We start from the raw sequence: 125,611 nt of genomic DNA on the forward strand, positions 1-125,611 counted from the left end.
AGTTGTGTTTTGCGAGGCGCCAGGCTCGGCGGGATCAAAAAGGAAGATACCTCGGGGAGAAAAAGGCAACGGTTAACTCCACTTAACCAATTGTCCTCCAAATATTTCATAGTGCGCTGCGTGGAGCTGGGAGGAAGCAGGCGCTGACAGTTAACTCATTCACGTCCGGTGACAAGCTGATGGGGGTGGGACTCGATTCAAAACATCCCTCGTCATCGAAATCCTGTTAAAGGCTAAACAATTTATTCCACTGGGATAATTGTACCTGGGTTTATTTGAAAGGATTGTGGAAACATTTTGTTCAGGAGTTTTATACTCTCAGCAGAATAAGATCATTTATACAAATAAAAGTACTGCATTCAAACTTTCACTTGAGTAGAAAGTACCACATTAAATAAGCAAAATGTATTTAAAATATTACATGTCCTGAATTTGTATGAGATTATTAGATAATTTGTGCAGCTGCATGCGTTTCTATAGTTTCTATTTACTGCAGGTGGTTGAGTTTATCCTAATAAACGTATCAATCATAATCATAAAGCCTTAAATGCACGTGGCGGACCAACATATCTGCACATGAATACAGTTGTTGTTGTTGTACCTTTGGTTCTTCTTTGTCGTAGAACAAAAATAATAATAAAACATTTTGTTCAAAACGCACTCAAAGAACAACAATGTCCCTTCTGGAAGCTAGTTTTTCACAACGAGAAGTGCATTCTCTCCTAAACATCCTTTGAATTCTTCCCAGCGGGTCCAAGCCGGAGCACACTGTGGCCTCCTGGACACCATGAGCACAACACGCATCCACACTAACACACAAAGCTGGATTAGTCAGCCGGTTGTTAATGCGAGAACTTCCCTCTTCCCCCAATAATTCACTTTACCAAATTACTCCATTAATCCTCTTCATGCTTAATTGGATGAAACAATGAATACTTAAGTAGAAACCACAAGCAGTCGGTTGTGTCCTGCCGGCATATCAAGCAGCATATGACTGTCATGCAATTGGAATTATTTAATTAAGTTAGTTTCTGTTTCCCTAGAAATGAATAAAAAAAGGAGACAAAACAGTTTTGTTGAGGACACTAGAGGTCGGCTTTGTGCAAGCCCTCAGGTGCAAGGAGGAGTTTACCCCTCATCAAGTAAGAGGGTTAAACTTTGCTGTGTGATTCTACTTGAGTAAATCCTGATGTTGAGTGCGCTCCTTCTATCTGACAAAGCAGGCCCTCTGTCTCACGCACCGGGGCCTCTCGGCACCCAGCTGGTTTGGGTTTAAACCCCAGCGACCGTGTGCCCTTCCCTCTGTCTCGTCGCCGCGTTGTGAAAGGAGGGAACGAAGCAGATTCACACACAGAGATTCATCCGATACAGATACAACCAGAGATATGTCTACAGTAGAAGTACAGTTACCTCTCCTCCCCCCCGGTGTTTGGTGCCGTGTATTTGGCCCCGGGGGCCTTCTCAGCGGCCCCGAAAGACGTTTCTGTAACAGCATGCAGGCGAAGGAACTATGCCAAAAGGTGTTAGTGAGTTTGAAAGCAGATCTGTCCTTCAAGGTCGGTGCGAGCTCGATGGGAAGCTTCCCCCCTTTCAGCCGGCACCAGAAATGAGAACTTCTCCTTGTGTATGTATGCGCACGGGCCATTTTCAATACTCGATTCTTCCGTGAAACCACTTAGTCAGCTGGTGCCAAAACCACAAGGGGAAATCAATCTCCTATCGTGTGTTGGTTTGCTTTCATGAGGTGACCCCGTCGAGGCCGCGCTCCCCAGGTGCACCGGCGGATGAACTCAGGCTCCACGGGAGTCCAGGTGAGCTGGTGTCTGTCCTCCATCAACAACGTGTGAATTCCCCCCCCCCCCCCCCCCCCGCGCTGAAGCGAGGCCCTCTGACAAACAAACCGATCATTTAGAGGAGCGAGCGAGCTGTGGAACCCAATCCCTGTGAACCGCGTCGACGGTGCCACAAAGGCCCGTAGCGACGGGCCCCGACGAGACGGGATGGACGGCAGCAAGCGAGTGTGCCGCCCTGGGGCCTCGGCCCCCCCCCCCGACAGCGCCGCCCTCGCGCTCCGATCAACATCAGAGCCGCCCAAGCCCCGCGTTAAACGCTGGTTCTGGCGGGAAAAGAGATTGTTGAGCAGAAAACTCACAGGAGGGGACAATGCACTCGGGCAAATGTTGTCTGGCTTTCCGTCGGCCATAGAAATCCACATTCTTGAGGAAAGTCTGGAGACAATGCGAGTGGGCGAGTTGAGGACAGGGGACGAGGAACTTTCTGTGGTCTCATTCACGAACCGAAGAATGTCGCCACAATCTCATGCGCTCTTAGAAGCCAACGCTGCAATTCAGGAGATTTGAGGCGAAAAATAGGAAACAAGGCAGCAGCATACTGTACATATTATATTTTACTAGCTTCCAATCCCCGCGAATCCAAAGCCAGCCACTATTGTTTAAGTTACGGAAATCTGCTATGTTTAATAAAAAAAATTGTCTTCCTCCTGCACCTCATCTATGAGGTGTCATTTAAATGTTGTGAGGAGAAAACAGTACATTTATTGCAACCAATTTCTTTCTTTTTGTGTTATTTTCTAATTCTTGGATGATTTTTCTCTGACAGTTCTTGACTGGTGGGAGACCTCAGGGACGACCCGGGTTTCGCTGGAGGGATTATATCTCCCAGCTTGCCACCTGGGAAATGTTGCGTGTAAGAGGGAAGAGTGTGTGGACCTGCTGGGCCTGCTGCCACCGCATCCCGACCCCGGGTGAGCGGAGGAAAATGGATGGATGGATACAAATGTAACAAAAATAGCAGTCAGTTTGTGATATTTTAATGATACATTTTTCCCCCTAGAAGTTTCCTTTAACTCTTAAAGCGCAGGGAAATTAAAATGTGCTCAGACCGCCTTTATATTTTGTTTCAAGTGACAAAAAAAAGTCTGCCACTGGTTTCAGCCACTCTGTCGCGATCTAACTCGCCATTTGACGCTTCGGTGCAGATCCAAATTGGCGATGCCCGTCTGATAGTAATAATGTTATTGCAGTCCCCAAAGGTCAGAACAAATGCGCGTATTTGAATACACCGAGATTACAATTTCAAAGTCCTCCCCATGAGAAGTCGAACAATGGAGAGGGTGGGAAGTTTAAAGAGCGGGGTCTCTTTCAAACAAACAAGCATGGATTGATCCTGAATGGGGCCGCTACCGAGCAGACGGATCGGTTCTCAGAAGATCGAGAGGAGCCACTGTGAAGGCTCTCCTCCTCTTCCTCCACCCGGGCCCCCACACCAACACATGTAGTGAACGCAAACAACTCGATAGAGCTTCACAACTGTAATTTAGCCCTCTGCTCTATTTCTTTCTCCCACCTTTTATCTCCTCTGTGCTCCCCCCCCCCTCTCCTCCCCTCTGAACAGAGCCTCGACGGGAAAGTAGATGGGGGGTCAGAGCTCCCTCTTTTTAGTGCCATTGCTTAATGAGCCTGAAAATACAATTGCAGTGTTCTTGGTTGTGAAGGTAGCCTGCAGGCTATAGTGTAAATTAGCGGCGCGAGGAAGCCCAGAGGGCTGAGTCTTGCTGAGCGGCCAGAATGGAGGGATGTGGTGAGAGGGGGAAATCCTGTTAGGGCAGTGCGTGTCGAAGGCTCTCTCTCTCTCTCTCTCTGTGTGTGTGTGTGTGTGTGTCAGACCCGAGCCGGGCCACTTGTTGCAGTAGCAAACCCCACGTCCATGGAGATCTCGCCCCCCCTGCGTAAGTGTGAGATTTATGTGTATTGGCAATCGGATTTTATGAGACGTCCGTCGTTGGTCACATTTTAAACCCACAATCACAGTTCGTTCCAGACAATGGCTCCTTTGAGCCGCTGCTACAATCATCATTCAACTTAATTTTCTATTCTTCTGCGGATTCCTCGGGGGCAAGAGTCGGGAGACGAGACTCTCCCACATTGCATATGTCCTCTCGTGAGCTCGGGGCGCTCTTTTGACCGCTCCGCTAGGCATCTGCTGCCCATGGCCAGCCCATATCTGCATTCTAATGCACATATCCTGCTGGGATGTTAACTTTAGGTCCTCAGTAATTGATGGCTTCCACACTTCAGCCGCGCCCCCCCCCCCCCCCCCCTCCTTTTCCCCTCTCCCTGCCGATTGTTGGTATATCTCTGTGGTTTGGGGGTCTTTCAGTCAACCATTGTTCTTTTATGGAGGAATTATAATAGACTAAAGGAGAGGAAGAAAAGAGAAAGAGAGAAGGCGGAGGGGCGGAGGGGTATAAGAGGAGGGGAGGGGATAAAAAGAGAGTCGGTGCTGATATTTTGTGAACTCCAAAGGGGGAGTTTTCATTCTCATTCTGCAAGTTTGGCACATGCCTTCTGTTACTAAGTGGCAGTGCATTGAAAGAGTGCCTTGCATTCTCCATTCTGCCGCTCTGCTAGGTGCCTAGACTTACAACCCTGGCAGCTGTTGGGCCTTCTATGCGACTATAGACTCCTCTCCACAGGTGAGCTCTCCGACCCCAACTCCCAGTCTCCACCTCTCTCAATGGGACCTTTCTCAACTCTTTCATCAGTGGGGCGAGGCTGACTCTGTGTGTGCCACTCACTGGAGCAAAATTCATGGTACTCAAGATGGCAATTCATGTTATTTATTGTGTCACACAGCTTTATGATTTATATCTGGTTTCATCCACTCAAGCTCAATGGGATTCAGGGCGCACACACACACAGCAAAGAGATTGCAACCTTTTCCGAGGCGTCTCGCGAGCAATGAACCGTAGAACAAAGCAGTGAAAATACAACACAGCAGCACAGTAGCGGAATAATAAAAAATGAAACATTTTCAAATGTAATCTTTTTGAAATTCGCCGCAATATAATGTTGCGAACAGCGTGTGTTTGTATGATATTGTCGTCCAAGCGGCCAGTGGTTGGGTCTGTGATTCAATATGACCACAAGGGCTTTAAAAGCTATCGGTGGGGTTGGTGCACCGCTCTAGACAATGTTGTTGTTTTGGTTTGGGCAGGTTTCAGCACCGTCTTTCTTTCGGAATCCAGTGGCAGAATATTCTGTTGTTTATTTTCTTCCTCTCTCTTTTTTTTTACTCTCTCTGTGATGCGAGCTGTTACATATTACTCCTGAGGTGTGGTGCCTCTTCCCTCAAAGGCCTCCACTGTTTCCCCCAAACTGCTGCCAAGCTGGGCTATCTTTTCATTTGGTTACTTAAGTGTAATTGCTCCCCTTTGAAGCCTCAGAGAGGCAAATCATTTGCTTTGGCCCCGGGGCAGTAATGGTCACCGAGCCAGCGGCCCCCTCCCGGTCCGAGAGCGTCGGAGAGACCGCGAGAGGCCAGCTCCCATACGGAGAAGAAATAATACGGCCAGGGCCGCTCAATTTCACCTCCCTTTTCATCCCATTCTTTGAAAACTTTTTATTAACAACAGCTTTCTCTCTCATACCGGGGCGCCAGGAGAGGGGAGGAGAGGAGGGCCGAGAGGGGGGGGGGGGGGGGTAGGTGGTGGCATGAGAGGATATCGGCAGCAGGGGGGGGAGGGTGCTGAGGGGGGTGGTTGTCCCCCTGCAGATGTCTGCCGGATTCTCACACACACTCACATGCACATGCATACACACAGGTCCGCGCACATACACACATCATCAATAGTGACAGGTCAAGGAGGCATTGAGAAAACAGCCCCCCCCCCCCCACCCCGTCCCTTTCCCCGTCCCTCTCCCCCCACGGTTCACACTGCTAAACAGGGACTCATGTTTCATATGCCAAAGGCCTCAGCGGTCTTACACACACACACACACACACACACACACACACACACACACAGGATTCCTGCTCCATGGCAGCTTGTCTTTGAGACTCAGAGTAACAAATATGTACCTCTGCATTTATATGGGAATAAGGCCTCACATATTGAACACGTGCATTTTCACGCCTGCTTAACGTAATGAACGTATGGGAATGTGTGTGTGCCCTCTCTCAGCCGCCGAAATATACAGCAGCACAGCATACAAAGACCCCATTTAATGCCGAAAATTACTCCACCACTTACTGTAATTGTCACCGTTCTGAGCATATTGACATTGTAATCTCATAATAAGGTAATGGGGACTGAAACTGTGTACAGGAGGGCGATTAGAGGAGTGTAGCTTAGAGAAAAAAGGGGTTAAAATGGCAGGGGATAACGTTTTCATTCTCAGACAGAGGGATTACATAATGTATTTTGTCGATAAAACAACTATAAACTGATACCTGTTCCCTTCAACATCTCTATTATATATATTTTTTGGACAAAGTAACACATTTCACAAAGAGAAACTCATTAAAGGCATGAATCGGCAGGCTTCAGATATACTGTACTCAGAATCAATACAAAGCGTTGGTGGACTCCACTTTATTCTATTTACATGTCTTCAAGACAACGTGGAGCCAAATCCATGTGGACAGGCGTCCACGAAAAGCCAACCTGGTTATGAATGCTGAATTTTACTTGTATCATTTTGACTTTGAGGTTTTTTAAGAGAGAGGCATTCCCTGCAGTCAGGCCAGATGGTAACAATTCTTAGACATATTACGAGCATATTATAGCATACCTTTGGGCTATGTTTTCAGTGGGCTATAAAAGCCAATAATGTAATTTTGATCTATTTTATCAGATATGGCCCCAGCAGCCTCGGCTGCATTTATATAAGACTAAGTTTAGGACGAGAATAATCTCTTTTTCTTCTTTTCACTCTATAGGTGCACGCGTTTTAATATCTGACCCGCTGCGCGGCTTTGCTTGTTTGACTTGAAAAGGGTCGTGAGACAGAACGATGAGGTCAGCCTCCATGTTGTCAGCCATGTGGCCACAGGTATGTACAAAAATACACTTTTTCTATAGGCGGTGGTTGTCCACGAAAAATGTGATGTGCAGCCTTGACGTCCGTTAACGTAACAACGACCCAGCAGCAAACCGTCCCCAGCGGTCTGCCATCAGCTGCATGACTCAACGCTGACCTTCCCCGCACTCCTCTAGAACCATTCGGGGGAATTCTTGGGGGAATCTCAGTCGCACATTTCAGCTTTGCATATGAGATGGTGTAACTTTAAGCAGACCTGAAATCCAGCATGAGCTTGCACAAACACACACACACACACACACTCCACAGCGCAACAGGGCCAAGGAATTATATCTGCCGTCTGCGGGTCTTTGTCCCCCCCCCCCCCCCCCGTAACGGCTGCAAAACGTAATTGCCTCCGAGAACAACCACAACAAGGTGGGACGATCAAGACATTACCTCAGGTTTTCCATCATGAAGCCAGTTGTTTTCTTCTCGGGCCGATCACATGCACAACTGGAGGCCTGCTGTGTGGAATTGCTCGCGCTAATGGCACTACACACTTTTGTTGCAGGAAATCGGACAGCCGCGCTGTAACTGCTAAAGTGGTGATTAAAAAACCCAAATTGCATCATGATGTTGGGCAATTTAGCAAATATGGGGAGAGGGAAAGCGTTCCAAATGAAGCGAACGGGATTATTGACCCGTTCTGGGTTGTTTAAACTTGTCTCGTGGAGCGTTGGCCTCGTCTTTTGGATTTCCTCGGAAAAATAAGACGATTTAAATAACTTTTGTGGCAGCAGCTAGTAAAGTGTAATTAAAGATTGCAATATAAACTCTGTAATTTGCTTGTCTGTGGGGTCATTAAGTGTCCCCCTGGCTTGGTTTAATTGGATACAAACTGCAGTTAATGAGACAAATAGTTAGCTGTAGTTATGCCTTGCTGACTGTTGGCTCCGGATGCTGTTAAGACCGAGCAAGTCAATTTGACATTTCTTTGTACTCTGTAGGGGAGAATCATTGCATGGGTGATGTGTATTACTTGTGTTGAAGGTTAGTTTTATTTTTCGCAGCAATGAAAAGGCCGACTCTGAATACCTAAGTCAGGAGGATGAAAGGATAATTTGCTTGATTAGAAAAATGAGAAGAGCAACATTGCAAAGCCACTGAACACTGGGGGAAGCCGTTTGTAATCAAATAGCCGCACGCAGCAGCGTTTTAATCTGACCTTTTAAAAAAAAAAAACGTGGTCCTAATTTAACATCAGAGGGAGAAAAGTACAGTGTACGTTATTCTGAGGTTTTATCTCCTTAAAGTCATATCCCTTCCTTGCCCTTTGGTGCTTGTTAAAAGCCATTGTCGATAACAAACAGAATTTTCCCGTGATGAAGTGAACGCGACAGGGCGGCCTGCACAGAACTGTCTTTGTCTCTCATCTCCAGCGGCCAGTTACAGAGCCGAGCTTCCCCCCCGACGACTGAAGTCTGAGCTAACTAAACATTTTTTTTGTCTTCTCTTCGTTCCCTTTTCTCTCTGCAAATTTTGTGGTTGTGCGCAATCCTTTTAACGAGCTCCATCTTTGACCTGGGTTGTATGTTTCCACAGATGTCATGTCTTGTAAGTCAAGGAAAGACTTTAATGTCTTCATGGTTTAACATTGAAAGGAGGGATTTCAAAAAGCGGGGCTCGGTGCCAGTGAAGTAATAATATCCCCGTAAATGAGAAATTGTAAATGCTAAATACATCCTGCGGAACCTGGAATTCAGACTGGCATCAATACTGTGAAAACTGAGAAGAGCTCAATCCTCTTTTTCACGTTTTCGTTCTTAATAAATATTAGAAGAGGCAAATTTGAATTTATATGTGCACCCAAACACAGAAGATGGTTTATTTGCCAGACAGGGATTTGACTTTGACTGTTGAAAACCACCATATGCCATATGCAACTCTTGTTTCCATCGCACACAATCAAGAATCATCATTTTCAGCTCAACATCTTTTATTGTAAATCCTGCATGCATCCTTTTAAAACACATTACCTTTGTCTTCATTCCAAACTTCATAGAATAAAAAAGAAAGAGACGATAGAGAAGAAAAACCAAGAAGGACTTGTGACTACGGCATTGTTTCGAGACCAGTAATCAAATTTTGGAAGGTTTGGAAACCTGTCGTCATGCTGCACAGACTGATGTTGAGAAAAGAAAAAGAAAAAAAAAGAAACACATTCACCGTGCCGCCTTTGAAAAAAAAAAACAAGAAATAAACCCCCACGAAAAACAATTTCCATGCACCATGAAAAACGTTCCTATTACAAATACAGTTGTTATGTGCTTAAACCTGTTTGTTTTGTCCTGACGCTCCAGGGTTATTTCTCTTACAGGAAACCCTGCTTAAATTAAAAGTGATGGAACACATGTGTCCCTTATCAAGGGCCAACATCTTCTACTATTGGCCCTTTGAAACGACACGGGCTCCACGGGATAATTTGGGCTTTAAAGGGGGGGCGGGGATTCTCGCGGGGGGGGGGGGCGCCGCTCCCGGTGCCTGTTGGCGTGGATCAGCTGACGCCCGCCGTGTCCACTGACTTGTCATAAGTGATCATAAGTGGTTGTGCATGTCGTCGTAGCCGCGAGTGTGATAGTGATCCCGGGATCCAACTCTGTTTGATTTTAAAGGCCCCTGGCCCACAGGCGGGGGGGCACTGCTCTGAAGTGTGTGACTGAATCTGATCAAATGATGTGGCTCGTCTTTGAAGTTTTACACCCTCTGCAGAACGGTTGATTGGGATGTTTGTATTTTGTAAAAAAAAAAGAAGAAAAAAAAAGCATTGTTTGTAGAATTTCATCATGATGATGATTTAAGATCGCCAGAGCTCAGTGGTCATTTTTGTTCTCCATTACACACACTCTTCAGAAACCATCCTCTTCAGTGACGCTACAAACAACACACTTTGCAGCCTGTACGTGAACAGCAGACCTGATAAATGAAAGCGTGGGACGGGCCTTTTTTTTTGTGTGTATCCCCCTGGTTGCAGAGGGCAGGTTTTCTCCCGGAGGTCATTGTGAAGAAGAAGAAGAAGAAGAAGAAGAAGAAGAAGAAGAAGGGCCAAGCGGGATGGAAAATTGATTCCCTGCAATCATCTACTGTCGTCCTTTGTCTACACTGCATCACTCTAGCCTACACTGCAATCACCCCTAAGCACTGACTGCTCCTTTGAACAGATGAACTTGTTTTACCCTTTTTGATTTTGTTTATTTCCCCATATGAAGTGTTTATCTTTCCGTGTACACTTTCCAGTAACGTAAAAAGCAGAGACCAAGGACCTCAATCACTGCGTTGCACCGAATAACCCTGCAAACCCACATGCTTTGGCTTGTTTTTTTTTTACTATGAAGATCTCCCAAAGCCTTCTCTTAATAGCGAATAACTGCGTGAGCCCTCAACAGGCCGAGGGCTTTAATTGGAAGTCTGCAGGAAATTCTGCCCGATGCAAACTAATTGAGCCACAGCTCCCCGGCGCTTTATCAACGCGGGGAAACGCCACTGGGCCGATAACCAGCCGGGCCCTTGTAAACCAATCATTAACCAATGGCCAATTTGAAACACGTGTTATGGCCTATTTTACGATTGGTTCCCTCTTCTACTTCACTGAGAGGTTTTGGTGCGTAACAAGGGGTTTGTCAGGTGTAAACAGCAGCGTTTCATGATTGATGGTTCGTCAAATAAAAACGTAGTGGTCGCTTTACGGGAGGTGTGTTTTGTTTCTTTCAGTGTATTTTAACTGAAACAAGACAGATACCTTGAAAAACGGCTGGTAGACCCAAAGTACACCTCTAATATATATATATATATATATATATAGAGAGGTATGCACAATATTACACTCATTACTGGTTACTAGTGTTACGCTGTTCGCCTGTGGATCAATACAAGTTTGTGGCTTTTGTGAGTATTTTTTAAGCATGCAGATCAAACTTTTACATTATAGATTAATATATAGAGGGAAGACGTCTCCAGGTGTAACAGTGGGGTTTATTGACAAGGCACAGAGAAGATCAGGTTTGTCTACAGGTGCCACTGGTTGGCAGGATCAGCTCATTTGACAGTAATATGTACTAGATTTGCAAAACTAACACATTGAGTTAAGAAAAAAACATTAAGTCGGCTGCACTTGGCCCACTGAACCATGTCGTTTTTTGCATCGGTTGCGACACGCTGGCGACAACACGTGCTGTTGACATGACGTGATGAAAAGCCACAATTGAGAGGCCCGGCGTGCACGCACAGACCCGGTATTCCCTTTCCCAATTGAATACAAAAATGATGCCATGAAATCTGTGAGCGAGTGCGACGGCTCCTGATCAAAACCAGCTGCCAATTGACTTAATGACGGAATCTTTCACATCCAATTAGAGCGCGAATACGAGCCGTCAATCCAGCCCTCGGGCTGCTCGTTAAACAAAAACACAGACACAGAATGATCACTTTAGGAGGCACGTCTCTGTCTCTGTGATCCTTATCTGACGGGCCCTGCGTCCTATTTGAAGCAGTCGGGGCCCTGACAGGTCCCGTGGATGAACTGCCGAATGAGAGGGGGGGGTCACCCCAGCCTCTGGAATCCAGCGTCAGCTTTGTGTCTCGCGCAACTGACAAATGGTTTCGAACAGCGCTCGGGAGGCTTTGCAGAGGTTTCCCCTGACGCGCGTGTCCGTAGAGAGATCAAGAGAAAAAGTGGAAAGAAACAGAGGGAAAAGGGGAAAAAATGCGATATGAGAAATGGATCTGAGTGAGATGAATGAACCCGAACCAAAACAAAGAATGAGCACCACTTTCCCTCAATCGCCTCCTTACTTTGGCAAAGGGCCTACTGTAATCCCCAAGGGGAGCGGCTATCTGGCAGGAGTCTGCTCCATGGTCAGTGTCTTTGACCCCAGATGATAACACTTAGCCCGGCCATAAAGCATAGGCCCCTTTAACTGATCCATTAGCGTCCGATCCTCTGGAGTGGACCCACTGGTGTCTACTGAAACTTACCAGGAAGCCTTGAAGGAAAACAGCATGGCAGACATGCACTGAGATCAAAGACACCCCCCCCCCCCTCCCCCTCTTCCTCATCCAGATCTCTCTCTCTCTATCTCTTTTGCTCCCTTTGTCTATCTCTAAGAGGAGGCATTTACACACCCAGGTTCCGTGGACGTTGTGGTTCACGAACATAAAGCCTTTAGAAACCAGACAGCCTCAAAAGTGGATCAATATTCAAATAGATAAACAGCATGGTTCTGTTGCAGGCATCCGATCAGACAACTCTCACGTTCCTCCTAGTGGATAGCGATGTTAAACGATGAGAGAAAAACAACTGTTTCCCAAAAAACAAACATTTTAACTTGTGCCATTAAAACCGGATCAGACCAGAAAGCGATTGTCCTGAAAGGTCGTTACAAACGTTTGGTTTGCTTTGAAGAGACAACCAAGTCACTGCTTGTTATCTCCCTCTCCCTCTCTTTGACTCTTTTTCTCCTTGAACTTCCTCCTCAGCAGCGTTTCCTCCCTTTCCCTTATCAGCATCCCATTACCCCCCCCTCCCTCTCCTCTCCCTCCTCCTCCTCCTCCTCCTCCTCCTCAAAACCTCTTCCTCTCCCTCCCTGCCTCCCCCTGTCTCCTCCCGACGTCCCCCCTGTTCTCTTTCTCTCTCCTCCCCGTCTCCACTACCAGCATCCCCCCCCTCACCCCCACCTCACCCCCCTGTCTTCCTCCCCTGGTGTTTTCAATTCAGCGCCACTATGAACAGGCAGATTGCAACGCTTTCAATTAGTCAGCGACTCCAGCACATTTATCCAATGGGGGCTGGCAGTGAGCTGTGGTGATTTACAGGCTGCGATGGAGATGTGAGGGAGGGATGTGCACACATCGGCTGATATGGGGTTCTGGGGTCTGTGGGAATGGAGGCTATATGTGCCGCGTGCCTTGAGGATTTGGTCCTGCGGTTTACATTCCCTGCAGCAATGCGGTGAAAAGCACCACGAGATGAAAGGGTTTGCGGCGGAAGAGAAGAAAAGCTCAGGGAAGAGAAAACGTGAGAGATTTTCCTGCGAAATGGCTTTTGCGGGTATTGGATTTCAAACACAGCTTTTTTTTGGTGATATGCTATGGAAATGCTTTAAAATAATAATAAAAACAGAATATATATATATGAAATACAACTTAAATGATATAGTAAATAAAAGCTGGGGATGACATACTTAGTTTGGGCTATTCAGAGCGGATGTACAGTATGTAGATGATGTGATGGTCTCCTTTTATCGGTCTGCCAATTATTCATCGTCATCCAAAGGAAACCTTTTATTCTGTCTGGTCGAATGTTTCCTGTTACTCTTTCCTGATGTTCTCTTTCTCCTTGTCTGACAACAGCATGACAATTTTACGCGCCGAGTGTGTTCACACATCAGCACGCATTAACGCGCACACTCACAGGATTCCCTCACGCACTTGTTTGCCTTCTAACAGACGGTAGTGATCACCCGTCATTATCCTCTTTACGGGGTGGCGGGGGGGGCGCCGGAGTCAACCCCAGTCAACGTCAGGCCGAGAGACAGGGTGCACCCTGGATTGGTCGATTGCAGCGACCAATGCAAGCGTCTTCGGACCGTCGCAGGAAGACTCCACGGGTCGTGCCTGGAGACAGGAGGTCTGGTACAAAGACGGAAGTGTATTTCATGTTGGTCACAGGGAGCGCGTCAGTGCCTCCTCTGGCCTTCAGGCGGGCCCCAAAAACACCATTCCACACGGGGATGGACGGGAAGAGGGTGTGCATTCTCGCAGCTGGTCTTAGAGTCTCTTAGACTCTTTTGAGGAAAATGTAGTCTTGTTCCTTTCAGTCATCTTTAACTAATTACTTTTTCTTTTAATTAACTTAATTAAGAGGTTTTTTTTTAATTGTCATCAGAAAGAGACACTGGGCCTCATTTCAAAACTACTACAGTTACATATTAGGATTTACAGTGCCCTGCAATGGGAGTTTTGGGTAAACACAGGTATTCTCAAAAGGCGCAGACAAAGTAACAGAAAACCACAGACTAAATCCTCCAAAACAAACATCAAGTTAAGCCAAAGCCTCCCTTGATCTCTAAACCTAAGAAACGGACCGCTGAGGGTACGCTTCAAAGAGCGAGCATCTCCTTTTCAAGCATTGTATCTTGTAATGTTCGCCAATGCCAAATAGAAATTGCATTTCGATTTTTGATTCCACTCCAAGGTGAATATTGAGTTTGTTTTGTTCGGGCCGTCAATCCCTTCTGCCAAATATAAAATTGCACTAGTGAGTTCCTCAGGGTGGCGTCCAAATAAAGCAAATGTCACAATGATGTGTTGGACTCAATCCTTCAACTGATGGCTAAAGCTTTGCCAATAAGACGTAATGATAAACTGCGGTTATCTATAAAATAAGCTGACCCTTTAAATTTTCCGTATCAGCATGTGTGAATGTCGTTGGGACAGCAGGGCCAGTGTGTGTGTGTGTGTGTGTGTGTGTGTGTGTGTGTGTGTTATGGGAGAACCAGAGCAGGGTTTGTTGGATGTCGGTGCACACAGCCAATGGCCTGTCGCTTGTCACCGAGCCCCCGCCGTGTCTCTCAGTGTCTTCCTCTTAATTACCCATCATTCCTCTCGCGGCAAGGCCCCTCACAAATTACAGCGTATTGTCCCCCGCCGATCGGCCTGTCATCACCCAGCTCCATGTTTCAGAGCACCGCCCATTGTAGGCCGAGAGCAGAGCTGGGGGGGCCGAGGAGGGGGGGGATGTGTATCTGCACGCAACAAAACCGTTGTGTCCACACACACACACACACACACACACACACACACACACACACACACACAGAGGCCGGGCCCATTAGCTCTGGTGCCAGCTGACTCTGTGACCCAGACGCTTTTCTGCCATGTCAGCAGGGCCAAATGACAGTGCTATGGTAGTAATACCCCCCCCCCCCCCACACACACACACAGATACACAATAGTGCCCGAGCAGAGTGTTGCTTTGGAGAATTAGGCTTCATCTCCGTCAATCGACTGAATGACTGCGTCGCCCACGGCGACGGGCAGAGAAAAAGTGACCCCTTTGTACAGTTGAGTCAGGAGCAGAAAAGGGTTTAGTGTTCACTGCAGGAGAACATTCATACAACACATGCAGGTATAGTAATGAGAATCTAATATTCCATTGAATTTCAGCAGTATCCATCAAAACACACTTTGTCTGTAGTTAAAGGAGTAGGCTGGACATTTGTTTTGTTTATTTGAGTTTAGTTAAGGAGAAACTTTCATGAATAAACTGTCATTTCTGTGACAAATGTTGCCTCCTGCTCGTCTTGATGGTTTGGGGGGACGCTGGCAGAGACTCCGTCCCACATCAATCTCCCTCACTGTGACTGTGACTTGCTGCAGCTCTGTTTATCTTGCAGGAGGAACTCTTGCTGCTCTGAGCCTCCGTCTGCCAAGTAGTTGCATCAGCTTGAATGTTAAAAAGCTATTGAAAAACAAACACATTGTAAACTTTAATTGTAGACATTTGCCTTAGTATGAGACTCAATTTTACTGGTTGTTTCTCTTATTACCTAAAAATGCAGGCAACACACTAATTAATAATCACTAACATATGCTTGGTGAAGTGTGGAAATCTTTTACTGTGGCATTAGGTGCAAACAAGATTAAAAGTGCAGTAATAGCCTCACATTCCGCTTGTTTAATTTAAGTAGCACCACTGACAATGGCCATTAACGTTGATAGGAACTCTGGATTTATTCTTTAATCACGTTTTGATTTCAAAACAATATCTGCATCTCAGAAGCAGACTGTCTTTGGTTGACCCCTCGAGCTATTTGTCTTCGTGCTGCATTCGCTCTGGAAACTTTGTCTGACAGTGTTGCTAAGATGAAAAAAAAGTGCCATGTGTATGAAGAATTTAGCACCCTGCAGCTCCCAAACGAATACCTCTTAATTATAAGCAATTGTTCCTCCTTTCCCACCGACCGCTGACTGGGACACATGAAAGCGTTGGTAGTTGTAAGAGTTGCTGCGTTTATGTGTGTGTGTGTGTGTGTGTGTGGGGAGGAGGGAGGGGGGGGGGGGGGGCCTCAACGTGACGCGTCCATATAAAATTAAAATGGAAGGCTCTCATTGAATAGAACAACTTCCTTCCTCTCTCTTTCTGTTTCGCCCAAGCTGAGGAAAAGGAGAAAAAAAATCTCCATTTGGCACTGATTAGGGAAGACGCAAATTTGAACGAGGGGGGTTTGAGACCACATGTACCCGAAGCCACGACACTTTGGGCCCCCTCTAATTTAGATGTCTAAGAATTTGCTATATGTGCTGCCTCATGCCAGTAAGTCTCAGCCTCACTGTAAATAAATGCCACAGGGCAGTGTGCAGTAACCCCCATTTGTAAGTCATTAAAAAATGTTTCACTGTGACATATTAATTAGGGTGTTATGTCCATGTCTTCTCGCCTGTGCATTTAGAGGACTGAAGTTCCACCTGCTGCTTGGTAAATGTGTGCGTTTGTGAGTGTGGTTTCAGTCATTCTACGTGATGCACGGACAAGATAGCCGTCCACACGTTGGATCCATCTGTAACTTCTCATAGAGATACAGTTTTAACTTTTTTTCATTCATTTTTTATTTTAATTTTAGTCCACTTGAAGTCCTGTGTTCCAGCTCATTCTTTAAAAAATATGTCCCTCAGCTATGCTACGATGTGTTCACTAGTGAGTTGCTAACTTAACTAACTATGAACTAACGTGAAGTTGCTTTGAGAAGCAACTTCAAGCATCCATGGCTGAAAACATTTAAACAAACGAAGCCAGCAAGGCATTCAAAATTCCCCATTTTACATTCAGTTGCATCAGCAGTGTTGTGCCTGAACGCGTTCATTGAACGATAGTTCATGAACTCGTTCATATTTTGGGTGAACGTGAACTGAACGTACTGTATTAATGCCCGATGAACGTCACTGTGAACTCGTTCATTCTGGTGTCTGAACGGCGCGTTCTTTCAGGTTAACGTCGTTCAAAAAGGTTGCCAGATTTCTATAGAAAACACACCGTAAACGCGCCTTAATAAGTAGCGGAAGAAACACCCGATCTGGCAACACCAGCCTCCAGCGTCGCACCGCGCATGCGTCATCAAAAAAAGAGAGAAACGAATGGAGGCGACAGCAGCGTGTAGCAAAGAGACGGCGTATAATAATTTAAACGAGTTTTATGAAGTTACTGACAAGGTCGGTGAGGATGGGAGGAATCTGACCTTTCTTTGCAAACATTTGCACCTTAATGATAACTGTCGTGTATTTATTTCTTATTTAAAAAAGACCATTCAAGCAGCATGTGTTTGAGGATGTACTGTAGGGGTGAACGCTGCAGCTGCTGCTAGTGTGGAGTGAATGGACAGCAACATTAAAGCAACAATGTCCCCTCAATGCTAATGTGAACCTTGGTTGGATAAGGATTCAAAATTGGATATGAAGATGAAATCTGATGCACAGCTTCAGTGTTAAAACTGATCAAATAATTGCTGTCTGTGGTTCTGGGCTGTGACAATAATTTAGAAAAATAATTGCTTGCAGCAACATATGGAAAAAAATAACTGAATTAGTTGAAACTGAACTTATTTCAAATATTTAAGTTTGAACTATGAACTGAACTAGTTCATTTTAAAATTTGTGGACTGAACTTTGAACTAGTTCATGTGGAAAGTGAACTTTCCCAACACTGTGCATCACTATCCTCAGGCTCTTTTAAATTGCGTACTGCCTTTGATATTTAGATTAAACACTACAACAGGGTAAAAATTAAAAAAAACCTATTCATTCCTTTATTGAATTTCCATCTTACTCCTTAAGGTTCCTTACGTTTCAAAGGTGACAAGGAGCGTGCATTAAAGCATCGTGGTCAAGGCGCTGCTCCTGATTTATTTGAGGTATTTTATTTTAGGCTCAGACTGAGGCTACAAAAAGCCTCCTGTCTGAAAAATCTGTGGACATCTTAATTTGTTGACGTTTCATTGGTAGCAAGCTGAATTCCGGATGTTGCAAAAGATAATTTGATATGATGTGTCAGTGAGGTCATTCAATTCTTCAGGAAAATATGGGAGATTAAACACACTAATTAGAAGAGCAAAAGAAAATATTAACCTAATCAAAATTGAATTAGTTAATCTCCGGATGTCTGATTTAAACATGGGGTCTTTTCGTTCATTATGAGTATTATCTTTGTAGGAGAATTATGCCTCTAATAACTTTCATTTAAGGTTCCTGTAGCATTAGTAAAACTACATGAGTGCACAGACCTTTGGTGAAGCAGTGCATTTGTTACAGTTACAGCGCCTTTGACTCGATTAAATGTGTATAAATATATCCATTTCATTACAGAGGCCTGTCAAATATTTGTTTCAGTGGTTTTCCCCCCATATAATGTAAACTGCTGCAAGCTGTTGCGCTTGGAAAACGTTTTCTCATAGTGCTTCTTTGCCTTCACATAAATCACGGCTAAATGCTGCATTCAAATGACTGCGGACAGGCGACATGGTCTTTGCTTCCCTCATCCCCCTCGAGAGAGGCTTCTGGCAGCAGGGTCACTTCGCTTTTCAAAGCGACCGTCACTATTTGATAACAGTTTTTCCATCATTTTCAAATTCAACGCATGTCTTTGTTTTCTCTGCAGTTATGACCACTGTCACATTAAGTGTGGGGTGAAATCATGTCATCAGGTCAGTGTGTGTTTTTAAATAGTAGATTGTTTTGCTCAAGGGATGAATATCATACAACCTCTTACAAGAGTTTCCATGCTACGCCATGTGTTCCCACAGATCTGCAATAGCTCCTCAAATTGATATTGACATGTTTATTCCCTTAATCAAAAATAATAACTTTAATGATATACCACATGACCAAGAAGGACCAAGAAGATCCGGTGATGAAATTGTAGTGGCCTAATTACAGCAAACCAAGGATGTTCAATGCGGTGTGAGCTGCTGAGCCGCTTTATGTCAGCTGTAAATGGATCTCAGTGGGCTTCCAGACAGTCGGCTCGGCGTGTGAGTCGCCCCCCCACTGAGGGATTTTGTGAAGATGTCAGCAGTGGCAATCAGTGTTAATCCTGAAGAAGTCAACCTTTTTGTTGCTTTGCTAACTGACGTCTTAAATAACTGTAGAGCAGACATGCAGCCGATGGTGTGTTGAAGAAGGCCTCTGACATTATCACAAATCTCTTCTTGGTAAGAACCGCCCTGTGCAGAAAACAAGCTGCATGTGCCATGCTAGTGTGTGGATTTGTTCAGGTGGGCCATACTGAGCCTAACTACTTGAGGTCAAACCTAACCTTAACCAATTGTCCCCATCAAATACGCAGGGTGGTCTTGCTAAGAAGTAAGTAGGATTAGTAATGGACCCAAAACCGTAGTCCTGCTGTGCTGTGACTGCATGTTATCTGAAGATAGCAATGCACCTTCCCACGAAGGGGGAATGGATGAGAACACAACCTAAAGACGAGCAACATTCCTCTGTGTTTAGTGGTTCAGTTTCCTGACTAGTTAGCTAGCTTGCAAATTCCCCTGTGACGAGGTGGAAAACCACAACACATTCGCTTCCGACAGCCAATGCAATCTGGTAAGCAGATCATAGAAAAAAATCATTTAATTGAATCAACATTTAGAAAACCGCTTGAATAAGACTAGTATAATTGTTTAAACAGATCTAAACAAAGGTCAATGGCTGAAAAACTGCTACCGATCTATATTATGTTGTTACTAATATAACAAAAGTCCAAACTAAATACCTTGATGTCACCTTCGACCGATACAAAACTAATTACCTAAGAAAGCTCAAAACTTCTTAGTCTCTCGGCACAGAACTGGTGAGAACACGTATGTTAAACTCATACAGGGTTTGGTAAATGATGACAAGGATCAGGATTAGGCTCAGAATCATGATCAGGATGGAGAACTGATAAATAACAAACACTTTTGTTCTAGTAAAAGACAAACTAAAAAGGGACCAGCGATGGTGAACCGGTATCAATACTACTGAAGCAAGTTAAATGTAAAGCCAGAGCTGTGGGCAGGAGGGAGCAGCTCAGGTGAGGAGGCGAGAGGACAGGTGAGTGTCCCCGAACCTGAGATGACAAAACAGCTCATGAGAAGTGACACATAGCAGAATACTGAATGAATTATTCTCAGGCAAATGTGAGGTTTGTGAAGAAAGTTAAATTCAGTCTTCCCTTGTTGTCTCCTGATTCTTATTTATTGTACAGCACTGAGATGACAGCACAGCAGTAACACAATTCAGAGAATAAATGGACGTTTTGGAGGGTGTCCTCCTGGATCTCCGGCTTCGACGCCTTTTTTCGGGAAGACCAGACGCTGGACGGGATCCCTGGAACATCTCAAAGATTAGAAACTGGTTGGGGGTTGTGAGGTGACTTTCTGGCCGCGCCCCTGTTTACTGGTCTGGACCTGGCACATTTGTCACATATATCGTGAAGCAAAGACAATTTGAATTGATTAATATGGAAGATTATACTGATTATACCTATATCAGCTTTTGTCATGCATGGTTGGTTTACGCAGCCCGTTTGTAATGTGTTTTTAGAGTGAACACATAGTGAGCTCTATGCGGGACAAGGGATGTGATAGTCACTGGATTTTAAAGACATTATGAATTAAATATATTACATTTTTATTATGAGCATTACAAAGCAACCAGGAAGTTATTTTAAACTCAGCGTACCCTTTAAGAACATTATCATGGACCTTCAAAAGGGGCAATAAGGAAAGCAAACACACAGTTTTGAACAGTGTTCTGGTTGCATGAAGTACAATAAGTAATTCTATATGATCATTGTGTTCCTTTAACTAAATGATGGAATCCCAAATACGCTGTGTCAACAATGACTCTAACAGAGAGAGATAGACAAAGAAACCCAGAGGGATAGAAGTAAAGAAACAGACCAACTCATCCCAAAACTGTGAGACATTCCATTACTCGTGTTTTTCATGTTGATGTTTTAGCACAGATCGCACAAAGCAAAAATAAACAAACAGTGACACTGTGAATCATCGTGAGTTCTGGTGTCTCTAGTGGAATCAAAGCTGACCTTCCTGATCCACATTTGGGATTTGATTCTCTCTCCTCAAGGTGCCGTGTGTCAAACGTGTTTATTTCTTCCGGGATTTATTCTCCACATCAGCTGAGGAGGACCCTCAGACTGGTTTAGCTCCATAGGGGAGTCGGTATGGATCCTCTCAATTCACACACGGGCATCAGCACACATGTCGAAAAAAGTGAAATAAGGATCACAGCATAAAAGTAGTGAAATCAACTAGGGCTTTATTAGAAATGCAATTATATGACTTTACTTGACCTGCAATTCTATTATAACGGTATGAAACGGTTGTTGATTCCAGCCTGAGAATCTATGAGAATTGAGGTTGGATTCAAAAGCATCAACAGGTGTGTGGTGGAACAGTGCAGGGAGATAGCAGGAAGGCTGAAGTGTGGAGGATCCTCAGTTCAAACCTGCTCTCTCAGAAGGAGGGTTTGGTTGAAGTCAGGGCTTCAAACTGTAAACTTTGAAACAGTTTTGAGGTTTAGTAAACAATCCCAAGGTCTAATATGAGAAACGGACACAATGAGGCATGTGCTTGAATAGCACAAGGGAACAGCTGAAGGGCTGCAGGCCTCAACCTGGTGTTTGAGGTTGAGGGTTCAAGTCCCTTCATGCAGACATCACTTCTGCTTTGAAAGAGTTTTGAGGTTTGAGTATCAGTCTCAAGGTTAAATAGGAGAAACAAAGGGTTGGTTAGTGTGTGGTGAAGTAGCACAGTGGAAGAGCTGCTGCCACAAGCCTGCACTGCATTTGAAGGTTGTGTGTTCAAGCCCAGACTTGGGTTTGAGCCTTTGGCTTTACTTCAGGTTTGAGAAGCAGTCTCAAGGTTAAATACAACAAACAAAGAATTGGGTAGTGTGTGGTGAAGTAGCACAGTGGAAGAGCTGCTGCCACAAGCCTGCACTGCATTTGAAGGTTGTGTGTTCAAGCCCAGACTTGGGTTTGAGCCTTTGGCTTTACTTCAGGTTTGAGTAGCAATCTCAAGGTTAAATACAACAAACAAAGGGTTGGTTAGTGTGTGGTGAAGTAGCACAGTGGAAGAGCTGCTGACATAATCCCCTGCACTGCACTTGAAGGCTGTGGGTTCAAGCCCAGATGAGGAAACAGCATTTAAAAAGATTTTTGAGGTTTAACTCACATGCTCAAGGTTAAATAGGAGAATCAAAGTTGCCAAAATGTGACCAGGACTGGTAGTGTAGGGGTGCAAGCTAGAGCCCAGAAGCCTCTGTGCGCACCGCCAGTGGGTTCAAATCCCACTCGTGCCACGTCTTGAGCACACTGCCGCGGAGGTAGTAGTGGGGGCATTGTCCCCACGGTTGTTTCAGAGAAGTGAACCCTAGGGGTTATGCAGAAACACAAGGCGCGTTCACTTGAGTTATGATGGCATTGTCAAGAATGATGAAGAATCTTTTGCTAATGAATTGAATTTGATGTTAATTGCTTTGCTTTAGCCTTTTAGCACTTATTAGCCATGCTACGTAGCCTATAGGGTTCCACCTTTTTGACGGGAGAGAAGGCCGGATGAGTCAGTAAAGATGAGCAGATGTGTCTCATTCAGTGGTCACACTGACATGAAACTTATTACAGCCTCTGAGGGCATTTTTCAAGACAATCACATGTTTGTCTACTTCAGGGCATCCTGTGGACAACCTTAAACTGACAGTCTGGCACAGGGTGTAGATTTGTTTACCCTTGTTAGTGCATCCACCCTCCAATTCTCTGTTACATTCAAATTCAACTCACTTGTGCCTTTACCAATGCAGGAAGGATGAATAGCATGGTTGATCCTCCAAGATGCACCAATCCGTCTCTGGGGCAATATCCCATTAGGATTTTTTATAAATGTCAGTTACCCAAAACTAAAAAAGTACAGAAATTTGGGGCATTTGGCATTAGTGACAGGGACGTGTAGGTTGCTCCATCTAAGATCATTCCAGTCATGTCATGGGAAAAAAATATTGTGAAAAAAGTCAAAATATGTAGGGTCAAAAAATGTCACAGACAAGATTTTTTTTAAATAATAGGTAAAAAAATATATGTACGGTCAATATATATATAATATAATATATATATATATATTAGGGCCGGGACTCGATTAAAAATATTAATCTAATTAATTAGAGGCTTTGTAATTAATTAATCAAAATAAATCTCATTTTAATTGCATAAATATTTGACCTGAGAACAGTGAGAAGTCATTTTTCACACATGGATTTTTATTTTTGTTCAACCAATTCCAGCAGACAAGTGTAGAAATAGCATATTTAGAAATATAGTACTTTCAGAAATTCAGGTAGCCTATAGGTAAGTAGACCTTCTGTAAACTGTTTTTTTAAGTAGACCAAGTACATTCAGAACATTGGTTATTTTTTCAGACGTGGACTTAGTTACCCTGGTCCTTAAACCCCAGTGGGGGGTTTAAGGACCAGGGGTTTTTGGTTGAAAAGACGTTGAAAAATGGTTTATGGTTTAAGTGAAAGTTGTTTCAACGCCTATTCGTAGACGTTGAAAATACGTCTATATTTAGACCGCATATCAACGTGATTTTTAATACGGTAAAATGTCGTCCTCTACTTTGTGCTATAGCATTATTTTATAGGTGCAAAACGAAATGACGTCCACATTTGTGCGTTTACCACCGATATTAAAAATCACGTTGAAAACTGGTCTAAACATAGACGTCTTTTTAACGTCTACGAATAGACGTCACTTGGATCCAGATCGTGTACCTGATATCAGCTCCGTCTCCCTCATCGTCACTCAATGATTCAGAATGCGCAGAACACCCCTCAGTTGGAGATGCCTCTAGTCAACATGCTCGTTCAATTCAATTAATTTTATTTTGTTCAACCCAAAATGAAAAATAAGCCTGAGGGAGCATTACAGTCTGTAAACCTTCCAGCTTCCTGTCCCAAAACCATCACATCGGCACACGCAAAACTCCCTTCAACTGGACAAAACCTAAGGGAGAACAGCGGAGGAGTAGCTGTGTACAGAGAGAACAACTTAAAGATGTACAATACGTTCGATTCCTACGACAGAAATTATTCAAATATTCAGAGTAGTACGCCAGGTGTAAGGCAGGACAACTGCAGGGACAAACTCCATCAGATGTAACCTCCACCCACAGAAACCTGTGAGGAGGGAAGAACAAAGACTTGTAATTTGGGTTTATAATGACAGTAATAAAAAGTTTAAACGCAGGAGGTTTGAGAACCCTTATTTATAGATTGTTTACTTATGACATTATAAACAATTCATCTGCAAATTATGGCATTTCCAGGTATATTACACAGTACCATACTTTACAATGTTGCTGTAAGCATGCAGTAACTTACAATGTGTTGGCTTGTTTACAGGCCACAACTTGTTGAATTCAGCTGCGATCTGTGTTTAGGCCGCGTTGCTTTAAAAACGTGTATTTTCTACATGACATGGGAACGGCAATAATATGATATGGGTAAAGCAACAACCTAACGCATAAGCAACACCAAACACACGGAAAATACTCTATGATGTTTACTTTTGGTCCAGTTCATGTTGAACGCTAAGCATGCTCCGAGCTAGCATGCTCCAAGCTAGCATGCTAACTAGCAAACTATCTGCGCTAACGCTAACTAGCTTACCAGAATAACAGTCTTTCCCGTATCGAGTGGGCAGCACAAGTAAAATAACTGGTTATAGTTCCAGGTGCTTCATTCAAACACTCACGTACTTACAGAGTATTGGGGCCGGTATCAGCCCGTTCACGTCGCTCTGCTCCCGGACACACTTCACCTCGCGCTGCCCCGGGTGGAAGCTCTGCAAGCGTCTAAGAACGTGCGCATGCGCGTTACAGATGTGATCAGAGTTACGTGCTCTTAAATGCGTTGAAATCACGTCTTTGCGTAGACCAAATTTCGCCGACCAGTTCATTCATCATTATGATAATCTTAATGATGTTATCGTCTCTCTTTCAACCTTACGTTACAACATGACACATAATCAATAAATTTACCCGTTTCTAGCACGTTGAAATGAGGTCTTAGACGTTCAGACCTATTTCAACCCGATTTCAACCATATTTCAACGTTGAAATAACGTCTTGTGCTCACTGGTACCAGTCATCTGGTGCAGTGTGGGTTGGGTGTGGGTCCTTGTACGTCCATGCTAGCTGCTAATTGTTTAGCGTTGAGGTGATACTTGAGGCTCGATGTGAATTCCTTGTTGCACAGCTTGCACACAACCACGCTCTTATCGACGCTTCCATCCGTGTGTTTATTATAATAAGATTTCCCATTCACGGGGCCACCCGACACGGTCTCGCCAGCTTCTTCGTTCATGTTCACTGTGGTTTGTTGTTGTCTGAAGTCATGGACGCTAGTTGGTGCTCCGGTATAATCGGTCCCCCCGAAACTCATCCAGTGAGAAACGTTCCGCGGTGCAAAAAATAAGTGTAAAAATGCGTAAAAAATGTTTAATGTGTTATATTTTGTGTAATTAGTTAATCTTAATTCACATTGTAATTAATTAATCTTAATTAACGCGCTACAGTCCCGGCCCTAAAAAATACCTTTATGAAATAAAACCAAACATTTAAAGACACAGTGATGCATTTGTCACTATGATCTGAGCTGTTGTAAACCAAAAAGATCTATAATAGAAATGAGTTGTATTCACATTTGTTGTTGTTTTGATTGTTAACCTCCAACCACTTAGGGGAGTGGAGCTAAGTTTCAAAGCTAAGTTTTATTTTTATTCCTAATTTTATCTTATCTCCTCTAACTTACTAACCCATAGCTTTAGTTTTTAGCGTACTAACCCATAGCTTATATTTTATTGTACTTTTATTTTATTCTATTTTTATCTCATTTGCACTATGTTGTCTTTATTGTACTGTCTTCATGCACCTTCCGCCAAGACAATTTCCATGTATGTACAACATACAATGGCAATAAACGTTTCCTGATTCCTGATTCCTGATCCTGAAGGTCCATATCATCAGCAGGATGACCTGCCCCAGGTGTTGGTGTTTTGGAGGCAAATGTTTTGCATGGCGTGGGTTTTAAAAAAAACAAAATTGTAGAACGTGCCTTGGGAAAAAGACAATCCAACATTTTCCACAATACAATGTGAGAAGTTCCTTCAAAACTCGTGTTTTGTCACACATGATTTAGGATTTTAAGACAGACTTAAGGACCAAAAGTCTTACGACCAAGCTGAGATTCCTTCAACAATTCTGTTTCCTCTGGAGAGCTTGATTCAAGAGGAAATATTTTCCCCCACAGGCTTGTGATAAGAAAACTGTTAAAGCAGTGCCCATTTAATGGGAAATTTAGAAAACAAAAGTGAAAACGTAACGTGCCTAACAAGTTAAGCACTTGAACAAAAACCTCTTGTCACTCAAAACATGTAGGAACATTTGATTGATAAACAAATGGACTGTATGATGAACCCCCTTTGGTCCTGTGAAACATACATTTTCCGCAGATAACCATTAATCACACTGTGACCTTCCTCTCAACCAGGCCCATCTAAAGCTCATTCATCCCTATTTGCCATGCGGGTCGATAATTGCCAAAGCAAAACACAGATTAAACCCAATTTGGAGGGTTCCAACTTGAAGCTTAGCAGAGACAGCCGGGCTCAGGCTGAACTGGAGTTCACTACTTGGTCCCTTTCTGCCTGTCTGATCCTGCTACGGGAGGGCACCGCAAGCCTAAATCAAACCAGTCTGTTCTCTGTGTGCGTGTGTGTGTGTGTGTGTGTGTGTGTGTGTGTGTGTGTGTGTGTGTGTGCAGAGAGAGCATGCAACAGCTAACTTCTCCCTGCGTTACCGTCCCTAATAGAAACCAACTTCCAGTGTTCAAATTCCAATTGTCTAATTAACCTATTAGCTTTAAGATTAAGTGCAGGATGTCGTAAAAAGGATTTGTTCTGTGAGTAATGACAATATTTCGGCTCCTTAATGGCCAGAACAAAGCAAACCAAAGCTAAGCTAAGCAAAGCCGTTGGTTTTTCTTCCTCACGGCATGTCTGGGCTGCAGATTTGGGCCTTTACCTCGCCGGGTCGGTCGGATAATTGTTTACTGGTGAGGTTTTTGTTGCATGAGGGCAACATTACGGCAGGATAACAGACTAATGACTAATTTCATGGCCATTGAGTCATTTAAAAAAAAAACATCACGAGGATCAACTTTTGAGAGCAAGTGTGACTAATCTGACAGCAGGTACTGAAGGTATATTCAACAGGTATATTCAACAGGGTTTAATGATAAATTAAGAAAGACGGACAACATCGGCTTTTTAGTGACTTAAATGGCCTTTTCGAAAACATAATCCTCTTAAATTCTGCTCATCAAACTGATTCAAAATAAGGAGAGAAAGACGACATTCCTCTCTGCAACCATGGGAGATGACCTCTAGGTGGCAGCGTACCTCATGAAACCTCCACCACTGTAGCAACAACATCACTTCAATTAAGAAACCTCCTCAATTGTTCTCCCTTTTTATTTGCTCCGCAGGACAACGGACCTGGATGACAGTGGGTCCGAAAACACGATAAGTTATGATCAGCTGCCCCGGCTCTCGCTCTTGCCCTTTAAACAGCAGCTTGATAGGATCTGTGAGGCGCGCTGGGCATGTATAGTGTTACTCTCATCAAAGGGGACTGAATGGGGGTGAATGGAGGATGATGTGTGCACTGCCTCTGCTTAGTGGAGGCATTTCCAGCTGGCGCCAGGGCAGAGGAAACCCACTGAGACACACAACAACACACACAGACACAGGGGTCAGCGTGGATTCACCCTCCTCTGCCTCCTCCTCCTCCTCCACCACCACCACCTCCAGGCCTCTTGGCCTCCACCGCCTCCTCTTCTACTGAAACCCTTACCCCCCGCCTCCTCTTCCCAGGCCTGGCCCCCTCTCTTCTGCCATTTCTCTCTTGTTCATCTTTTCTTCTGCTTTTCCTTCCATCTTTCTGCTGTCTGCTTTTTGCTTCTTTTCTTTCTCTCTTGCTATTCATCAAACTTAATTACATTCTGTTACACTGAAAAACCCACTAAAGCGCCTACTTGGGGAATTATTGGACCCCCACTGCATTTCATGGCTTCACACTCCCGCCGGTTGAAGCAGAGACGATTAATTGTGATTAATCATTGACCTTGTTTATAGTTTAGAGCTGAGCGGATCGGGCTTCATCTTTGAAGGCGTGATGCCTTGTCTATTCTGGCGATTGAACGTTACACAGCACAGGTCTTGCCCGGAAAGGCAGCGGGATTGTTATTAACATGGACCATGTCGGTCACACATGCAGACGAATGTGGACGAATGAGGTAATACTCGTGCTGAATGGGGGCAGTGCAGAGTGGGGTCACCCACACGCTGCTGTTAAAATATAATTGCTGCACATTAGTGTCATTGCAAACAAAATGCGTGTATTCTTTATCCTTGTTGTTTGCCGCCATGGTGAATGGGGAAAAAAAAATGATTGCGTGTGTCCTTTCAAAAGCATGCAAATTAAACTACCACAATGTATATTGCTTCTGCCAACACATTATTTATAAAGTCACACTCACTCCAACATCTAACAATGTGTCTCCTCACCTGTTTCAACACTGCATTCATGATGTGTCATGACAAACTTCAGCAACTTTCAGAGCTCTCCTATTTCTAGGTTGTAAGTAAATTGATAAAAAGCAAAAAAGTACTTTTAACGGCATTCCACATTCAGGTAAAAATGCTAATCCATTTTTAGCAGGGAATTATACAAGAAGGCTGATGCCACTGTCATATCTGTGCAGTCAATAATTGTAAATATTCTGGCACAAGATGTTGATTATCTCACTCTAAGCCAGAAGGGGAATAAGCATATTTTAAAAAAAACACGGTAGTGAATAGGACCAGAAATGATGTTCTGAGCGGCTTAATGACACTTCTCAGGAGGACGAGGGCACTCCGAGCGGTCAGGACAAATTAAAAACCCAACCTGCTATTTTACTGTACAGATCTGTTGATGCAATAAAGCAGGAAAACGAGGCTTGGCGGCCTTTATGTGACTACTTGGCTGATTTTACGTGATTTTCCCCCCAGCCCTGAATCCAGACTTTTTTTGGCACAACATGCTATGCTTTGACCAGGCATGGGATCTGTAAATGCCCTAATAAATATTTTTTCAACACTTTATTTCAGTTCCATGCCCTGGGCCAATACCGCCTAAGTGTGTCGCCCAGTAACATTGGGGGGAAAACCATATAGGCTAAGCAGTGTGTAATGTATATTTAATTAACAAGCTAAGCATGGGCTCACACACACACACACTTGGAAGCATGTGTGCAACCCAAAGACACTTGGAAAAATACCTTACTTAACACACATATCATTTCAATGGCACGCACACACACAAGAATCAATCCACACACCCGTGGGTTTGCGCGATGGTGTGAAAATATGTGAGTGTAAATGAGATACAGACAGGCTCACAGCAGTGAATATGTTCTACAGTGAGTCTCAAAAGGTAAAATGTACAAAGCACAACACAAACTTTAGTTGAGATTTATTTGAATTGCCAGTAACAACGCAGACGTTTTTTACTTATCGCCCTTCCGCTGACTCCACTCTAAATAAAAAGTTTAGTTAGTTGCTGTTGGCTGAAAAACACAAAACACAACAAGAGAACTCAACAATTCAGTCATTTCAGTTCTGTCGGTTACATCAGAGCAGATGGGTCTGAAGCAAATGTTGGGCACCTGAAGCTGGGCTGTGATCGCACACACTCACACGAGTTGTGATACGAAAACGTCACCATTTGAGAAAGTGACAAAGAAGAAAGTTAGGTAGAATTGTGAGTTATTTCTTTTGATGCATGAATGGATGATGATGCGCCCCATAATTATTCCCCCCAAAAAGTGGATATACATAAGATTGGAGAAGAATTCTTGATCTTAACAAAGCAAGATCTACAAACACAATATTTCGTACATTTGTTACTGAAATAAATAGAAAAGTGTGAAGACAACAGAAGCTTGTAGGTGATACATCATGAGCACTGATCTACTGCATGTTCTACTTCATACATTCATATACAACGAGTCAAACCTGTGGCTAAACTTACATGTTCATTTACACTGGCATTACAAAATACTCACAGTAAAAGACATCAAAAACAAAACCTAGAAACAGCATTATTGAAATTTTAGATATTTATTTTGTAGTAATAAGTTAAAAGCTCGCCAGTTGTATTCACAATTACAGTAAGTTGCTCACATCCTCACATGAACAGATGTACAGTGGCATCAAAATATTTTCAGCCCAATTTTACATGTTGCTAACCTAATTGCATTATTAGTTTATATTAAAATGGAGATAATTTCATTTATTTCGCACACATTAATCCACAATGACAAAGAGCTTGTTCTTTTTCAGTATATTTTTAATACTTTGATCCTTTCCAAAGCCTCTTTAACTAACAAAACTGCAATTTTCCTCCTCCAGATTGTCACATGCACAATCTCATTTGCAGGCCAATAAGGAAAAAGGTCAATTACAGTTCTTTCTCTTAAAGTGTGAGGATGTTTGCTGACGACTTCATACATTCTCCCAAGAAACTAACAGAATAGGCAGCAAGATAAAGAGCCGGAGGGATGAGGAGAAACTCGCTGTGATCTCATTAAAAACGTGTTATCTTCACTTTGCAGCTCGAGTTGTCGCTTTGTTTCTCTTCCCACACCTCCAACTCTCGTGGACAGGTCCAAAAATCATACAGAGTATGCACACACAAATACGCACAACCACACACACACACACGCACGGACAAGCACACAACCGCAAACATGCATACAATACATATGCTTTCATGTGCATGTGAGCATTTACAGTGTGTACACACACTGAATGCAGATGGTGGCGATTACTCACGCCTCAGTAACACTGTAAAAGTCAGGCACATTCCTCAACACTTTAATGACATTCCTGCTTCAAACCACAACATCTCACCACACGCACACACACACACACAAAGTTGGGTATTAGACTAATATAAAAATTGACGGAATTTAATTGGATTGAAGTAGAGTAAACATGAGGTTTACAGAGCGGATTTAAATTTTCAGTAGTTATACAGACACCTTTATGGTTTTGGAGCACCAGTATAAATTATTGATTGGATGGACTACGAGGGAAAGTGAACTCTATTCCTGAACAAATACAATCATAAATGCATCTACTCTGCCCTTTCACAGGAGCGTTTCTGTCGGACCCGTCACTCCTCTCTCTCGAGCGCTCCTTTCAGTTGCTCACTACTTTGTTTGGCCGCTTCGGCCTCTTTCAGAGCACTGATGACTGGTAACCATGGCGACGGCAGCTCGGGCCCAGTCCTCTTGACCTGGTTGAGGTGGCTGAGGGCGGCGTACAGCCCGGCGTTGGCCCCGCCGCGGACGCCCGGGTCCGGACCCTCCTGCTGCTCTGTGTAGTACATCTCCAGAGCTGCTGGGGTGCAGTGCTTCTCCTGTTAGAGGAGAAACAAAAACTAGTGTGTTTCAAGGAGATAAACTGCTAGGATGTTCTCATAAGTCCGTACCAGCAGGTCAAGAAAGACAACATGTTTGTACCTGAGATATATCACTTAGTGGTTACTACAGAATGAATGATTAACACATTTGAGTAGATTTCAATCTAACAAAAAGCATGTTTATAAAACCCATGCATTGATTCAAGAACAATGTTGCTGAAGCATTTCCAGCTTTCACAACTCATGTCTTCAGCGCTTCAGTTTTTTTTTGTGTTGAGTAAAGTTGTGCAATATACTGAATAATTATCACCGAACCATTGCCTGGTCATCACCATGCAAGTTGGTTCCAGATACAGTGTGTGGCACAGGCACAATCTCTTTAACTAATGGAAATGAAACCGTGAAGTTAGGATTTAGTACTGAGTACTAGTGCACGAGTGTTATGCAACACTTTACATAAGGTGGAAAACAATTTGTAATTGAACCAATGGACACAACGTCTGGAATTGGAAATACGGTGGAAAATAACAAAGTAATGATTTTGGTTAAGTACCTTTTGTAAAATTTGATTAGGAGTTAATGTAAAAAAGGCCATTCATGAATGGTTTGCTAGTAGTTAGTTCCTAAATTGCTCCCTGGTAACTACACAAAATGTTGTGTTCCTTGTTGTAAAGGGCTACTGAATAAGATCTAAGGGTTTGTTTATTCATAGAGGTCTCCACAGGAGGTCATGGATGACGAAGAAGAAAGGTAGGTGGAAATAACCAGATGACCAGTGGAAACCTAATGTTGAATTTGAAACAGTCCTATTTCTGGGTTTACAGTGTTAATACACCACGGTTGCAAGCTCAATTTAGGACCAGCCTTCACTTGGAAAAACCAAGATGTGCAACGTCTCTACACTCAAATTGACTTGTTGTTGGTGAGTGTGTTAAATCAAACCAACTGAGCTTCCTTCCTGATAATGTTATAATATGAAAAGAGCCCACTAAGTTGTGTTGACCTCACTACGAGGATCCACTAGCGGACCTTCCATCTCAGTGAGGAGTGGAACCTCTGAGAAGCACAGCAGTGGTTTTGCCTCCCCTCCATCCTCACTCCTCTTTTAATGCCTCCACAACGCGTTGGCAAGAAAAAAATGCTGAAAGCAACTGTAACCGGCAAAAACTTCAAAAGCCTTGCCGGAAGGTCCTCTCCCTCCCCCTTTCCCCCCCTTACTGTTAAGCCTTTAATCACAGTTTAGTCACGCTCGGCCCTAATTAAAGACCCCGCCGATTCACAAGCCGGCGCACCAATCTCTGCCTGAGCAAAAAGCGAGCTCTCTAGCTCCCTCCTCTCTCTCTCTCTCTCTCTCTCTCTCTCATTTCTCATGTGAGAGCAGCTCTTTAACTAACATGCATGGCAGCCCCGGCTCGCTGCACGTTGCCTTCAAGGTTGTCGCAGTGAGCTGTGTAGGTGGCCTCCGAGTGGGCGACGCACAAACTACTTCGGCCTGGAAACGGAATAAGAAGTGCGTGATATCGAAGGCCGTCACATGAGTTGGTTCTGCTGCACTGAAGGAAGATGAATCATGTGAATCCCCGTTTACTCATCTATATGCCGTGTGTCTGCAGATACAAACTTTATTACATTTATTTCATTTTTCTGCAAGGATAGTGAAAATAAAGTAAGAATTGAATTGCTAAGCAGCATTTCAATGCCTGTGCATGGGAGTTCATCATGTGTGTGTGTGTGTGTGTTGCTCATGCTTCGTACCTTAAGAATGAAACCCCCTGGACAGGTGAGTTGGTCGTACCACATGGCTTTGTACATGAGCAGGAGGAGCAGGCTGGTCAGGAAAGCCAAAGTGATGAGGATCAGACCTGTGATCTGCGCAACAACACACATTAACACTCACACACGCGTACAACAGCGACAAGTGCCTTCAATACATGAAAATAATGAAATGATGTGAGTTGACTCTACAGACGCTCTGGCTATCCAACAGTGCCCTTTAAACTCTGCCCCAATCCCATTGATTACTCAGATTACTGATTACTCAGACACCATGTGGGATTGACGAAGAAAAATCTACAGCATCAAAGGACACATTTTCAGTTAACATATTTTTAGCTACATGATGGCACCAGTAGTTCATCGCGTTTTGGATTCACAGTTGATTCTTGTGTCTGGAACATAAGGCGATTTACAGACGTGGAGTTGTTGGTGTACCTTGGCTTTGTCTGAAACGTCACTGTAGAAGTTGATATTCAGCTTCTTGATGTTGGGCGCGTACAGCTTGTTCTTCTTCTGCTGCAGCTGATATTGTGTCAACGTCTTCACAATGACCTGAAGCAGACACAATGTCCTGTTGCTGTGACTCTTTTTGAAACCCTGTCATTTGTTTCACATTATCCTGGATGGATTTTGTGGTCCTCGGGGGTTCAGCACAGGTTGTGACCCACTGAAAGCAACATTTTCCATCTTCCAAAAATACACAACTATAATTTGTAAAAGCAACCCTGTTTAATCAATGCCTTAAAAATGTTTATGTTAAATGTTTCAGCAGCATCTCACCAGTCTGTGGAACACCAAGTGCTTCATCAACAAAAAATATGATTTCTAGAGCTTTCCTCTGGGATTATGGATTTGAAAGGTGCCTGCATAAGTGGGCAGATGCCTGGGTTTTACTTGTGATGGGAGGTAACAGGAGGTTAAAACAGCCCTCTTAGGTGAATGGTAAGTTTGTCCAGAGGTTCTCCTCAGCGCTCCTCAATGTGTTATTTCTTTAGTGTGCTAAGGTTTGTTGTGGTCTGCCTGCTACTTTTGAATCACCGTATTTTAGAGAAAGACCAACATGAGCAGGTAGGCACAACAACTCAAAAACTCACACACACACACACACACACACACACACTTACCTTGTCTGCAAACTGCCGCCGGAGCTGGCTGACCTCCAGGGGGGTGATGAGGGGGATGTTATCGAAGCCGTCGTCCGCTGGCGGCTGCTTCTCCAGTTTGTCGGACAGATTGCTGCCCAGCTTCACCATGGCTACGCAGGGGGCCTAAAAAATTGCGTGGACAGACCTGGAGAGCAGGGACAGACAGCTCCAACTGACTCAAACTGTGTGCTATGACAATGGCACTGTGGTGAGGGAGAACAGAACAGGGCCGCATACACGACAAGGACAAAAGCAATATAGTCCTCAGAAAGAGTAACCTAGAATAACTAAAGAATGTCTGATATCGCGAGAAATAAGATTGATAGGCAACGCCGACCTGTTGGTGCATGTGTTGGATGTTTACACGTCAACGTCACGTCAAGATTTTTGTTCAATATTTGGATTTTCTACAAAACTCATGGTATTCCCCATCAGCCTCAGTACTTTGAGTTTAGTTTTAATTAGCACATATTAATATTATATTCCCTTTTTGAAATTCCTTTTGTATGTTCCTTATTATTTTATGTACTGTGGTTCTTCATTAAATTCCATGTATCAACAAGCACACATGGCGAATGGATCGGATTCTGATTCTGCACAGATGACTGACACGCTGGACTAACGTGGTGATTTTGGTAAACATTTTACCTGCTAAACACAGGCAGGGTTGCAGACAAAAGTCACAGACATGCAGATAACCTCATGTGAAACTACAAAGGGTATGGTTTAAATTTACATGATAATTGATGTATTATGTGAGTGGAATGATCTGTGGCATAATTAAGTGAAATCAGGTTTCTGTGTTTGCATCCTCACATTGATGCTTTCCTCTTGTTTGCGCATTCAACATTTTCAAGTGTTTCATATCAACGGAGTATAAATAACATTAAATATCAGCCCCATCTCTTCCTTCTAACCCTTATCTTTAATATTCAGAATCAACGTGGAAATCCAACAACACTCTGCTCTAATAATGATTCCATTTTCTCTCCTCGATCAAATAATCATCCAAATGTGGAGGCAAGAGGTGAGGATCGGCTTTTCTCATTCACACAGTGCAACACAACACCTCTCCTCAGCCAAAGGCCCCACAGGCCACAGTGACGCCAGTGACTCACAGCGATGATACACTCTGCAGGAAAGAGCTGCAGTTTTTAACACCGGAGGAGACACCCCCGATGCAGAGGGAAAGTGGTGTGATGAAGGAGTTACAGGACTGTTAACAAAGGCTACCGGGCACAGCCATGATCGGATAAAGGAGGTAATATACGGCATGTTGTCGTTACACCTTGAAACCTTAAACAAAATTCAATTCTTTTCATTTGAGATTTTGAACTGGTTACAGGAGACCAAGCATACAAACAGTGAATGGGGCAAACAAGGAAAATCCTCTAAATTAGGAAAACATAACAACATGTAGAATGTAGTTGTTTTTCTTTCTTAAAATATTATTTCTAAGCAGTTAAAGAGCGGCATTTGTCAATGGAGGAAAAGAGAGATCTCAAGTGATACTCAAGACATACTTGTCCTCGGTGAGTGGGTGGTTAAAAGTGGTCTTCTGTGCTCACGACAATCTGTTCCTACCCCACAGTTGGAGGCAAGTGAGGCTTCGATGAGTCATCCCGTGTCTGTCGTTAACCACTGAGCCAAGAGTTCGGCTGGATCTTTTAAATGCACATTTTACCCTTAATTAACAAATACATTATCCGTCATTGTAGTTTAATTTGTCGCCAAACAATCGTGCATATATTTATACATTTGACAGGACACAGCTTTCCGAAGGTATGGACGGGCTGTGTCATGAACAGGTAACAGTGGGCTGGTTATGGCCGGAGTTCTTCAGGGTTCACTGGCCTGGTCTGAAGTCTCTGCAGAGACGTGTGAGCAGGATACAGCAGGGCGCGAGGGAGACAAGGCTGATACAACTCATTTTCTATACTAGTTTATTATCTCAAATGTCACACTCGTACCGTGTCCACGTAACCGACAAGCGATCAATGCGTGGCGGACTTCATTTAATGTCCCACAAGCCCAGAGGACAATCAATAAGCTAAATGCGTATTGGACCGCAGCCGTTTGCATAAGGAGAGGCGATCGAGGCCCTCACAACCCCCGACTAAAGACGCGACGCTCGTGTCGCTCATGCACCAAAAGCCGATGAAAAACCACGCACCGCCGGGACTCTGCGGGGCGGGGGGGGGGGGGGGGAAACGAGGCTCCTTTTACCCGCAGACCGGCGCGTGAAAAACGTCGGCGCACCGGGACACATTCGAGTAGAGAAGAGAACGCACACTCACTGTGGGTTTGCCGTGCTCGCTGGTCGCCTGCGGTCGGACGGGACCGGACCTCTCACTGACGCCGCTGACGGGGACGCGGTGTGCACGCCGGTTGCCGTGGTGACGCGTGGTTTCACGGCGGCACTGCGCGCGCGACTCGGCGCTGTTTTCTGGGTGGATGCGCGCCGCGCCGCGGCTCACACGGTTTGTGGCTGATCGGGAAATTGCATTTCTGTCCGTGAGAGGTTGTGACATCTGGGTTTGTGTGAGTGTCCGTTGGACACGAGGGAAGACTTTATAATAATTCTATAGTGACATAGTTTCCTTAAATGTCCTCTCAGCGCTCCTTTAAGTTAGATACCCCAGATTCATGACAGCAGCATGTGGGTCTGTTCACTTCAGTGATGAAGCTGTACAGGGATGCTGGTTTTAAGTTCAGTTTTGAGGTAGGCATATTATACTATAAACATCATTTTTAATACAGGACGATTATTTTATAGCTTTAGTCGCTGGGGACATGTAAGGAACCCGTATTTAGCATTTATGATTAGCATTATACACATGTAATAAAAGTCTATAACACAGAATAAGAAATAGGCATATATAGATGAATAGTAGATACTGGTTGCGTTAAATTAACACACCAATTTAACTTGTGATGTGTATAATAGCTTCATTCATGATCTGTTTATAGAAAACAAACACCAGCAACTTTATTCTGCTTCTGCTTACAGCCACAAGTATATTGCATGCTTGCATAACACTGCTAAATATGATGACTAAAGTGCTGCCTTAGCTACTTTACAAATTTTGAATTTACATAGAAAATTCACAAATATCATTAACTTGTAGAACAGACATTTTAAATTTCCAATAGTCTAAATGAAACATTTTTTTCTGCTGATTGTAAAAATATTCTATAACTCCCTCCATTCTGCATAATAAGCATGCTTACTGTTGATTCTTCACTTTGCCAGTGAACACTAAATTTGTATTTTCGGGCATCACCTCTTAAACTTAAGCATCATATCTGAATAGTTCTTTTAATTTAAACTCCTTCTTAAAGTGCTCTACAAAACACACGTCTTCAGATCAAAGGCCAGCAGGCAAGGCGCAGCTCATTTTCCTTTGACCTACCGACAGATATCCCATGACCCAGGTGACCCGAGGAGTCTTCAAAGCAACTTTAAGTATTTAGTGATTTCTGTTTTTTTTTTAATCAAAGGTTTCTTGTTGCAAGAAGGAGTATATTACAATGGTGATGCAGTTCCTATCTCAGGTCAAGGTGAGAAGGCAGTGACACACATGTCGTAGAGACGCGATGTCATTTTGGAGTATTTCTTCATGGGTGTGTTTATATTGTGTGAGACAGGCCTGTGCTGAGAAAGAGAGGGAGAGGAGCGTGATGGGTGTGAAGAATGAGTGGGAAGAAGGAGCCGGGCTCGTCTGCAGACTTAGATCAACCTTTTCATGGAAAGAGGACCCATGCTGTTTTCCTCTTTGGCCGAGGCCGACTGTATGAATTCATTATGCCTTTAGGGGAGCACTCGTCCAAAAATCAGCACTGAAACCCCCCAGGCCCCCCCTGCCAAGCCATCAATTGGGCCTACATTTATTATTTTGACCTTTCCTTTGCGGGGGGAGTGACATCAAAGTGGATCCTCGACTAGTTCCTCTGTAAAGAGACGGAGGTGTCATCCTCACAGCGTGAGAGGCAGACTGCCGGCCTGCGCGGGTTTTGTTGTCAATGAAGAAGAGAGACGGAGTCTGGGTCAACGTAATTAAAATGAGAATCAATTTGGTTTGCGGTGTGTGAAAGGAAAACTGGGTGAAACCAGGCGTGTTGATGTTTGGGCTCGGACATTCAGAGGATTTGATATTTTCCCAAATTCATATTTGTTCCATACACACAGCATTAAAATCAAATTCGTCTAGAATCTACAACAAAGTTATTAATGATGGGACAAAACAATAACAAAGAGGTCTAAAAGTTATCCATAAAAGTTACATTTCATGCTCCTGTAGACACCCAAGAGGACCAAAATATGGCAAAGTCCTTTTTTACATTTTAAAAATCTAAAGAAAAGCAAAATGTAAATGAGAGAAATCAATTTAGATGAATCACTCTAATTGATCTTATACCATCACTAATAGAAACAGACACTTATATATATATATATATATATACACTATATCCCAAGTAAACACATTTGAACTAACTGCTGATTGGAAGCTTATGTGAAATAGTATTTGAGGAAGTGTGGTGATGATGTGAAGAAGAACAGGCCGTTATAGTGCCACGAACAAAGAACGTATAGTGCTTCCTGGAGTTGCCTATAAAGTGACATAAAGTGTGTGAAGACCTCAATATTTACTTCCATCCAGAAGTGACAACGCATTTATTTTAACTCTGACTAACACAAATACACATTTTGTAATGTTTTAGTTCAGTTTGATGATGTTTAAATATGCTGTTTTCTTCAAAAGGTTTTGTGGAAAGTCAAGTTTACTTGCTTTATTTAAATAGTCAATAGTTTAGTTTATAGTTCTGGATCACTTCTATAAAAACCATTAAAAATAAGTACTTATATTTAATATAAATATATATAAGTATAAATATTTATTTATTTATATTTAACTGTAGCTTAAAGAGATCGGCATCAGGACGAGCATGTACCGGCTGCCCAGCTCTTCTCTGCCAGCTGACCTTCAAACATCTCAAAGCTCAAAAATATAATGAAAAATAGTAATTATGCTTATTTCAAAAATTCTAATTATTTTGCATTAATTAGTTTGATTGTTTTTTGTAAACCTAATCCTCTTTTTCACATTTTGAAATAACTATATTTCCGCTGACTTATTTAAATTGTAACCTGAACCGGGCACTGAGTACAAATGTACTGTACTGAGTACGTTGTTTAGGTTTGTCTAAATTACATTAAACCTGATAGGAAGATTAAAATACAAAATGTTAAGTACTCAAACATAAAAGGGATAAGTTGAAAGTATGAGATGAGTGTAAAAATAATTTATTGTGTTTATACAACAGAAATGCGGTGTCATTTGTCAAAGCATGCAGTTTTTCTATTTAAATGAATGTAAATCACTTAACCAACAGGGCCATCTAGTGTCTGACAGGCTACAGGAACCACTTCACCAACAGATGGCCACAACCCAACAATGACCAGTAACATGAGACTTTGTTTTCTAAACAATATATTTGAATCATTTAATTTAATTACAGCCTCTCGATGCGTACACTAATGCAGTGGTTCCCAAACCACTCAATCCATAAAGGAACATTGAAGGCACCCCTTCCTGCCCGAAATCTATATCTATAATCTCCACCTGTCCTTCAAGAATGATTTTTGCTCTGCTATTCTCACAATGCAAGCATCCCACAGTTCTCATTTTCTACAAATGACGCCATGCCCAGGAGCTGAAGGGGCTGGCCGAGAGGCATATAGAAAGTAGGGGATGTTCACCACAAGTGAAATACCACATCCACTTTGTCAGGGCATGGGGAAGAAGCAGCAGGCAAAGAGAAATTCAAACGCTCTACTCAGGGGTCTAAATTGTGACAACGTCCAGTTAGAGAAAATCTCTAGAAGCAAAAGTCCGGAAGATCATAATGATCACCGTGCTGGGGATATCGTTGGAAACATAACTAGCCATATCTGCAATATTGTCACCTGTTGGTTGTTTGCTCTATAGCTAGACTTTTGCAGTTTTAGCCAACCTACCTATTTTCTGGCAGCTAACTAGTCTTCTCAATAGCAGCAAAGCTACAAAGCTGTACGCTACAGTGCCTTGCATGAGTTATCATAGCCCTTGGACTTTTTAAAGTATGAAGGAGGTTTAGGTTTTAAAAACATCTCAAGCTTTGAAAATACACCATGAACTCCATCATCAACAATGGAAAGAAAATGCCAGAAGGTCATCCACCCAAACCGACAAGGAGAAGCACCCGAGAGCCTGCAGGAGCTGCATAGCTCCACAGCTGAGGTGTGAGAATCTGTTCACAGGACAACCTAACCATTAGCCGTGTGCTTGACGTACCTGGCCTTAGTGGAAGTGTGGCAAGAAGAAAGCCGCTGTTGAAAGTGAACCCTAATACATTCCGTTTAGAGGTTGCCACAAGCGATGTGGGAGACATAGCTGCCACGTGGAAGAAGGTGCTCTGGTCAGATAAGACCATAAAGGAACTGTGGTGGCGGGCGTGGTCTCCGCTCGGCTGCAGGGGGGGGAGGCGGCTCGGGGAACGGCGCCAGGTGAGAACTATCACAATCAGACAGAGGCTGACTGGTGTGCTTGTGCTTAAAACCCCAGTAGGAGAACCATCAGGAGCGAGCGACGCCTCAGTGGGAGACAACTGGCAGATGATAAATAATAAAAACTGTCATCTCGTGATTCATTGTGCGGACCTTGTTATTCCCGGAACCCTTCCCAACCCAGAACTTTTTGGCCTCAATGCAAAACGCTGTGTGTTGTGGAAACCCAACACTGGCCATCGCCCCCTGAGCACACTGTCACACCGCAGCATCATGCTGTTGGGATGCTTCTCTTCAGCTTCAGGTAGATTGATGGAACGATGGATGCATCCAACAATAGGGCAATGTTTGAAGAAAATATGATTCAGTGCAAATGCGACTTATGGCTGGGGCGGAGGTTCATCTTCCAGCATGTGACCTTAAACGTGTAGCCAGAGCTCCAATGGAATGGTTTAGATCAAATCATCGATGCTTCCATCTCAAATATCAATTTTTAATTCCTCTGGAAACGTCTTCTTCAAACAACTGTGTTTATTTAAATTTATCAGCAAATATAAATTGGACAAGATTTAATTTGGACACGTCATAGTAACTTTCGAAACTACCTTCGCCCATCACTGGAGAACTCAATGAAACTAAATGGGACCTCATTTAAGGCAAGTGGAAGTACCTGACACTACTACTGTGTGTTTCTAACACAGCTTTTTATAAGCACTTCAGAAATAAACAATAATGTCATTGCTATTATAAAATATACACCATTTTAATTGCACTTTTAACTGTCACAGCAGGGAAAGCACAGGTGTACATGAATAAAGGCTGCATTCCATTTGGCCTTTTCAGCTGGCAGAAATGTGCACGCTAACTCACTGTCATGTAGTCATCCACACGTTTCATCAGTAAGTTTGTTTTCACAAACAAGTAGATTTGTTGTTCTGCCTCATCGGAGGGTAGAGCTCAGACGTGCAAAGGGAATATTATTGCATCATGTGTTGATGTTGAAAGGTGTTTATTAACACTTGGAATTCACATGTGGTTTAAGGTGTTATCAGACATTATTAAAAAGTGTGAAAATGTCCCTCTGGTAAACAACACAGCCACCTCATCAAGCATGACATTGTTTTTTTGTGTTGAGACAAATCCTCTGAGGTACTGATGAGGCAATTTGTTTCTGGAAGATTAATGCAAAGCCCAAATAATTTTGCACAATTTTTCACATTTTGGTATACCTCGTCATTTGATTAATTTGCACAGAAAAGAACGCCGTGGCCTTCCTGTGCACTATTTCTCCTCTTGTGGAAGTACCACAAACGTCGGAACATAACATCGTCAATGGCTCCTCACGCCTGAATTTGACCAACTCTTCCAGGAACTGCGTGTGGATGACTGCTGCTTCGAGTGCTACTTCAGGCTGACCAGTAGGCAGCTTGTTGACCTGATGGATCGATCAATGCCTCCCGGTCGGACACCAGCTACAGGCGCAACGCCTGTGTTCCTGTCTCCAGCGAGTGGCAGTTTCAGAAAATGTATAGGGCTGTCAATAGATTTTAAAAAATTGACTTAATCGCACATTTTGTAATTCATTAATCTTGATTGATGGCGATTAAGGAATATTGTTGTTGTTACAATGTTGTTTTTAATGAATGTTTGTTTTTCTTTTGAAGACTAAATCTTTAAGTCACTTTGGAAAGCGTCTATTTTAGAATTTAAGTAGAAGTGCACACCTAGAAGTAGATTACATGTAGCAATGTTTATTGTAGAGTTGTAGTTTGTGTGATGTTAGATAGCAGATATTACATTTGTATGTTAAATGAAGTGAATGCATTATAGTCAATAACAATTAATAGTCATGTAAATCATATAAATACTGTACACATTGACATTGGATGCAAAGTACTGCACCTGATAAACTGTGATTAAACCAATAAGTACTGTGATCTTATATGTTGTGTTGTAATTGAAGTGTACTAGTTATAAGATGAAGACAAACTATGTATGCTATGTTATATTCACTCATTGAGGCATAAAGCCAAAATGTTTCTACATAGAATGCATTGGAATGTGAGGGAGAGATAGGACAGGGAGGGGTTTCAGGTTACTCCAGGAGTTCACATCTGGATGTGGAAAGTATGAAGAGGAGAAGATACTTTGAAGAAGGAGCCAATGACATTCAATTACACCCAAAAAACGGCCCCCCCAGGGAGTCTTTTACCAAACTGGGAGAAGAAGTGGAGAATTTTTGCTGCAGCCGCTGTGTTAAGTCACCTTTGACTTGGTCAGAGAATTCTCTATTTCGCAAAATATATTACTATTCACATTGTATTTCACAGTTCTGTGCTGTATGTTGCACCTCTGTTTGTTTTACTTTCAATGCAAAAAGCGTTCTCCATCTTGACGTAGCTGACTGCAGCTAGCAGCCATTGCGTTTCCGCATAACAGACAAATTACTGTGAAAGTTTAAAGTTATTTTCCGTAAAAATAGCATCTTTTTTCACTTGGGTTAGAGTTGGATTGGCTAACGTAGAACAACAAAATAAGTAGTGAACTTTTTAATGTTTACCAAATGAGAGGGTTGAAATTATTTCAGGGAACATTGGTCAAATTAATTTAGTCTTCAAACCAAGAGTATAATATGGTGCACTAAATGATTCATATAATATGAAGGCAATTTATGTTTGTATTTCTAAAAGGTAAACAAATAGTAGTTTGGACTTTTATAAAGTATCTGAACAAATTCTTTGCAATAAACCGAAAGGAGTTTTTTATATCTGATTACTCAAGTCAATTATTGCTACAATACAATAGCTGCAAAATTAAAACAAACACAACAATAAAGTACTGTGTTTAAATGTTTGAATAGAAAGGCCAGAATAAGGGATACAGTTTAAATCATGATAATGACTCAATTTGTTTAAGCAGGCATAGTGGCACCGTTTTTCTACTTAATATTTATCGTATTAATGCAGGCTAACATAGAATAACTTCTCTAATCATAAGTAGATGCATAATTTGGTAACTGTTGCTGCACATTTGATGACATATTCACAGATGTGGTCATCAATCTCTAAAAAAACTTAAACAAAGAAAAACAGTTGAGAGAAAAAGCTAAGAAACTAATGAGCCGCTTTGTGTCTCGTGGGAGCAAAAGAGAAATGGGAGGATTAAACTTACAAATGTATTATGTAAGATGATAATGAGGAGGAGGAGGTGACTGGGGAGTTGAGGAAGGGTGGAGTAGCATCAGAGAAGAGTAAAATGCACTCGTACCTTCAGAGGATCTTGAACTCAGCAGGTTCAGGTCATCACCTCTACACTCCAAGATGGACGGCATGGAGGGAGCACAGCTCTGCTTCCCTCAGCTCCTGAACTCTTCCTGCAGAGGTCTAATGCGTCCTCGCACCGAGACTGTCCTCCTCTACACACTGCTCTCCTCCATTGCCGTGCTCACGGTCGTTCTCAACCTGCTGGTTATCATCTCGATCTCCCACTTCGGGCAGCTTCACACCCCCACCAACCTGCTGCTGCTCTCTTTGGCCATCGCAGACCTCCTCGTGGGGTTGCTGGTAATGCCAGTGGAAATGGTGAGATTCATAGAAACCTGCTGGCTGCTGGGCGACCTCGTGTGCACTTTTTCTTACATGATGGGTTTCACTCTGATCTCAGCCTCTGTGGGGAACATGGTGCTCATCTCGATTGATCGTTTTGTTGCCATTTGTTATCCTCTGCAGTACCCCATCCACATCACCCGCAGCAGAATTGAGGTGTGTGTGTGTGCGTGCTGGGCCGCCTCGTTCTTCTACAACGGGCTGATTTTAATGGACCATCTCAGGCAGCCGGACAGATACAACTCCTGCGATGGAGAATGTATGGTGGTGATCAGCTTTGTCTCTGGCACGATCGACCTGTTGTGCACGTTTTTCGGGCCCTGCTCAGTCATCGTGGTTCTGTACGTCAGAGTGTTCGTGGTCGCTGTGTCTCAGGCGCGCGTCGGCCGGTCTCATTTCACGGCGGTCGGTGCAGTAAAAGTCACCGCCAAGAAATCGGAGAGAAAAGCAGCCAGGGCTCTGGGAATGGTCATCATGGTGTTTTTGATGAGTTTCTGTCCGTACTATTACCCCTCTCTTGCAGGACAGGAAATCTCAAACAGTGCTTCGTCTTGGGCCATTGTGTCCTGGCTGCTGTTTTTTAACTCTTGTTTGAACCCACTCATATATGCATTTTTCTATCCGTGGTTTAGAAAAGCTATCAAGTTAATTGTTACCCTCAAGATACTTGAACAGAACTCTTCTCAGGAAAATATAATGTGAAGGGACTCCACTTTCTTATCGTGCATGACCTTTGTAAATAGCCCCACGGAAGGTTTATTGCTTTGGGTTGATTGCCTTCTTTGTATTTGCCTAGTTGATTTTTATGATGATTTTGCATTTGATTTATAGAAGCTTTATGCTACGTTTTCTATAATAGATAAATTCTACTTTTATTTTGAAAGGTTAAACGGATTCGCAGTTTTGTATTGTGTCAATGTGAACTTGACAGTACGGCTGCGTAACTTTTTTTACTTTTTACGTTAATTCTTTTTGTGGTTTTTCCCATAAAATGAAAATACAAAGCGTAGCCGCTGAACCGGAAGTACGTAGTTTTTCACAGTAAGAATCGACGCATTTGTCTGCAATGACAGCGGTTACCAGGGTAACATGAGGAAAAAAAGTTAATTCACGGATATAAATAAATAATCCTGCTCCGACGGGATGTGTTGCTTCGGTGAGCAGAGCAGAGACAGTTTATGGAGATCGCAGAGTAAACGTGTTCACATCTCCACCAGCATGTGGCAGAATACGTGTATTTAAACCATAGATTTCATTATATTGAACTGTCCATGTTATTTGTCTAGGTCACATATGTCGAACTCGCGGCTGCCGGTCGGACCGTCAAACATTCATGTGCAGATAAATAGCACCATAAGAAACTGCTTTGCTTTTAGAAATTATTAATGATGGCACTTAAAACAAGACATTCAGTGAAACACTTATTTATTTTGTAAAAATATTTAAATTTACAGTTTGGTTTACTACAAAAGTTTAACAACATCTTTTAACATTAAAAAAACAGTTGATGTTTAAGTCCTCATCTTCTGGACTTAGAGGCCAACTTCTGTAACGGAGAGAACAAACAATATATGTCATTTATACAACCATTCATTGTTAATACATCTCAAACAACTCTAATGTACAACCTGATGTGATAAGGTAAAACGACAAGACGAAAAGAACCATGCACCACTCAAGCGTGTTTTTTGTCCCCTTTGTAATTAAAAAAAATAAAAAACGTAAATATTTTTAGGTATGAGATTTGAAATGCAAAATAACCTGGAAATAGATTTGTATGCTGGCAGTTTTTACGATGCAAGTAATAATTGCATTCAGCTCATTGCAATTTTCATGCGTGTAATTATTCTAAATGTAATTGGTGTGTAAATAAACAACAAATACCGGGGATTTCATGCGGCCAAAAGTCATCACAAGCTGGACACCGCGGCTCTACTCTTCCTTTGAAGTATCTGGCCACACATGGGTTGTGTATTTTTATTCCACAGGTAGGATTCTCACAAATTTGGCACTGAAAAGACAAATTTGATGAGATTGATATTTGGTATTATTTTAGTCAAGTTTGGTTTCAACAATGCAAGAAAATAAAAATAAAAGAATTGTAAAACACAAAAGAAAAAAGAATTGATAGAACCTAAAACAGTAACAGTTACAGCTCTTTGATCATGTGACGTAGAGGAGACACAAGATGATGTTGAGAAGGACCCTGATTATGAGGCATCCTCCCCTGACCCTCATTGTTGACCCTGTTGTCTCTCAACCACCAGAAAACACTCTGCCCTCCAAAAGTTATTATGGTCTGTCTCCCCAGATGAACAACAGGTAGACTTATGGTGCGTTTCCACCGAGCTGTACGGTACGGTACGGGTCGGGTCGGTACGGGTCGGGTTTGTTAACCATGATTTGGCGAGCGTTTCCACCGCCAACAGTACCCTTACTTGATAGGCGTGGTGTATTCCAGAAAGTAGTGGTAACGTCACATGATGGGCGCGGTATTGGACGGGAAGTAGATTGACGTCATTCGATCGCGCGAAAACTGAAAGCTAACCGCAAACAACAATGGAGACAAACAGCTGATCCTGTTCCTGCTTCTCCATATGTGGCTGTTTGTCACAAGGAGACGACAATCGACAAACCGACGATGTTTAACAGGGTGAGTGTCTGTTTATGTAGTCAACAAACTAGCACAAAGTTCCTAATACATAAACCTGGGGAATTTTTTTTCCTCCATAATTTTAATCATTTTCTGGGTGTTTAAATCACTAGTGTCAAATTGACCCCCAACGGTTAAAAGGTGTTGGTAAATTTGAAGGTAATAGGAGGGTTATGATAGGTAACAGTAACAGGGAAAACATTTACCTGGAGGGCGATGCTGTGACAAATGTGGCACACTTTGACTTGCTCTTGATACATTGTGCGAATATATGGCTCCATCTCTATAATGCATCTGGTGGACAAAGTGTATTCACCGTGTTTCTACATTGATAAACAGAATCAATTACACACCGGTTAAAACAAACAAATGGAGCAAGAGGTTCTTTAGTATCACCTTAAGGATACTAGTCCACATTTGGTAGTAGAATTTGAAATGGTTGAAAAAATACATACATTTTGCATAAAAGAAGGAAATTGAGCCGTGAGAACATATTGTATTTTTGAGAGCGTTTTACCTCACTGAGCCATTTGTCACGCACTAGTCGGTTCAAAAGGTGCTCAGTTTCACTTTTCTTCAGCTTCTTGGTGGTCAGGGTGTCGGCGCTGTTCAGAATGTCAGTGGAAGACGCCTTGCCGTTCTCAGAGCCCACGATCAGGTCCATCTGATTCAGAGCAGCCCAAATTGGTCATTTGTTCATTTTCTCCTGTTCTAATATCAGACATTTCTTTTGTTTGATCAGACTCAAGATTTGCTAAGCTAACAGTGACCGAGATTATACTACTATTTGTGATTTAGTGAAGTTGTATTTTTTTCCTTAATGTAACTGTGTTAGTGGTAATGCAGACTTGTACAAAAGGAGGGATTTGAAAACAAGGCTGTTGTACTGGTTTGCATTAAATCCATCCGTGTTGTCAGGTTAGAGTGTTAATAGCAGTACTGTGCAGGACCAGGAGCGTATTGCACAAAAGTGGAATAAAGAAATCATGGGCTTCATTATGAAGAATTGGCCCTTGTTTTAAACCAAGGAAGGGATTCAGGGTGGGACAACTACAGACTCTGATCCACCTGCAGAAACTGGCCTCACATCAAACCCAATCACCCATTTACACCCATATGTGGAAATCCTCTTTGATTCAACACCATCTTCTGTGGCCAGGCAGTGTTCATTTTGGCAGCTATTTTTGATTTAGTCTTGGTTGTCCATTAGATATCACTCCTGGCATAGGTTAGGTCTATAGCAGGGGGGGGGGGGGGGGTGGGAACTTTTTGACTGGTGGGCCACAATGGGTTCTAAAATTTGACATAGGGGCCAGGAACAAATGGATGAAGTGTTTGTATGACCTAATATTAATGACGTGAAAAATCATTACAAGAATTTAGCAAAGCATGTATTTGCAAGCATATTTAACAAATTTGCAAGGGTGTAAATCACCGCCGACTTCATGAGAACCAGGGACCTAAACGCAACACTTTCTTTTCACCATGAACAACGTAAACGTCATGGTCCTTTATCGTTGCCACTGTGAAATCGCTTATCCCAAAAAGAGACCAAGACGTCCTACAATCGAAGCGCACACTCACGCTTGCCGAAGCGTAAAATATTCGTCGCGGTCCGTATCGGTGCACAAGAACCACCGGGGACCCCACAGTGACCGAGAGGCCTGGGTTTGTGGATCACGTCATCATGACTATTTAATGTTGTTTCGACGCGCTTATTATCCGCCGGACATTCTTGCGGTCCACGAAATATTGTCTGACATGAAAACGGTCGGCGGGGCATAAAAGGTTGGGGACCACTGATCTGACAACTGCAATAGTTGGGTCTAAGAACTGGTGACAAGTAATGCATGTTAATAAAAACAAATCAGAACTTAAACACATTTGTTTGGGATCAGAGTGGCAGCTGATTTAACACATGACTGCAGCATTGATCTAGCTTCAAAGAATAAATCGTCATGGTTACTTGGTCGGGTTTAATTCAACCTGCTTTCGCGCAACCAAGTTCAAGCTAAATTCCACCAGGATAACCTGAAAATCCCAGATTAATCCCTTATTTGGGTTTCGAGAAATACCCCCTAGAGCTTGATAGTAATAGGATTTTCTCCATTTCTATTATTGTTAGAATTTAAAAATAAATATCAGATTTCTGCTAAAAAAAGCTTTGGGCTAAAACGATTACAAAGCGCTGTTTGTAAATTTAACTTACTGTTTTCCTGAACAACTCTAGCTCATTGTCGGCGTAATCTGACGACATTCTGGTGACATCGGTCTCAGCCATGTTCACCTGGACAAGAAAACAAATAAAAAAGGGGTTAACAATCATGTATTTGAAAAGAAACATAAAAACATGTATTTGAAAAGAAAAACAATTAAAGTGAATAGTATAATTGTCAATGACGTGTGTAATTTCATCCTAAAACCTCAACATGGATGCTTTAACACAAAACTGATGTGGTCATTATGGTGGCTGATCCATCCATCCAAACAGTTGAATGAGAAAGTTGTTATTTTTTAACAATCAGAGGTTGGCCTTGAATTACAAGAGATTGAGAACAGACATTACGAGAAAATCAATTAAATTTACAAAAAAACGCGCTCCCAGCATGCAGTGCTGTTGTTCCGTTCGGAAAAGGTGTGGGCACCCCGTGCGTCAGACCACGTCGTTACTCCAGGCAGCAGCACACGCTTGAAAATGAAAGTGTGGTCCCATTGACTGTCCGAGCAGAACCCCCAAACCACCACGTTATACGGAGGTCATGATTGCAGCAGGTGCAACACAGAATAGCTGCATTAGGCACGAGAGCATATTGTTTATCTACCGTGTGACAGAATTCATTATTTGTATATTTAGTTAACACTTTGCTACGTGAAATAAAGACAAAAAGAAAAGATTCAAACAATCTGCTGACATTTGCATGAGGAAATTAAGTCACGTGTCTGCAGCTCACAGCGTAATGACAATCAGCCCTGAAGGAACGCTGCCACACCCTCGGTTTACAACTTTAGGGGGGGGGGGGGCGCGTGGACTCGTGCTGTGTCCGGTGTGTGCGCGCACATGTCTGTGTGTGCACACAAGTGTCTGCCTGTGTCCATTGGGGCGGTAGTGCCGTGCACAGCGAAAAATGAGCGGACTTTAATAACGGTGGGGAAACTTAAATTAATATAAATGGAAGGCAGATGGCGGGCTAGCTACGGTAGCTACACAAGCAGTAAGCTATCGTCAGCTGCTGCGAGGACGGAGTGTGTAAATAAAGTTTTTCAATTGGCTCAGCCCCTGAAATCTGTGGTACCAAGAGGCCCCCGGTTCTCAGTACCCAACACGACATACCAATGCGTAAAACTGGTGGCCGTTGTTTTCAGACATCCCTTTTCTGATCTGCATGAACAAAGGCTGCAGCTTCGAGTTGATGGCATCAATGAAATCATCCAGCTTGTCAGGGAAATGCTGTGCTGAAAAAAAAGAGGGGGACAATTTTTGAATACCAAGTGTCCTACTTGTAATTCGCCAGACTGAAATAATGTAGGGTTCCTTTCTACTGACATTGTGATGTCCACCTTAGTAGAAATGCAGCTTTGGTTTCACCCAAGTAAAGCAAATAAACATTAGACATAATATGCATTTTTTATATTTACAAATCAAAAAGCTAAAACATTACAAAAAAGTTTGTAAAGTTATATTACCATTTATGATCAACGTAAAGGGAAACATTGAGGTGAACTTAATGGGTGAAAAAGTTAAGCAAATGAAAGGATGCAGAGGACCTGTTGATTAAGGCAGTAACTCCAACCCTGATACAGAGAGATCTATTCTGGATCAGAAACTATACAAATGACAAGTTATATAAAATGACTCACTGTTGTGGGTTTCACAACTATACTGATGGAGCTTCCTCGCCCCTTGCTCATCAACGATGCCGTTGGCCATCATGGTTTGCAGGAACCGTCGATGGCTGTCTCCCATCTGTCTTGACATGTCTCTGGAACCATGTAGACAAGCAGAACGAAGTTACGTGCAGGGTTACACTTAACTCACGCTACATTAGAAGACTGGTTATTGAGTTTAACTCCGGTTAAATCCAGCAATCACATTATAGAGTGCACACGAAGACAAATGACGCCCATCCAGGAGTCACCAATTTGAGTGAAAGATACTTGGCATAAACAACATAACGAGTCATAGATTCTAGTCCTCTGAAGCGCAACTAAGTTATGATTTAATGTTAACACAACATACGGTGATAATGGAGAGTTAACGTTAACACCCGCACAGAAAAGTAACTTGGCATAGTGATAACAGTTTCACAACATGAACCAACAACTTAAGTTGAAATGTTACGTCTCGAGCTTTAACGTTGTAACTTAAATTAACGTTTAAAATTGGGAACGTGACGTTAGCTAGCGGATGTAAATGCTAAGGTTAGCTAAGTTAACTTACATCAACTGCTTCCGCCGCTAAGTAACGTTAGCTAAATTGAGCTAATTTTGAGCACGTTAACTGTTGCTGACCAGCGCCAAGTTGGAGGTTTATATTGATAAATAACGTTGTATATTTGCAGTTTAGCTTTTTTAGCAAAAACTACCTTCTACAGTCTTAATAAGACATGGAGAAGTCTACTAACTGCCCTCATGTTATAAACGCTCCCTGCTATTTTATTTTCTTCTTCTTCTTCTTCTTTTCCTGCCTTTTTCCGGAAGTTGCGATGTGTGGTGAGATATCGCCCCCTATCGACAATTTCTCGCCAAAAACTCCATATTGATATTGAACGTAGACACAAATTGCAATACACTTTCTATTGGTAAATTATTTTAAACTACTAAAAGGATGGATGTCAATTAGAAGTTATTAAATATATATATGATGTATAAAAGTAGTTTTCAGCAGTACGAATGACTTTTCCCAGTCAATATAATAATCAGGACAAAAACAGTATGTTTAACTAATTTGTTTGCTGAAACAATTTGACTCTTATTCTCAACACAATGAAACCTGCTGCATATTTTTCCAACCATTTCTCTTGCCCACTACACTATTATATTATAATATATAATTACACTGTGTTTATTCAGTAGCTTTAACGGGGCACAGACATACTGTAGATCATAAATTGCTGATGAAGTTAAATGTATATTATTTGTTATTTGGCAACTTACAGAAAAAAAGTGACAGGGAATAAATAGTTAAATATAAGTACCTTATTTGTCCTGAGATAAAAATTAAAGCGTTTGGACTGAGAGTTATATTAAAAGTATCTTCCCTGAAATTATGAAAAGACAAAGCATCAAGTGTTATAGTATTTGTGCTATGATCAAAGTCTATAGTTCAACGATGCCCAAAATGGTTAGTGAGTTAGTCATTTTCAAACAGCAAACAAGATTAATGCTAAATGCTTTATTCCACTAACAAATTAAATAAGAACATATAATACAAGGTGTCTGAGTCTTTGATTACAATATAGCCTATTATTAACATTATTTAAATACAGTATCCAATGTCATCATGTTTTACTGGAGCATGTAACCCTAATACTCCTCAACATTATCCCAAATCTTCTGAGGCTCAGTTAAGAGACAATTATAAGTTCATATGGTGTCAGAAAATAGACGGTTTGTCATGATGGTGTTGATCATTGTCAGCATGTGCTCTAATACCGTAATTCATGTAAAAGTCTAACCGTTTATATGGATATCTCGATAACTGCAGTTTACATATCCTGTTTGATAAACTGGTCAACTTCTGAGAAAGTGTATGATAAACCTTAAAGAAACATTTTATTCTCTTCCATCAAACCTGAACCAGAAATAAAAAAATAAAAAAAGACTGACCAGTGATCAGGTTTGTTATTTGAATTATGTTGACTTTGATTCTGAAGTGGATCAAACGATTATGGTGTTGAAAACTGCCGTATTGAATCAAATGATTAATGTCGGTGCAAATAAACTGTTGTTGAGGCTGTATTCAAGTCATTACTTTAAGGGCCACACTTGATTCATTGAACCACTGCCATATGAAGAGTTTCAACGTTAAGCTCTCTTGACAACACTACCTCGTGCTTGCTTCTGTTTTGTTGGAGAATCTCAGATTTAAAAGGAGGACCTTGAACAGATTTTCTTCCGTCTGTCCTTCAGGACTTTTCTGGAATAAGGTCTTGACACTGACCATAGAGATGGAAGTATAGACACCACCATTAGCATTTTAATGGGTATTCTATTGGGAGATGTACTTGCTCACTGCATGAAAAAAGTCCTGTCCTGAATAATTTGTACATTTCTTCCAGATGAGTTAACATCAACAACAACAAATCTGATCATAAGCAGGTGTTGTTTTCATTGACCGCTGTGAGAGTGAAGAAAACCAACTTGTCATCAATGTCAAGTAAAATCTGAACAGAAAGCATGTGCAATAGAAATCATCCACAGTGAGATCAAATCTTAGTAGTGGGGTTGGAAAAGCTAGGCGTGTGTCATTCTCCCAGTTTTGGCCTCTTGTGGTACCTCAATAGATTCTCCGTCTTGCTTTCACACAACCCAACTTCGAAAGTATTTGTAGTCCAGACCGGAGCACAATGGGCTTCTTTTTTCTTTGCCCACCGCTGCTATCACTTTCTTCCTATTTCTCCAAAAGTGCCCATTGTTGACCCAGTGCACTTTTTGTCCCATCAAATGTCTTTATCCTTAAAGTTGGCAGCAGGTGGCTGAGAAAACACCATATCTGAGGACCAAACATAAGACGTAAGAAGAAGACAACAAACAGGCGTTTGGCCCTGATAGAAAAGGAGGCCACCACGGGGGCTGCCTGTTGAGTACCACAGGTATCCCTCCACAAAGAGGAAAATGACAGTCAGATGTGGTTGGTACCTTGTGTTTTAGTGGCTGGGGGGAAACTGTCCATGTGTGTTGATGGACTGTTGCAATTTTTCTTCTTTGGCCCTTCTGCTGTGGCAGAGCTGTAGATTGAAACACAAACAGTCATACCAGCTTGCATCATAAAGTGTGACGAGTTTGGATCACGTTTAGAAGAAAAAAACCACACAGTTTTGTGGTTATTTTTCCACAAATGCAGAACATCTCACCGTTCTCTTCTCCATGAAGCTGCTCAGGAACTCGTCAATGTCTGCGCGTCCCTCCAGGAAGTTCTCGGCCGTCTCCTCAGACTCTTCCTCCGCCTGGTGGGCTGCAACTTTTAAGCGGGCCTGTAGGGTACTAAGACTGCAACTCTGGCGGGGATAACAAAACAAAAACAATAGTGAGAAACAGAAAGGCAAACATTTTCAGTGTTAACTGCTTGACAAGGCACAACAATGTGGCCTCTCGGTTCACTGGTAGGCCGAGCAGAATCCCATCTGACCCAGGAGGATCCTCACTGTTGACATTTAGTTGCAGGTAAAGTCTGCACTGCAGTTTATAAGCAGCGGTTACTTCCATTTATTGCCAAACGGCTGCTGCCCCGTAGCATATCCCCGGTGCAACCGCTCACCTCACTGAGATCATGCTGTCTCTGCATCCTTGTTTCAAAAGCCAACTTCATCTGAGTCAGCTGTTCGTACTGTTGATGGACAAAGACCAGAGTCACCAGCTGCGGGACAATAGCGTGCGTCGGTTTGAAAGTTAGCGAACAACACTCAATGTAATATCTGACCTTGTAGAGCATTTCTTGTCGTTTTCCTTCCAGCTGCGGCTCCATCTGAAGATTTTTCTCTGTAAATGACGATCAAAGATCAACTAAATCTTTGTTCCCTTTCATGATTGATGACCTCCTATTAAACAGTTAACCGCGTGCCTCGTCTGGTTATTTAGTACACCACCATTGCAGAAGAGAAACTTACTAGCTATGTCCACTATATTGGTCACTAGCTCTTCTTTATCACTGGTGACCTGCTTCAGTTGTGGCAAAGTCACAAAGAATTCCAGCAACATGTCCTCGCTTTCAGACATGTCCGACAACTGGGTCAGGCTACGGAGAGAGAGGGGGGGGGCAAACATAGGTGGATGTTCAGCAGTAAGTTAGAAAACAAATAATGTTAAAATATGAATGGTTTCTCTAACAATATAACATGCCTACACAGTGTCTAAGTCTATAATATTTAGGAAGACATTACTCCAAGTCACAGAGTTCAGGGAAAGACTCCGGGATCTCAGGCATCTTGTACATGTGTCCGTTTAGTCCAGCCTGAAATGGACAGCAGTGGCATCAGCAAGTCCCATTCGTCAAAACATGTCAATAAACATTAGATTTCTCTGAACCAAAGCAATCAGCTGCAGCTGCAGCGAAAGCTTGGCCTGGCAGCTCATGTTTAATAGGTCGATGAACCGGTCACTGCTGGGCTACATGCTTGGCTTGCTTGCAGTTGTACCTGAGAGTCTCCCGTAGGAACAGGCACTGGCAGGTCACTAATCAGGCCGTAAGGGGCTGGAGCTCGAGGAGGCCCATGGGCACCATCGACCCCGGGGTGAGGCATCGGAGCTGGGCCTGAACCAGGGGGCGGCGTGTGACTGGGGCCCACATGACGAGGACCATAGTGATAAGCCTGAGTGGGGTAAGGCGCCATCCCCGATGGCTTGTACATACTGCTGGGTGAAAATCAGAGGATATATGAAAATTTAAAAAATGATACTTCAAGACACATTGTATCGTCCCAACCTTAGAATATAATGACTGTTTTTACTATATTGACACTACAAAGAAATTATGGAAAAAAATATTTAAAGCAAACCAGGGTAGGAGAACACCCAAAAGTAATGAGAGGTAACTGCAGTGTCATGAAAGGAAAGGGGAAGCTCACTATGGGAAGCCAGCCGAGCCGGTGGCCATCAAGGCAGGAGGACTCTTCCAGAACTCGTCCAGCAGAGTCTGAATGACCTTCCCCAGATCTGAGTGCATACCAAACTGCAACATGCACAACAAGAAAACGTTTCATGGAAAAAAAGAGAATAACACTAAGCTAACAAGAAGCTCCTCAATGAACCTTAGCGAGAAGGCCCAGCACACTACTTACGTTAGTGATGAGGGGGCTAGTGATCATGGTGCCATTATTGCCATCAACTAAATGATGACCAACCGGAGGGTAGACACTAACCACCGGCTTCTCCTGGGGGAACTGTGGAGGCAGCAGTCTAGAGGAAAGAGAAAAAACATGTTATATAAGTTAGTAGTTGGCGCTCAATATTGGAACAGGGTATTATTTTACTGTTATGACCATGTGTTCTTAAAATTGGATGGAAAATCTTTGTATTTTATAAAAAGCTCTAATGAGCATACAAAAGCCAGTGAGACGTGTTGTTTTCAGCACTGATTGTATTATTCTCTAACTTTCTCGTGAAAATATGGAATGATGCTGTTCCCTCTTCTTCCACTTCACACTGGCATAGAAATTTATGAGGCGGTAATATACACATTTATTAAATCATTGTATTATTATGTGCAGTAGTTGGGATTAATGCATGTCTGAAAATGGATAAAATGATACATTATTAAAAAGGAATACAACTTTTAACTCACAAAATAATAATAAAACAATGGTTGTAACGTGTAAATGTTTTAATTTGTAACTACTTCTACAAGTTTATTAGTTAAAATGAATTAAATAAAAGTTGATGAGAAGTGTGTCATGTGTACTCACATGTTAACACTAATGGTAGAGCTGTTGACTGTGAATGGTATTCTGTACTCCACATCCTTCTGGATCTCTGCAAGGCTGAAAGAGAAATACAATCAGAACTCTTGCAACCAAGATCTGCACATTAAGAAAACGTGTTGTACATCTTCCACCAATGTCCATGAAGATTCTGCTCATGTGCGTATCATCCGTATCATACCTCAAATGATCATAAATACTACATAACAAAAGGTATCAAAAGAGAGGTAAGCTGTTACTCTTTTGTCTCATTGCAGTACCACTGCATGGTAACAATCCCTGATGACAGTCACCTAATATTACTGTAATACCTCATTCATTTAATTGGCTTTCATTGCTGATAAGGGTGCCAATTTCTAAAACAATGTACACTTCAAAAACACACCCAGGACAAAGACATTTAGCACAGTATAGTGTTATGTAAAATGTTTTTTTTTTTACAGAAAGTAAGAACTATCCCCTCTGTTTATTCCTTTTGCACAGTCATGTCAGGAGAAACAATTACCACAGCACATTAGCCTTTTCACACACATCCTTATGAAACGTATCGTTTCTTCTACTGTGTAATCCCATTACTTTGTTGCCCAAATACCTAATATCACGAGTGTTATCACCATCATCACACATCACACACACACATCTGGCAAGCGAGAAATGAACTAATTGAACAGTCTGTTGTATTGTGAGTAAATCTTTCACTGAAGAGATAGAGACCAAATTGTCACCGAGATGACAGGGCTCCTTAGTAAACAACGGCTAATACTTTAATCGCCACATGGAATTAGCAGACGCCTGATCCGTTATCGTGGTAAACACTACAAAGGCCACAGGACATTACCAGCCAGCGACGAATCGTGTCACCGTCGCTACAAATAGACATGAATGGTTGACGTGATTAGCTAACGTTAGCCAGCTAGCTACGAAGAGAGGTTAGCGAGCATCAGGCTTTCACACGAGGGCATGTCAACGCAGTGGGTTTGGGTTCGTGGAGAATAGAGTGGGTGATTTTAACGTGTATCTCCATAATCGCAGGGAGTCATGTATATTAAACACTAGAGCATAAGCCTTAAACGCCCCGTGTTGTTCCTCTGACTCTCGCCCAGAGCCTGGCGGCTAGCTATGCTAAGTAAACATTAGCTTCGTCGTAAACGTGCTAAGTCCACGTATCTGATATTTCTACGCTAGTAACGTGACGAGGAGATATTGTACTGATCACAAACAGTTTGAAAAACTAGTGCTACGTTCCACAAGGTAACCAGCAGCCCCGGGGTGTAGTTGAGGTGACCGGGTAGCCGTTCACGTTACCTCGGGTGAGCGGCTTTGAGTGACTCGATCTGCCGCTGTCGCTGTTGCTGGAGGCTGTTGAGAGGAGGGAGAGGTCCGGAGCCTTTGGACTGGGGGAAAAGCCAGTTCATCCTCTCCTGGCGAGACCACGGACTGAACTCGGAGACAGGATGTAAAGGCCGTCTACAGACGATGACGAAATAGAGGATAAATAGGCACTGGGCAGCACACGGTGTGGAGCTGTGTGTTGTTGCTAACCCGTTTGCTGGTTGACTAACGACTCGGTTCGTCGTCCACACGGAGCTGGCTTTGTGGTTACGTTACAAAGTCAGATGGCATATCCTAACTTTTCGTATATAATGTCTCTTCCGGGTCTGTATGTAATTTTAGCATCGTATTTAATATGACTTAAGCGAGAGATACTTATTGCTGAAGGAAAACAACCGTCCGAGTCAGCAGCAGAAGCTTGATCAACTTCCTTACGTAACACGTCACTCGGCGGCGTACGCAAAGCTTCCTGCTCTGAGAAAGGAACCCGCCCCCTTCTCGATCTCTGGTTCATTCGTTATTTTATTTGATGGATCAAAACTACCAGAAAAAGTTCCACGTTAACCCGACATTTTTGGATCCCCAAGAGAGGTTGTACTATTCCTTGCATATGTTCAGTAAATTTCGATTCAAGTAGAGCTTTGACTTTTTTATCAATTTATATCGTATACACATTGTTTGGTCTAATGTGTATACGGTATACGAGTGTGTATGGGATGTGATACGAGAAAAATTGTTTTTCAAAAAGAGGAATCATTACTCAATAGTAATAGTTCACGTCAACACACCATTGAATGAGTAAATTACCCGAACTGGTGCTCTGTTTTTGTGTAAATCACAAAACACTGTTGTTGCATTTTCGTCTTTATCAAATATCCGCAAAGCTGATATTTAAATGCAGTTATTCCCTGCGTTAGCAAATCCACAATGTTGAAAATAATGATTAAATGGGATGACCTTCATTAAAGTTTGCCAGGGAGCAATGAACAGTCATAAATGACAGAATATATGGAGAATCGCGTTATTCTGTGTCTGATTCATGCTTTGAAGGGAATATTAACATCTCACACGAAATGATTAGGTTCATATTCTCGTGTGCTTATTGATTTAGAATTACCTTTGACTGCCGGAGCTATCGGACAATATTTTCATTAACACACACCGGTAGCCACTCTGTACATATTCCCCACCTCTTTACTCCACTAGGAAGTACAGAACGGTCATCAATGGCGCAGAGCGTGTGAACTGAATCACTTCTCTGCGCCCGCTTCGCGCTCAGTGGGGAATATCGCGTCTCATCATCGTGGATAGCGAGACCAAACAAGTTAGAAACACATTTCTCAAGTCAGAAACTATAGAAATGATCCCTGAAAGTATAGTCTTGATGACTCAATGGTAACAAACAAAAGGTAATTCACACGACAACCACTGTCACTCAGGGTTCATCACGAGGAAGCGCCTCCCTCTTACATGTCATCCAGTCACGTTCATGTACTAGATACTTGGTTGCGTGACGCACTTTCCGGTTATTTTCTTTGGCGATCACCACCGAAACTCAGGTAATGTTCATTACTACATGTGAAATAATCTACATTCCAAATATCATGTATATATGAAGGGAAGTGACTTTGATGACAGCAGGCAGTCAGAACACATTGAGATAAAGCTTGGAATCTGGGAGGAGCTACTGGTGAATATTTTTTAAAGCGACATCTTATTTTGAAGGCTAGGATGGGGGTATGAAATGTGACGGTGAAGTAATGACACGCCGAAAGATTCCCATGCTAATATAGTAAAGGTGTAGAGCGAAAGATATTAGCTTGATTTAACGAATATATTATCTAAGAATGAACCTTTTCTTTAACAGATACCGGTAGCCACTCTGTACATATTCCCCACCTCTTTACTCCACTAGGAAGTATAGAACGGTCATCAATGGCGCAGAGCGTGTGAACTGAATCACTTCTCTGCGCCCGCTTCGCGCTCAGTGGGGAATATCGCATCTCATCATCGTGGATAGCGAGACCAAACAAATTAGAAACACATTTCTCAAGTCAGAAACTATAGAAATGATCCCTGAAAGTATAGTCTTAACCTTTCCTCTGCAGAATAACTGAACCCCATTCACGGGACTCTAACTCTCAGTCACGGTGCTTCTCGTGAATAATTTCCAAAAACAACCGGCTGAATACTGGTAAACAAAGCATTACTGTAACATAACAATGCCAAGGCCACTCTGTTCCAAATTACTAAACATGCCGATTTATTGATGCAATTCCATAAGACCCACAATGCTTTGCGAATGATGACAGCGTAAAGTCATGTTTACTATTTACTGATGGATTAAACAATTGTACGAGTGCCCGGGCTTTTTAGATCATTGCATTCTTGTGATAACAGGACGACGCAGGCGATACTCAATGGTTACACGTTACGTTGAATTTATTTTAAATGTACACATATGCTGACTGGTGTGTCGTTTGTAATGTTCCGGGTAGAAACCTGGCAAAGACATAAGTTCCGTTTCAATCGTAAACTTAAGGTCCACCTCGCTGTAAGACTTTATAAAGCGTTAACGATACAAAAACAAGTAACGTTAAACTATAACACACAGCTAACGCTAAGTGGGCTGCTTCATCACGTCAACCAGTTAAACCAGGAGCTCGTTTCCCACTAACGTATTCATGACTCACGACGCGACGGCAATATTTCATTAAAGTTAACCAACTACATCCTTCGCTCAAATTAAGTAAGAACTTCAGTAATGTGGATATTGCGTCATATAAAACACTAAATAACGTATTACAACCTAAAACATTCCTATTTATATAACGTACATTATTACATGTATTAATACATAATACATTTGAAATATCACAAATATATTTTTCTTATTTTCTAGAAAGGATTATTTTCTTTAACTTGGAAACACATTAATCTCAAATGTAATAATAATACATGGTGAAATTATTTTAAATTGACCCATGCAAACACACATAAAATCAAATGCACAGAAAAGGAGAAACTAGCTTAATGCTCGAGAATGTTTATACAACGTTTACTAAGTCGGTTCATTTTAACAATTCCAGTTTAGTGCTTTGAGTGCCCTTTCGTGATGCTGTATTAATACAAACATTGCAACCACAAGCTTACCGATTAAGTTGTGCAACCATGGAAAAGCGGAACCGTCTTTATCTCCCACGAATGTTGAATGTTTAACGCTAAATTACGCGGTAACATGTTCGCCTTCTTCAATTTAAAACTGGTGGAGACTGGTTCTGACTCAATGAACACCAAGGACTTGGCACGTCTTCTTAAAATAGTTTATTTGTGCAGGAAGAACATTCATCAGGTCCACCGATGGGACAAATATCAATGATCATTCCAAAAATGATTATTATGAGAATGACTTTCCATTTCCTACTCCTTTATTCATTTGAAATGAACTTAAATAAACTCCATATTTTACACCTTGGATATTCAATACGTTTTAATATATTACAACATTTAGTAATACATTGGTATCAATTGTTGTTTTGTAGTTCTTTTTCTGTTAAAAGAAAGTATTCATAAAATATAAAATATTGAAATAATATTTCTTGAATATTTGAAGTTTTTATTCTTTTACATTCACGCCAAATATTTCCCCAGTGCTGCAGTAATATTAGCATCGTATATCATCTCACCTGTAACAACAGTGATTATATCTGAGTCTTAGTCCATTAAAAAGCAACAACTATACTGGTTAGATGAGACCAATAAGATAATATTGAGATCAATAAAAACAATCTACATGCGCTTCCACAAATTCAGTGATCTAATGTTGATATACTGTTTGTCATTAATGTTATTCATTGTATAAGGATGCAATGATGAAGAAGTCCTGAAGTGCTCTTTCAGTTGTTAGAGCTGGAAGTGCAGTGCTGGAGCTAAATGTGCTTCCATAAAAAGGCATGTCGTAATTTTGATAAGTCATTTAGAACGCCATATATTAAGTAAAAATGTAATTCCGTTGATCTAACTTAAATATTGTGGAAATTTGCTTAGTAACATCTATGTAATATTCTTATAAAATGGACACCATGCATTTATAAGCCATTCGAAATAAGTACATTTTTAAAGCTCCATTATTTAAGACGTCACCAAAATAGAAATAATTTCCAATAGGTGCCATGCTGGAAGAGTTAAGTCTCATCTAACTCTGTATTTTGCTGCATACTGTAAATCATACTTGGCATGGACGAAGATGAAAACAATTCCTTGTTATCATCTTACAGAGCATCAGTCTGACTATATAGAGGTCAGTTGGAAATCATCAGACCTCCTCCATATGTTTCTTTTCCGCTCCTCCACTACGGATTCTCCTTGTACCTCCTCCCTGAAGAGCTGGCGCTCTTTTGGGCCCAGAGCGAAGGCAGCCGGGGGCGCAGGTGGTGTCGGGCCTTCACCTGGTAAACAGCGGGCAAAGGGAGACACGGTCAAGCAGCGATTCAGAACTCACTTCTTTTTATGCTATATCCACAAATATTCCCAGGTGTGTATTTCTTAAGGAGGTGTACGTTATTAAAGAAGTGGTTGTCCCCTGTTCAAGCTCAAATGTACTTGTTTTGTTAACGCACTGAGGTAACACAAGTCAAAGAGCAAACAGCGAAAATACATAAACCCCAGATATGAATGTAAAGTGGTTTAAGCAGTTTCCGACTTTTGGTTGTAGGTGTTACTTATCTGCCCGCCAGCTCCTTCTTCAGACAGGATTTAAAAGAGGTGGCACGCTCGGCAGATTTATAGCCCTGAAAAGATGCAGGGGGGAAAAAGAGAAAACACAAGGAGAAGAGGTAGGTTCCAACAATGAGAGAACAGGGTAGTGTGCCCATAAAAGAGAGGACATTGAGGATGAAAACAAAGCAAAGTGAGAGGGAGAGAAAGAGAGATCACTGTCATATATTGGGACTGTGAGGCCAAGAAAGCTTCCAAAGGAGCCAATGAGGTCATCAATGGAACAACTGACTGTTGAGCAGAGTTAATAATGTTTGCAGCATATCAGGAAAAGTGTTGACACGAAATGAGTGTCTCACTTCTGCTGTAATGATGCTTTGGAGTGTGGAGTTGTACCACATTACGCCACTAGGGAGCAGTGTCTCTCCGCGGGAACAACACTAAGTTTATATCACTATGTTGTAACTATATTCTCCCTAAAGGTTGTCACCCTGGATGCTCAGAATCCTTGAAAAAAACAAGCATGTCAATATTTAGAGTTTGCATCTCTGTTTAATTCAATATTATTGGATCATGACCATAAAACAGGAGATTTAAGGTTTTGAGGTATCACCTCGTGATTTGGTATGTTGAACATCTATGACTTCTGTTGCAGATGTTGACCTCTATCTCTAATGAATCAATGCCATCTCATTCTTCGCTATGTTTTCCTTGCTGTGATTCTGTCTCCACTTTTTTAGAAACTCTGTTATTTGAATCACTCTTCTTGCTGATATTCCGCTTTTAATTCTTGAGCCATAGCTGTATTGTATTTACTGTTTTAATTCAAACAGTGTGAAGTCAATGAGCGCTTTCTCTCCACTGGCAACAATCCTTTTCTTTCTTTAACACACAGTTCCTCACCCTTCCTCCCCTGTGCAGCCGGTCCTTCATTATACCGATGAACTCCTTGTAGGAGAGCTGGTCGTCGTGATCCACGTCGAAGATCTTGAAGATGGTGTTCACGAGGTGCCGTGTCAGCTTCAGCCCAGTGGCCACATACACTGCTCTTGCAAACTCATCTGGTAGGAGAGAGAGGGCAGAAACAGACACACTCGTTGTGCATCGAGAGTCAAACACACCAGACACACCAGTGCCTGTAGCTCCTGCTCCCTTCCTACCTTGTCCAATGGAGCGAGAAGCAAAATTGTACATCTGCATGGCAATGGCAAAGTCCTCGAGGTTGTTGAGAAACTGGAAGAATGATCTGAACTCATCAAAGGTGATTCCCTGAAATAGCAGAAGACAAGACATGAGAACAGACATGAGGAAAAGCAGCTTTATAATAAACGGAACAAGGGTTTAAGCACAGAGCGCCATCCAAAGGGACCGACGTGCATACAGCATTCAAGGCACATCCACGCTGTAGTCTGAAGTATCAACTAACCAAAACAAGGCGACAATGACTCATACTGTCAATCAATAACCGAGAGATTCCATGAAATAGTCCTATTAATGACGGAAAATGTCATTAATGACAGGATTGTTTGTGCACGATCGGGTACATTTCAAGCCTTCTTGCAGTGTTTGTAACCCATTTGCAGACATGAACAATGCTGAAGCCATTCGACAAGCAACCGCCCCATGCTCTCCGATGTGGGTCGAGATCCGACTAATACTTCATTCAAAGTTGAAACAAATACAGAAATGCAGTTTTTTGTAGGTTTACGTGAAATAGGGCAGATTCAGAAAAAAAGATCAATTGAAAAGTAACTAGTAATCTTCCCTTAAATGTAAAAACAAACCGACAAAATGGCAGATTAGACTGACAGATTGTAACTGCAGGCTGCATTTTTGTACAAAGCCGAGACCAACCTCCTGCTTCTTCCACAGCATGAAAAGGAAAGAAGGAAGGGACAGAAATAGAGTTGGGTTGCATACAGACTACATGCCAATGTGTAAATAGATAAATAAATAAATAAATAGATAGATAAGATGTTCACGTGTAGCTGGAAGTGCAGTCAACTGTGTCTTTGTACGTGTGCGTGTGTGTGTGTGTGTGGTCGTGTGAGGCAGTGAAGCGTTGAAGTGTGGAGAGCAACAACAGCTTCAGGCATAGATAGTGGTGGGAAATGATGGAGGCTTCAGATGGCTGGAGGGGGGGGGGGGGGAGCACCCGGGAAACAGGGAGAATTCATTCAACCAATGGAGAATTACAAAGTCAAAACTCTTTGAAAAAACTTTGATTCACTGAAGCTGAAGTCCAAAATGCATATATAAAAAAAAGTGATGATCAGTTTACAGTCAACAAATATAAATGTAACAGTAAACTGATTACAACTTTGACATCCTTTGGAGCCAGTGATTCCCGAATGGCAGTAATGTATGGTTTGCATTGTTATTATAAACATTTTTTTAAACTACAGCATAAAGTATAGTAAGAACGTACCTTTATCCACACATAAAGGACCCCCCTGTTAACCAACAGTGTGCACGTTTCTGCCGTACCTTCTCATCAGGTATACAATGGCGGACATTGTCCAGGTAGGCGCTGATGTTTTCCACATTGGTGAATCGAAGCAGGATTTTGGCAAAGTCTTCTTCACTGATGGTGGTCATCCCCTTAGAGTAGGTCAGAAACTCAATTTCCAACACCTCTGTTTGAAGGTTATCCATAAACCTATAGGAGAATAAAGAGATTTATTGGGAAGCTTTATCAAAAGAAACATGATGCTATGTTACTTTATACAACATTGGCACAAATATGTTATGTTATTCCCTACATTCTGTTTAGTACCTGTAGAAGTCATCAAATGTAAGCTCTGCCTTCCCTTTCTTCCCAAAGAAATGGACCAAAAGGGTGGTGTCAATCGTGATACTCTCATCGGCTCGCTGCAAATCATCAGAGCAGGAATAGCAAAAGGGAGGATCAATAAGTGACCAATCGATAAACTCAAGCTGTTGTGATCCGGGGCGAAGCAGCGGGGCGGGACGAGTCAACCATCAATCCGACACGGCCGGGCTGCAGGGAAGCAGGTTTTTTTGCCGGGGAACGTGCGCAAAGAGGAGCAAGAACAAACCATGATGGCATCGAACAGAGCAGTCTAGGCAGCAACGACGTTTCCGTGTAACCTCTTCACTGAATGGGATCACTTTGATGAATAACAGCTCATTGAACGCGTCACTAAGCTTTCAGTCCGATAATGTACAGAGAGCAGCGGGTCGAATGGGGGAATGAGGTAAAATGGACTGAAAGGGTTTCTGTCCATTTTATTTCTAACAGTCACGATAGTCATTATTATAAAATTGTTCTTTTTAAAGCGAGTGAGGTGAGAGGTGAGCAGTTTTCTTTTCTTTGCCACCTAGAGTGCCGAGCAGCATGAAACACAGAGCACTGCTGGTTCCTGCTGAGGAAAGAAAGAGATCCAGGCACAGGGAGAAGCAAACTCATGCAAATGCTCACCACAGTGGGAGAGAGAGAGAGAAACAGAAGAGGCAAATAACTTGTGGTAGAAAAACTAAGGGCGAGACGGACAAACACGTAACACTACGCTGCCAAACACACACACACAGACACACACAGACACCACGAGGCCACCACATCGCATGCCCTTCTCTGCGAAAGCCACATTCACACAAGACCTCAAACCAGCAGCACCAGCAGCACGCAACGAGTCCCACAGAGGCACAGATGCAGAGGACGCGAGCCGATTCCACCTGCTCCCGTCACCTGACCAGAATCATAGTGTCGTATCTGCAGCTTTGCATTCTTTATTAGATTAGTTTTTTTTAAAAAATATATTTACTCTGTTTACACAATCTTCAATCTCTTTCCGACCTCCACGGTTTCTCAAGTCTGTGTTTACAGAACGATCCTGGTCATTTTCATTGCTATGATCTGTGGTTTAACATTTTTCTTTGGGGGCATCGTAGGCGCACCACTGTGTATCCTCCCTGACATGTGCATCCCAGCAGGCGCTTTGGAGAAGTTCAAGAAAAGACTCGAGACCCCGGCGTCAGTGCAGAAAAGAGAGGACGGCCATCTTCATTTTCATGCTGTCTGCCGTCCAATCCACTGCCATGCTGAGGGATGTGGAGACATGGGGATTGGCTGGAGTCTCATGTCTCGTGTACAGAAGAGGATTATTTGTTGTGCCACTTTCCATCATCAACATAATTATTGTCACTGCCACGATGCCATTCGTGGTTCTACCTTAAGAGCAAAATCCTAAAATCCGACGGGGGACGAGAGGAAAATGTCAAACAAGACGACAGTTTTACGAAAAGCAAAGTGCGCGTCTCACAGACGTGGTGGTTGTTGATTGAGACAAAAATGTGTGTTCAGTCTTTCAAAAATCAGCAAATGACTATAACTGAGAAAACACACATATTGAACTTAGGTTCCAAAGGCAGGTCCTGCTCCATGTTTTTGATTTTTAATAAAAACAAAATTTACTCAAATCTAATGGGGCAGACCAATGCTTTATTTTCAGCTTGTTGCTGGTACGTTCCCAGGTACGGTGAGAGACGCAGCCTTTAAATCCCACTGTAATTGATACAGATGGTAACTCACTGGATAAAAATGTTCTGGGGGGAAAGAAGCAATAAAAGCAAAGCCTGTTTTGGGACCACAAACTTTAGTGGGACATTCTGACTCGTGCTGCCGTCTCGTCTTTCAGTCTTTGATTGGAAAGACTTCCTTTAAGTAAACACAGACAAACTAAAACGGGTTACAGACGTATCCTTTCGGTGTCTTGTTTTTTTCGAGTCTCACTTGGTTTGACGGTCCTTTCATTACGGACACAGGGGACAAAAGTCATTTATTTCATCTGACGCATCACAGACGTCTTGGTGACTAATGAACTGTTCATAGATTTGAACGGCATCCAGGTGGTGCTTCTCTGCCTCTCGTCCCTCCTTTCACAATATCACCCCTTTTCTTCAACAGTTTGTTTGGTTCTTTACTGATGAGAGACAGTTAAAATACTGCCAATCCCCCTCTGTCCATCTGTTGAATATGGACACATGAGATGAAGACATTCCTAACGAGTCTGTCGTCCTCTAATCACTGTTGCGGTGACTTGGTGTTTAAGTGTAAATCCTGATGAATTAAGATGACACCACAAATTCACACAGTCAAAAAGTATATTGAGTGAAGCGTACTTCGGTAGCAGCGACTATTTAAGACTACTCAAAATTGACATATCATCACGTAATAAAGATTTCATGGCAAACGGGAGCCAGTGTGTCTGAACGCCAACATTGTTCCCCGGCATCGGGAATGGTTGTCTCTGTAGCTGGTAAATGCTCCACTATGACCCCCCCCCCTCCCCCCCCCACTGTGCCTCCTTCTTGGAGCCTGGCAGCTCGTTATTATTAGCTTCGTTTGAGCCTTTTCACTGAAAACAACCACCTGCAGCTGCTGAAAACAAGGCTGTGGACCAGAAGAACCAGCTGAATGAAGCTAAAGCTAAATGCAAAATGCAGTGACGAGTAGTAGATCCCTGCGGGTTCAACACTATGAGGGCAACCTTTCACATTGTGATTTCATCCACTGGTAACGTGAGAAAATCGTGTAAAAGAAAAAGTAGTGACCAAAAATGTCACCGAACAGAATCTGTGAAAAAAAAAAAAAAAAGACTTAATGCTGAACGGATCATAACAAGCTCATCATTCCTGGAAGTGTGACAGCACCGGTGTGAGCACATCATCCCCATGAAGACGTAATGGTCACCCCGCCCACGAGGCACAGGCCAACACCTGGTGTGTGCATGTGTCTCTTTGTCCACCTGTGTGAGCCTCGACAGACTTTGATCACGAAGCCCGAGGTAAAAACAGTAATTACTGATGTAAGCACTGAACGGCCCTTCTCACCTTGTGTGAGTAATATACTTTGGAGGAAGAGCTCATTGACGGACTTTAGTAGTCACTCAGACTCTGCAGGGTAAAAACAACCTCTTCCTCTTTCTCCCAGCAAACCCGGTTTATTTTTATCTATTTATTTATTTTATTTCCTCCTCTTATCACTTCTTTCCCTCCTTTTTGTCACCTCCTTCCCTGCTCTGACAAACATGTCCCTTCTTCTCAGCCTGCCTCTCAGGCCCTCCTTCTCTAGACAAAAGCAAAGTGGCATAATGGTGACTAATCTGTTGAGTAAACACATCTTTCTCAAAGTACAACCTGCTTCTTTCTTTTACCCTAAAATGCGTTTCCCAAACTTCTTCACCTCCCTTCACACTTTGATTCGTCCTCTCCGCTGACCTGTGTCATCTTCTTGGGGCCTCTGTCACCTGTTTGTTGTCTCTCTGATTTTATCTCTTCCCCTTTTTTGGTTTCTTCTCAGGTGTCCATCGTTTTTTGATCTGGTTTGTTCTCTTTCTCTCCGACTTGCCCCCTTTTCTTTAATCCGTTTACCCGTGTTTCACTTTTTGTCAAATTAAAAAAAAAAACTCAACTTCATCATCATCCCCGTTAGTTTTCCTAATATTTCCCTCTTCCCATCCCCCCCCCCCCTTTGTCTGATTAGTCTTTTCCGTCGGTGTGACATCCCGGAAGATGAAAGGCTGCTCGTGTAAATACAAGGTCAGTCCCATTACGCCCCACTGTCATTATCTCCACCTCAGCTTCCGCTGCCAACATGGCACAGAGCCTGTCATTAGTCATTGGGCTTACTAGCGCTATTAGCCAGTAGTAATCATTACCAGCAACTTAACCGTGTGTCCGACATACTGCAAAGACAAATCACGTTGTGCATGATCCGGTCCAAAACGTGAGATTTTGCTAAACTGTTTTGCTTTGAGTACTGTTTGTTTCACCAGATCTTTGACTTGGTTTAGTGGCCTGGCTCTTGAGCTGCTGGTTTCCGAGGGCTTATTGGTTTGTCCTCCACTTTGGGCCAAACTAAAAAAATCTCAACAACTGATTGCAATAAAATGTTATAGACGATGAAAATCCTCCTGAGTGGTGATACCCTGATTTCTTTCTCTGCTGCTTCTGTTAACTGAAGAGTCTTAAATATCTCAGCAGTTATCGTATGGATGCAAAGGAGACATTGGATTCTCTTTGTTTAGCTAAATGTTGTCTTCAGTGACTGCTAAACATTAACATGCCGGCCTTATTAATATTAGCGTGTTGATTTAGCTCAAAGGACCCTTCGTCTTTTTTTCAACTAATTACGTCCGAATTTACTTGAATGGAAGTAGATGTTTAGGAGCTAGAGTCAAATTTTGGCATCAATCGTCGAAGTAGTACAGAATTATACTACTATACTAAAAACAACATGTATTACAATAAAACTGTATAGTGCTATAATGAACGGGGGATTTGATTAGGAGGCAGCTTTCACTCATCATTAAACACGAGGTGTACGGTGAGAACGATTTGGCGCCAAAGCTGCAAAACTAGCCACAACAGCACAAGGCACAGATACACAAACATGAGACATAAAAAGAGACTAAATGATAGAAGGCAAGTGAGGGAACAGAACAGGTTATCAGAATATGCAGATTACATTATCTGTTATCCATAAATGTTGGATCAATACCATGGTGTCAATAAGTGGATTTAATTATACACATTTAGCAGTATTTGTCGATCAGGAATAATTGAGTGACACAACAAAATGGGGAAACTTCTGGAGGAGCCTTAAGTTATCCCAAGAAAAAATATATTTTTAGATCCCTTTCTTTCCATTTTCAAAATAGAAGAATGTGTTGTGATTAGTGCAAGGACCTCATTTAGAGGGCATCCAAAGATCTTTAAATTGGGATAAATAAATGGATGAATGCGAGTAGTGTCTCTACACTAACAGGTTCATATAACAGTGAAATGGCGAGTGAGACTTCAAAAACAGCATTTACAAAAAATAATATCTCACTCCTCATTAATATCAGTAGTGAGTACTATTGGTACAGATTTAAAAGGTTTACGCCTCGACAGCTTTTACATGGAAGGAAAAAAATGTCTGGTCTTATTCAGGCCAAGCTTGATGACATCATTTTTGCTCCATGGGGCTCATTGGAGAACCAACAATACGTACAAAGAACTGAAGAGAAAGGATCGATGGGTCTGTGTACCTCTGCCAGGTCAGAAAAGAGGACTTGACTGGCGCTTCGCCTCAGAACGTCCCAGTAACTCCGGGCCACAAACTCCTGACTGTCTTTTTTTAGCACCTGTTGGAATGGTCAAGCAGGACCGGGGGTCAGTTCACCTACAGCTCCACCACTTCAGCAAGTAAGCCTCAGCCTCTCAATACACACAAACCAATTCATGGAAAGGATTTTATTTTAAATCCCGACATTAGATATTCACATTAAGCGATTTTCAATATAAAATAGTAATAAGTAATAGTCAAAGTCATGTTTTGTCATCAATTTAATATACTGTAGTAATCTATTTATGATGTTTGATCCAACTGTAATTACCCCCCATCCACTGCAATCCAAGCATTAAAAATACCATTAGTGTCTAGCAAAATGGGAATGAAGTGTCAGACGGTTATTTAGTGAGGAATCTGCTGTAAGACCATTCGATCTAAATGACTAAAACTACTTTCCAATACTTTCGCCTCGATGCATCAACGAACTCAAGCAAAATACGCAAGAAAAAAACGAGCAGCGAAACACGTCGCTGTGACGCTGCCTCTGTTCCCAGAGTTTGGCCGTTTCAAAAGACGAACCCACGCTGCTGGGCTCCCGACCCCCAAAACAGGGAAACACACAGCTGCCAAACTAACCGGCCCCGTCCCTAAAACAGTCTGACATGGAGAGTATGTGATTGGGTTTGGAGCTTTAGAGTGCCTCGAGTCATTCCAAATCACATCACTCTCTTTTTGTAAGAGTTCATCTCTCCTGACCCCCTTAAATCTATTACTCCTGCGCTGCCATTCCTCTCTCCATTCATCCGACCCCGTGCCATTCTCCCTCGCTCAATCACCCGGCTGACCTGACAGATGGACAACCTGTCGTGTAGGAAGCCGCTCTCTATCCCGCTTATTCTTTCTGTCCATTCATCCCGTCGAGGGGACTTCGCGGGGGTACAGTGTGTGCTTTAGAGAGAACAAAGGATGGTGGGGACTGGGGTCAGGGTTAAGGCTTCTTCAAAGACCAGGTCAGGACACAAACGTGGCTGATGGAGGGCATAATACCAAACCCTAACAGTCCCAAGATTATTTACATTTGCACCCCTTGAGGCCCCAGAATGAGGAAAACTATCCCCAACAACACAGAGGGAGTTTTACATGATGATCCACGAAGCAGGTGTGTCAGTTAGTGTAGGGTTACGAGATTAATTCAGACAATCTGTCAGTGACACTTGCTAACACCAATTCTCTGTTACATGCCTAATAATGCAGGGTTGAGGGGCAATTAAAGGAACAATTTCATCATTTTCAGAAAAATATATCCGACAGTCGATTTTACTTTTGTGTCCGTAGAGTAAAGATTATGCGAGAAATAAGTGACAGTTATCTTAGCAGCTATCTCCTATCTCTCTCTAATGTGAAGAAAATAAGCCAAATATCAGGCAGAGTTACTTCCTGGAATCGACTTAACCGCGCAATTGCGGAGCTATGATTATGACATTATACCATTAGGTGATTAGTAAGTATAAAATATTCTGTCATTATTCATTTTTACCACAATAGACTAAAATAAATAAATTCCGAAAACAATATTGACAGGTTGGTCGACTACAGAGATCAGAAGAGGTTCTGAATATTCTGAATTATTGTTGTTAAAATATCTGTCTAGCAAAACTCAATTAGGTTCCTAATGTGGTTTCACGGTTATCATTGAAATTGCCAATTAAACTGCTTCGTCCTTCTAAAGGAAACCATGTAGCATGTAGCATGTAGCATTTGAGCTGACCTCTAGCACTGTTTTGGTCTGTTCATCCTTCCATGAATTTCTTAAACTATCTAAAGAAGAGCTGAGAGGAAACTACGGGTTTGCGGTTCTGGATACATACGCTGTTCATGGGGGCAACCTGATATCCATAGAGCTGCATACTCTAACACACACACAAAGAGAGAGAGAGACACGTGAAAGAGGAGGACAGAGCGTGCAGTTAAGAAGGAGGAGGGAGGAAGAGAGAAGGTAAAAGACATGTTAGAACATGCAGAGAGGCCACCGATGCGCTCTGCAGAGGACGAGTCATTTTCAACAACACTCACTTTGCATTACAACAATGTGCATTTCACTTCCCACAGATGGTTTATGGAATCTCATGTGTTGGAGAAAAATGTGATTTATCTGTCCTTGAATTTACTTCTTGTAAGCTCAAAGCATTACCAGGACAGATCGATAAGACCAATATCGAAAAACACAGCCCCTGATGGCCTAGCAAACACAATATCTGTATTTTTACAGATTTAAATGATGTATAAACCCATAATCACACTTAAAGATTCTTGACATGGCTCTTTCACATTTCTTTTTAAGAAATATGGAGGAGCCATGTCAATAATGTTCGTTTGTGGTATGATTTTAGGTAAAGTTTTTCCATGCCACTTGTGAAAAATATTTAGAAAGAAAATGTCCATGTCTGCACTGACATGTCTACATATCAGCAGACACATACAGTATAAATATTTATTTTAGACAGCATGCAACCTGAACACTAAAAAATGGATTTAGATAACTTTAATACCTGTATGAATACAGATGAGAGTTAACTTGGGATGATGCTGTCAGGGTCATTTTCAACACTTCATTCATGTTGCAACTTCAGTAACTGAGAGGTGATGTTCCCCACTCGTGGATGTATTGAAACGCCATTTTAAGAGAGACGTACCTTCTAATAAATGTTTACTGTAAATAAACTTATCTTTACACACAAATGTACATCCTCATTCTGCGTTATCTCTTACCAACTGTGCTGACTTCTCAACATCTCCTTTCCTCCCTTTCTTCTCATTTTTTTTCCGGAAGATCTCCTGAAGCTGTAATGTAAAAAGGAATTAAATTTAAGGCCTGTATGAAGCCTAAATGTTCATAAACATGCATTTAATTACTATTAACATAATTAAGAGAGCGTTGATTTTTGTAATTCCCTTTATTCGATTTTTTTTTTGTGGAAAAGTCTGAATTAACAAGAATCATAGCGTTGCTAAACCCTTGAGGTGGGAGTGTTTTTTTCTGGTCCAGCACCTGTCCACTCCCACAGGATCATCGGCCATTACCTCCCACTCCTGCTGACGTACCATCCCACTCCCACCAGCCCCACAGGGATTCTGGTCACTTCCTGCCTGCAGCCCTGGTTTAATTTGAAAAGCTGCTGAGGAAAGTAAGACATGTGGTACACATAGATTTTAAATGCTAATACAGAAAGTATACCCTGCCCTCAGAGACAGGGTACTGAGAATCAGATTTTAAATTCTTTAAATGTAAAAAAACCCCACATAAATTCCTCTTTCCCTGATCATCACCCCTCATTGTCTACACCTTTAATGTCCCGAGCTTGTCCTGTCGCCACGGGAACGAAATGTCACGGTAATAATAACAAAGTCGCGGGATGGATTTTCTCTCGGTGTCAGAGACTCACCACTAAGAACTCCCTCTTGTCCACCATCTGGTTGCCGTCTGCATCAAACATATTGAAAGCAATCTTGAAGCCAGCATGAGGTTCTGGAGAAATGAGAGGAGAGCACATAGGGTGAGTGTGGGAGAAGGGAAAGAAAGGCCAACAGGCCGGACGGGAGGGAGAAGGGGCGCGTGGCTACATCTAAATAATCGACTACGTGCTATTCAAAAATGTTCAACTAAACCCTTCCATTTTCTGTGTTGATATGAGGTAAAGCTATTGACCTACGAAATCAAATAAAGCTGAAGTCACTTCATGTCTTTATCTTAGAAATGCATTTTGGTATTATAATACAGTGTGAATTTCAACTTCAGTACATTTATGTTCTCAGAGAGCAATGAAGGCAACAGCTGTTCTTTTCTTTTTTCAAAAAAGCCTCACATCCCTTTCTATGTTTGAGTTATGAAAGGCTTTGGGTTGAGATGGTTTTTTTTTCTCTTCTTCCTCTCAATTTCTTGCTCACCCTAAGGGGAAGGGGAAACCCACTGGATGTCTGTCATAATTGCCTCTTATTAAGTCCTGCTGGGTGGGTGGGCCTGAGTAGAGTTCATATCGTATACCTTCACTAAAATGGGCACAGCATAACAGCCAAACAATAACGCGAGAATGAGGAAGAAGTGAATGAGGGTGTGTAGAGAGACGGAATCGACTCACTTGTCAGGATACAGAGCAGAAACAGGTACTCTGTGTATGAGATGATTCCTGGTAATGAGACCAAGACAGAGAGAGTTAAAGAAAAGGTCACATACAACACACACACACACACACACACACACGCCGACAGTGTTTACAGATGTTCAAAGACCGTCGGCCTTCTGACACACCCACTGACACACATAATCCCTCCTTTCATGAAGATAGCATCTTAAAATGTATCTTCTGGAACTCAGCTGCCAAAAGCCGTTTGGCCACACACCGTTTCTTCTTCTACACCCCAAGTGTCCAAAGTAGAGACAGAGGTGGGTCGGGGTGTGTGCATGGGTCTGTGTTTGGATAAGCAAGTGAAAAATGTGTTAGGAGGTGATCCTTTCTTGCCTCGGGCCCATTTAGGCATCTTTGTTGCTCCATCTCATCTCTCTCTCTCTCCCTCTTTTTCGCTTTCTGTCTGATCGTTACGATAGTTCAGGGTGACTCGCTTGAGTGTTACGGGGGACTGCTTTCCCATGTATGTGTGTGTGCGTGTGTGTTTGTGCGTGTGTGTGTGTATACGCATGTAGGTGAACATGACACCAGTCAAACCACCAGTGTGAGCAGTGTGTCTTTGGTTGCTTTGTGTAAAGCAGCTGGTTTGGAAATGAATGCTCTTTTCCCCGTGTGGACTGAGAAAACAGAAGATCTGAAACAACTCGGGTTTCTAAAATGAATTCAGCAGGTAGTAATTACTATGTTTTTTATGTGAATGATCAGTGTAAATAAAGCTGATCGTGATGTTTGCATATTTTCATTCAAAGAGTGCTTGAGTTGTACTTTTTAAATGCATTCATTCAATCATATTGTGTAAGTGTACGTTCGTACAACAACTGATATGAAGGACATCTGATGACAGATTTACATTTACCACGAGATGTAATCTGACATGTAGATACCCAGCATGCTACTGTGCATTAATAATCCTCTAACCCTGAGCTTATCACAGCCTTGGATGCATTGGATGTTTCTAAATCAAGGCACTGTGCCACGCAACATCTGTATGATCTACACACACACACACACACACACACATAAACAGCAGCATTCCTTTGTCTGACACATAGCTCAGTCATTCTCAGAAATCCAAAGCCAGCCCAAGGATTTTAACTGTCCTCGCTCATCATTGCATGAAGAGGAGAGCAAGTCCTGACATCACACGCACGGAAACACAGAACATAAACACCCCCTTATATACGGAGGGCCGAACATCATAAGGAAGTTGGATTTAATAAATGGGTGAGTTAACGAACAAGTTGTTTAGCGGTGATAAAAACAAATATGCATGATCGATGAATGCTGACAGCGTGTGTGTGGTCTTGGCAGGGTTCCATTAGCATTTTGAATAGACATGCACCTTATATAACCTTCTTATTTTTTTCCATGAGGACATGGATTAGGTTGACAGACTCTGTCTTGTCTCTCTTTCCTAATTTTCAACTTCTTCAACTTTTGTCTCCCCTCTTGTCGTTTACATGTCTAATGTTCTCTCTCCCGCTCTTCATTTCTCTCTTCTGTCCCTCTTCTTTTTGCTTTTTTAAATTCTCCATCTCTTTATCTCTGTTGTGTGTCTCTGTGTTTTCTTTCCGTTTCATACAATAACAACAATAATTTGCATGAGGGATATGCGCCTAGATACTGGTCACTGAAGTGTAAATGTAGGACACACAGATACACATTAGTTTGAAGGTGTAAAGCGTTGCGATGACAGAGGAAGAGAGGGAATGTTATATTTAGCAACTCCCAGTGTGAGTGTGTTATATTACCTCTGTGGGGATTCACTCACAGACTGCGTGGTTCCTGTTACGCGCGATGCAAACGCATTAATTATGGGGAGCGTCCCTCTCTCTCTGTGTCTCTGTCTATGGTTCTTTCTTTTTTTTTTTTTATAACATGAAATCAGGGGGGGGAGGAGGTTTATTTTTAGCCGGTTGTTTGGCTGTAAGAAGGGACAGCATGGCTCAAACCCCGGATTAGAGACACCTACAGTGACACACACACACAATCACAGACACACACACAATCACAGACATACAGTACATACATCAACAGTCAAGACCTTGTATCTGTTCACTTGGAAGGCTGCAACAGTGCTGTTTATTTATGGAAATGGTCGTCAGTCATAGTATGTTAAATTTAACCATAAAGAAAAAAAAACTAGAAAAAAAACAAATAAAACTACTTTGGTACATTTATTTAAGTTTGTTTGTGTAGTTGCTGTTTCGTGTGTGTTCGTGTGTGTTTTCCCACAACCTCGTTCTCTCAGGTTGCGAAACAGTTTGGAGGATCCTCTCCACACTGGGGGAGTCTCTGACAAAATTTTCTCCAGCTCCTGGCATAGAAACAAACAATTAACCAGTGAGTTGCCTGACATACATCGACATACACGACGACAGGCCGACTTCTCATTGGAGTGAATGAGGTGTGTCCAAACTTTTGACAAGATGGGTACTTCCTTTGCATGTAACCTCTGTAGCACTTGGAGAAAATGAGAGATTAAGGAGACTGCTGGTTGATTCAGATGTAGCCATCTGTGCTTCTCTTTACATTCAGTGGCAATAAAACTGATAAAGATTGTGCAATCACATTTTAATGATACTGCACATGTAGAGCATTCTAAAAACCTCAACAATCATGGCAAAATCTGGATTTTAACTTTGCAGAGTCTGCAACAGATGTATCGTGCAACAGATGCCTGCTAAAAAAGAAGCATTAGGAGTGTGTCTCCCACCTGCTTGGCCAGGGACCTCCAGGGCCTCTTGTCTGCCAGGGATCCAGACAAAAGATGAGAGAAGAAGAAGGGAAAGAGGAGAAGACAGTTTGGGTGGGCTCGGTCAGATAACATCTGTATGATCTAGAAATGGGTCTTAATGTGCCGAGTACAGTCACAAAACACACACACACGCACACATAGACACACTCACTGTATATACACTGTCATCATCACAGGCCCATTTGTGCCCGCTAAAGTGCCCTGTGCTTGTCTTTGTAGTATGTGGAATGTCCCCGTAAAAGCACATGCTACTTTTTTGTTCTGTTTTATACAACAAAGTTCATCTAATTCAACTTCAAAGAGGGCATTAGAGGCTGCTGAGAGGGTAGAGCGGCTGTATCGTGTGTCAGTGAGCCACGGCTGATGTAAACACACACATACAGGTGCACTGTTTGCACGCAATACAATCGCCTCCCAGCTGAGGAACAGAATTGCTTTTTTGGTGTTTGTGATAACCTTAACTTTCAGGGGGCCTATTGAAACCAGTTGTCCTAAAGTAAAAAAAATAAATAAAAATGATTTAGATACTCACCGGTTTAAGCGAAAAGGTAAATACGAGCGACTGGAGTGCGGAGAAGTCGAGTGTGTCTGTGTGTGTGTGTGTCTGACTAACATTAACCACAGACTAAACAATAGCTGTAAAGCCATCTGCTTTGAGGCTGTCTGGACGGGACTAATCTGTTACGACTGGCAGCAGGCTGACAGAAAAAGTGAAGACATGCTTAAAACACATTTAAGTGTTTTGCAACTTGGATGCAATAAAAAGAGGAAATAGGTAGGTATAATTTAGTTGGTCATCAAATGCATGATTATAGCAAAATTAGGCCTTCTAAAAAAAATTCTAAAATATAACTCAAATGTAGTATTTGGATCTAAAAGTATCAGTAAAATGGAAGCTGCATGCAGTGAATGTGGTCTGTACTTTTAGGGAAAGAAAATAAAATGCATGATGTCACATGTAAATTGAAATCCATCCAAATCTTGATACATTCGTACAGATATACACCACATGGTGAGGGAGATAAAAATAAGTGGATAACTACGTCGAAGTGAAATGGCTTGGATGCAATTAGAAAATTTAATTTCTCTTGAGAAACACGCTGAGATGTTGTCTGACTGAAAATTAAAGATAATTTGGGGCGAGGAAAGCGTGGTCTCTACACAATGTGCAAACATACTTCTGGGTTCGCTCATGGTGACCGACTCGATGAAGTTCTGCGGTGTCATGTAGAGCTGTCCGTCATACTCTACGGTGCTGAAAATGCGGAAGCGATGCTCGTGTGACGACATGTAGACGTCTCCATCCTCAAAGTCAAATGGACTTTCCTGGAGACATAAATGCAAAAGAAAAACAAAATATTACTGTCCGTGTTGACCTCTTCAAATGCTGTTTTTGTTGTAGGTTTTTTTGTAGGTTTTATTATTTTTAACTTTTTAACTAGTTTTCACAGCATTATTAGACGCATGAACATCACAGTTACAGATGTGAAATGTGTAGGCCATGCAAATTTAAATAACCCAAACAGTGATGGGTGTTAAGAGAAATCTGTTGAGAGAAAAGTCTCTGGGCAAAATACAAACTTTCCGTGCCTCTACTTTTGAAACTCTACAATGAGGAGATCCATATATTCTTGGCATTTACTTTCTCCATTTAGCTTTCTGGGATTATTAACAGTCAGCACCTCTGGCGCAATACAATAACACACACACACATACACAAATTTTACTTTACTGTCACTACTGTCTACCTGATTAGCATCTCTCTCTCTCTCTCTCTCTCTCTCTCTCTCTCTCTCCCTCCATCTGTGAGGGGCTTCGGCTGCAGTGCAGGAGAGCTGCAACGCCAACAGATTGTGCTGCATGAAGCTGTTTAATTAGCAGAGAGTGTTCCAAAATTAAAACCTGTTTGGCCGCAGGGCCCAGCACACCCAGGTTTCTGCTCAGCTCAGCCAACATGCTAATGAGCACACGGATTCATTCATAAAGCTTTGATGCTCCGTTCACCGGGGGGGCTTTTGAAGACATGCATAGGAGATGAGTGCCCGGGCTTCATAGGAATGCACTGTGTGGCCTCGGCTATCACTAATGAATGAAGTTTATAAAGTTCTGGAAAGGTTCACATGCCACAACACAATGTAAAAAGTACAGCGAAAAAGGAATTCCTTGGGGGAATTCATTTTTAAATAAAATATAAAAATGATCAAATGGCAGTGGTTTGAAATGACAGAGTGGTGTGTTCTTTGTGTAGTTATAATGTCATGTAGACAAACCTAAACCTGTGACCGTTGCTTTGTCTTGTTTCCCAGACTGAGTAACAGATGATCCGGTTGTTTCCCCCTCAGGCAAACCAGTGTCCTCCATTAACAGCTGCAGCTTTTAGTAAATTTCCTCAAAAAACAACCATCCTAATCCTCCCGCGTTCCCTCCTAGTTTAATTATCTGATATCAGTCAAGCGATCTAGAAAGCTATGGTCCCATCATTTTGAGTCTGACGTGTCAGCGGTCCTTAACACTCCTCTGGCGTAAGTTCAAGCAGGAAGACCATATTAAAGACCAGCTGGGCGCCCCCAAGCCAATAAACGCAGTGTCACACCCTCTTTGCCGTTGTTTCCGTCTCCTTTAAATGTGCTGTATCCCTGTATCATCGATGGCTGCCGCTCAGGGCAAAAACAGCGCGATATGTGCCAAATAAATTTGGTGCAACTTATGAACCCATCATCCGGCGTAAAAACGTGTGTTTCCTTGCAGCTTTGTTTCAAGCATTATCCTTCAGAATCTGTGTACTGGGTTTCCATTTTTCCTACTGGAGATAGCCTGTTCCCAAGTTGAGTGGCCATCGATACATTCTCCAGTCATGCATGCTGTCGGTCTTTGTATTATCCAACCTGCTGATAAATTACCTCTCCTTCATCCCAGTTTCCTCAAAGGCAACTATTTTATCCCTGAAATAGGAGACCTAACCTTAACTTTACACTATTGACTTAAGTTACAATGCATTCTAGATCGATTTACTACCCTACAATAAACTACAGGTGTTTATTTCATTAGCCCTATAAAAAAACAGCTATTTTTAAAGTTCAAGAAACACATTTAGCTTTTATGTGCTCATGCAGGTAAACACAGGCATCAGTCTTTATGACATATGTATTTGATTTGTTATGTAAATGTTCTCTGAATGCAATGCAACTATTTTGTTGTCCCTGTGTTGTTTCAAATACAAAATATTTGATGCACCACTTTAACTGTAAACATTTAATTATCTCACAGTTATATAATATTTGTCTTGAGATGGATAATTACAAAAAATGTACCCAAGTGTAGTGTAGGAAATAAAAGAAAATCTTGCAATGGGATCGTTTCAATTTTGCTTATTGACACTTACAGGATTTAAAGGATCAAAGTATGTTTTTCCACGACTGAAAACTGATTGTCATAGATGTCTGTTGAAGTAACATTAAACTTGAGTTACTACTAAATTACTATTCAATAATTTAGCCTCGTGGGAACTGGCACTTCACCAGCGACGTATTTTGCCTTATCTTAAAGTGTCTTGAAGAATATTAAAACTTTGTCGTGAGCAGTCCATCCTCAAACCTGCTGTCCTTTCAGCACCAGCCCCGACGGAGAGCGCCACTCACTGCGTCTGCGCGCGCCCATCGTCCTGTGGCCAAGCAGTGAGTAAACTGTTTCCACTGGGCGTGCTGGGAATGAATGACACCGTTTATCCCGCCAGGGGGGAAACTTATAAACTGCAGGCCCCACCGTGGCTACAGGACACAAGTGGGCCTTTGAAAACGCGGGTCTAATTCTAGCGGAATCCAGCGCTCTTTGCCTTTTCTCTCAGAGGTCTTTCGTTATCCGCACACAGTCCCTGCCGCCCTCCACCGATGGCCTCCACGTCCACACCGAGCAACACAACGCCGGTAACAATGCCGAGAACCGACAATGCTGAGAAGCCTCGGCGCCACGTCCTACCTTCTCCTTGGCTTCGACAGTCGGCATGACCGGGAGCGGCCCGGTGACGCGGTGCCTCTCCATCCTCTTGCTGCCTGTGTCGCGGTAGAAGCACAGCGCCACGGCGGATCCCGTCGCCAGACACGTCCCGACAGCCAGACCCCTCCGCGTCCTTCCTCCTCCGACCGTCTGACCGCCGACTAGCTCGTACCTCACGGCCGCCAAGAGGTTCATTTTACCGGCCAGCGCTGCCAGTCGTCGGAAAGCAGCCATTGCTGCTGTTGTTGTTGCTGCTGTTGGCGCCGCTGTGCCGCTGAACGACGAGAACTTTGTGGGCAAAAAAAAAAGAGAAGACCGCGTTTTCTTGCTGTCATCGCGAGATGTGCGGGGACCGTGAAGGCTGTACAAGGTCCCACGCAGAGTGGAGAGGATCTGATGGTTACTGGGTGAGGGGAGAGATGACTTTAAAAACCAGTCAAAGATAAACATTGAAGTGGAATTCATCGAACGGATATCGTGTTTTACCAAGCTTTTATCTTAAAAGATGAATGTCTATTTCTCCCTCAAATATGCTAACGATAGAAATACAGTAACATACTTACTTACTTTTCAAATACTCATGAAACACCTTAAAATTGTTTTTTGTGCAAATGTACACCACTGACAAGACTAATAATGAGCAATGAAACTGACTCCACCACGAAATCAGTGAAATATTTTGTAAATCACAAAGAGACAGAACAGACGGAGCGACACTAGTTAATCATTTTAGATGCCTCACAGGTGAGTCTTGGATTAAACTTGAAGAGATCCTTGTTTAGGACCATCTAATGATACTAACATTCATCAGTCTTTACTTTTTGATTGAGGGTCAGTCTGATGTACAGTGGAAAGTTCAGGATCAAAGGAGCCAATCGAGAGCAGATATCAAACGAATATCAAAGATGAACCCTTCATTTAAGTCTTTACATGTGAGACTAATGTTAACCTGATGGGGCTTTTCTTATGACTTTGATGCAGAGAGAATAAAGGAGAGCAGTTGAACACATGGCCTATCACCTGTTCACACATGAAGAGCAGATCACCCCAGCCTATATGAGCACAACCTAGCCAAAAGTTGAAAACAGATCAAACAATGACTATCAAAACCTCTTGGTACAAATAAGCCCTTCAAACGGTTGAGTAGATTTGTTCCTTTGATTACTTTGGTCATGATACAAGGATGATTAGCCTTGTGACTGATATGCTTCCTAATTGGTTCACTGATGGAGATAGAAATATTAAATAATTAATGCTAAATAACAATCGACCTGTAAGACAAATACTCAGAAGTTGAATGGCTACAATTTTGACACATTTGACCTAATTGACTGACACTGTGTTAAATATTGACCATCACTTAAGATCTGTCAATCTCAAGTAAGAGGGCGCAAACACATTAGCGCATGCATGCCCTCATTTGATAATCGTTATAAAGAAAAAAGTCTTTGTTGTGGTTATTTTTTTCATGGCCTTTGGGGACACGAAAGTGGTAAGATCTTACATTATTTTCTAAATGATATAAAGAGTCTATGTTTTGGAGCCTTCCCAATCTGCTGACACCTGAGATCCGGTGACCCATGTTTGGACCACTCACATAAATAACCTCAAGGCTACTTATTCAGTTATTCCATTATTCAGGCATTCGATTAGGTTGTAATTTCTTTTTGTGTGTGTAGGTTTGGGTGAGAGGGGGGGGGATAAGCCCCGGGGCCTCCTCCATGAATGCAAGGGAGGTTGGTTGGCTTCACTCTCTGTCATTTGCCACAACCTAACAGGACTGCAAACCAACACAGAATATAATTTAAAGCAAAGCATGTTACCCTGGGAACTGTTAACATGCACCTATAAACTTGAGTGAAAACGTGTCACCATATTGCTTCATTGTGGACAGGTCGATATCCAATGCATCCGGATCTGATCGGCCTGCAGCTATTCTAATCGATCTTGTCGGCTCGGGAAAAAAAAATAAGAAGAAAAAGTTCCCTTCTCCACAAGTCATAAATAATAATGAAGGGAGGGGCAGGGGGAGGAAGGAGCACGCCTCAATTCACCCGTCTTTCACGTGCAATAAACACATCCACAATCGTGCATATATGTATTGATACAGTATATATATATATATTTATATGGGCACTACAGAAATATGGGTACCACAATTTCAGGAGGAGAAATCGACACAATGCAAAATGACCGGCGTATAACGCGCACACTAAACACCTCTGCACCTTCAACTCATTTATCAACGCAATTCCCAACGGAGGGGGCAGCTGTGTGTGCGCGTGTTTTTTTTGTGCACGAGTGGCTTTCTGCATAGCTGCCAAAATCAATGCCATGTAGGCTAGAATATGGGCCCATGTGCCACTGCTTAGTCTAAATCAAACTTGTAAAGGCTGCACTGCGCTTTGACCCCTACCGAAAACCCACATTTGAGAAATCTAAAGATCCATGAAAAAAAAAACAAATCGGCAAAAGAAGCACCGACGGCATGGATGCAGCGAGTTAAAGTGAAGAGGACCAGCATTATGTGTGTCACAAAAATACACAGCCAAAGGAATATGATCAATTTATAAAGTATGTGTATATGCATAAAACCCCCGTTAATTTGCATTAAGTATGAACAGCTTCTGAAGCCCTTCAAGTGTCAAGTGTCGGGGTATTATCGAAGCTTGCAGTTCAAACAGGTATATTCCCCTCTCCTGGTTGTTATTGCCTGATTCCCTTACAAGATCCCTGTACTTTGAAGCCTCTGTGTCTTTGATTCGTCTTTTAAGACCACTATTAAGGAAATATGGGCTCCTGCGCTGTTCAAAGCCCAGTGGAAAGATCAATGAAGGGATTGACAGTCAAGTGATGTCGTTTGCACAGGTGTGTGTGTGGGTGCGTGTGTGTGTTTGTATCTGGGGTGCTGTTAACGTGCGGCTGGGTTACATAAAACGGGGAGGGCCATAAATCAACAGCCAAGTGCGAAAATTACGCAAATGGGGGCTTTCCTCTCTCTCTCTCTCTCTCTCTCTCTCTATAGCCACACCTGAGTCATTTTGTTAAGGAGGCGTGGGACTGTAAAGCGTTTAGGGTAATGGGAATATCCATTTCACGCTGTTTGACAGAACACACACACACAAACACTTACTCGCAAACTCCCTTCATTGTCCTCTGTATCACGCGCAAGTTGCAAAGATCCCTTCCCTTCTGACTGGACGTGGCATCCGAATGAGCTTCAGTGAAGTCGTTCTGTTGCCGCAATGGGAGGCAAAGGGGCGAAACGCCTGCGATGCTAATTTGTTCAAGTAGTTTTCAATTCCCTCTCCGAAGTCCTTGGGCTCTCTGCACTGAAACTGAACATCAAAGGTGATACAGTAGAACGCTGGGGAGAGGGGCGATGGGGCATCGTTTCAAACGGCAACATGTGAGCCGTAAAGGGAGAAAATTGGTATTCCCATTTTGCAATAAAATGGGAATTCGGGGAAGCGAACTGCGTGATATGCTGCATGGATGTTGAGTTTGGTGTGCTTATCTTGCTGCGCAACACGCTGCCGCTGGAGGAGAGAGTGGAGGGTACCGCAGAAATATAGAGCTGAAGTGGAGAGTCGGAGAGGGAGGGAGAGGGAGGGAGAGGCGGGGGGTGGGGGGGGGGGGGGGGGGTGAGAGAGAGAGAGAGAGAGAGAGAGAGAGAGAGAGAGAGAGAGAGAGAGAGAGAGAGAGAGACCTGAAGTGCTCTGGAGCAAAGGGGAGTATCCCGATGTGGGGAGGATAGCGAGAGCGGACAGGGGGCTGGAGAGAGGGATAAATAGCAGTAGAAGAGTGGAGGAAGAAGCACTGGCTGCTGCACCTGGGACTATCTGCATCCATCAACATCTAGCGCAGGATTTAAATCTTTTCTGGTGACTGCGCCAAAACGCGCGCTCATTGGGTATTTTCTCAGCCAACGCGTCCAACTTTTCTTTTTCTCCTCACCACGGGCTGCTCCTCGTTCGCTGGTTCGCACCCCATCAATTGGATCTTGACTTGGACTCCTCCTGCTGTGAGCCGGATCGGCTGTCGTTTCTGTAATGGGGGCAGCGGCGGAGGTCGGGGGCTTCCTCAACGCATTTGTGGACAGCTTTGGCCCCGCGGGCGCCGCTGCGGCTCCCGTTGGCTCTCATTTCTTTCTCACCCCAGCCGGGGCGGTGGACTACAACTCGTTGACAGGACTGATGATGGGGGGACATGGGCAGCAGCAGGAGAACCTGGTTTCGGCAGAAAGCCTGTCCCATAGCCTGGCGGACCTCAGCCACCTGAAGGGGATTCTGAGGCGCCGGCAGCTCTACTGCAGGACCGGCTTCCACCTGGAGATCCGTCCCGACGGCACCGTGCAGGGCACCAGGAAGGACCACAGCAGATTCGGTACACATCCTTTCAGACATTATCCTCATTATTAATATTTTATAGTAGTGTGTTGTTGAATTTCACGCAGAAATACACACACACACACACACACACACACACACACACACACACACACACACACACACACACACACCGATGTATCAAAAACTACAGCCATACAGGTTACCATCGAACAATGATAGCACATGAAGTAGCCCACTGTGATAGCAGCTGCCGTAACCCTGGACTGTCACCAGCAGTTGATGTTATAATGCATTCATAGAAACATTATTCATTTCAAGAAATATAAACTGAGTGTTTAAAATGCACTTTTGAATATTTCCTCCATGCGATATGTTTGCAAGTTTTTCTTCAGTCATCAAGGTAAACATCTGCCATCTGGCCATCTGCAGCAGATCAAAAGTAGACCTCTGAGTGCTGCAGACTGTAGCATTTCTGGCACTTGATTTATTCCATTTGAGACTTGGTCGCACTTCATGTCCAAGACCGTTCCACAAATCCAGCCTTGGTTGTCAGCAGCTGAGCAAATACAGCAATTTACTCTCCTTTTTCTGCACTGAGCACATGGAGTCTTAGTCTCCTTCAAATATGTTCAATTTGGCTAATGCCTCTTATCTCACCAATACATGGTATTGCACGACCATCATAGGACTATTATTCAAAATGATTGTGCTTAGTCTAATAAAGGTATATGACAGGTTAATGTAATGCAAGGTCATGTTTGTCTGCAGGTATTTTGGAGTTCATCAGTCTAGCTGTGGGACTGGTAAGCATTAGAGGGGTGGACAGTAGCCTCTACCTTGCCATGAACAGCAAAGGAGAACTATATGGATCGGTGAGTACACACATTATTGTAAACCTTCTGACGTGCTCATGCTTTGTGTCAATTATAAACATATTTGATTTGAAAAACAGGAGGCACATTCTGCATTGCTATACTCAGATTTTTCTCTGGTTGTCTTTCTTCCTGCAGGAGAAGCTGTCAGCAGAATCCATTTTTAGGGAGCAATTTGAAGAAAACTGGTACAACACATACTCATCCAACATCTACCGGCATGGAGAAAAGGGTGCATTTTACTTTGTTGCTTTGAACAAAGATGGGACATCTAGGGATGGAACGAGGTCGAGACGACATCAGAGGTTCACCCACTTCCTACCGAGGCCTGTAGACCCGGAGAGAGTACCGGAGCTATACAGGGACATACTGGGCCAGAGTTGAGACTGACGCTGCGTTAGCATGAGCCGGTCAGAGCCAGAAAGGCAACCCAAGTGCATCTAATCCCAAACCCTTCTTGAGTGAGATGGAAGATCCTTTTGATATGGGGATCACAAAAAGTGCACTGAATAAACACTCCCCACCAGCGGCACGGAGGAAGGAAAGAGACCCTCTATTAACCGGGGAGTTTGACTTAGTACCAGGGATCTTCTGTGGATGCTGACGAGGTCCCTTGACACACATCTGGGCCCCTAATATTGCCCATTTATTGGCTCTGGAGGCTAAACAGGTGACTTTGGATTTGTTTAAGTTCCCTTGCAAGTCCAAACATGCATGTTCAAGAGGATAAAAGTGTGGCACCTAATAAGTGAGATTAACAGCTTGCTGCTAGTACATTGCTTTTTACTGCTGTGGCTGATGAGTCTTGTCAATTACACTGTTTTAAGTAGTATTCAAAACACTGTGGCTGCTAAGCAAATGATTGATTAAAAATGCTTAATCCACTGGCTGGTTTACACTAAAAGGTAGCTTCATGCACTGGAAATCGGCCATGTCTGTGTGGAGAAATGTACCAGAGAGCTGGGGGAAGCTCCGTTGACGTTCAGACTTCTGAAACATTTTTGGAAGGATACTCCTTTGAAACGGCTCCAAAGACAGAGAGGCTGCTCAGATCATGTGACTTTTCATGAGGAACAAGCAAAGAAGGGCAGATCCAATGGAGTTTCATAAGGACTTCTTCTGTGGTGTCCTTCTACGGAATACCGCGTGTTCTGTGGTGGACTCCAGAGACGCATTCAAGGACCCAGTGAAGGATTTCTCTTCCACTAACTGCGTGTCAAGCAACTAACGTTAGCAGATGACCGTCAAAGACACCTTTACAAACCTGTTGACAGATTGTATTCTTATTTATACGTCTTTGTTTCCTAGGACATACATATATTTATTTCAAATATTTATTTATTGTCAGAATATATTTTTACAAGTATGAGATCAAATAAAAAAAGATATCCAGAACAAGCCATGACATTTTTCTTTTCTTTTTTCTGCTGCCTTCTCCATTCTCATCATATGTTGTACTTTTCTGACCTCATTTCCCAAGGGTCAATAAGGACGCAATCTCTTATCTTACACTATTGCGGTACGTCCACTTATGATGTGGATATCTGGGCTGATTATCTTATTTGCGTGTCTTCTTATTTGAAGCTGTTATCCTTAAAGCGGATATCTAAAAGAATGTGAAAATAAAGAGAATGCTCCAAGTCAATGTAGCAGACAGAGATATTCTGACTCAAGCCACTGGATCCTAAAAAAAACCTGCACATTTTTTAGCTCCCCATTGCCTGGTAAACACTCAAGTTTCAACCCCCACCTACCCAGCCTGCGTTCAATCCAGTCTCAGGTACTCAGCTTATTACACTTGGGCAAATTTCTCAGACTTGACAAGGCGTTGGTTCAGAGAAACAACACAATACAACTGTTTTATACCAGCTCACTGAACCTGCGATACCACTGGAGTTCCCTGTTATATTCAGTATCTTCCCATACAGCGTACACAGCACTAACCGGCACGTTGCAGATTCTCCGTATTCTTTCACTGAGATGGTACGGTTGAATGTGTTCTAGTTGACGATCCTCATAGAGTTTGTTAACACGTGGAGACAGCGAGATAAAGTATTTCTTTTCTCCTCATGCAATAGCACAGATACCCAAAATACAACATCTCATCTTTGTAGCAAAGTGTGAGATACCATACTGAATGAAAAAACACTACATTCAAAATTAACCTACAGAATTATGGGAAAATACAAATTTGTATTATAAATTCCAGATCTATCTGTCCTTTAAATAATTTCAACAACAAACAATCAATGACTGTGTTACCAATAAAAATAGTTTTTACTGATTTCTTTCATGAATAAGATAAAAGTTGTGTAAAGGCATTTTGCAGTTCTAAATGTTTCTCATGTTGTCGTTGGTAATCTTTAGATTGGATTTAAAAATGTCTCACAAAAACACAGGAAGTAGAAAGAGACACTTTGTGAAAAAACAAATGCCAGAGAGGTGACAAATAGTTAAGAGCATGCTGCAGCTGAAAAAGATGGCACTAATGGGAAAGGAGGAGAAAAATAACATAAAGTCATCAATGTAAAGAGACAGCACACGCTTCCTCTGACAGACACTGCAATTAGACAAGTGAGTGGCAGGTCGAGTGCACTGCACTCTTTCATCCTCCCCTTCACAATCCCTCCGCCCCTCTCTTCACCCGCCTGTCCCACTCGGATGAGTCATCCCTCCTTTTTGTGACACCTGAGATGGAATTGACTGTCGATTAGGTGAGAAAAAGACGGCTGAACGAGACAGAAAAACAGCTGCTACAGAAATAGTTATTAGCCAAAAAAATACTGCACAGTTTGATAAACAAGGGAATAATTGTTTTTCTAAGCCGGTGAAAAAACAGGTCAATCCACCTTTGACCCCATGATTATAAGCAGCCTCCACCTTTCTGAATTCTGGTGAGATGGTTAGACGTAGACCTTGGTGGTTAAGATTAGTTTGGTCGTCGGTTAGCCAAGTTTTCTCAAATCACAGATTAAGTGGAAAAGAAACATCCAGAATTCCACAAAGCTTCCCCCTTACGGTCCATCAAACTGACCAAACAAGACTATATCCCATACTCCACTGTGCGGACCAACACGCCCTCTGTAGCACATGAACAATGACGCTGATACTAATGTGGAAAATTAAGAACCAGTTATTTGAAATATGACGAGAAATTAGATGAATACACCCCGTGTCGTTGTAAACTCTATACATGTGTTGCAAGAAATGAACGTTTGCAATCCGTTAAAATCTTAACAACGTGGAAAAAATAAGTGTTAGACATCTGTGCAAACTCTATCGGCTGATAGTAATCTTGTGTTCTGATCAAAAGTTGCAGAATTAAAGTGGGGCTCGTTTTGTTCTGTGTGTTCGTTTGTAGGTATTCTGATAATTCAAGTGTAATCAGATTAAAGTAAAGCGGAGTGAAACTGGAGTAAGCATAATTTCGTTGCCAGAGCTCAGCAACTCATCAATCTTTGGAATTACCTTGGTGCACCTGAAGCACCAGAATTACCTGGGGACCCCGTGTGATGTAGGAATTTACCCCCACAAAATGTGAAGCAACCTTTGTTCCACTTTGCATCGGCTAAGTGCTCTAACAGTCTTCATGGGGTTATGTGAGTGAAGGACAATGCTTGCACCCCCTACTGTGACACCGAAAGGACCCCTTGTGTATTGGGGATCTCAGCGAAACAGAGACGGACCTCACAGAGTACTGAAGCAGATCCCGGTGTTACCTGTCAGCCTGTACCATTCAACATCTGGCCTATGTTTGCCTGACTAGGAGGAAACACCACCTCTGTCAAATCAGTCTCAAATCGTTTCATGTCTTCAGCTGCATTTCACATCAAGGAGATTTTGGCCAGCTCGGTACCAGCATACAGGCTGTTTCCGATGCGATTACAGGGTGCTGGTTTTCACATCTGCCCAGTTGTGCAGGCAGGAGCATGGCTACATTGTGTCTAGTTACGACATTGGTCAGCATGTGCATACACCTCCGATAAGGGCGTTGAGTGTAGGATGAGCCGCAGAGAACATCAGACAGACAGCCCCTGAGTACCAGTATGCATGCGCTGACTGAGAGGGTGTGTCACACACACACACACACACACACACAACCACTCTTAAACACAGAGATCTTAAAACTAGGCAAGAGAGGAAAAGTATGGCTTGAAAGTTTGTATGAAACAGGTGGGTTTCTGAGTGAAAGAATTGGAGGAAAAAAAAGCAGCATGTGGGTTCGTAGTGTTGCCGGCCTGTCAGGTTACAATCTTCCTTTGAAGTGTGTGTGCGTCTGTGTTAGCAGGGAGGGGGAGGCATGTTTATATGAGTCAAAGTGACTGCGTAGATTCATGTCAGTACAACTTCTGTGTGTGTGTGTGTGTGTGTGTGCGCGCGGTGTGTGTGAATGTGTGTGATCTGTGAATCTGTGTGAAGGTGAGCCAGGGGTTCTCCTGACTTGAGGGTAGTCTGACTGATGTGTGAAGGCTCGTGTGTGCGTATGTGCATGTGTTGCTGTAACTCCACCGTCCACCCCCTCTCTTCGCTCTCTGCCTGTCCTCCGTGGGGTTTTCCATGGACCGGTTAGATCTCCACTTTTGGATCCAGCAGGTAATGGTCCTTGCAGAAATAACCAGAGCAAAAGTAGGAGGACGGAAAAATGATGTTAGACTACCTGTGAAATGTAAAGGATTTGACCTCTTTGATACTTATTTGCTGTTAATTTGATGTCCAGTGGAAGGTGCATGAAAAGTATGAATGTCTTCTCATATTTGTGTCACAAGAAGCAAGACATTCATCTCATCTTTAAAGCCTAAATGGTTGCTGTATGAAAGCAACCCTGAACCCATTCAAATATCTTTTTTTCCGTTTAAAAACTACTTTATTTGTCCCTTTTAAAGTTCCATAAAGTGTGTGAGTGTTTTTCTCAACAGGCAGGTGTAGAAGTTAGTGATCTCTGCTGGTACCTATCTACGTCCACACAGGTGCTCTTCCTGCAGTCCTCGACACACACACTTGCACACACACACACGCGCTCACACACTTAAGAGATGCGCGCGCGCACTGTCTGTCGGCACCTCTCTGTGCATGAGATTAATGGTGCTGTGCGAATTACTCAGCTGTGGTGAATTGGTGCAAAAAGAAGAAGAACCCCCCGCCCCCCCCCCCCCCTCCCTCCCGCAATGTGTCCTTTCCAAAAATTCGTAGACATATCAGACTGACAAAAGGCTTAACTTCTTAAACTGACGCACACAGGGGGCTTTATCTTGAAATCACGTTATGCAGCAACATGCTGTCCCATCACACAAAGCAAAGAAGTCTATTGAATATCAATACATTTCAATGTACAGAATGTTGTAGTTGCAAAGCACAATATAAGTACACAGAGTTCAAATGTGTTCATCTCATCTCTCTCGTCTTTGAAGAGAATCCATCTGCCTAATGTTTAAGACGAGCTTGTGGTCATGAGTGCACTTGAACCTGAAGGAGGGATCACCGTTGAAAAAGTCTTGCCTGTCGGCACTGCGTGAACCACAGTCTATTATTAAGTGACATGTCACCCCATCCACCTTGTTTCAACACAAATCTTTTGCTGCAGTGAAAAGTCACACGACTGTTGCAGCTGAAAAAAGGTAAAGAAGGCTTATTTTTAAGGCTGAGGCTATCAATATTTTAATGGACAAGGGATCAAATGAGAATGTGTAGCATGAGCATGTGTTGCCTGTTGTAACTCTGTAATTCCTGTCAGCTCTACAGATATTCAGTCTCTTTCCGCTCCGTGTTACAGACGATATGTCATGCCCTTCGCTGGTTGACACTGACGTGCAAGGCGCCCTTTTGATACCCCTGACTTTCACGTAACTTCATTGTGGACCTGTCTGCGTCACTGTTGGATGCACAGACAGGATTCTCTGGGAAACCAAGGATTTATTACAAGGAATTCACTGATGAGACCATGCTGATCAACCAGGAGGTTGGTATTTGAGACGCTTTCTAAATCATTTAGAAATTTTTGATCTCATTTAAACTTATTCCAGAGGAGACAACAAAACACACTCAAACCACGTCATAGGCTAAAGTAAACCAAGTGCAACTCCATTCTACTTGCTGTTTTCTCTCAGCCTGTTTCAATGAGAGAGTGTTACCTGACATATTGCAGATGAAAGATTCACACCGGTGCACATATTTTCAACCCTGTTATCATCGACAGGGTTCAGAAGTTGCCGTAGAACATGTTGTTGAGCAGAAGGCACCGTGCGGATTCCATGTCCTCTAACCACCGCCTTCAGCTCAAATCCACCGACCACAAATTACAAGCAACATGGAATAAAATTGAGCTGAGAAAAAAAAGTTTCCCAGGAAAATGTTATATTTTTCTTTTACGAACAGCTAAGTATTTTTCTCAGATGGTCATAAAAGTCACATTAGATCTTCAGTTAGTTTACAATGTGTGTTGCAATTGAGATTTTTTATTGGCCCTCAGGTCACAAAACAGTGCGAGCACATGACAAACGTAAGTCCATCCAAACACATCCACGTCCATCATTGGTTGCGCAAGGGTTTTAGATCAAATACACGTTTGTCTGTAACTACAAACTGTTTCCACCTTATGCTGTTTAGATGTTGTTGATGACCTACCAACTGCTACAGGAACACAATCTTCCCGTCTAAGAGGCTTTTTTCGGGAATATAATGTAATAACATAATGGTCATAACTCAGCATGTCATATGCCATGATACAGCAGGTGAGATTAGTGTATCGTTCATTACTCATCAGCAGCATGAAAGCTGACGGGCCAGCATGGTCCTATACTGTGTTCTGCATTACTGGAGGAAGCTGACTCTAAAATGGACAAAACTAATTAAAAAAATGACCGTATTGTTGAAATAAACTACCACCTTGAGGAGGGTTACATCCCCCATGGACCCTCGTAAATCCTCACCGGACCCTCAATTCAAAAATAGACAAATCTGCATTATTATTATTATCCGCCTTCACCGTTAGTCTAACACTACTCAGCTTCTGGGGGAGTACACACACACACGCACACACACACACACACACACACACCGGGGAGTAATTAAAGCAAGTGGAGCTAAATTAAAGTATATTGAACTCATCTCTCACACGCTCCCGCTCTGTCAATAGATCACTCGCCAAGTGCTATCGACCCCTGCAAAGACTTCCCTCCAACACAGCTCCTTTTAGTGTGTGCATGAGAGTGTGTGTGTGTGTGTGTGTGTGTGTGTGAATGATGTGAGATCGGAAAGAGAGGAAGGGACAGAGACTAGAGCAGAATTTAGAATGAGAGGGAGGCAAAAAGTGATTCGCAGCAGAATTGGCCGGGCCGCTCATCATGGCGTTGCAACTCTTCATCCCTAATTTCCCCCCCCCCTCTCTCTTTTTTACTAACCCTAACCCACCAAATCTCTTCATTTTCCCCTTTTTATCTTGTGGGAGGGGTAATGATTTTAAGTAAATGAGAGTCTTGCACTTCCCTACCTGACTAGATTAGCGGATCAATGAACAGCGTTTGTGTGTCCATCATGGGGGGGGTGACTGTGTGTTTGTGAGATTGTTGAGTTCACCACAGTCTGTACGGTCATCATAAATACCCGACACCCCAGGGGACTCCGCACTGCACCGAGGACAAAGCCCTTGAGATGAGAAAGGACAAGAAAAAAAAACAAAATACCGGGAGGTTTTCCAGAAGCGACAGGGGAGCAGAAAGCTATGGATTTTTACCAGATAATCGGTAGAAATTCTCCACTCGGTCTCGACGTGACAAATGTGCGTCAAACGCGCCATCGATGGCGGAGGAGAAGAAGGCCGTCTGCCGCTCTGTTGAAAGGCATTTCACCCCCGGCTTGATGTGAATTCAATTGATGTGGAATTGATTATCTCCTATTTGTGATCGATCCTAAATGCGTTTGCGTCCAGTGGCTCAGTCCTTCCACCATGTGTCTGAGCTGCACCTCCTCTAACCCCCTTTGTCTTTTATTCATCCATCCCGCTCTGACGTTTCTGACGTGTTTGGTATCAGGATCAGGTAGAATCAGGATACTGAAAACCCTTTATAACAATCTGAAAATAATAAATCAGACATATAGAACTGGTTGTTAAATGAGGCCCCTGCACTGTTTGTATTTGCAAGCATCCTTTTGCGGGTGCATTTCTACATTTCTTATTGATGTGTGGAGCTGATTGGAACTAATTTGTTTGCAATTTGCAACACCACACTCTGCAAGTACCTAGAATCGGTCCTCTGCATTATTGTGTCCATCTCTGAGTTCTGTTTAACATTGTGTTCGTAGCAGATGTACAGAGCGACTGCAGAGTTCGGCTCTGTTTAGTCTCACCACTGTTTAATATTGATATCAAGCGGCCTTATTGAGCAATGAAACCTAAGAGTATTTGGCACGAAAACACATACACTGACACACACACACACACACACACACACCGACACCGACACCGACACACACACACACACATCAACACACGTCCATGCATGCTGTGTGCAGATTTCCGTTCCATATGGACGGCCTATCAAAGCATGGTGGTTTCCTCCTGTTAGTGTGACAGCTCTTAAGCCGCACACATGAAAGACTGACAGGGAAGTTTTATTATACCTTTTCTCAAAGCAAGAAGTGTATGAATGTGTGTGTGTGTGTGTGTGTGTGTGTGTGTGTGTGTTACCGTGTTCTTAGCTACAAGAGGTGTAGACAACATTCAGGCTGAATAGTTGCCAGATCTTCAGAACAAAACATGGCTTCTTAGCAACACAGCTTTCCTCGATGCTTTCATCTGATGTTGCTGTCGGTACAAACACAAAGAACTAATCCTTACACACACACACACACACACACACACACACACACACACACACACACTCAGCTCTCCAAGAGGGTACAGTATATATCAGATGCTGATGCAACTATGTCATGCCAAAATTATAGAGTCAAACAATTGACTTGTGGAGATGGATGAGTAGAATATTTAGAGGGATAATCTTAAAACATGTTTGTAATGGAGGTAGGCGGCTCACCTAAACTAAGAGCACATCCCCTAACATCATTGAAGAAAACAAAGGATCCTGCAAGGCTAATGGTTCTATTGAGAAACTTTAGTCCGGCAAATAACTCACACAGGTATTTAAGGATAGCTCATAGCATGTTAAAAGGGAACACCCACGCACCCCAAAGGTTAGGAGCCTTGGTTTTGTGTGGATGCATCTCATCAGCCAATATACGAAGCAGGCATGTCACCTTAATGTAAGGACAAATAACTTAGACAACAGTTAACTACAACAAAAGGCCAATTGCCCTAATGAAACTATAGCATGCGTGTACAATGACATCACTGGACGCACTATAACGAGTATGTCGTCACCCGATGGGCTTGTTCTCACCAGTCACAGCCCTGTGCCAACATGGACGCAAACACGCACTCAGGTAGAAGGTATTTGGTCATGTCTTATTTTGTGGTTGTGTCACCTCTGTCTCACCGATGATTTATCTTTAAAAGGAGACCTCAACAAAGAAATCGAGAGAATGAGCGCTGCTGCGATGACAGAATCCGTACCCGAGTCATTACGACATGTGGAGTTTGACGGACAGTATTTGACAAAAGCATCCGTCCGTGTGTGTGTGTGTGTGTGTAGAATAAATGTCAGCAGAGCTGTGGAACTACCTCATGAACGAATGAGGACACGGACATCACGCAAATGCACGCGCACACAAACCCACGCACGTGTTTTATCAGAAGATCAGGATACGAGTGATCCCTGCTCTTCTAAGCCGGGGAGTTTCCTTTCCTGACTGAAGCTCTCAAACAGCATATATGTGTGTGTGTGTGTGTGTGTGTGTGTGCGTGTGCGTGCGTGCATAATCCTTACCACTTCCAAGCAGCTTTGACCTGCCAAGAGATAAACAACCTCGTCACCTGAGGTCGTTCTTAGATATACACACTTATGAGCGCAGGTGAGCACATGCACTCTCCCACTCACCCTCCTCTTCTCCAGAGGAGCAGTGTATCATATTTTTGCTCTTCATTGATGAACCTTGGAAGTGAAAGAAAGCAGTGTGTTCGCTCATCAAGAGCCCCATTCAGCAATTCTGTCACTTGTCGTATCACAATACAAAGCTGTAAATGACACCGTAGATCACATGCTTCAGCGCTACGTCTAAGACGTATGAGGGCAAACCCTTTGACCTGCCGAGGATTTGCAGACAGTATTGTAGAGAAGACTTGTAGTGGTTCCGAGCTCATATTCTTGGACATACCTGCCCAGCGGCCTGCTGCAGCAGCATTACTAGAAACTGGGAATTAAATGCTCGGAAGATGTTAAAACAAAGATTCCTGTGAGTTTCCTCCCTCGTCCGGAGAGGCTGAATGCAGGCCGAGCGGCCCCAGCTGTGCAGCCTGGAGTCTGGACATGTCGGGACGTGCAACACCCTAAACATCCACAGAACTTTTGATTTATCTGTGTGGGACCCCAGTGCGCTTTAATCACCAACAAGAAATACACACACACACACACACACACACACATGGAGGCACATACGGAGACAGGTGAGGTTTTTTATATGGTTCGATGTGAGAGTAAAGCTCCGTCACTGTGTGCACTTTGTGTCAGTGTGTGTTTAATCCTGAGAATGTGTGTTGGTGAGTTTGCAACAGTGTATGCATAAGTGTGTGTGTGTACCTGTACTGATGCTTGAAGTCAGGAGGGCTGGTAGATCTAGGATCCCCTTTGAAGGTGTGTTCATGTACACACACATGCAGTATACTATCACACACACACACACACACATACATACACTGACCAGCTGTTTCTCCCTTCCATTGCTCTTTGATGTCTCTACATTTCCATCCTACCCACAGTGCATCTCTCTCTCTCTCTCTCTCACACACAGACACACAAATGCGCACACTTTAAAAACTAATGATAAATAATGAGAAAGTGTTATTATTTTTACACACACTCATGTCTGTATGTCATTACTGTTTACATTTGTAGTAAACTTTTTCACAGTCACTCATGAGACATTACGATCACACACAGATTAAATACGTGCACCTTTATGTTCACTCTTTCAATAGGCATTTTGTTGTACATTTTAACACAATACTGGTATTGTGTTTAGCATTGCTGATTTATTCATTTGCCCGGCTTTCCACCTTGTTGTTTGTTAAATGAATGAATGCAGAAAATTCTGGACCAACAATACGAAGTCGTTTCTGTGAAGCATTGTGTTTAAACCCCGGCTACATGGGAAAAAGGTGACTGTTTTGACGGTGGAGCTTCAGATCATCAAAAAGCTCCGTTTTTAACCCAACATTTTTCCCATGTAATCTTCTTTTAACCATCTTCCCTTCACCTTGGAGCCATTAAGACCTTCTAGTGTTACCGGGCCTGTCTCGTGGGCCCAGCGAAGCCCCAGAGCCCAAGCCTTTGTCCAGGCCCCGGGCAGCAGGTGAATAGGATGCCAATGCAAGGGGCCTCTCAGCCTAGATACACCTGATACCTGGGTCCACCCCCCCCCACCCCCCCACAACAACACCCACCCAACCCTCCAAAGTCCTCACTGGACCCCTAAAGCCCCAAAAACTCCTCCTCCGTGTGTCTGCCTGCCAGCTGGCTTCTTCACTCACTGACACACAGCAGAATGAAGGACGTTATTGTGGTGCTATAAGTATTGGCAGCCCCCCCCCCCCCCCACAGAGAGTATGTTATGTGTATGTTCTCAGTTCTGCCTCGTCCTTTTTTTGTTGTTGTGTGTGTGAGGGCTCTGCCCCGCTGTCTGAGCCTCATATCTACATGAACTCTGTGCTCACCTTTGAAGTTCTCTAGCGTCCATCTCCTCGCACCCTCTGCCCCTCCCTGTCTCTGCTCCTCTGCTTTGATTCCCTTTCTTTGTTTTCGGGGAGTGGGCCGATCCACAGATAATGCCACTCATGTCTCTTCCAGGATACCCGTCCCTGAGGAAATCAGCATGCACACGGAGGAGAGCAAAGAGGAGAGCTTTCATCTTTTGGAATCTGTTTTGTTGTTTATTTCAGCATTTGCGTTTGTGAGTAATAGTTGCAGGCAAACATTTGGGATGAGTGTATGAACAACTTTTGCACAAGACAGTTGGGTAACAGCGTGCACGGACGGTTGGTCGACTGTCCCAGTACCTTTGTTTGCACGGGTTCATTGGTGTGCTTTCTACACTGTAAAGTGTCTAGTGCTGTCACTTTTTACAGCATGTCACCAATGTGCTGAAATAGCACAGCGACTTGCAAGGCGCGCGGGTGGATTAAAGGGAGCCTCACATTTACGTGCTGATGGTAGTTTGACTGGGCTTGCTTAAGGTCAATAAAGTGAAACCTTTTCATTGCTCTTCACTGAATTCACAAACAGCTAGTTGTCTGAAGTTGAGTTCTACTGCATCCTGTAATGGTTTTGCAATAAAAGAAAATACACATATAAACGACGAAATCAATAATACAAAGAAACTACTACTATTACTACTTAATAATACTTAAAAATGATAACAGCTGAGTTTTAGTTAATTTACTATATTTTCTATGTACTACAATTATTTAGAAGATCCCTACACAATCACTAAAGGCTAAAAACTAAAGTTACTAGAGATTTACAAAATGGTATTAAATAGTTTAATGACATAAGTCAGATCACGTCTGCACTTTTATCAATCAAGAACACATGCAATAAGTCCATATGTAAACCCCCCCAAATACAACACTCTCAGTACTAACATTTGTATCTATTATCGTGTATAATTCATTAGAATGCATGCACAAAATTGCAAACATCCTACTTGTAAGTGATGTTAACAGCAAATAACAAACACGTGAACTGAACCTGGTGTTAACACGCTTCACCAGAAACTGGACGGGAGGAATAAGAATTGAGTTGGCATCACTTTACAGGTTCAATGTGAAGGAATTTTACAATCCAAAACATGCAAATAGAAAGCTTTTAAATCACTTTGTATGTTTTATTAATCAAACATTTCGTGAACTTAATTTTACTCAATTTTGTTTCCTCCGTCTATCTCCTGAAACTTTTTCCAATTTTTTACCAATCATTAGAGAAAATTTGTATTGATCTTTAAACCCTGTCTGCCAATAAACATCTGTTTGTGTCCGTGTGTGAGTGTGACTGTACGTGTGTGCACACGTGAGTGTGTGAGTGCTTGTGTCTGTTGGAAATGATAAATGGCTTATTTCGATCCCTCAGCCTGTTTATACACACCACCGACCAGGGCTTTGTCTGCAAAAAACAAACGATCGATCAAACACACACAGACCCACTCACTCTCTCACACGCCCACACAAATCTGCAGCGTGGTGGGTGTGATGGATTGGACCTGAGGTGTGTCTTTTCCCGGTTATTGATAGGCAGGTGTTGGAGTGGCAGCATGAAATATCAATAGAGTGGAGCTAAGCGCCAGTGGGTGTAAGAATGCGAAGGATAAAGAGCGAGAGGGATGTTTGAAATACTACAATGACAGTTGTCATACCTGAGGACCGGCAGCATGCAGACTGATGCATAGCATTGCAAAAGCAAGCACTCACATACTGCACATACTACATACACATACTGTGTGTCTGAGAATTCAAAGTGATATCAGTGTGAGATTCTTTCTGCTCTCGATGGAAATTCCCTCCATATTTAATTTCATGTGCACAAACACGCACTTCAATGTCTCCTTCCATCTCAACTCACATCCTCTTGCGGTTATTTTTCTCTCCTCTGCTTTGATATACAAGAACTGCTGAGTTACGTGGACAGACAAAGCGCACCTTTGTCTTCCCACCACTGCATAAATGTTTGTCATCATAATTTGCAATCTCTCATGTGCGTGTGTTTGACTGTGTCCAGGTTCTTCCTACCATAATGATGGTAACACACAGACACACACTCACACACCATAGTGATCCTCTGCCAATGATTCGTCCTCAACATTACACTTTACAGTCAACACCAAAGAAGCTTGCGGCATCGCTCCACTATTGAATGCAGGGAGACATTATGCAAGTGTCTGTGTGTGTGTGTGTGTGTGTGTGTGTGTGTGTGTGTGTGTGTGTGTGTGTGTGTGTGTATGTGTGTGTGTGTGTGTGTGTGTGCGTATTGACGCAGCGCTGCAGAACAATCTATACTAGCGATTTCCCATAGACACCTCAAGTTGATCTGGGAACCACAGAGAATGAGAGGGAGAAAACTCAAAAGAGACAAATTAAGATGGAAAAAAAGAAAAAAAGGAACATAACATGAAGGCAGAACCGGGATGAAAGGAGAAAATGGAAGGATGAAGATTTGTGGAGTGAAACTCGACTAAATGATGTCCTCACATTTGTCCTTTTTAAGGTTAAATTTTGTTGACCACTTGATGCAGGTAAAAGTCATTCTTAGTCAGCACCTTTTGGACTGCCAGGTTGGTAAAAGTCTCCATTGAGTCATTCAAAATGAAATTAATCACAAAATGCTACTGAGTTTCTCACTTAACCAACACGTTATTGCAAATGATAAGAAATCATAACTCTGTGGTATATATAATAAATAATTTGTGATGAATTGAATGAGACATTGTTGCTTGAGCTGCACTCTAATGTATTAATAGTTAATATAGCCATTAGCAAGACACACATTATAAATTAACTTGAAGGTGGAGCGTTTATAAACTTTTGATAATTATTATCCAACATAACTGAGAAGAGTTCTCAGCATGCATCTCTGTAAAGGAATAGCATGAGAGCTCACGTAAAAGCGAATGTGTCTGCGTACACTGACGTGGATTTTTCCTGTGTGTGTGTGTGTGTGTGTGTGTGTGTGTGTGTGTGTGTGTGTGTGTGTGTGTGTGTGTGTGTGTGTGTGTTGGAGAGGCCCTGAACCGCAGTGGAATTTCCTCCACTCACCTCACATTGTTCAGACTAACAAGGAGTCAAAGACAACAGGGCAGGAACACTCCACACCCTTCAGGGTGTCTCTGAGGAACCATAAGCACTTCCAGGTCAAAAGGCCAGCAGGATGATGTCACGGGCGACCGGAGCAGGTCTGTCTCACGCACTCACACCCGCAGAAAGTTCCACATCAACAGGTCACTATGTCCACAAGTTGTGTCCACAAGTTTGGTATTTTGTTAAACGAGTGACTCTCTTTGGAGACTTGAGAGTGGGGTTGTGGGGAAACCTGAATTCTCTGATGTTTGTTTGTAAAGTATGTATTAATAGCTCAGGAAAGAGCTCACATTCTGACTTCTACGTTAATGAGGACGTGAACGTAGCTAGAGAGCGAGAGAACAAATGAACAAACCATAGTTCAGTTGATTCTCTTTGTGTTTCAGCAGGAGGGAAATCACTTATCAGACGTAGAGGAAATGGTGTGTTTTTCATGAAATATTCAAATCTCATCCTGTGAAGGAACTCATCGCGTTAAAATGATCCAGGAGTGGCAGCAAGAATCAGACAGAGGTTCAACCCAAAGCCAAATAAACTGCACTGGAGAGGGTCAAATTCAGCAACACCCTTCAGCGGATGAATCAGTGTCCCGCCCCCTTCCGCCTTAATAGCCTATTTTTAACCAATCCCACGTGCTCTCAAGCATTTGTAGGTCTCTACCAAAAATGTGTTAAAGAGGCAAAGTAGAGCTGCACACATAAATAATTCATTAAACGTGGGTTTGTCACATTATACAAACCCATCTCATTATGCATTTTGTTTAATCATACTGCGGCACAGACGTACAAGGCCAAGGTCGGGTCAACAGATATTTATTGATAAGAGAAAGAGAACTTTTGTAGGTCGAGAATGCTGCGTATCGCCACTAATGTGCACATGTGCCTGATTGAGAATGCACGGTGTCAGAAGGAAGGTTCAAGGTGCTGCCTTAAATGAAACGACCATGACGAGGGCTGTGACCTACACTCAGGATGGCAGTGAGGTTGCTAAAAGAAAAAGTGTGTTTTGTACAAGAGTACAAGTGCTCACAGCCACATGACCCTTGTGTGCATGTGTTTGTGTACATGTGTTATCAAGAGGAAGTCATTACGACTTGGTCAAGGGGGAAACCTCCACTTCAGCTGCCATTGTTCAGCGCTTCCTGGTTGTTAAAGAGGAAGATGAGACTCCATCACTGTCACACTATTCCTCTGCGTCACTTTCTCCTCTTTCAAATATTTGATCAATTTTTGTAAATATTTAAGTCCTGATGAGATGAAGTTAAAATATAATTGATGCATAATGAATTAGCATTACATAAGAACATTTAAATCAAACGTGCGCACTTAAAAAGAGGTAATTGGTGCTATGCTGCCACCTACTGGCTCAGAACGGCCATGACTGGTCACTACTACAACACACCACTCCGAGGCCTACAGTTATTTGACTACTCCCAGTAATTCTGTATATTTGATGAGGGCAAACTGGATATTATTATCAATATGATTACTCCAAACATTGATGTAACTTAAGTCCTAAAGAAAGTGAAGTAAAAATATGTAGAGTTTACAGACCTTTGCCAGATTTGGAGCTGACGGGAAAGCGGTTTGGTTTCTTGATTGGCACGCGCATACAGCTGCACGCGCAGTCATCACAGCTAATTAGATCCACCTGAGGTGGCTCTCCTCCTTATAACCTCCCCGCTGAAGGTTTTGTTTTAGTTTTTTCCAACAGTTGGAGTTAAGTAGAGTAGAGTGCGGCCGCTTTGCGTAAAGAGCCACCATGCCGACCAAGAACTGTGTTGACGAGCGGATCTCAAAATACAAAAACAAAGGGAAAGATCCAACAGTAGGTTGTTGAATCTTGACTGTTCTATGCATTAATGCCTTTTTGTTGACTGACAACGCATCTCGACCTCTTGCAGAAGCTGCGAGAGAAACGCATCTCTGTGTGCGTGGAGCTCCGCAAAGCGCACAAGAACGAACGGTTCCTGAAGAGAAGAAACCTCTCGCTGTCGTCTCTCCAGGACGACGAGGCCCACTCTCCTAGTTACATCTCCAACGAGATGGTCGGTCCAGAAACCGCTTGCGAGTTCCTTCCAACCGGCGGCGCCTCTTAACGCTGCTTCTGCCTCCCGCTCAGGTGGCGTTTCTATCCATCGAGGATATCGTTCGAGACGTGAACTCCGACAGCAGGGAGTCCCAAACTCGGGGATGTCAGGCAGCCAGGCGAGCTATTTTAAAAATGTTTTTGTAAACCGTAAAGTGCGTCATTGTTGATGACTAATTAATTTAAGGTCCAAACAAACTATTTTACCCATTAAAACTAATGGAAGTAGGGGAAAACTAAAGGTGACATGATCTATATGTCCTGCCAACCCCCCTCAGGAAGCTGCTGTCTCAGGAGCGTAGTCTCCCGCTGAAGGAGATCATCGATGCCGGTCTGCTGTCCCGCTTTGTGTCCTTCTTGAGTATGGACGATGAGTCGACTCTGCAATTTGAAGCCGCTTGGGCCCTTACAAACATTGCTTCTGGAACATCTTGGCATACTCAACAGGTGTGAACCATGTACCGAGCCTCTTTAAAAACTGTCTTCAACTACAGGGACCTGGGTTTTGACGGTTTTTGTTCAGTGGCTCAGTTGCTCTTCATGAATTTGTTCTTCAGGTGGTGGAACATGGGGCTGTACCAGCTTTCATCGCCTTGCTTGCGTCACCAATGTTGCACATCAGTGAACAGGCTGTCTGGGCTCTTGGAAACATTGCTGGTAAAATGCAAAATGTTTTTAAAAAACATGTCTGAACTATGACTGAGATTGACGCTAATTCAATTAGAATGTGAATGGAGAAATTATTTTTAAAACAAACTGTTGTTGCTCACTCTATATACCATAATTCTGACTTGAGGAAGGAGTTCATTTTGAAAACTCTGGTGCACATAATACTTTGTTCCTTGCTGTACTAACAAACCCAACAGGTGATGGTGCAGCTTATCGGGACATCCTGATTGAGTGCAATGTTGTCCCAGCTTTACTTGCCTGCATCTCGCCGGACACACCCGTAAGTCAAAAGTAGCTCAAACTAAGCAATGTCTTTCTCCATCATACTTAAGACAAAGCATCTAAATTACAAACTGTTTATAGAGTTGTGTGTTTGCTGATAAGTTGGCGTGCTTTGGAGCTCTACAGTCTGGTCTTAACCCTTTAATCACAGGTTGGCTACCTGCGAAACTTGACATGGACATTGTCCAACTTGTGTCGCAATAAGAACCCATATCCACCCTTGTCTGCTGTTCAGCAGGTACGTGACATTGCAGTGGTTACATGCTCTAAGTGACTCAGCTTTGCGCTCGGAGCCACAGAAGATGCAATCCATTCCAGAAAGATGTGATACCAGCAAGATGACTAACGTGCCGCAACTGTCCTTCCTTCCTTCAGCTGCTACCTTCTCTGATCCAGTTGCTCCATCTCAATGATAAAGACATCTTATCTGATGCGTGCTGGGCAATCTCCTACCTGTCTGAGGGTGACAATGAACGTATTGATGTTGTGGTGAAAACTGGCATTGTCTCTCGGCTGGTGGAGCTGATGAGCCACAAGGAGCTCAGTGTCATGGTACTGTGCTAAAGGGTCATTCAACTCTGACTTTGAGCACCTGACACCAACAGATTGTTGCTGCCTTTAGTTCTGTATATTGTGATTTCTAGAGACTCTGCAAATGTTCTCTGAGAAGCACCTTTGCCTTGTAGGTTTTCCTCAAAGCTTGTTGATGGGCCAGAATCTTTAACTGGCTCTTCACAACTTATTAACTATTTTTAAACTTTCAGACTCCAGCTCTGCGTTCGATCGGAAACATAGTGAGTGGCTCAGACGTGCAGACCCAGGTGGCAATTGATGCTGGAGTTTTAAAAGTCCTACCTCAACTGATGAGGCACCCGAAGGCCAGTACACAAAAGGAGGCGGCGTGGGCATTGTCCAACATCGCTGCTGGGCCTAGTAGACAAATCCAACAGCTCATCACCTGCGGCCTGCTCCCTGTACTTGTGGAACAGCTCAGAAATGTAAGCATTTGTAAGCCCAAGTCATTGGGCACGTTGAACATACCGTAGTGGTACTTTAAAAAAGCAAGGACTACTTTTGTGGATGTTAATGGAAAACAAATGTTATGCAAGTAGCTCAATTCTTTTTTTCTTTTTTTTTTTCTCTTTAAGGGAGACTTCAAAACTCAAAGGGAGGCAGTGTGGGCAGTGACAAATTTCACCAGTGGAGGCGCTGTGGAGCAGGTGGTCAATCTGGTGCAGAGCGGAGCCCTGGAGGCGATCATTGACCTGTTGCATGTCAAAGATGCAAAAGTCATTCTGGTCATACTAGAGGCAATCAACAACATTTTCCTGGTGAGGGGATGGGGAAAACTCATTCTTGCACTATATTGTAAAACTTGCAGCACTTAAACGGGCAGATGCAATCAGTTTCAGTAATTGTACATGACTACAGGCAGCAGAGAAGCTTGGCGAGACGGAGAAACTTACCCTCTTGGTGGAAGAGCTGGGAGGCCTGGACCGCATTGAGATGCTGCAGAACCATGACAATGATATGGTGTACCAGGCTGCTCATGCCCTCATAGAGAAGTACTTTGGAGACGTAAGTCTATGACCAATTATTTGAGAGGGCACACTTCATACATAGATTCACTTGAACAAAACTTTGCATGGCCCTTGCCCCCATATCTGAGGAGAAGGGCGCTCGCGTAAACTGCAGGTTTAACACCGTTGTTGCTTTTCTTGCATTATAGGGAGAAGTTGTGGGTGTCAAGGTCGAGAGTACAGATGACTCGTTTGTATTTATGACATCTGAACCTCAGGGAACCTTTGAATTTTAAACCAGGTGGTTGTCTTGCATGTTTAAACTGAATAAATAAAGATTGTACATTAATTGAAATGTGTCTTTTTGCCGTTTATTAACTTTCCTAACTCATGACCAGTGAAGATGAAAATGGGGCAATAGGTGGAAAACTCACTTGACTATTTTGCCATCTAGCCCTTTATGGAAAAAGAACTATCCAGTCTTTACACTGAATGATTAAAGATGGCATCAATGAAACTTGTCAAACCTGAAAGTGACTTACATTTACCTCCAAGCTAGTAGAAAGGGTCTAGTATATTGTGACTTTGGAATCTGACCACATACCTTGTTTCTGCCCCTTTGCGCTACACGCTGATATTTACTTCCTTAGCTCTGTTACACACTGTGCTACGACACTGTCTAGCATTGTGGCCTTGGAAGGGTGCAGTAAGTTCTACCCCATTCAATGTTCTAATCTTGTATTCAATTTGCAGAAAGTTACGTTTTTTTTTTTTGCAGCAGCAGCAAGAGATCTTTATCCAACGGTGCGGCTAATGGATCATTTATTATGGGGTAACTCACGAGCGACTTGCAGGCGACCAATCTGGCTATTGGCAAACTTAACAATATAGTGAGACGTTGGAGACGGCAATGTGAAGAACTCGAGCACGGACCACTGCCTTACCAGTCGTTTTTCTGCCGCGTGGACACCTGCGGCTTATGTACACCCTGTATTTTGTTCTAAATTAAGGGGTGCAGCTTACATTCAGGTGCGCTCCATAGTCCGGAAATTACGGCATTAAAATTAACACCCATTTCCTAATCCTTTGAATTGTCTTATGTGGCTCGATTATGCAACATTCAGTCTACATATTTGACGTTATTTGAAAACTAATTGAACTACTCTTCATACCATTAGCGTGAGCATGTTCATTCTAATTTCTCACACCAAGCACCAGACATGAGTTCATATAGTCCGGGCCACTGCAGTCCAGACTGAGGTCTAGATGAATGATAAAAAGTAGGGCCGGGACTCGATTAAATATATTAATCTAATTAATTAGAGGCTTTGTAATTAATCGAAATTAATCATATTTTAATTGCATAAATATTTGACCTGAGAACAGTGAGAAGTAATTTTTTCACATGGATTTTTATTTTTGTTCAACCAATTCCAGCAGACAAGTGTAGAAATAGCATATTTAGAAATATAGTACTTTCAGAAATTCAGGTAGCCTATAGGTAAGTAGACCTTCTGTAAACTATGTTTTTTTAAGTAGACCAATACTTTCAAGTACATTCAGAACATTGGTTATTTTTTCCGACGTGGACTTAGTTACCCTGGTCCTTAAACCAGTCATCTGGTGCAGTGTGGGTTCCGCGGTGCAAAAAATAAGTGTAAAAATGCGTAAAAAATGTTTAATGTGTTATTTTTTGTGTAATTAATTAATTAATCTTAATTCACATTGTAATTAATCAATAGTAATTAACGCGCTAAAGTCCCGGCCGTAATAAAAAGGTCTTAATTGGAAATGTATGTTATAGAGTAATTGGTGAAAGAACGGAAATAGAACTTATGCTGTTGAGTCAAGTCAAGCTCAACATACATAAAAACATGAAATCCTAAAAATGGAATCCAACGTCTCAATGTATTTTCTTTCTAAAAAGTTGTAGTTATACTGGTCATTAACGCAAAATGGTATTTTTAAGTTATAATATTGCGCCTTCCTTGATTTGCCCATTGTCAGAGGTCATTTCTGTACGCTGCAAAAGTCAGTAACAGTTTACCACAGAAATCCAAACGGAGTGTAAGTGCCACACAGGTGATTGATTTTAGCCCCTTGAGTGTTTTATTAATAAATACCAGTAGAAATCCAAGAAATAGAACACTGCTGTAGGCACCAAGCGTCGGAGAGAGGATTCGTTTCCCATCAAAGCACAGAATACCAGGAAGTGTCGTGCGCGAGTATCTACATCTTCTCGTAGGTGAGTTCATGTCCGCAGGTGGTGCAGCTTTTCTTGTAGAGGTCCTCCTCCGGATCCACCACCTCTTCTGGCCCGTACTGATGTTGGTGAACACTGGTGTCTTTGGTCCACATGCTGCTCCTCACAGCCCTACGCAGCTCTGACACACAAACACAGAAACATGACAGGTCGTCACGTCCAGCTCACCCAAATACAAATGTTGAGACAATTCGATATGTGAGTGACTTGGTATTTGCGCAAAGACAGGTGACCAACCTTTGACCTTCTTGTTGAAGCGTTTTTGTTTCTGTGTCTCTCGGTTCTCTTCCCTCGTCTCTCTGGCCTCCTCCAGAGCCTCCTCTGAACCCCAGACCTCCAAACACCTCTTCTCCACCTGGGTAACACATATAAATACATGATTCACTTGGAGCCATTAACACATTCAAAACACTGAGGGGTTATTTAACTTGAATAGATTTAATTTTTTTCTATTCTAAACCATTATTCCATTGATCAACATTTTCTCTGGTTCTTTGCTAGAGTTGATGAAATTGTGAAATACTCAAGAGCCTATGACCTCTGAACTCCAGATGTCTTTGGATTTTTCTTTGGAAATCCAAAAAGTATTTAATTAATAATGACATAACACATCAAAAAGCAGACCATGATAATTGACCAGCTGTAAACAAAATAAAATGAGTTGAATGACATTTAAGATTCTGATGACATATTCAGGCCTCAGGACATTTTGTTGAAAACTACAGTAACATTAGCAAATCACAATTCTTTCTTGACATTCACATCAGACAACATGGAGGAAAGGGACGATGTGTACGTTCCTCCATGTTGTCTGATGTGAACGTTCAGCAAGTACCTGCAGTTTCAGGTAAAGCTTCATGTCTCCCCAGGTAGGGTTGTGAGGGTTCTTCTTCAGTGTGAACCTGAGTGGAGGCTCTCTCTGGTCCAGGTCACAGTCCTTCAGCAAGTAGTGCTGCTTGGCCTCCGTTCTGGAGATTAGTTTATGCTTCTCCACGTTGTCTCTGGGGGAGAAAGAGGCTCATTCTTTCAATGTCTAAATGTCATTGAAATTTAGACATGTTATGCTTTTCTCAAAGCTGCATGATAAACTTCATTACATTTTTCTAGGGACTGGGCGTGCACACGTGCGTGCGTGCATGTACGTGTGCTCGTGCATGTATTTGCGCGCGTACCTGCACTTATCACAGACGGACAGGTCAAAGCTGTTGCTGAGGTACGAGTCCATGAAGGGTTTTTGACAATCATCGCAAAGCAGGTAGTCCGGCTCGATGACCGGGGCTGGAAAACCAAACACACTCAACACAACATGTAAACGCACGCGCGCACGCACGCACGCACAATCGCGCGCACACACACACACACCTGGCTGATGCACCACCATCCTGGTCCTCTGCTCCTCCTCGCCGTGCTCTTCCTCCTCGATGAAGAAGCCTGCGCCCGAGTCGATGGTCTTGGAGATCTTGGCCGCGGTGGCCCCCTCCACGGCGGCCAGTGAGCGCCTCGCTAGTCGCGCCTGGCGGAGCATCACCGCCCGCTGCCTGTTCCGCTCGATTTTAGCCCGCATCGCTGCAGAAAGTTCGGGTTCGGGACTCCGTTGTGGCCCGAGACCGGCTTCCGGTCCTTCTGGCTCGGAGGGGTCCATGTTGCTGCTGCTGATCCCCCCCCCCCCCCCCGCACTGCCGAGGATTAAATGGCACACGGGAACAGTCGGTCTCGGAGCCACACCACATTCAAACAATAAAATCCGTTGTTACGAAACTAAACACAGCTGAAGCTTCCGCTTGGATCTTCTTCTCTGGGTTTAACGTCTTCGGCGCATTGCCGCCACCTGCCGGCCGGGAATGCAGGCACCAGAGACGCTGGTCGGATGCGTTTTCTTTGAGTGAGGCATGATGTTTTATGTTCAAATGCTCTAGTGGGATTTGAAATAAAAAAGAATTTGGGCAACCATTCCTACTGTCCACACCAGCCACAAAAGACCCGGACCCATCATAAAGGGGAATACCCTCTGAGTTAAGAACGTGCGTTGGACATTAACTCTCTTAAAGTTAGCAAAGAAGGATGTCTCAAACTGGTGATATCGCCAAGTCTGGAGCTGCTCGGAAAAGGGCATGGGAGACTGATTTTGTGGACACACAGGCATGTTTTCTTTATTTATGCCCAAAGCAATGAGAATTGTAAGACAGAAAATATATATTCAGAACATCCCCCCTGTTGCTCTCAGTATCTACATCTTTCACAGCAGCTTCACATTCATGACATCACAACTAGAACGTCTCACATCATGGGAATAACATCTAACGTCACCCATTTTTAAAAATAGGCGTGCTTCAAACGAATTTTAGTGAGGACTCCTCTACAGCTGAGACATTTACACATGGGACAAAGACATGGAAGTTTGTCACTAACCTAACTGAGTCTTGTGAATGAATGTCCTTAGTTGTCAGCAAAGAGAAACAGGTGAGCACGTTCCTCACTGGTTGAGAACAGGTGTTCAGGTGAATCGCTGTTGCATCACGGGGATCAGGCAGCGGAGCAGGCTTTCTGCTGTAAGAGGCTTGTGTCAAAGTAAAGCAGATTGCGTCCCGATGGATGACACTGCAAATCTGACCCTTGTTGTGAGCGGTACGGGAGGCGGTGTGTGATAGAAAATGTTTCTAAAGTTCAACATCGACTCCCAACATCTGGAATGAAAATTACGGTTTAATTTTTTTTAATCATATAACATTTTTTACAGAGGAATGATATATATTTTTTTACAGTATAATACACAATTCAAGTAGTACATAAATATTATTCCACACTTGACACATAACGTAGAAGGAAAATACAAAAGCATTTTACCATGTGTCAAACGTGTCGAGGATGAATTGTTATATATATGTTTCAAAATGCACTCACTCATACACATGTTGCTCACTTTTACACAATCCACCACCGCAAGACACATTTTGCAATGCTACCGTATAGACAGTGTAGGTCTGTAATGTGAGAGCAGGAGTTGTGTTGAGGTCAAGTATGTGCTGGCTATGATTGTATACACAAGCTTATGTCTTGCATTGTAGTTCACAAATCTTTTATACACATATTGACACAATGAAACAAATGTTTTAAACAATGTGAGAAACAGGGGAAGGTAGACAGACACCTGCAATATTATTCTGTAACCCTTTTGTGTTAAACCGATAACGCAATGGCAACGTAATCGGGAAAACCCAATTCCTTCATCCAAAGAAATAATGTATACAGTATGTTAGACGTAAATGAACAAAAACAGATCTGACCTGTCAATAAGTTTTCTTGGGGAATCAGGACTGTATATAAAAGTTTGAGAATGTATCCATAGATTCAGACAGTCCCTTCATTGAGCATTTATCCACATGGTCCACGATTGATGGACCCTGCTGAATGTTTTTGGGGGGAATACAGCATCAAATACTTCACACATTCACATATGCTTCAGGTATTTGAAAGCATGCAACATAAAGAAGTGCAATGGCGTGTGCTGTAGCACATGTGAAGCATTCAAGCGACAGGTGATAAAGTGATAAAGACCAAAATGGACTAAGTTGATTCATTTGGTGGGCAATAGGTCACTATTATACCTGCCACACATTGGTAAGTATGTTTCTGGCTGGTTTTAAGGACAGTTGGACTTTGCTCTTTGAAATCTACTGAAGAAAAATGTACTTGAATTTTGTAAAACAATAAGGAAAAAAAGGAAACAGATTCATTGAGTTAGAGACAGCTCTTTATTGTGTTATTGTTTGATCCGGATGATCGGGATTGTACGATTTGAATGGAAAGATACTGATACCTACAGCAGGACCCTAGTGAGGTCAACGTTATTTCACTTTAAATCTAATAGAGAGCGTTTAGAAAAAAGCTGCAAGTGCAGAAATGAATAAAGCCTCGGTAGTCCATGTTTGGTTTTACAATGAAATTACGGGACTACTTGCTGTTTCTTACAATAATTTGAATTCTAAGAATTCAACCTCTATGTCCCCAACATGTGAGCATAGTGGCGTAGTATCTTATACAGTACATTGTTTAACATCACAACATGGCAGAAGAAGCCCGGAGAGACCTGTTGATATTGAACTTTATAAATACATGAAAATCCTTTTTGAGTTCATGAATGATTAAAACATAATGGAGAAGACTAATCTGTGGTCCGCCACTTCTTGTCCCCCCTGCATCATCTACTGGGAAATGCCACAATGACCTGGTTATTACATTTTAATGCACAAAGTGCAATGTAAAGGCAGACCGACCAGAAAAATACACGCTCACGAGCTTATGACATGAAAAAGTTGGAATATATTGAGCATGACGACACCATAGAACCTACTACCTGTGTAAGCTCTAACGTAACTATTTAGCATTCATGTAACCTATCATAGAATAGTATCCTATCATGAATAGGACGTAAAGTAATCATTTCTGCCAAATATGTCCTCAAATATACTGTAATGAAAAACATTTTTTTTAACACTCAACATTTGTCCTTTGATGCCTTTGCAAAGCCATACAGGAGGAAAAATGAGCAGATCTAAATAAAAGTCTTTTTCAGCCCCCACATTCAATTTATGCGCTTAACTTCCTGCATGAGTAGTGGGAGGTACTTCTTATACTGCCACCTGGTACTTTCATTAAAAAATAAAACACAATCTCTGGTGATCTTCAATTGAAACTTTCCATCTTGGCCAACCCAAAGACCGCTGGACGTAGTCCCGCGGTGAAAAGAGGGTCGATGACCTACAGGCTTCTTTGCAAACCGCTGGACGTGTGTGATGCACCGCTAGGACTGATTTAAGCCAATCAGTCTCTGCCTAACTGACATCCACAACCTGTGTCGGTTCGTTTTCTTTAGCTTGCGTGTGCGTGTGTGCGTGTGTGTGTGTGTGTCTGTTTGCATGCCGTCTACTACTGTGTGTGTAAGTGAGACAGATCAGAGACAGTTTGTGTCCGTGTCAGCGTTTCTTCTCTCTCTTCTAAATCCCACTGTGCACGCAAGCACATCTGTGCATAACATTTGTCCCTCTCCCTCTGTCAGACGGTGATGGGGCAGACGATGAGTTTGTCCTCGAGCATCACGCTAACGACCAGGAAGACGATGTAAAGCATGAACATGAGAAGGCCCAGGAACTTGCTCATTCTCCACTTGCAAGCCGCGATGGAGATGATGACAAAGAGGAGCATGAGGAAGAGGAGGACAATGGCGCAGAACAAGCCGTTGCTGCTGACTTCGACTGGCTTGAAGTCGTTGAGGATGTTGTAGACGAGCCAGGGGAACGGCAGCCTGGCGGGGAGCAACACAGAAGAGTTGTTTAGGTCGTGCGTGACGAACAACACTTGCTCAGACGCTACACTCAAGTGTTTTTTTTGTTGTTTTTTTTTGCTCGACGCACCCCACAGTGATATCAAAGATGTTCGAGCCCACGGAGCTGGAGACGGCCATGTCCCCGAGGCCTTTTCGTGCTACAATCACACTGGTGATCAGGTCAGGGATTGAGGTGCCAGCTGCTAATATTGTTAGACCCATTATCTCCTCTGTGATCCAGAACGTTTCTCCAACCTAAAAGCAAGAACAGGTGGCTCAACGTCACACAGTTTAGAACCCGGCAGGTCAGTGTCAAAGGTGTGAGGACGGGAACGCGCCAGGCACGGACGAGAACGATGGATCTCAAAAAGCAGCCGAGGCGCCATCCTGCCCGCATGACCCCCTGCCGCAGATCTGCCTGCATCTGCACGGTTAAAATAGAGCGGTTGCGGGTTGATCTGGGCCCTGGATCACGGCAGATTAGTTAGGATCAGCTGCCGCAGTCACACATTCAACACTGACTGCTGGACTGATTCACGAGGAAGGCCTCAGCAGTAGAATAGAAGCAGACAACAGAGTTGGCGTATGTAGAAATAGAGAACGTGTGAAGTACCTGGTGAGCCCACCACACCATCAGGTAGGAGAAGAAAGCGATCCAACTGATGGAGCCGAGGAAAGTGATGGGGAAGAACTTCGCTGAGGTCTAAAAACACCCAAAGAGAAGCGAGGTTAGTTTTATCAGTCAAACGACCGATCGTTTATTCTTTGGCCCTTTAATTAAAATGTCAACATATAAAACAACAATTTGGAAAAAGAGTGTTGAGCAGTTTGTGTGGTAAATGAACACAATAAGAGACACATGTAATTAGTTATTCTAGGTTTCTTATGCCTGGCATAATGTGTATATGTAGTAAAAATAAGGATTTCTATCAATGATTGCATTGTGTTAAAACTGTCACTTTTCTTGTTTACATATTATATATATATATATATGCGTGTGTTTGTGTGTTGTCACCTCTCTTCTGACGTCGGGCAGTGTGAGCCACAGTGGCAGGATTATGGGCAGGATGATGAGGTACGTCAACCTTTTCCTGGTGCTGTCTGGCCAGGCCAGGCTCAGAGGCTGGTCTTCATCCTCCTCCTCATCCTGAAGAAAAGACTTGCTTTCAAACAAACTGCACTTACATGTAGATCATTATTCATTTAAATAATGCTTCATAATTTATTTTTTTTCTTTGGACTGAGGCTCTATAAAAATGTATGGCTTGGAGAAATGGTGAAAGATTAAAGCCGAACCTCGTCTCCTCCTGCCACACCGTTCGTGGGGGGTGTGACTTCCACTGCAACATTTGAACTGTTCGGGATGTTTTTATCAGCTTTAAAGAGAAGAATAAGAATGGAGTTTAATAAATGAAACTGTATTCATCTGAAATAACAGAAAAGTGTGTAATGATGTAAAGAAATGGGCAGAAACTGTACAATGTGCATTTCTTGAAGCTTGTGTCTGGGAGGGGGGCCCTATGTGGACAAAAAAAAAGATAGGTGTTAATTTTCTGAGGTTGTCCTCGACACAGCAACAAATACAGCAAATAGAACAAATCACAGATAGATTGACAAATTAGTCATTGAAACCACTTACACTTGCAAATATATTGTTATGTAACTATATACTTTTTAAAAGTTTGGAAGAAGAGGAAGAAGTTAAGTAATAACAGCTTCTCTTTCCCCAAGGTCCAGTCATTCCTTTCTGATTATCAAAATATTGATTACTTTCAAGTATTTTTTCTCCATTTATCCTAATTTAAAGATCTGATGATTGATTTGTCACTTCATCTTTGAGTGGGACAAATAAAGTCCCATAGTTTCCCACAGCACTGTTGCTCACCTACACCGTTGGCACAGGCAGCTTCTTCTTTACACTTCTGCTTGGCCATTTTGTGAAGGATTGATGCCTTCTCTTTGAATTGTCCTGGAATGAAAGAGACTCAGTCAGCCCAGCAGTGTATCTTCAACATTTGTGATTAAGTATTGTTTATGCGTAACACGTGCAATGGGGAGGAAGACGTTTTTCTTATTGTGTTGGGCTTTATTTCTGGGAAACAGCTCTGGATATGATGAGAGGTGGGGCGTGGTTGGATGAATGAAGATCTCACGATATCGTTCCTCAACCCAACACTGTCCCCACGAACATTTTCTGAACCTATTTCTAATCCTAAACATAATCTTCACTAAAGCTATTTAAGAGAATATTGTTAATTCTATTCACATCCACAGTGTAGGCTCTGCTTCATTGTACTAAATGTCATCTCTTGTTCCATGAGTGTGTTTGTGTGCATGTGTATGTTTGTGTGGTGTTGTGTTCTTTATTTGCTTACCCATACCTTCGTCACTGAGAGGGTCCAGAGTGTGTATCATGAGCTGGAAGATGCTGTTTCTCATCAGTGAGTTGTGCAGAGAGGCACAGCTGCCTTCCCTCTGCAGCCTCGGTTTGGCCTTTAAAAAAAAATAAAAATACAGAAATATAATGGAAATATATTCCATGCAAAAAAAAAAAAAAATGAATGTGTAAATACTCAATCAACATTTAAACTTCTTTTCTTAACATTTCCAAATTACAGGGTGATGGAAAACAAACAAATGTCTGATTTATAGAGTATACTGTAAATATAAGTAGGCACATGAACATGACCTGCATCTCATACAGTGAACACAAACTCACGGTCAGCTTGCTCTCGTCATCTCCAGCTGCCCCCGGGGCATCGACCTTTTAGCACAGAGAGAAAGAAATCAACGTGCATGTTTACTCATGAATGAATGCATTTATTATATGCAATCAAATACATAAGGCCTACAGAAATTCATAATTTGGATATTTGTTATATGGATATCTTTAACCTCTATAGCGAATTTACTTTAACTGTGTAAAATCCTTTGTAATGTAACCACATGCAGATCTCATTTTAACAATTTAGCAATGATTGCTTCACCTGGAACATTTGAAATGATTCTTCCTCACAAAAAACTTCTCACTATACTTGTCTCTGTAGCTTTCCCGGTGGAGGAGGGTAACATCACAACGGGAGCAACCACCCTGTGACCTTGTGTTTAAAAAATGTCACATTGCTCCAAAGTCAAGCTTAATAAATAAAGCTTTGATTATTTAGAAGTCATGAATCAATGCGTTTGCTGGGAAGAAATATAGCAAAGAGCAGGGGCAATTTTACTCCATTTCTAACCACAATATAGGCATGTTGTTGTAATAAATGGAGTGAAAGTGATTAGAAAGCTTAGTAGTTACAATGCAATATAATAACGACCAAAACCGCTTCTTGTTTACAGTGTTGTTCAACAGCATAACAAATAATTTCACTGCTGATCTTCAAAACCTGGGAAACAGTTTGTCTCACCATTTAGTTTCTCTTGATTTAAGGTTTTAGCCGTGTGAGATGTCATTTCAATGTACAATGTCATTTCATAAATGGGTGACCAAGTCCTCATACATCAAGTCCTACACTGCAATTTTGTTCAGTATTTGATGCATCTTTTGCAGTTTAAGATTAAGCTCAGTTTGTTGGTTGTCTACATCTCTTGTCACTGACTTAAACAGAGCAGATTATCACTGGGCATAAATTATAAAGGAAAGTGTTTTACATTGCAACTTTTTCTTTGGGGGGAACTTATGATAGTCATCCAAACTTTGATAACTAACACATCAAAAGTCTATCCATCAGGCAAAGCCAGGCTTGCTCATGATGTAACGCAGCTGTTTCAGACCCAAAGGTGATGACGAGAAGATGGAAGCAGAAAGATTGAACAGCTTCTGACCCTGGTCAATAAACACCAGAATAAATCTAAATCTTAAAACCTTACAGATTTCCACCTTTCATCCTAAATATCATCATTGAGACACAGTCGGAATACCTTTTCAGATTTCCCACTCATTTCCATCGGCCCCATACCCCTCTTCTCTCAACCTCTGTTCCTCTGACTGACTGACTGTCCGAGCTGTGCGACTTAGCTCGGATTAATCTGCAGAGATCACCCCTTTTAGACGGCTACTTTTCAAGCCTGCGTCTAAAGTCCCACGACAACCTTCACAGGTCACTGTCCTGTCAAACAGTTCCCTTTCATAGGCTATTCAAATCCTCTTCAGCTACACAAGTGCTCATTCCAACAGTGGATGAAAAGCAACATGGATGCCTGATTGGACAGGGGGTTTTGACCATGGTCACAATGATCAGAAAGTCAAAAGTCAGCTCTGCTGCGCGAGTAAAGAATCCGTCAGACGAGCTTTGGCCTGGAACACAACCACATAGACTGCATGAAGTGTCCCTGTAGTGGAATAAAGGTTGCGTAATAACATGAAACAATTCAAAGTGCATCAGCAGTGGAATCTCAGATCATTTAGTATTCTCTTGAAGGCAATAATAGAACTGTTATCAGTAACATGTATATCTATAATAACTATTGACCAATTCAGCTTCCTTATCTGTGTGGATATTTAAACATGTTGTGAAGTTGCAGATGTACTTGTAATCCAGGTCTGATATCATTGGATCCACAGAAAAATTTCAACATGTCGCAAGAGCCCTGCAGAGGTGGAGGGACAGTGTGACGAGCTGCATGTTTTCTGTCGTCACCAAAGGTAAGCAGTTCATAAGGGGATCAGAGAAGACTTTAGTGCCAGAAAACCATCATATCTTCTCTCTCTCCCCCTCTCTAGGTGGACACTTGATGCACTGTGAAAGTCCGCCTGAAACAACCAAATACAATGGAATATATAAGGTCGTGAGCATGGCTCCAGGCTGGGTTTCCTTACTGTGATCTGCTGATCATCTGGCTCCTCCCAGAGAGCATCCGACTATTATTAGTGGCGCTAATGGGATTGGAGAGCATTAACCTGAGGGATTATTAAGCAGTTATCGACACATGAGGGCAAGGCAGTGGACATTGAGTGCCGGGTGACCAAAGGAGAAAAGCTGTTCATGGGCTGAGGGGTGCCAGCTTGGGGACCAGCTGATTCCCAGAAGGGCACGCATGTCAAACAGCGCTTCTGTAACAACGGTGATCAGCAACCTAAATCCACATGCTCACACGTTTACATGAGAATAAAACACAATCCGGTGATAACATGCGTCCGGGGGAAAAAAGTCTGATTCCTGGTGAATGCATTACGTTGAAATAAAACATGATAGAAAAAGATGTAATGGGCCTGAGGATGATAAAGACTGTAAAAGGTACAACATTATTACTATTACCAGTCAATGATTAAGAAAAAATAAAACGGTTACCTAAGCATTTAGGGAGAGGAGTTTTTAAAGCGTCTCTGGCCTGAATCACTACCATGAAACAAGTGACTGTTTGGAATCTGCCGTTTTCAACAAAGCACAGAGCATTCCGAGCTTAAAATGACATCTGCATTGTCTCCTCCCGGTCGGCATGAAGTGATTAGTTGGGTGATTATGAAGTGATGGTAAGTGTAATGTGATTTAATGATTGGTAAGTGTCTTGTCATCAGTCAACATCCTGTGTGTGTGTGTGTGTGTGAGACTCACACTGCAAAAGAAGAAACACTAATGTCACACTGATAAATATTCAGAACAATTTCATGTCTCATGTTTTCCTAAAATTGTGACTAAATAGTGAAGAGACGATCTGCGATTATATTTAGTTCTGTTCAATAAACTGAAAAAGGAGACCAAAAAAACTCCTTACGGAGTCAGGAGACCACATGAGGCGAGCTGAAGATGGCAAAGTGTTGGTGGCGTTGAAGAGTTGCTTCAAGGATTTCGGATTTCCAATTCAATGAAGCTGGTTTCATTTTCACCGTGCTTAATTTCAATTCAATCCTCGTAAACCTTGTAAAACTATAATGTCACTAAAAGAAAGTGAGGCGAATAAAAAGATAACCGAATTTTGACTGAAAGTTTGATAGATTTTTGTAAATTCTGATTCCAGGGTTCAGGGTTTATGTTACCTGTAATTATTACAAATAATAATTGCAACAAAAGTGATGAAAACATATAATTTTCCCAAATATGATATGATGGAAGTGCCGATCCGTACTCTGAGACTCTGAGGCAGTACAGGTAGTGGGTAAAGATGAGGCCCGTTCCTGGTCTTAGTCAGCAGCAAGACACTGCAGTCTGGCTTTACCTGTCCGAGCAGGTGGCAGGTTAAGACAAAGCTTTATATCCTTATTTTGGCCACCTGACAAAGGGCTGTCTGTTCAACACCCCGTCTAATTCCCAGAACAAGAGCGCGACTATTCTTGGGGTAAGTAGCCAAAACCGGTTCACTGGGGGTTTTGTTCCCAGTCTCAGATGAGTCAAAAGCACAGCCGGTCATCCCCACTCTAGAAATGATGTGACTCCACACACTCGTCAGACACTGTCCACTTCACATACAACACACACCTGGACTTTCCCTTTCTGGATCGCAATATCCAGCTTTGAGAGATGTCTTACTTTCGGGTTTTCTGAATTAAAACCTGCCCAGGTGTTTGTGATGGGAACACTGCGTAGTGTATAGATGGATGGATGAATGAGTAGGCGTCAAAAGAGAGGGAATGAGGCGAATGTATGAATGAGTGGATGAAGTGGATGAACAAATGGACCAAGTGGACAGTTGGCCGAGTGATGGACGGAGTAGACTCACCTTTGGTGGCGTCTCCAGCTCGTCCACCTGGTTGCTGCCCAGCAAGGTTTTTATGACAAATTCTACTTTGGCATTGAACTTCATGAATGTCACATAGCAGGTGTAGCAGGAGAGCAGGCCGATACTCTCCCCCAGTGTGATTTCATTATCCAGAAAGAAATAGATGAGCATGAGCAAGCCAACGATGTAGAACGACACGTCTCGGAACAGAGGCCACCAGGTGAGGTTCAGCACCTCTTTGGAGAACAGGGCACACATCCCGATGACAAACAGGATGTTGAAGACAGCGGAGCCCACGATGGTACCGATGCCCACATTGCTGTGGGAGACAAAGACGCCTATGACGGACGTGAAGAGCTCCGGGGCGGACCCCCCCGCCGCCATGAAGGTGGCTCCGGCCACATCATCGGATATCTGCAGCTTCTCTGTGATAACAGTGAGTGCCGGGACAAAGAACTCGTCGCAGACGATGGCTAAGGCTATGAACATGTACAGCATGCCAAACATATGGAAGCACACGTAGCCCTGACGTCTCTCCTCCACGGTAAACAAGTCCACTGGGTAGTCCCCGTGATTCATCTCCATGTCGGACGACTTCATGGCCACCGGTTTGTCCTCCGGCCCGGCCGACAGGTTGTGGTGTTGCAGAAGAGTTCTTTGGGGCACCGCCGCCGCCGCCGCTTCTTCTGCCGAACCCTCAGCGGGCGACGCCAGCTCCTTGGCCACTGCCGTGACCAGTGACAAGGCACTCCATGAACAGAATATGCAGACCGCCACCATGCTGATGATGAAGCCCATAATCCGTCCGGGCCGCAGCTTTCTTTTGACGCCGTGGTAGTGGTGCCTGGTGCAGCTACTGTGAGGGCCCAGAAGAGGTTCAGAGCCGGAGAAAGACATCCTGTCTCGACTTCTGATGGGTAGAAGGAAATCCATGGCGTTGGCCTAGGTGTTTCGGGCTGAGTGGAACTGTCTGGAGTCACACCCCCCCCCCCACCGGAGCTGGGTCGCTGGCGCGGGGCGGTGACGAGGGCGGGGGCTTGACGGGCCGCAGCGGTTCACCGGTTTGTTAGCATGCTGCTTCCCGGTCTAAACACAATGGAAGCCCTGCAGTCTGATTCCAGGATCCAGCCCATTCAAAGGCATGTTCCTCATAGTACTCACTGCAAGACAGAGGAGAAAAACGTATTGATTTAATGTAAGTGAGCAGATTTTTAATGATAACTATAAACTATTAATTACAACAGTAGCTATACATCCAAATCAAAACATTTGAACGTGTTATTCTGATTCTAACATGCTCCACTTCTGATACCTATTTGAAGGGATGCATTAGGCACTTGTTTAGAATTCATATTTTTGCTTTCTATTACCACTCTCATTTTGGAGGGAAATGTTGAAACCACACAATGTGATTTTACATATGATTTTCTATCATCTCCCGCCATGCCGACAACAACCAGCTCTACGTTCCCACCAAATCCGGTGCCCACACTTCAATATTACCATGAAGACATAAAGACGTGATAATCAGGCAATTTTTCCAAACTCAGTAGCAACAAATCTGAAACAAATCCCACCACCACTTCTCCTTCTGCATCGATAGCCTCAGTGTCCAAAACCGTAGTATTATTTTCAACGCTACACAAAAAAAAAAACTTTCTTTCCTACCACATTCCTCCCTCTCAACCGCTGAAAAACTCACCCACGCCTTCATCAACTCTCGACTGGACTACAGCAACAACATCCTTATTGGCACATCCAGCAAAATCATCATCACACTTTCCTTCTGTAACGATGTTCCTTCCCCCTCCAGCACCGAATATTACATCAGACCAGTCCTGCAATGCCTCCACTGGCTCCACGGAGAAGAATACACTTCAAGATTCTCCTCATTACTCAAAATGCCCGTTACCCTTCACACCAACTGCACCCGACTCTGCTCAACATCGGACCTCGGGTTGGACAGGAACTTCTCCAACGTTGCCTTTCTCTCTGAGGCTCTCTCCTCCGGCACCTCACACATTCTCTGTCGCCCCTTTTCAAAACTGCACTTAAATTATTTAAATTATCATCTATTATTTTTAACCTGTGGTATGTACCCTTTTTGTTAGGTCTCATATTGTCATCCCAGTGCCTTGTTTATATTGTCATTGCTTTTATTGTTACATAATTTACAATTATTATAATAATTCTGCCGATTCCAGGCTTTGACATGTAGTTTATCTTTTTAATCTAAAATGAATTGTAATTGCTGGACAAATGATTTTCTCTTGGCTGTTTTGAAAAAACTTACATATATATATATATATATATATATATATATATCAGTCCTGAATTCTGATTCTGTTCTTGCAGTGTGAGCTTAAGGGAAGCTTGGACATTAGTGAAAGCTCATTAGGGAGCTATTTAATCCCAGAGGTAGATATAGATCAGCTTGAAGCCCTGCACACTTATGCAGCTGCACAAAGTCAAAAAGTATCATTGATGATGAAGTGTTATTGGAGACTGGGACAAACTATACCGAACAATTACCACAGTTCATGTGAGACACTAAAGTAATACCGTAAAAACACATTTATCCAAGATTAAATGCAATTGTTCTGTGAAAGTCGTAGAAGTAGTTAGAGAATCAAGCTGGACTCCGTTAAGACATTAGAGCAGATACACACAACAGCTACACACAAAGGAACACATGTTTCTCATACCCGACTTGGAAATCTCTTGCTCAGGACTCCTGCAGGGTCGAGTCTCTGGAGGAACAATCCAGAAAATGGAATCCGTAAAGGAGAGGTCCTGAGAGCTCAGTTGAGTCTGACGATCCTGACAGTAAATCCTCAGTGAGATTTTACCCCCTGAGCCAGGGTGGAGCTCCGAAACGCCAGGTCAGAAAGCAAAAGAACCAAGGGCTCCTCCCTCCCTTTCAATGCTCCCCCCCCCCTCCTCCTCCCCTGCTCCAGTACATCTCCCTCTTCTCTCCTGTCCAAGAACAGGGATCAATGCCATCTTACTTTCTACTTTACCGCACATCCAACTGTTCCCTCCTCCTCCTCCTCCTCCGGCGTCATCCATCGTTTCTTCCCATCCTCACACCCAAAGCAAATGCCGCTTACACAAGGAGCTTAGAGCCTGTGGTCCTATCGGGTCATAGTCCTGTGCAGTCCTTGACAGCAACACCAATTAGAAAGATACGAAGCATGCTGCGGCGTAGTTTGGATAGGAAGCTGGATGTTAGTGGTGTGTATCACTTCTTTAAAACTTTTTGAGTTACTATAAATACTTTTTACATTAACATTAAATAAAATGTAATGTTTTCTTGTTCCAGTTGTTGGACATCTGTCTATTGTTTCTTTGATGTCTGTATTTGGCTTTTGGATGCGATACCTGCTTTAAAGCCTTAATTTATGAAACAACACTTGTGAAAATAAAGTATGTGGATCCCAAGACATACGGTTACATTAGATTATATAGTTACTATAGTAAGTAACTATTCATTTTGCCAAAGGAAAGAAAATATATAATTTGCACAAATGTGATGTAAAACAATGATGATCCATAGTAATGAATCATTTCACAAAGAAGATTTTTTTTTTTTTTAATTAATCAGTGTGTGTCTGTTTGTGCGCAATTCAAATCAGGTCAGGCTTTACACAAGTGAACTGTAATCTTCAGAAGCAACATGAAGGTGAGATCAAAAGGTGTGACCTGTTCTGTTAAGTAGCGTGTCCTTAACATTGCCCCACCTTTACAGTGTGTGTGTGTGTGTGTGTGTGTGTGTCAAATGAGTTAAATAATCCCATAGATCAATCTCACAGATTACAAAAAGGCAAGTTTGAATGTCGTTTTTTAAAATTACGCATAAATCTGCCTGTGTGGATGATGACGTGGTGAAAACAACATCCGCATTGTTGTTGCAGCTGATAGAAGGAGCACATAAAGGTGGGTTTAAGCCCCAGCAGACCTTCCCATCATTTCTCACCTCCAACTCTTCTTATCCAATTAAACAGGAGCAGACTTAATGGCCTCCGCGGTTAACTTTACGTCACAAGCAAAATGTTGATCTTTCAGTCCGTGGCGCTCATTTTGACTTCTGCAAACTCAGATCAATCTGCAAGTATGATGGAGTTTCGAAAAGTATCTCCAGGTAGTTTGTGGACTCTCGAGGACAAGCTCACCCAAAGGAAAACAACAAACAAATATAATACAAACTATGCAAAGGTTTCTTTGATAAAAGATGTTGCAGGGCCCTCATTTTAAATGAAGTCAACAATGGCCAAGCCCAGTGGCCTGAGGTGACAGTTGGTGGGGTGCAGAGGTGTTTGACCTCAGTAAGTATCCTGCATAGGGCTGTAGCTGCTACATTAAGGGCTAATTGAAGTTGTGATACCAGAGCTATAACAGTTGTTTTAATTTAACCACGTCAAGGTGAAGACAAATGAGTCGGGTAGAGGAGGACTAGACAGAAGATGGCTGTATTGTACAAAGATGTAGACAAATTAGATCTGGACACAAACCTTAGCACAACGTGGCCAAGAGGAGTTTTAGATGCAAATCCTGATTTTGCCTGAGAGAACAGAGATTGAATCAAGGTGAGAAGCGGCTAACTGGTTATGTCAGCCTAATTGGCAGTGCCAGGCAGTGAAAAGTGAGAGGTATACATGTTCCTCTGGACGCTAGGATCAGCAGCAGCTTACTGACTAAGCTCGTGCCTCGAATAGCTGCTAAGTTACATACGCGTTAGAGAGAGACCCTCCA

At 42.8% G+C, this 125,611-nt stretch overlaps 9 protein-coding genes and 2 non-coding genes across 18 annotated transcripts; 3 read left to right on the top strand and 8 right to left on the bottom strand.

Annotated features, from left to right (window-relative positions):
• Positions 1 to 29,488: 29,488 nt before the first annotated feature.
• On the bottom strand, positions 29,489 to 40,826 carry caly (calcyon neuron-specific vesicular protein). Of its 3 annotated transcripts, none has more exons than XM_037472736.2 (5): positions 40,713 to 40,826; positions 34,357 to 34,522; positions 33,668 to 33,784; positions 33,212 to 33,325; positions 29,489 to 31,453 (listed from the first exon to the last, which is right to left on the bottom strand). In XM_037472736.2, the coding sequence occupies exons 2-5, from the start codon at positions 34,483 to 34,485 to the stop codon at positions 31,208 to 31,210; spliced, it is 606 nt and encodes a 201-aa protein (XP_037328633.2). In that variant the 5' UTR covers positions 34,486 to 34,522; positions 40,713 to 40,826; the 3' UTR covers positions 29,489 to 31,207. The 3 variants fall into 3 exon arrangements, with proteins under 3 accessions (XP_037328633.2, XP_037328635.2, XP_037328632.2); XM_037472738.2 differs by lacking the exon at positions 40,713 to 40,826 and adding an exon at positions 36,669 to 36,902; XM_037472735.2 differs by lacking the exon at positions 40,713 to 40,826 and adding an exon at positions 36,675 to 36,899.
• Positions 40,827 to 44,244: 3,418 nt separating this feature from the next.
• Positions 44,245 to 45,231, top strand: LOC119218351 (trace amine-associated receptor 13c-like). Its single transcript, XM_037472720.2, has one exon. It carries the CDS (start codon positions 44,245 to 44,247, stop codon positions 45,229 to 45,231), a length of 987 nt encoding a protein of 328 aa, XP_037328617.2.
• Positions 45,232 to 45,946: 715 nt separating this feature from the next.
• On the bottom strand, positions 45,947 to 51,859 carry nsmce1 (NSE1 homolog, SMC5-SMC6 complex component). 2 transcript variants are annotated; one of them, XM_037473190.2, is made up of 8 exons: positions 51,766 to 51,859; positions 51,041 to 51,162; positions 50,514 to 50,635; positions 49,392 to 49,469; positions 47,700 to 47,846; positions 47,389 to 47,505; positions 46,414 to 46,540; positions 45,947 to 46,075 (listed from the first exon to the last, which is right to left on the bottom strand). In XM_037473190.2, the coding sequence occupies exons 2-8, from the start codon at positions 51,156 to 51,158 to the stop codon at positions 46,062 to 46,064; spliced, it is 723 nt and encodes a 240-aa protein (XP_037329087.1). In that variant the 5' UTR covers positions 51,159 to 51,162; positions 51,766 to 51,859; the 3' UTR covers positions 45,947 to 46,061. The 2 variants fall into 2 exon arrangements, with proteins under 2 accessions (XP_037329087.1, XP_037329086.1); XM_037473189.2 differs by having other exon boundaries at positions 51,621 to 51,853.
• A 700-nt stretch (positions 51,860 to 52,559) lies between these two features.
• On the bottom strand, positions 52,560 to 58,773 carry vps37a (VPS37A subunit of ESCRT-I). 2 transcript variants are annotated; one of them, XM_037470842.2, is made up of 12 exons: positions 58,123 to 58,773; positions 56,803 to 56,877; positions 56,179 to 56,296; positions 55,966 to 56,069; positions 55,537 to 55,753; positions 55,282 to 55,352; positions 55,009 to 55,136; positions 54,822 to 54,880; positions 54,660 to 54,728; positions 54,256 to 54,399; positions 54,041 to 54,129; positions 52,560 to 53,894 (listed from the first exon to the last, which is right to left on the bottom strand). In XM_037470842.2, exons 1-11 carry the CDS (start codon positions 58,230 to 58,232, stop codon positions 54,049 to 54,051), a joined length of 1,176 nt encoding a protein of 391 aa, XP_037326739.1. In that variant the 5' UTR covers positions 58,233 to 58,773; the 3' UTR covers positions 52,560 to 53,894; positions 54,041 to 54,048. The 2 variants fall into 2 exon arrangements, with proteins under 2 accessions (XP_037326739.1, XP_037326740.1); XM_037470843.2 differs by having other exon boundaries at positions 55,537 to 55,750; positions 58,123 to 58,771.
• Positions 58,774 to 59,316: 543 nt separating this feature from the next.
• On the bottom strand, positions 59,317 to 59,532 carry LOC119218685 (small nucleolar RNA U3). Its single transcript, XR_005120412.2, has one exon. It is a non-coding gene; the product is annotated as a small nucleolar RNA U3 (small nucleolar RNA).
• Positions 59,533 to 60,025: 493 nt separating this feature from the next.
• On the bottom strand, positions 60,026 to 60,241 carry LOC119218686 (small nucleolar RNA U3). The gene has a single exon (XR_005120413.2). It is a non-coding gene; the product is annotated as a small nucleolar RNA U3 (small nucleolar RNA).
• Positions 60,242 to 61,458: 1,217 nt separating this feature from the next.
• On the bottom strand, positions 61,459 to 85,083 carry micu3a (mitochondrial calcium uptake family, member 3a). Of its 3 annotated transcripts, XM_062564232.1 has the most exons (16): positions 85,011 to 85,083; positions 81,860 to 82,280; positions 79,063 to 79,210; positions 77,843 to 77,874; positions 77,365 to 77,443; positions 75,079 to 75,126; positions 74,386 to 74,468; positions 73,712 to 73,783; positions 72,811 to 72,852; positions 70,920 to 71,015; positions 65,642 to 65,736; positions 65,353 to 65,524; positions 64,026 to 64,134; positions 63,769 to 63,926; positions 62,875 to 62,939; positions 61,459 to 62,600 (listed from the first exon to the last, which is right to left on the bottom strand). In XM_062564232.1, the coding sequence occupies exons 1-16, from the start codon at positions 85,025 to 85,027 to the stop codon at positions 62,594 to 62,596; spliced, it is 1,644 nt and encodes a 547-aa protein (XP_062420216.1). In that variant the 5' UTR covers positions 85,028 to 85,083; the 3' UTR covers positions 61,459 to 62,593. The 3 variants fall into 3 exon arrangements, with proteins under 3 accessions (XP_062420216.1, XP_062420215.1, XP_062420217.1); XM_062564231.1 differs by lacking the exon at positions 85,011 to 85,083 and having other exon boundaries at positions 61,459 to 62,939; positions 81,860 to 82,258; XM_062564233.1 differs by lacking the exons at positions 70,920 to 71,015; positions 72,811 to 72,852; positions 85,011 to 85,083 and having other exon boundaries at positions 81,860 to 82,255.
• Positions 85,084 to 85,584: 501 nt separating this feature from the next.
• On the top strand, positions 85,585 to 88,504 carry LOC119217338 (fibroblast growth factor 20-like). Its single transcript, XM_037470825.2, has 3 exons — positions 85,585 to 86,263; positions 86,998 to 87,101; positions 87,240 to 88,504. The coding sequence occupies exons 1-3, from the start codon at positions 85,930 to 85,932 to the stop codon at positions 87,483 to 87,485; spliced, it is 684 nt and encodes a 227-aa protein (XP_037326722.2). The 5' UTR covers positions 85,585 to 85,929; the 3' UTR covers positions 87,486 to 88,504.
• A 15,242-nt stretch (positions 88,505 to 103,746) lies between these two features.
• On the top strand, positions 103,747 to 106,965 carry kpna7 (karyopherin alpha 7 (importin alpha 8)). The gene is made up of 12 exons (XM_037470844.2): positions 103,747 to 103,884; positions 103,961 to 104,104; positions 104,179 to 104,264; positions 104,424 to 104,592; positions 104,703 to 104,802; positions 105,012 to 105,094; positions 105,248 to 105,334; positions 105,472 to 105,648; positions 105,861 to 106,094; positions 106,245 to 106,427; positions 106,528 to 106,674; positions 106,826 to 106,965. Exons 1-12 carry the CDS (start codon positions 103,819 to 103,821, stop codon positions 106,910 to 106,912), a joined length of 1,563 nt encoding a protein of 520 aa, XP_037326741.1. The 5' UTR covers positions 103,747 to 103,818; the 3' UTR covers positions 106,913 to 106,965.
• Positions 106,966 to 108,013: 1,048 nt separating this feature from the next.
• Positions 108,014 to 110,656, bottom strand: xpa (xeroderma pigmentosum, complementation group A). Its single transcript, XM_037473261.2, has 5 exons — positions 110,242 to 110,656; positions 110,052 to 110,157; positions 109,715 to 109,880; positions 109,117 to 109,234; positions 108,014 to 109,000 (listed from the first exon to the last, which is right to left on the bottom strand). The coding sequence occupies exons 1-5, from the start codon at positions 110,519 to 110,521 to the stop codon at positions 108,846 to 108,848; spliced, it is 825 nt and encodes a 274-aa protein (XP_037329158.1). The 5' UTR covers positions 110,522 to 110,656; the 3' UTR covers positions 108,014 to 108,845.
• Positions 110,657 to 112,608: 1,952 nt separating this feature from the next.
• Positions 112,609 to 123,697, bottom strand: slc24a2 (solute carrier family 24 member 2). 2 transcript variants are annotated; one of them, XM_037473123.2, is made up of 11 exons: positions 123,565 to 123,697; positions 120,860 to 122,019; positions 116,922 to 116,966; positions 116,584 to 116,695; positions 116,088 to 116,171; positions 115,682 to 115,720; positions 115,499 to 115,578; positions 115,218 to 115,349; positions 114,816 to 114,905; positions 114,291 to 114,457; positions 112,609 to 114,181 (listed from the first exon to the last, which is right to left on the bottom strand). In XM_037473123.2, exons 2-11 carry the CDS (start codon positions 121,790 to 121,792, stop codon positions 113,932 to 113,934), a joined length of 1,932 nt encoding a protein of 643 aa, XP_037329020.2. In that variant the 5' UTR covers positions 121,793 to 122,019; positions 123,565 to 123,697; the 3' UTR covers positions 112,609 to 113,931. The 2 variants fall into 2 exon arrangements, with proteins under 2 accessions (XP_037329020.2, XP_037329018.2); XM_037473121.2 differs by having other exon boundaries at positions 116,578 to 116,695.
• Positions 123,698 to 125,611: the final 1,914 nt, after the last annotated feature.

Source organism: Pungitius pungitius, chromosome 9 (genome assembly GCF_949316345.1).
Source record: "Pungitius pungitius chromosome 9, fPunPun2.1, whole genome shotgun sequence".
Classification (NCBI taxonomy): Eukaryota; Metazoa; Chordata; class Actinopteri; order Perciformes; family Gasterosteidae; genus Pungitius; species Pungitius pungitius.

What these genes read in the sequence shown, in the direction of transcription:
- xpa (XM_037473261.2), bottom strand. Translation starts at nt 110,521, where the DNA reads ATGGACCCCTCCGAGCCAGAAGGACCGGAAGCCGGTCTCGGGCCACAA. An exon ending in GATGGTGGTGCATCAGCCAG is followed by an intron (nt 110,158 to 110,241) that starts GTGTGTGTGTGT and finishes TTGGTTTTCCAG; the next exon opens with CCCCGGTCATCGAGCCGGAC. An exon ending in CTTCAACAAGAAGGTCAAAG is followed by an intron (nt 109,001 to 109,116) that starts GTTGGTCACCTG and finishes TTTGTGTGTCAG; the next exon opens with AGCTGCGTAGGGCTGTGAGG.
- LOC119218351 (XM_037472720.2), top strand. Translation starts at nt 44,245, where the DNA reads ATGGACGGCATGGAGGGAGCACAGCTCTGCTTCCCTCAGCTCCTGAAC.
- vps37a (XM_037470842.2), bottom strand. Translation starts at nt 58,232, where the DNA reads ATGAACTGGCTTTTCCCCCAGTCCAAAGGCTCCGGACCTCTCCCTCCT. An exon ending in CCTGAACTCTGTGACTTGGA is followed by an intron (nt 55,137 to 55,281) that starts GTAATGTCTTCC and finishes CTCTCTCCGTAG; the next exon opens with CCTGACCCAGTTGTCGGACA. An exon ending in CAATATAGTGGACATAGCTA is followed by an intron (nt 54,881 to 55,008) that starts GTAAGTTTCTCT and finishes CGTCATTTACAG; the next exon opens with AGAAAAATCTTCAGATGGAG.
- kpna7 (XM_037470844.2), top strand. Translation starts at nt 103,819, where the DNA reads ATGCCGACCAAGAACTGTGTTGACGAGCGGATCTCAAAATACAAAAAC. An exon ending in GCATCTCGCCGGACACACCC is followed by an intron (nt 105,095 to 105,247) that starts GTAAGTCAAAAG and finishes CTTTAATCACAG; the next exon opens with GTTGGCTACCTGCGAAACTT. An exon ending in TAGAGAAGTACTTTGGAGAC is followed by an intron (nt 106,675 to 106,825) that starts GTAAGTCTATGA and finishes CTTGCATTATAG; the next exon opens with GGAGAAGTTGTGGGTGTCAA.
- LOC119217338 (XM_037470825.2), top strand. Translation starts at nt 85,930, where the DNA reads ATGGGGGCAGCGGCGGAGGTCGGGGGCTTCCTCAACGCATTTGTGGAC. An exon ending in GAAGGACCACAGCAGATTCG is followed by an intron (nt 86,264 to 86,997) that starts GTACACATCCTT and finishes GTTTGTCTGCAG; the next exon opens with GTATTTTGGAGTTCATCAGT. An exon ending in AAGGAGAACTATATGGATCG is followed by an intron (nt 87,102 to 87,239) that starts GTGAGTACACAC and finishes TTCTTCCTGCAG; the next exon opens with GAGAAGCTGTCAGCAGAATC.
- slc24a2 (XM_037473121.2), bottom strand. Translation starts at nt 121,792, where the DNA reads ATGGATTTCCTTCTACCCATCAGAAGTCGAGACAGGATGTCTTTCTCC. An exon ending in TGCCTGTGCCAACGGTGTAG is followed by an intron (nt 115,721 to 116,087) that starts GTGAGCAACAGT and finishes TTGTCCACATAG; the next exon opens with GGCCCCCCTCCCAGACACAA. An exon ending in AGCTTCAAGAAATGCACATT is followed by an intron (nt 115,579 to 115,681) that starts GTACAGTTTCTG and finishes TTCTCTTTAAAG; the next exon opens with CTGATAAAAACATCCCGAAC.
- nsmce1 (XM_037473190.2), bottom strand. Translation starts at nt 51,158, where the DNA reads ATGTCAAGACAGATGGGAGACAGCCATCGACGGTTCCTGCAAACCATG. An exon ending in TAGAGTTGTTCAGGAAAACA is followed by an intron (nt 47,847 to 49,391) that starts GTAAGTTAAATT and finishes GCTCTGAATCAG; the next exon opens with ATGGACCTGATCGTGGGCTC. An exon ending in GTGACAAATGGCTCAGTGAG is followed by an intron (nt 47,506 to 47,699) that starts GTAAAACGCTCT and finishes TTATCAATGTAG; the next exon opens with AAACACGGTGAATACACTTT.
- micu3a (XM_062564232.1), bottom strand. An exon ending in GGAGGTCCCTGGCCAAGCAG is followed by an intron (nt 77,444 to 77,842) that starts GTGGGAGACACA and finishes TTTCTATGCCAG; the next exon opens with GAGCTGGAGAAAATTTTGTC. An exon ending in TCTTTTCTGACCTGGCAGAG is followed by an intron (nt 65,737 to 70,919) that starts GTACACAGACCC and finishes GATGATTTGCAG; the next exon opens with CGAGCCGATGAGAGTATCAC.
- caly (XM_037472736.2), bottom strand. Translation starts at nt 34,485, where the DNA reads ATGGTGAAGCTGGGCAGCAATCTGTCCGACAAACTGGAGAAGCAGCCG. An exon ending in GGCGGCAGTTTGCAGACAAG is followed by an intron (nt 33,785 to 34,356) that starts GTAAGTGTGTGT and finishes TGTCTGCTTCAG; the next exon opens with GTCATTGTGAAGACGTTGAC. An exon ending in ACGTTTCAGACAAAGCCAAG is followed by an intron (nt 33,326 to 33,667) that starts GTACACCAACAA and finishes GTTGTTGCGCAG; the next exon opens with ATCACAGGTCTGATCCTCAT.